A 144179-nucleotide genomic window follows, 5' to 3' on the forward strand; every position below is an offset into this window, starting at 1 on the left:
ATTGATCCTGTCGAAAATAGAACAAAAGACTTTGAACAAGTCCTTGCATAAGTATCTGTGTGGCGCCACGCACCCCCTACACCTTCTTCACTTTTTATTTTCCTGTTCTTATTTACGACAAAGGATGGGGACAGACTGTACAGAAAAAAGCCCCCAAACCCCCACCCCAGACATCACCGACTCTACCTCAACCCAAGCCGCCTTCGCTCTCTGTCTCTGTCTATTTCCCTTTATCCCCCCCCTCTCTGCGAACAATAGAACTGTGGTGGTGACAGAGGAATGTGGGACGGAGGAATGTGAGTGTTTTGGGGCAGTTTCAGCAACTGAACCAGTCTGGAATGTTTGGAAAAAATGAATCACCTCTTTACCTCCAAGCCACGGTCAAGGCCGTTATCTCAATAATAATAAAAATACGCTATATGAGCACGTTTGGGGGCAGTTTGACCAACACGCATGCACACACACATACACAAACGTCTCTAAACTGAACCCCAGAAGACAGGATGCTGTACCTTGCAAACAGGAAGTAGTACCTTGTGATGGGTTGAAAACACAGGAAGTTCGTATCATCATGCCTGAAATTCTTGCATTGTTTTCTGCGCAGACCAAGACACGCACAAGTACACACACAACACAATTGACGAACGACACCCACACTAAGGGCCACTGAGATATTAACCATGAATACATGGTACAGTAATTTTCATATACTGACAACAGCTCCAAAAGTGGTTAGTTGGATGAGCGGATACACACGGTCATAAATTTGATAAGTAACTCAGAATTGCAGACACAGGAATATTTCCCACGAGTCAGGCTTTAGCTGCCAACAGACAGCCAGCCAAATTACAATGTTCAAATAACTGGAGACCTAGCACCTATAAGCAGAAACAGACAGGGACTGGAGAGCAACCAAGTTTTGCATTAAAAAAAAATCGAAATATGAACATGTTTTTCATAATTTTTCGCAAAACCGAGTAAGTGACACTGCCCAATTTCAATTCAACTACATCCGTAAAAGTAATTCTCTATAACCAGGTTTACATACAACCATTTAAAGCGGATGGATTTCCTGACTGATAGCAAAACCTGATAGCAACCAATGTCCAGTGAAGTCCACAAAGCATATTGCATGTACAGTAACAGACAGTTACATGACCTACAGCATGGTCAACCAAGTTCATGTTTTCGACATTTTCGGACCACTTAACAACTATTGCTTTTTAGAACCACAGAGAGTTACCGCAAGTCGCAAAGAAAACAGGAGCTGCCTCCACCATTCCAGCACCATTTTAACTTCAACATCATCAAATCACTTCTGCTTAGTCTAATACAGTGACAATTAAAACATACAAACAACTATTTAGTCCAATCAACGCAAACTAAATGTGATGTGGCTGTCCATGGTTCCGATTTATGTGTGCAAGTAGAAAAACATGCTGACTCACCCTACTTGTAGAGAAACGCCAATGCCATCCTCTCATTCATGTTGACGAAACGGTCTATCACTCTGTCATACAGTACATACTTTTATTTGTTGTTGTCCTTGGCTACCTGGCTAAAATGTTATCTCGCTAGCCTAACTTCCATTAATAGGCAACGTTAGCTAGATAACATTAGCCTTCTACATCCTCTCAGGCCAGGGGCACAACAATGTATGAATTAATGGTTTGATCAGAATCGCCATTATAATCATTGGCCAGTACTGAGAATTAAGTAAAACAACCAGTTCAAATCCCTATCTCCATTTATGTTAAATTTAGGAAAGGGACACTTTTAGCTAGCTAGCCAGCCACCGGAGAACAATAAAACAACGAGATGCAACAATTCAAGTTTTTCTGTCAACGCTGATTGCCAATTTTTTTAATTCTTTTTTTTTTTGTCAAGGGCTCGCATGCGTTCTCCTGTAAAATACATTCATCCTTTTGCGAATTGAAGGAAATTATGAAACACAGATTTCCCTTGACAGACATGATTACACGTCACTGCCTGACGCATGAAAAAAGTGACGACGGGCTGTTACTTTTGTAATGACCACCCAGAAACAGGATGGATTTTTTGGGGGGGGCATTGTATTCATGTAAGAAAACTGTGGCAAGACATCAGTAGATTTATAATTGAACACATTTACGAAGGTCTTACACTATTGTGGAGAGATGTACTGCTTGGATTCTTTACCTACGATAGCAATAAGCTGAAACATTTTCATGTAATTAATTTCATTATTCTTTTGGCCAAATTTGATATTCACAAATGTAAATTTACAAACCAAAAAACACATTTTCTTACCTTACAAAAATAAATTAAACTGTATTTTAAGACAATTAAATACTCTACTAACAAAAATCTGTTAGAATTATAAGTGTATGTATGTCCCTTAAGGCCCTTGTGTAATGTGATATTGTACCCCTAGCCCAATTGTCCATTGTATATTATCCATGTATACTTGTGTTCCGTCATGTACTTCCTGTATTGATTTGTTGTTAATAAAATAAAAATAAATTACATTAAAAACGACGGGCTGTTATAAATGCCGACAAACAATTTGTTCGTTGGACATTGAGATCTATTTGTGTCGGTATTGCATTATGTATTATGCGTGAAGTTGCGGTGGAAACGCTTTTATGCGCAAATATTGATATAATAACTATATCGAAGTAGGCTAATCTTGGGAGTCATGGGATGATATTTTGTGTGGTCCTCCCTCCACGACTCGGGAAACCATGCAGTTTATTAGGCTACAGATGAAATAAATTGGTGAAAGTGCACGTGATGAGCTTGAGGCTCCTTTCCAATAAATATCGAGGGTCTTATTCTGGTGACATGATGATCTATGTGGCTGCCATTTGACAAATAAAAATAACATCGCTCAACAGTTTTTGTGACGAAACCATCAGTAGAGTTGAAAATGTGATGAGAACCATTTAACTTGTATTTTTCATTCGGTACATGGGAATTAAAACGTAAACGTTATTTTTATGTGCACTACTTTTATCTGCAATAAGTCAGTTTGATGGAAACATCTCTGTTTGGAAAATGAGCATATTATTTTATCCAGATTTTAGAATATTTGCATGAAAATCTGTCGCAAATTGGACGGAAAACTATCTTGATAATGCGGCCGAAATGGAACCCTATTCCCTGTAGTGCTCAATTTTTGATGTTCTGTAAACTACTTGATGTATCCCTCATCTCTACTCCACTTTTTCAGGTTTTCTGGAATGATGCCAAGAAAAGCAAAAAACGGGTCCGATCGAGTAGCATTACTGAGGCTCTTTGCTCCAAAGGAAGAAGTAAAGTGCTAACTTTATTGGTTAGGCTAGAATCCAGCCATGATATAAGGTTTAATGGGTAGGATCAAGTTCCCAAAAGAGCAAGGTTCTGGAGAGACTGCATAAATCAGAGAAAGCAAGGTGACAAGAGAGTGAGCGAAAGTGAGATACTCTTACTCTAGTGTGAAGGCGGGTCAAGCACATCATAAAACATAAGTAATGGTTGAAAAAGAAAGGAAAAAAAGGGAAGAGAGGAAAGAAGTATTGCTGAGTGCCCTGACTAGAGGGATTATAAATCTCAGATGGGGTGTATGAACAGCTGTTTCTCTCCCACTCCAGATGTATGTCAGAGAGAGGGGCCACGGAGACAAGGGTGCACAAGAAAGAGGGTTGAATTATCCAAGCATATACTGTACGTTATGAGGACAGTCATAATAATGGCTGGAATGGATGATAACCATGTGTTTGATACCATTCCATTCACTGCATTTCGGCCATTATTATGATCCATCCTCCCCTCAGTAGCATCCATTGGTCTGTAGCGTATCTGTAGGCTTATTCAGTGCATTCAGAAAGTATTCAGACCCCTTGACTTTTTCCACATTTTGTTACGTTACAGCCTTACTCTAAAATGGATTAAATAGTTATTTTCCCCCTCAATCTATACATAGTACCCTGTAATGACAAAGCAAAAACAGATTTTTAATACATTTTTGAAAATGTATAAACAATTAAAAATGGAAATATCACATTTACATAAGTATTCAGACCCTTTACTCAGTACTTTGTTGAAGCATCTTTGGCAGCGATCCTGACTAGTCTCCCAGTCCCTGCCACTGAAAAACATCCCCACAGCATGATGCTGCCTCCACCATGCTTCACCTTAGGGATGGTGCCAGGATTCCTCCAGACGTGACTTTTGGCATTCAGGCCAAAGAGTTCAATCTTGGTTTCATCAGATCAAAGAGTCTTGTTTCTAATGGCCTTGTTAGTCCTTTAGGTGCCTTTTGGCAAACTCCAAGCGGACTGTCGTGCCTTTTACTGAGGAGTGGCTTCTGTCTGGCCACGCTACCATAAAGGCCTGATTGGTGGAGTGCTGGTGGAGTGCTGCAGAGATGGTTGTCCTTCTGGAAGGTTCTCCCATCTCCGCAGAGGAACTCTGAAGCTCTGTCAGAGTGACTTTCAGGTTCTTGGTCACCTCTCTCACCAAGGCACTTCTCCCCCGATTGTTCAGTTTGGCCGGGCAGCCAGCTCAAGGGAGAGTCTTGGTGGTTCTGAACTTCTTCCATTTAAGAATGATGGAGGCCACTGTGTTCTTGGGAACCTTCAATGCTGCAGACATTTTTTGGTACCCTTCCCCAGATCTGTGCCTCGACACAATCCGGTCTCGGAGCTCTATGGACAATTCCTTCGACCTCATGGCTTGGTTTTTGTTCTAACCTGCACTGTCAACTGTGAGAACTTTAATAGACAGGTTTGTGCTTTTCCAAATCATGTCCAATCAATTGAATTTACCACGGGTGGACTCCAATCAAGTTGTAGAAACAGCTCAAGGATGATCAATGGAAACAGGATGCACCCGAGTTCAATTTCAAGTTTCATAGCAAAGGGTCTGAATACTTATGTTTTAAATCTTTTATAAATTAGCAAAATAAAAAATAAAAAAATGTTTTTAATTTGTCATTATGGAGTATTGTGTGTAGATTGATGAGGATTTTTATTTATTTAATCCATTTTAGAATAAGGCTGTAACGTAACAAAATGTGGAAAAAGTCAAGGGGTCTGAATACTTTCTCAAGGCCCTGTATGTGACATATAGGTCATATCCAAAGCCATAGTCATTTTATTCTTAAATAATAATAAATGTATACATTAACCTCTGACTATAGCAACATAATCTATTGTATGATCGCCTAGAAATAGGCCTACAGCACAAAAACACATGAAATACAGGACAAAGTTGGCACAATTTTTCATATATCAAACTGCTTATCATATCTCATTTAAAGCATAATATAAAATGTATATTATATTGAATATTTCAGAAATAAATAGGACCGACAGATAGTTAACACAAGGTTAAGGACACCAGATGATCCAACAGGGCATATATAGTGTGCCAAAGACTAACATTTGCTCTGTGCTGGTGAAGCATTCATGACTTTGGGGAGACTGGGGATGGTTCTAAACACTTTTAGCATTTTTGTCAATTCCTCAGAGATTGTTTGAGCTGCTACATTCAAAATGTGATAGGAACGGCTTCCATCTGTCTGCTACCAATAGGTACAGGTGTTATCTCTCTAAATCAAACAGACAAGGAGTAAAATATTAAAATGTATGTCACCTCCCAGGTCAGTTGTAACAGGACCTGGGGTGAAATGTAACAGTTAAAAAAATGCTGAAATCTTGATATGCAACGAAATATTGAAAGCCTTATTGAGACCATGAGAACAACATTGCCATTTCCTCTTAAGGATTGGACCCTTTTTTTCCATTTTCGCCTAAAATGACATACCCAAATCTAACTGCCTGTAGCTCAGGACCTGAAGCAAGGTATGCATATTCTTGATACCAATTGAAACGAAACACTTTGAAGTTTGTGGAAATGTGAAATTAATGTAGGAGAAATGTGAAATTAATGTAGGAGAATACAAAAACACATTAGATCTGGTAAAAGATAATACAACAACAAAAAACCTTTCACTGTAATAGCTACTGTAAATTGGACAGTTCAGTTAGATTAACAAGAATTTAAACTTTCTGCCCATATCAGATATGTCTATGTCCTGGGAAATGTTCTTGCTACTTAAAATGTCATGCTAATCACATTAGCGCACGTTAGCGCAACCGTCCTGTGGGGGGGGGGGGGGACACCGATCCCATAGAGATTGCTAGTGTTTAGATCTATGGGAATGAGGCTCTGTGGCTTGTTTACGTGCTGCTGTGCGTTTTGTTGCCGATCTTACTTTGCTACCTGACTACCTCACGGTTTTTACTTTTTCATTACCCTATATTTGTAGTTTTTCCCCTCACTCAACTTTTTTCATTCAACTTTTTCACCCCGGAGGTTCTATCTGGACATGGTTCGTCAGGACTTCAAACAGCCGAAGCTAAGTAACATTAACATGATGCCTTCTAATTGCAGTCGTTGTACTTATAATATACAGGAGAACGATCGCCTTACGGCAAGGATAGCTGTGCTGCAAGCCCAGCTTCAGACGCAATCGTTAGGCAAGGGTAATTTCAGTGTAGGAAAGGATGAAACAGCGTCTGTGCCACCAGTAAGTACAGATAGTAACGTTAGTATAAACCCCCTCACACGGTCCCCGCAGCCAGACAACTTTCTCATGGCTTCTGGAGGGAAATGCTGTAGGAATGCTCAACCGGTGTCGCTTATTCAGCCGACAGAAACTTTCAACCGGTTCTCCCCATTAAGCGAGTCGGAGTCGGAGGCCGAAACTTCTCTGGTCCCTACTCCTCACGTTGTGGGGTCTGAGACGCCGAAGGCTCCCACCATTAGCTCTGACAAATTGAAAACCCTAGTCATTGGCGACTCCATTACCCGCAGTATTAGACTTAAAACGAATCATCCAGCGATCATACACTGTTTACCAGGGGGCAGGGCTACCGACGTTAAGGCTAATCTAAAGACGGTGCTGGCTAAAGCTAAAACTGGCGAGTGTAGAGAGTATAGAGATATTGTTATCCACGTCGGCACCAACGATGTTAGGATGAAACAGTCAGAGGTCACCAAGCGCAACATAGCTTCAGCGTGTAAATCAGCTAGAAAGATGTGTCGGCATCGATTAATTGTCTCTGGCCCCCTCCCAGTTAGGGGGAGTGATGAGCTCTACAGCAGAGTCTCACAACTCAATCGCTGGTTGAAAACTGTGTTCTGCCCCTCCCAAAATATAGAATTTGTAGATAATTGGCCCTCTTTCTGGGACTCACCCACAAACAGGACCAAGCCTGGCCTGTTGAGGAGTGACGGACTCCATCCTAGCTGAAGGGGTGCTCTCATCTTATCTACGAACATAGACAGGGCTCTAACTCCTCTAGCTCCACAATGAAATAGGGTGCAGGCCAGGCAGCAGGCTGTTAGCCAGCCTGCTAGTTTAGTGGAGTCTGCCACTAGCACAGTCAGTGTAGTCAGCTCAGCTTTCCCCATTGAGACCGTGTCTGTGCCTCGATCTAGGTTGGGCAAAATTAAAGATGGCGGTGTTCGCTTTAGCAATCTCACTAGTATAAAGACCTCCTCCATTCCTGCCATTATTGAAAGAGATTGTGATACCTCACATCTCAAAATTGGGTTACTTAATGTTAGATCCCTCACTTCCAAGGCAGTTATAGTCAATTAACTAATCACTGATCATAATCTTGATGTGATTGGCCTGACTAAAACATGGCTTAAGCCTGATGAATTTACTGTGTTAAATGAGGCCTCACCCCCTGGTTACACTAGTGACCATACCTCCCGTGCATCCGGCAAAGGCGGAGGTGTTGCTAACATTTATGATAGCAAATTTCAATTTACAAAAAAAAAAAACTATGACGTTTTCATCTTTTGAGCTTCTAGTCATGAAATCTATGCAGCCTACTCAATCACTTTTTATAGCTACTGTTTACAGGCCTCCTGGGCCATACGCAGTGTTCCTCACTGAGTTCCCTGAATTCCTATCGGATCTTGTAGTCATAGCAGATAATATTCAAATTTTTGGTGACTTTAACATTCACATGGAAAAGTCCACAGACCCACTCCAAAAGGCTTTCCGAGCCATCATCGACTCAGTGGGTTTTGTCCAACATGTCTCTGGACCTACTCACTGCCACAGTCATACTCTGGACCTAGTTTTGTCCCATGGAATAAATGTTGTGGATCTTAATGTTTTTCCTCATAATGCTGGATTATCGGACCTCTTCCCATTTTATTGCGTTTGCAATTGCAACAAATAATCTGCTCAGACCCCAACCAAGGAGCATTAAAAGTCATGCTATAAATTCTCAGACAACCCAAAGATTCCTTGATGCACTTCCAGACTCCCTCTGCCTACCCAAGGATGTCAGAGGACAAAAATCAGTTAACCACCTAACCAAGGAACTCAATTTAACCTTGCGCAATACCCTAGATGCAGTTGCACCCCTAAAAACATCTGTCATAAGAAACTAGCTCCCTGGTATACAGAAAATATACGAGCTCTGAAGCAAGCTTCCAGAAAATTGGAACGGAAATGGCGCCACACCAAACTGGAAGTCTTCCGACTAGCTTGGAAAGACAGTACCGAAGAGCCCTCACTGCTGCTCGATCATCCTATTTTTCCAACTTAATTGAGGAAAATAAGAACAATCCGAAATTTCTTTTTGATACTGTCGCAAAGCTAACTAAAAAGCAGCATTCGCAAATGGAGGATGGCTTTCACTTCAGCAGTAATACATTTATGAACTTCTTTGAGGAAAAGATCATGATCATTAGAAAGCAAATTACGGACTCCTCTTTAAATCTGCGTATTCCTCCAAAGCTCCATTGTCCTAATTCTGCACAACTCTGCCAGGACCTAGGATCAAGGGAGATACTAAAGTGTTTTAGTACTATATCTCTTGACACAATGATGAAAATAATCATGGCCTCTAAACCCTCAAGCTGCATACTGGACCCTATTCCAACTAAACTACTGAAAGAGCTGCTTCCTGTGCTTGGCCCTCCTATGTTGAACATAATAAAACGGCTCTCTATACACCGGATGTGTACCAAGCTCACTAAAAGTGGCAGTAATAAAGCCTCTCTTGAAAAAGCGGAATCTTGACCCAGAAATTATAAAAAACTATCGGCCTATATCGAATCTTCCATTCCTCTCAAAAATTTTAGAAAAAGCTGTTGCACAGCAACTCACTGCCTTCCTGAAGACAAACAATGTATACGAAACGCTTCAGTCTGGTTTTAGACCCCATCATAGCACTGAGACTGCACTTGTGAAGGTGGTAAATGACCTTTTAATGACGTCAGACCGAGGCTCTGCATCTGTCCTCGTGCTCCTAGATCTTAGTGCTGCTTTTGATACCATCGATCACCACATTCTTTTGGAGAGATTGGAAACCCAAATTGGTCTACATGGACAAGTTCTGGCCTGGTTTAGATCTTATCTGTCGGAAAGATATCAGTTTGTCTCTGAATGGTTTGTCCTCTGACAAATCAATTGTAAATTTCGGTGTTCCTCAAGGTTCCGTTTTAGGACCACTATTGTTTTCACTATATATTTTACCTCTTGGGGATGTCATTCGAAAACATCATGTTAAATTTCACTGCTATGCGGACGACACACAGCTGTACATTTCAATGAAACATGGTGAAGCCCCAAAATTGCCCTCGCTAGAAGCCTGTGTTTCAGACATAAAGAAGTGGATGGCTGCAAACTTTCTACTTTTAAACTCGGACAAAACAGAGATGCTTGTTCTAGGTCCCAAGAAACAAAGAGATCTTCTGTTGAATCTGACAATTAATCTGGATGGTTGTTCAGTCGTCTCAAATAAAACTGTGAAGGACCTCGGCATTACTCTGGACCCTGATCTCGCTTTTGAAGAACATATCAAGACTGTTTCAAGGACAGCTTTTTTCCATCTACGTAACATTGCAAAAATCTGAAACTTTCTGTCCAAAAATGATGCAGAAAAATTAATCCATGCTTTTGTTACTTCTAGGCTGGACTACTGCAATGCTCTACTTTCCGGCTACCCGGATAAAGCACTAAACAAACTTCAGTTAGTGCTAAATACGGCTGCTAGAATCCTGACTAGAACCAAAAAATTTGATCATATTACTCCAGTGCTTGCCTCCCTACACTGGCTTCCTGTTAAGGCAAGGGCTGATTTCAAGGTTTTACTGCTAACCTACAAAGCATTACATGGGCTTGCTCCTACCTATCTTTCCGATTTGGTCCTGCCGTACATACCTACACGTACGCTACGGTCACAAGACGCAGGCCTCCTAATTGTCCCTAGAATTTCTAAGCAAACGGCTGGAGGTAGGGCTTTCTCCTATAGAGCTCCATTTTCATGGAATGGTCTGCCTACCCATGTGAGAGACGCAGACGCAGACTCAGTCTCAACCTTTAAGTCTTTACTGAAGCTTTATCTCTTCAGTAGGTCCTATGATTAAGTATAGTCTGGCCCAGGAGTGTGAAGGTGAACGGAAAGGCTGGAGCAACGAACCGCCCTTGCTGTCTCTGCCTTGCCGGTTTCCCTCTCTCCACTGGGATTCTCTGCCTCTAACCCTATTACAGGGGCTGAGTCACTGGCTTACTGGTGTTCTTCCATGCCGTCCATGGGAGGGGTGCGTCACTTGAGTGGGTTGAGTCACTGACGTGGTCTTCCTGTCTGGGTTGGCGCCCCCCCTTGGGTTGTGCCATGGCGGAGATCGTTGTGGGCTATACTCGGCCTTGTCTTAGGACGGTAAGTTGGTGGTTGGAGACATCCCTCTAGTGGTGTGGGGGCTGTGCTTTGGCAAAGTGGGTGGGGTTATATCCTGCCTGTTTGGCCCTGTCCGGGGGTATCATTGGATGGGGCCACAGTGTCTTCTGATCCCTCCTGTCTCAGCCTCCAGTATTTATGCTGCAGTAGTTTATGTGTCGAGGGGCTAGGGTCAGTCTGTTACATCTGGAGTATTTATCTTGTCTTATCCGGTGTCCTGTGTGAATTTAAATATGCTCTCTTTAATTCTCTCTTTCTTTCTTTCTCTCGGAGGACCTGAGCCCTAGGACCATGCCTCAGGACTACCTGGCATGATGACTCCTTGCTGTCCCCAGTCCACCTGGCCGTGCTGCTGCTCCAGTTTCAACTGTTCTGCCTGCGGCTATGGAACACTGACCTGTTCACCGGATGTGCTTGTTGCACTCTCGACAACTACTATGATTATTATTATTTGACCATGCTGGTCATTTATGAATATTTTAACATCTTGACCATGTTCTGTTATAATATCCACCCGGCACAGCCAGAAGAGGACTGGCCACCCCTCATAGCCTGGTTCCTCTCTAGTTTTCTTCCTAGGTTTTGGCCTTTCTAGGGAGTTTTTCCTAGGGAGTTTTTCCTAGCCACCGTGCTTCTTTCACATGCATTGCTTGCTGTTTGGGGTTTTAGGCTGGGTTTCACTAGGCTGGGTACAGCACTTTGAGATATCAGCTGATGTATGAAGGGCTATTTAAATACATTTGATTTGATTTGATTTTGATTAACATTTTGTGCAGCAGAAATAATAAAATAAAAATAATAATAAAAATCATAAAATGTTTCTTATTTTTACGTTCCATTAACTGGCCCTTCTCAACCACTACAACAACATCTGACAACTAAACAACAACATCTGGACTAAACAACTGAATGTGGTGTCCCTTATGTAAAAAACTCATGAATTCCACAACTGAACACGTGTGATCTTGTGTCATTTTATGTGAAGTTAATGTGATAAAATGTGACAACGTGAGCACATGTGAGAACATAACCTCAAGTTAAATAAATGTGACATGAGGATACAAAATTTCAACATGTGATACCATGAAACTACACACGTGACATTTCACATGTTAAATCATGTGCACGTGTTTTTTTGAAGACTTCACATGAGACATTGAAGGGATTTGATTATCTGACACAAGTTGCCCCGGCAGGAGGAATTTTCCCTGGGTAAAAAGTGATTGCGTTCGGTTTGGAACCGGGCTACCTCCCGGGCGTGAACCAGGTGCCCTGTTCAACGCCCACGGCGAAGTTGGCTCAAAACAAAAGTGACATACTGTAGATTAAGCAAGTGGATGTTCTCAAGACACTTGTTTTACCAGTCGTCAGGACATCATGATGGTCCCAAACCATTCCAAACCATTATAATAAAGTAATGGTATGGTGGTTTTAAAGTAAGTGGTAAGCTGTTCATCTAAAGTATAACTCCACCTGGGATTTGACCTCACAACCACTGGATTTGAGGTGTGCTGATCTTTTTGCTGGACCAAAATGTCTGGCAGCATTCCTCCTGTTGCAATTTGCATTCCCAGCACCCAGACCTCCTTAGGCTTGTTCCAACTAACCCTGACCCTTGCAGCCATGAGCTATCTTCAATTTTAGCCACATGTTCAAACTTTAGCATTGATAGCGTACATATAATATATCTACACACTGGTTATAAACCTGATAAGTTTGGTGAATCTAACGACAAAGCAGGTGATGCTATCTGCAAAATACATTTGGTCAATTTGTTTTATTTCTTACCTCAAAATCATATTTATTTCAATACAATCAGCAATCTATCACAGGGTCTTGCTTCTTCACAATAAATTGTGCACAGTGAGTCACATGATTCTAGCTTGTTCCTGATTAGAGATATTGAGAGTGTTACAACTATCCTGTGTTACAACCATCCCCGGTCTCTCCTAAGTATCACCGCTATGATAACCTTTCAGAGGAGGATACACCCTATTCCCTACATAGTGAATAAGGAGGCATTTGGGACTCAACCTTCACTACTGTGTGCCCTCTTCTGATGTGTAACATGGGAGATTTACATATATCTATCTATTCCTGTAGTCGATAGTACGGCACATTTTTATATGCGAAGGGAGGTCCTCGGGACTAATCACACAGGTTCTCTAACCTCAGGGAGTGGAGCATGGGAATAATAGGCAGAGGTATAAGGAACAACAATAATTTATTTTACACCCCATTTTAATCTTCAGCTACAGGCATACATGTTCCTTGGAAGCTCTAGATAATACTGATTCCCTATCACAGGACATAAAAACTTTAGGTGACATACAAATCCTAAATTATTCGATATATGCCTGAGCTATGGCATAACACAGATCAGATGAATTACTCGTGTTCACAGAACATGTTGCACAATACTCTCAGGAGGGAATGCCAAGGGAAAAGCAGAGTGGGTCAAATTAGCATACGGGTACTCTTGCCACTTACAAAATCCCCGGATATACTTCAGAATTTGGACTAGCCCAATGTTGCCACTCCCATCCTCCCTGCGCATGCCAACCTTCTCATGGTAATGCGACTATGTAGAACAACAAGAACTGCCAAGTTAAACACTGAAGGCCACACCCTTAATTACAATCAACAATCTCACACACCTGGCACTGACAGAGGCACAAGGCTGCATTCACCAACTCAACAGTTCCACCCTGTTACATCTTCCCCCTCTATTTTTTAAATGTGTCCTCGCTTTTAACCAAGGAAGTAAAAAGTTTGCCACGCTGACCCTCGACATGTGAGCCCCTCAGGGGTGCATGCTTAGTCCCCCCTCCTGTACTCCCTGTTCACCCACGACTGCTTGGCTGCGCACAACTCCAATCCATCATTAAGGCTGCTTAGACCACCTATAGAGAGGAGGTCAGTGATCTGGCAGTGTGGTGCCAGGACAACAACCTCTCCCTTAACATCAGCAAGACAAAGGAGCTGATCGTGGGCTACAGGATACGGAGGGCCAAGCACACCCCTATCCATATCGATGGGGCTGTAGTGGAGCGCGATGAGAGCTTCAAGCTCCTTAGTTCCACATCACTAAGGAATAAACATGGTCCACCCACACATTTGTGAAGAAGGTACGACAATGTCTCTTCCCCCTCAGGAGGCTGAAAATATTTGGCATGGACCCTCAGATCCTCAAAGTTCTACAGCTGCACCATTAAAAGGCATCTTGACTGGTTGCATCACTGCTTGGTATGGCAACTGCTTGGCATCCGACTGCAAGGCGCTACAGAGGGTAGTGTGAACGGTCATGCCATCCAGGACCTCTACACCAGGTGGTGTCAGAGGAAAACATTTGTCAAAGACTCCATCCACCCCAAGTCACAGACTGTTCTCTCTGCTACCGCATGGCAAGCGGTACCAATGCACCAGGTCGGGAACCAACAGGACCCTGAGCAGCTTCTACCCCCAAGCCATAAGACTACTAAATAGTTAACCAAATAGCTAACCAGACTATCTGCATTGACCCTCTTTGCACTAACACTGCTGCTACTGTTTATTATCTATCCTGTCGCCTTGTCACTTTACCCCTACATATATGTACATATCTACCTCAATTATCTCATACCCTTGCACATCAACTCAGTGCTGGTACCCCGTGAATATAGCCAAGTTATTGTTACTCATTGTGTATTTATTCCTCGTGTAATATTTTTTTCTATATTTTTCTCTCTGCATTGTTGGGAAGGGCCTGTAATTAAGCATTTCACTATAAGTCGACACCTGTTGTTTAAGAAGCTTGTGACAAATTACATTTGATTTGATTCTGTAACACAACACTTTGAGCCCGGGGGCCGACCCCTGCTGTAGAACGACAGGAACAGCCACTGGCACTGACAGAGGAATAAGGCTGCGCTCACCAACTCAACAGTGCCACCCTGTTACACATGTACCATCCATGCCATGTGATGTGGTGGAAACCTGGGATTCTGGCCCTTAGTCACCTTACCACCCAGAGAGGAATGGCTTACTGCAGTATGCTTCTGTGTTTGTAGTTAGTCCTTACAGTAGAATCCATAGGCCACCTCTGAGTTCAATAGATACACAGTAAGTACAGTGCTGCCATCTGCTGGCCATTGTGAGTAATCAAGGGAGGCTACTGTATGAGGCGCCACAGTTTTCCCTCCTAGGAATAGAGGTGTTTCTCAATCTCAACCCAGTCTTCAGTGACCACAAATCAGTAGTTTTACACGTGGTCCATTCCAACACTAACACACCTGATTGAACTAGTCCAACTAATAATCAAGCTCTTATGATTAGTTGAATCAGGTGTGTTAGTGTTAGAATGGATCAAATATTGAGAACAGTGGCCTATAGAGGCCCTCATGTCCTGAGCATGTATTCCAGCATTAGATGGGGTTAGCTAAGTGGCTAGCTGGGACAGTCTGACATAGGGATCCTCCTTGCACTGCTCCTCCTGCCTCCTCTCTCTCCTCCTTGCCTGCTGCTCTTGACTGATCCCTTTCGGTGGCCCAGAAGACTGCACATGGCCCCAGCCCCCAAGTGCCTGTACAGCCGGGAGGAAGCAGTACCCAGAGGTATGTAGGGTAGGGTCCACTGGGGGCAAGGTCAAGGGGGTGGTGGTGGTGGGGGGCATGTACGCTGGAGGAGGGTCTTCATTCTCACTGGGTGGTGAGCAGGTGGACATAGAGCTAGGTCGGGGTGGGAGGAGCTCTGACTTGGGCCATGCCATGATGATGACATTGTTGCCGTTGTTGTTACCAGTGTTCTTACTATCTTCCGTTACTACAGCGCTCATAAGACCATCAGACACTCCCTCTGTTGATCTGGACAGGCCAGCACTGACCTGAGGCATCGCCACATAGCCCTCACTCGACTCCAAGAGGGATGGGGCAGACCTCTCCAAGGAGGAGGGAGAAGAGGGGTCAGAGTTAGAGAGAGTGTTGTCGGACTCCTCACAGGGAGGCTCCAGACTCAGAAACTCACTTGGCGCCGGTGAACTGTCACCACACAAGATGTAAGGGCCACTGAAGCTGAAGCCGGATGAGTCTAGAGCAGGAGGGCAAGATCTGTCCACAGACAACAGAAGTAGGGAGGAAAAGTTTGGGTCATACTTCTTCCACCCCTCCTTGGTAATGGAATGGAACAGTCCATTGGCCTTTACATCTGGGGTCAACCACAATGGATTATCTGAAGAGCTGCAACACAAGAGTGAGTTACGGCTTAGGGTTGAGCCAGGTCACCGTGTGTACGAGTATTCTTTTATAAGTGTTGGATAGTGTAGGTTAGAAGTATAAAGATATGAGCTAATTTTACCAGCTAAAGCAGAGACTGATATCCTCCTTGCTCTCCAGTGTCTGTACGCTGCAGATGTAGGTCTTTTCACTTCTCTCACTCTCGGGAAATAACAACCTATCAGGAGACTTCTGGGAAAGAGGACATACCATTATCTGTGAGTGATGAACTATGAAAGATGGATACATGCAGGCACGTGCACAGATAGAGGTCTACCTGTGCCCGAGCACCTGCCCCTTTGGCCTTCCACTCCCGTTTTCTCTCACACTCGCCATTTTGGTTGGCGGTATATTTTTTGTATACAGTTTTTGTCGTTGTTGTTCTGAACCCATTGCCCCCAAGTCGTCGTGACATCGTCAAGTTCACTAACTAGCAGATTTACATCAATCAACATTAATGATCAGCTGATAGCCTACCCTCTTTTCCCAATATCAATCATGTCTTTCGGAGGCACTGTAACTAGCTTGCTTACAATTTTGTAAATGAGTGTAAATAGGCCAATGCTAAAACGTAGGTTATGAATTTCGAGATATGAATTGCCCCTTTTATCATTTTGAGCACCTGCCCCATGAAAGGTCTGTGCACAGCCCTGGATACATACATTGTAATTTATAGTGGTTATGAAAAATAATGTTTGTACAGTCTAGACAATTTTTATTATTATTGAGTGCAGTTGTCATATAGCTGAATAGTCCACAGTGAGATGCTTTGTGAATAATGCTGGATGAATACTCAGCCATTCAGATGTATTCAGACTTACCTTAATGACCTCTCCCAGTGCCTTGCTCTTGAGGGGCGACGGGACAGACACCTCCCACAGGACTACCCGCCTACAGACAGAAAACAAAATAATCAATCAATGGATGGATAAATGAATGAATAGAATGACAGGTAACTGCCAAAATAAAGGATAGGGTGTTGGACCACCATGAACCAGAACAGCTTCAATGCACCTTGGCATAGATTCTACAAGTTTCTGGAATTATATTGGAGGGATGCAATGCCATTCTTCCACGAGAAATTACATCATTTGGAGTTTTGTCAATGGTGGTGGAAAATGCTGTCTCAGGCGTCGCTCCAGAATCTCCCATAAGTGTTCAATTGGGTTGAGATCTGGTGACTGAGAAGGCAATGGCATATGGTTTACATTGTTTTCATGGTTTACATTGTTTTCATGCTCATCGTGACCACTTGTGGCCTGTGGATGGGTTATTGTCATCCTATGGGGGCATAATCATGTAGCCAAAATAATGGTCTGCCCAGCATTTTTATACATGACCTGATGGGATGATGGGATGTTAATTGCTTAATTAACTCAGAAAACACACCTGTGTGGAAGCACCGGCTTTCAATATACAGTACTTTGTATCCCTCATTTACTCAAGTGTTTCCATTATTTTGGCAGTTACCTGTAGTTTAACACTAGTAATAACACAAGGGTGAATTCAAATGGTAGAAAAACAATAAAAACATTTCGAGAAGTCTGATTAATCACCTGTGACAGGCTGGTATGGTAACATAGAGAGCGATGAAGACAATGGCCACCAGTACACTGATGAAGATGTAGAGGAAGGTGGTGATGGACCAGGAAGCTACCAGGAGACATGGGACAAAACATGCATATGTAAGAGTGGAAAATGTAGTTGATGATCATTGATGAGTAATTGATTAGTAGTGTCTGGAAATTCCTGTCTGTCACGTGAACTGATTGAGATGGCGGTTGCTTCAAGAGAACAGTCATATTTTATCAGCTCCTGTATGCTGCCTTCATCAAGTCTAGTCTTAATTTCTTCTTGTTTCACTCTCTGAACCCTCCAAATGGCGTGTTACACACATTTCAATATTATGGTAGTTCAATGATAAAACATCGAACTCATCCAAGCTCATTTTTCACATGAAAGCAAATATCATGGCTTCACATTAGACTAACACATGGAAGCAAAAAAACGCTCTCCAAACATAATGAAAGTCTTTGTTTGTTTTTGAAAACATTCTTCAAGGGATTTGAACTTTGGTGCCTTTTCATTCAGCATCACATTATAGTTTTTTGAGCTCCGCTGCTTTGATATGGATCACATCCCCTCATTTGTACTTGTTTTAGTTCAGACTGGTTATCGCTGATGATAAAATATGTTTTCAGAGTTATTTGCAAAAAATAATAGAATTAGCTTGGTCCAAGTTTGTGCTCTTGCCAACTCTATTGCTGTCATTATCAAGCCATATATAGCAAATTACATGACAATGAGTGACAAGGAGTTGGCATGATGGCAAAAACAGACCCTCAGGCTAGGATAGAATAGAACAATAGAATAGAATACTATTAAAAACATGCTTCAACCAGGAGATACAATCTAGGTCCATTACCTGGTCGTGAGGTCCACTCCACTGTGTCGGTCCATTCTGAGGGGGGTCCTTCGAAAGTATCACCCCTTCCCGGGACCACCATGGCTCTCACCTTAACCAGGTAGCACTCAGAGGGGCGCAGGGACCTCCCCAGGATGGAGAGTGAGAGGGACCCCTGGGAGACATTGAGGAACCTAGTATCCTCCTGAAAAAGAAAAGGTTGGACAGAACCAAGTGAGACATCAGTCATCATCAAATGATCTATTCATGAGATGCTTAAAAAAGCAACAGTCTATCTCGCTTGATGAGCATTCTTTAGATGATGACCTAGATATGATCAAATGTAATACTGAAAATGAAAAGACATTGCTTTTGGATCATCCCACTTCCTGTGAAATTATAGCACAAAAATAGATCAAATACTTCTACCTGAGTGTCATTACTCCAGTAGTGCACCTGATAGGCGAGTTCAAAATTTGATTTTGGCGGATTCCATTTTAGAATCCAGTTCCCATCTCTCGCTTCTATCTGCACGTGGAGTGGACGGTTTGGACGAACTGTGTAGAGAGATACATCAAGAATCGGACATCAAGAATCTTTAAAGAGATTGAACTTGATCTTAAACAGGCTGGTGTGATTACAGACATATTCAATCTCTCTTTATCCCAGTCTGCTGTTCCCACATGTTTCAAGATAGCCACCATTGTTCCTGTACCCAAGAATGTAAAGGTAACGGAACTAAATGACTATCGCCCAGTAGTGCTCACTTCTGTCATCATTAAGTGCTTTGAGAGACTAGTCAAGGATCAGATCACCTCCACCTTACTTTTCACCCTAGATCCACTTCAATTTGCTTACCGCCCCAATAGGTCCACAGACGATGCAATCGCCATCACACTGCACACTGCCCTATCCCATCTGGACAAGAGGAATACCTGCTCAGCACAAATTTTTACAGATGCACAATTGAGAGCATCCTGTCAGGCTGTATCACCGCCTGGTACGGTAACTGCAGCGCCCACAACCGCAGAGCTCTCCATAGGGTGGTGCTGTCTGCACAATGCATCACCGGGGGCAAACTACCTGCCCTCCAGGACACCTACAGCACCCAATGTCACAAAAGATCATCAAGGACAACAACCACCCGAGCCACTGCCTGTTCACCCTGCTATCATCCACAAGGTAAGGTCAGTACAGGTGCATCAAAGCTGGGGCCGAGAGACTGGAAAACAGCTTCTATCTCAAGGCCATCAGACTGTTAAATAGCCATCACTAGTACAGAGAGGCTGCTGCCTACATACACAGACATGAAATCATTGGCCACTTTAATAATGTCACTTCAATAATGTTTACATATTTTGCATTACTCATCTCATATGTATATACTGTATTCTACACTGTCTACTGTATCTTAGTCTATCCCGCTCTGACATTGCTCGTCCACATATTTATATATTCTTAATTCCTTTACTTAGATTTGTGTGTATTAGGTATTTGTTGTGAAATTGTTAGATATTAGATGTTAGATATTGCTGCACTGTCGGAACTAGAAGCACAAGCATTTCACTACACCCGCAATAACATCTGCTAAACACGTGTATGTGACCAATACAATCTGATTTACGAACGTATGTATTTTTTGCAGGACGTAACATATCATACGAAATGGATGACGTTGTACACAGTTGTGCACAATTCCCTGGACCAGTTTTGGCTCATGAGCATGAACTACTGGCTAAAATTATACAAAACCTTCAAGCCTCACTTTTGGTAATACGCTTGGGAATCAGCAGAAAATTGTATTGATACCACAATACAAACTCCAGGTGGCAGCATTGATACACAATCACTGAGGCAGTATATTTTCTGGATTGCATCAAAACAAATATCATCATAAATTGAGTCTCAGCTATGAGATTTTATTCTCCCTCAAATATCACCCCTGTGTCGGAGTGAAAATGACTCACTGTTTTTATGTGTTTTAAACGTTTTGCTGTTGCATGTGGGGATGAACTCCACCTCTAGCTGTTCTGAGTCTGGGACAGGGAAGGAGCAGCTGTATTTGAGCATTGGACCCCTGGATGGAGCGCTGACCATGGTGTTAACACAGCATTTCTGGGCTCTGGAGAGATGGCGAAAGGGAGAGAGAAATGGATTCAATGCTGTGAAGGAGAGTAGACATCCTTGAGACTGAAGTGTAGTCAACTGTTTTGTCTCTCATCCACGGCCACACACACATGAACGCATGCACGCACACACGCACACACACAGTGCTTTGGCAGCAGATCCTAACTCACGGTGCAGTGTGGTTGTGTTTGCTGGACAGATGGAAGGTAAGGAACTGAGCCAGGTCTCTCTTCACCTCCCAGCTGCATGTCACCACTTTCTCGTCATCCACCACACACTGCGCACTGGAGGGGCCTGGCACAGGGTCTGCGTAAGGGAGGGAGGGAGGGAGGGAGGGAGGGAGGGAGGGAGGGAGGGAGGGAGGGAGGGAGGGAGGGAGGGAGGGAGGGAGGGGAGAGAGACAGAGAGAGTCAATTAGGGAGGACGTGAGTGAACAAAAGGGAAGAAGACATTGATGCACGACTGAGCAATGCTATTCCAAACACATAACATGATGAGATCACAATGCCCTGACACCCCCACGTAAATCACACACAATGCTATAAAGTCACTGATAACAATTTAATTACAAACTCATTACAGTCCTATAAAACTAATACATTAGGATGGTTTATGTTTATGCACAGTTCATTCAGAAAGTATTTAGACACCATTACTTTTTTTTTCATTTTGTTACGTTACAGCCTTATTCTAAAATGTATTAAATAGTTTCTTCTCCTCCTCAATCAACACACAATAACCCATAATGACAAAGCAAAAACAGGTTTAGACATTTTTGCAGATAAAAAACAATTAAAAAAACGAAATATCATATCTTCTTGTGTATGACACTACAAGCTTGACACACATGTATTTGGGGAGTTTCTCCCATTTTTCTCTGCAGATCCTCTCAAGCTCTGTCAGGTTGGATGGGTTAAATCACTGCAAAGCTATTTTCAGGCCTCTCCAGAGATGTTCGATTGGGTTCAAGTCCGGGCTCAAGGACGTAAAGAGACTTGTAGGGAAGCCACTCCTGCGTTGTATTGGCTGTGTGCTCAGGGTTGTTGCCTTGTTGGAAGGTGAACCTTCATCCCAGTCTGAGGTCCTGAGTGCTCTGGAACAGGGTTTCATCTTTCCCTCGATCCTGACTAGTCTCCCTGTCCCTGCCTCTGAAAAACATCCCACAGCATAATGCTGCCACCACCATGCTTCATCGTAGGGATGGTGCCAGGTTTCCTCCATACGTGACGCTTGGCATTCCGGCCAAAGAGTTCAATCTTGGTTTCATCAGACCAGAGACTCTTGTTTCTCATCGTCTGAGAGTCCTTTAGGTGCCTTTTGGCAAACTCCAAGCGGGCTGTCTTGTGCTTTTTACTGAGGAGTGGCTTCCATCTGGCCACTCTACCATAAAGGCCTGAATGGTGGAGTGCTGCAGAGATGGTTGTCCTTCTGGAAGTCTCACCCATCTCCACATAGGAAATCTAAAGCTCTGTCAGAGTGACCATCAGGTTCTTGACCTCCCTGACCAAGGCCTTTCTCCCCCGATTGCTCAGTTTGGCCTGGGGGCCAACTCTAGGAAGAGTCTTGGTGGTTCCAAACTCCTTCCATTTAAGAATGATGGAGGCCACTGTGTTCTTGAGGACCTTCAATGTGGAAGACATTTTTTGGTACCCTTCCCCAGATCTGTGCCTCGACACAATCCTGTCTCAGAGCTCTGCGGACAATTCCTTCAACCTCATGGCTTGGTTTTTGCTCTGACATGCACTGTCAACTGTGGGACCTTATATAGACAGGTGTGTGCCTTTCCAAATAATGTCCAATCAATTGAATTCACCACAGGTGGACTCCAATGAAGTTAAACATTTCAAGGATGATCAATGGAAACAGGATGCACCTGAGCTCAATTTCAAGTCTCATAGAAAAGGGTCTTAATACTTATGTAATTAAGGTCATTTATTAATATATTTTTTTTACTGTTTTCACTTTGTCATTATGGGGTATTATGTGCAAATTAATGAGGGGAAACAAATATTTAATACGTTATAGCCTTATTCTAAAATGTAACAAAATGTGGAAAATGTTAAGGGGTCTGAATACTTTCCGAAATCACTTTATGTACAGTAGGATTGCCACTCACCATCCTCAGTCATCCAGGTCACTAGAGAGCTCCACTCACTCCACAGTCCCATCTTCCCCTTTGCCCTAACCTTGGCCTCATACTGGCAGCCAGGCACCTGAGCTTCAGCCTCCACACTCAGCTGGGTGTCCTGAACCTTCACTGCCTGCACAGAGAGAAACACACAAAGACTATGGTTGAGTCCCAAAAGGGCCTCACAAGGCTCTGGTCTAAAGGTGTGTACTATAAAGGCAATAGGGTTCCATTTGGCAGGCACATTATGTGTGCATCTAAATTTACTAAAGTAGCTCTCCATTGGTCACATACATCAATTCAACGTCTATTCCACGTTGGTTCAACATAATTCCATTGAAATAACGTGGAAGCAGCATTGATTTAACCAGTGTGTGCCCAGTGGGTTCCTTTCTTCATCTCATTCCCTACATCTGCACTAGTGTGAAGCACCTGGTCTGGACAGGTGAAAGTAGACTTCCTGAAATAATCTTTAAATTGCTTTCACCCATCCTGTGGTTTCAAATCAGTGCAGATGAAAGGGTGGAAACCACTTCAGACTATTGAGACAGAGCCCTGATCTTTATCTGACTCCCGCCGGTGGCATTGTTTTCTGTACTTCCGCCGTGTGACATCCTCTCAGTCTCAGATAGTGGCACGGTAATCTTTGGTGAGGATTGTGATGTGCAAGATGAACGAAGCAGGAACATGGACGTCACCAGGACCTAGCTTTCGGTACTTTAGCCCCGAATGATTTTGGGTCAGCCCCGAATCTTTTGCGCTACTGCAATGGTGAAAAAAAAGTATAGTCAACTGAATATAAAAAATATAAACGCAACATGCAACAATTTTAACAATTTTAACAATTTTACTGAGTTAGTTCATATAAGGAAATCAGTCAATTATAATAAATTCATTAGGCCCTAATCTATAGATTTCACATGACTGGGCAGAGGCGCAGCCATGGGTGGGCCTGGGAGGGCATAGGCCCACCCACTGGGGAGCCAGGCCCAGCCAATCAAAAATACTTTTTCCCCACAAAAGGGCTTTTTTACAGACAGAAATACTCCTCAGTTTCATCAGCTGTCTGGGTGGCTGGTCTCAGACAATCCCGCGGGTGAAGAAGCCGGTTGTGGAGGTCCTGGGCTGGCACGTGGTCTGCGGTTGTGAGGCCGGTTGGACGTACTATCAAATTCTCAAAAATTATGTTGGAGGCGGCTTATGGTAGAAAAATTAACATTACATTTTTCTGGCTGTGTTTAACTCAATCTTCTCTAAAATTGGATTAGTTCGGCTAGTTAGCCACACTTACTTACAACATTCAAGAAGATCAAAATCCGTATTCCCATGAAACTGATTGGGATCAAATGGTTGGCATGCATGCAATGTAAGATTTTTGTTTTCACTGAATCTCCGTTTGGATATTAGGTTACAATTATGCTGGGTAATGTTAGCTAAGTTGAGGTGAGTGCTCATGGTCATTAGTCTAGCATTTAAAAGCAATGCAGATGTTCTCTACACACATACATTAGGCCTATAGCCTACCTGTTGCGCTACGCTGATTTTTTCCTGAACTTTCCAATACTTTTCTGATGCATTTCAGTCAATTAGCCTACTGATGTGAATACACACTGTACACTTTTCCCATAGGCTATTCAAGTCATTTGACATATTTTTTGTTATTGTTTAAAAAGGTCATACAGTAAGGCCTACATTGTTTTAATAACAATATAGCTGAAACCACTATTGGCTTCATTGACTTACTGAATTTATGCTATTGTAATTTTAGGCTAGGCTACTAGCTGATAGATTATTTTAAATATTATTCTAACAGTAGGCCTTCCTATACAATAACAATTGCGGGAAAATTCTGTTTAAATACGTGAGTGCCACTGGAAAGTTGATGGACTATAATTTCCTACTCATATTGTAGGCCTAAGATCTGTGTATCCACTCTTTTCATTGGCCTATGTTATTTGTTGCATTTAAGACATGGGTTGTTTGACATTTACATATTGAGATCACTAAAACAGAGTAGCTTGACATTTTGATCATTTGTGTGGTATAAAAAAATATTATTGTAATGTCTCCAGTGATAGAATTATCATTAGAATTACAGGAAATTATTTCAGAAAATTCCTTATTTTTCTCACCAACAAACCCCTCAGCCCCTGGTCTTCAGGACTGAGCCCCCAAATGTTATGAAACTGGTGACATCTGCAGGAAGCAGAGAGGTAGTAATGAAGGATTCTAAAGAAGTGATTAATGATTTTGTCACTGAGCAAAACTACCCTATGCTTGTGCTTTTTTTGCGTGGGATATCTCATGCCATGATGAATAACCATGAGAGTTAGCATGTCTTTTTACAAGAGGGTCGGAAGACATAAGCAATATGTTAACTAAACAGTCCTCCTACACTCATAGAAAAAGAAGTGATATCCAGAACCTAAAAGGGTTCTTCAGCTGTCCCCATAGGAGAACCATTTTTGGTTCTAGGTAGAACCCTATTGGGTTCCATGTAGAACCCTTTCCCTGGAGGGTTCTACATGAAACCCCAAATAAATCTAACTGGAACCCAAAAGAGTTCTAACTGGAACCAAAAAGGGTTCTACCTGGAACCAAAAAGGGTTCTCCTATGGGGACAGCCAAAGAACCCTTTTGGAACCCATTTATCTAAGAGTTTGTACTGTATTTATGAAATTCAGAAGCACATGTCTTAGATGAACAGGAGTCTTTGAGAGCACATTGTGTGTTAACCTGGTCCCAGATTTGTTTGTGCTCTTGCCTGCTATCCCTGACAATGAGTGATAGGGAGTTTAAAATATATAGCACAGACAAGATATGGCACTCAAGCTAATTGTTTGTTACTCCAGTACATACTGTCCAGTCATCCTGGTTAGACCTCCTGTAGTTGACCTGATAGTTGAGAGTGGGGGTCAGGAGGGACGTTGGGGGGTAGGGGCTTTCCCAGCTGAGCAAACGGCCCCCTCTCTCTACAGGCTGCTGTGATAAGTGGACTGGTGGACGCACCCTCACTGTAATACACAGAATAGTCAAATACAGATACAGGACCCTATATATTTGGTAATCTGCTAGCTAACTTGTAACTAAAATTAAAAATGTAGATGAAAAATTATTGAGAACCAATGATTTATGACAGGGGTCCTGTAATGTTTAAACTCACGATTCTTAAACAGAAGCAGGGCAGGGGGACAGGAGGTCTTGAAGAAGAAGACATGGTTGGTATTGATGCCAAAGTCACGAGTGTTGTACTGACACTGGGCTGTGAGCTTGCTGTTGTTGGCATTCAATGCTGGCTGACCATAGGGTTTACACAGGGACTCACTGGAGGGACAGAGAAAGAGAGGGGAGAGAACGCGAGAGAAAGAGATAGAGACATGAGTTAATTGAGTACATTGTTTCTCGGTGTCCACATTTTCCTTCTCCCTCCCTCGTTCTGTCCTCTCATCACCCCATCAGCTCTATCCTTACCGGTTCTCAGTGTCGTCCCAGTAGTATAGGGCTAACGGGGCTTGTGAAGACGCGTGCGGACTCTCTTCCCAGCTACAGCGGACGTAGGAGCTGTAGTCATTGTAGCACCGCAGGGACTCAAGCACAGGGGACACTATGGAGAGAGGGAGTGGGAAGAAGGCTATAGACAATAGAATTAGACCACATTGTGCTGTATGATGTAGTGTACAGTTCTCTCTATAGGGCATAAAAATACATTTCCAAGTGGGTGGCAGTGTTGTAATATTCTTTATATCTTAATAAGATTTTCTATAATGTCCACAATTAAACATTTAACCATATGTCCAAATTATACATTTTGTTGTCATCGATATCTGCTAAAAAGATTCTTAGACTTAGACCCACTCTACCATGATATTGTTTGTTCTCCTGGATTGTGCAGCGTTCTTTTCCATTATAGCAGAGGACCAGGGGAGGGAGAAGCGATCCACAAGACATCCAGAAGATAAGCATGTTTCCTGGGGAGCGCAGGAGGACAGGTCCCCCGGAGCAGAAGAACATGGGTAAGGGTCAGCAGGTGGGTCTCAGTAATTAACCTTCCAGATCTAGACCATCCTGGGCCACATTATGTGGACTGACTGCTATATCTGTCAGGGTTCAGAGAAAAATGGCTCAGATACAAAAGGTCTCTCTCATGCGCACACAAATATCATAATTCTCAGAAAAAATGACATCACTACCACTCACTTCCCTTACAGTATATTCTTCACTAAGTGACTCTGATGTTCCTCACACCATCCACTGTGACCACACATCCGTTCTTCTTACCCTTGTTATCTTTCTCTGTCTGTATGTGTTCCAAATGCCCCTCTATTCCCTATATATAGTGCACACTACCCTATGGGACCTGGTCAAAAGTAATGCACTTTATAGGGATTATGGTGGTATTTTGGACGTCGCCTCTGTCTCATATGTCAGTGGTACTGTCTTCATTGTAATGTCATTTTATCAGGCACAGACACTTTGGAAGAGAAGAATGAAAATGAAGTGGGAGACAGTTGTGACTGTAGTGGCATTGAGAAATCCCCCTCAGATACAGTGTGTGTGTGTTTGTGTCTCTGTGCGTGCATTTAACAATAAGCATTCTAAGAATACATTGTGGGATAGAGGTTAAAATACAAAGAGATGGTAAGAATCCCAAAAACTTATCACATTTGTAAGCTTATATATACAGACAACGCAAGTTATTCTCACCTAGTCTCCTCTTAAGTGTTCAGTGAATTCTGTAGTCCTATTTCCAAGAACTTATGGTGTGCGAGAAAATGTCAAGACTCAAGACAGATCTGTTCTGTCTGTAGCCTCAACTTTTATCTGCTTCCTCTTTTCATGCGGCTGTTTACCATGTAGTCATAAATTACACTTAATCAGCATTCAGCTCCATCACAGTGTGATCAGTATGCTCCCAATGAGCACAACACATTGAAAAAAAAAAACTTTTCAACCAGATATACATCTTTTCAACATATTTTCAACCAAAAAGGTGTCTTTTCAAAAGGTTCAACATCTTTTCACATCTTGTGCACATCTTTTCACATCTTGTATGGAAATGAAATGCTGCCCTGAGGGTAGTATAAGTAGCATAGTACGTATAGTATGCATGAATTATGAATCACTTTCACACAATTTATTTAAAACTTATTTAAAACTTCTGTCATCTTGTAATCGTCTTGCTGTTACACAAAGGTGACATTCTAGCCCAAGTATTTTATGAGTGATGGGGATTTCCAATGAGGTGCTAATAAACAGTGTGAAAATTGATCAATGAAGTCTTTAGTTGGTTGAGGCAGTGTCATGTTACTACAGTAATTGTGTGCATCACAAATGGCACTCTATTCCCTATATAGTACATTACTTTTGACCAGAACCCTATGATCCCTGGTCAAAAGTAGTGCACTAAATAGGGAATATGGTGCCATTTGGGATGCAAACAATTGATGTTTTATTTTATTTTTATTTCACCTTTATTTAACCAGGTAGGCAAGTTGAGAACAAGTTCTCATTTACAATTGTGACCTGGCCAAGATAAAGCAAAGCAGTTCGACACATACAACAACACAGAGTTACACATGGAGTAAAACAAACATACAGTCAATAATACAGTAGAAAAATAAGTCTATATACAAAGTGAGCAAGAGGTGAGATAAGGGAGGTAAAGGCAAAAAAGGCCATGGTGGCAAAGTAAATACAATATAGCAAGTAAAACACTGGAATGGTAGATTTGCAGTGGAAGAAAGTGCAAAGTAGAAATAGAAATAATGGGGTGCAAAGGAGCAAAATAAATAAAGAAATACAGTAGGGGAAGAGGGAGTTGTTTGGGCTAAATTATAGATGGGCTATGTACAGGTGCAGTGATCTGTGAGCTGCTCTGACAGCTGGTGCTTAAAGTTCGTTCCTGTCACATCCTGACCCTAGTAAGAGGTTATTTTCTATGGTAGAGTAGGTCAGGGCGTGACGGGGGTGTTTTGTGTTTTTCTATGTTTTGTATTTCTAGGTTTTAGTTCTAGGTTTCTATTTCTATGTTGTTTTTTGGGGGGTTGATCTCCAATTGGAGGCAGCTGGTCCTAGTTGTCTCTAATTGGATATCATATTTAAGTGGGGGTTTTCTTCCTGGGGTTTGTGGGTTATTATATACTGCTCAAAAAAATAAAGGGAACACTTAAACAACACATCCTAGATCTGAATGAAATAAATAATCTTGGCACTGTGATGGCACTGTGATAGACTGCATCCAGTTTATTGAGTAGGGTATTGGAGGCTATTTTGTAAATGACATCGCCGAAGTCGAGGATCGGTAGGATGGTCAGTTTTACGAGGGTATGTTTGGCAGCATCAGTGAAGGATGCTTTGTTGCGAAATAGAAAGCCAATTCTAGATTTAACTTTGGATTGGAGATGTTTGATGTGAGTCTGGAAGGAGAGCTTACAGTCTAACCAGACACCTAGGTATTTGTAGTTGTCCACATATTCTAAGTCAGAACCGTCCAGAGTAGTGATGCTGGACGGGCGGGCAGGTGCAGATAACTTGAAAATAAGGGAGAGCTTTCTACTCCGCTAGCCAGCACCTCGCCTTAATAGGTGTGCATTTATTTTTGTTCTAGAGCGATCGGTTGAAAAGCATGCATTTAGTTTTACTTGTATTTAAGAGTAGTTGGAGGCCACGGAAGGAGAGTTGTATGGCATTGAAGCTTGTCTAGAGGGTTGTTAACACAGTGTCCAAAGAAGGGCCAGAAGTATACAGAATGGTGTCGTCTGCGTAGAGGTGGATCAGAGACTCACCAGCAGCAAGAGCGACATCATTGATGTAAACAGAGAAATGAGTTGGCCCAAGAATTGAACCCTGTGGCACCCCCATAGAGACTGCCAGAGGCCCGGACAACAGGCCATTCGATTTGATACATTGAAATCAGAGAAGTAGTTGGTGAACCAGGCGAGGCAATCATTTGAGAAACCAAGGCAATTGAGTCTGCCGATGAGGTTGCGGTGATTGACAGAGTCGAAAGCCTTGGCCAAGTCAATGAATACGGCAGCACAGTATTGTTTCTTATCGATGGCGGTTACGATATCGTTTAGGACCTTGAGCGTGGCTGAGGTGCACCCATGACCAGCTCTGAAACCAGATTGCATAGTGGAGAAGGTGCGGTGGGATTCGAAATGGTCAGTAATCTGTTTGTTGACTTGGCTTTCGAAGACTTTAGAAAGGCAGGGTAGGATAGATATATGTCTGTAGCAGTTTGGGTCAAGAGTGTCCCCTCCTTTGAAGAGGGGGATGACAGCAGCTGCTTTCCAATCTTTTGGAATCTCAGACGACATGAAAGAGAGGTTGAACAGGCTAGTAATAGGGGTTGCAACAATTTCTGCAGATAATTTTAGAAAGAAAGGGTTCAGATTGTCTAGCCCGGCTGATTTGTAGGGGTCCAGATTTTGCAGCTCTTACAGAACATCAGCTGTCTGGATTTGGAAGAAGGAGAAATGGGGAAGGCTTGGGCGAGTAGCTGTGGGGGGTGCAGTGCTGTTGACCGCGGTAGGGGTAGCCAGGTGGAAAGCATGGCCAGCCGTAGAAAAATGCTTATTGAAATTCTCAATTATAGTGGATTTATCAGAGGTGACAAAGTTTCCTATCCTCAGTGCAGTGGGCAGCTGGGAGGAGGTGTTCTTATTCTCCATGGACTTTAACAGTGTCCCAGAACTTTGAGTTTGTGTTGCAGGAAGCAAATTTCTGCTTGAAAAAGCTAGCCTTGGCTTTTCTAACTGCCTGTGTATATTGGTTTCTAACTTCCCTGAAAAATTGCATATCCCGGGGGCTGTTCGATGCTAATGCAGAACGCCACAGGATGTTTTTGTGTTGGTTAAGGGCAGTCAGGTCTGGAGAGAACCAAGGGCTATATCTGTTCCTGGTTCTAAATTTCTTGAATGGGGCATGCTTATTTAAGATGGTGAGGAAGGCATTTAAAAAAAATAACCAGGCATCCTCTACTGACGGGATGAGGTCAATATCCTTCCAGGATACCCGGACCAGGTCGATTAGAAAGGCTTGCTCACTGAAATGTTTCAGGGAGCGTTTGACAGTGATGAGTGGAAGTCATTTGACCGCTGACCCATTACGGATGCAGGCAATGAGGCAGTGATCGTTGAGATCTTGGTTGAAAACAGCAGAGGTGTATTTAGAGGGCAAGTTGGTTAGGATGATATCTATGAGGGTGCCCGTGTTTACGGCTTTGGGGTGGTACCTGGTAAATTGATTGATAATTTGTGTGAGATTGAGGGCATCAAGCTTAGATTGTAGGATGGCTGGGGTGTTAACCATGTCCCAGTTTAGGTCACCTAGCAGCATGAGCTCTGAAGATAGATGGGGGGGCAATCAGTTCACATATGGTGTCATTTAGGTCATTTCGGTCCCTTTGGCATGCCAGGACTGCACTTCAGTAGCAGAGCAAATCCACCAGTCCTTAGCTAACCCACAGACAGACAGGGAAATGCCTGAGTCTGGGTGTTGTGTTCCAAATGGCACCCTATTCCCTACATATTGCACTACTTATGAACAGAGGCCTATGGGGTGCCATTTGGGACGGAGACTGGAAGCTGTGCTGGGCTGCTAGAGTAGCTTATCCTGCTCACTGTAGAGTAAAGGGAGAGGCACAATACCTGTGGAAGAACTCCAGTCTAGTCCCTAGCAGGGTGATGATTTGACTCTTAAATGTATGATACTCACATAGACCACTGATGAGGTTTTTAAGCGGACCCAAAACGGCAAAACCTACAATCGAACAACATTACTGTGACACAAAGAAAAAATATGATTTTGAGGTAAGAAAGACATTTTTTGGACCAAATTTACATTGGCGATGGCATCACCTGCCTTGTCGTTAGATTCACAAAATGTATATCAGGTTTATAACCAGGGTGTGTAGATATATTTGATGTAAGTTAGCAATGCTAAAGTTTGAACGTAGCTAAAATTTAAGATAGCTAATGGCTGCAAGGGTCAGGGTTAGTTGGAACAAACCTAAGGAGGTCTGGGTGCTGGGAATGCAAATGATGGGCCCACCAAGCCTGTATCCCAGGACTACCATACCACTGTCACAACTGTGACTCTGAGTGAATATGTCCAACATTCATTCATTCTCTCACACACACACACACACACACACACACACACACACACACACACACACACACACACACACACACACACACACACACACACACACACACACACACACACACACACACACACACACACACACACGTGGTTTTGGAAAATTTCATGTGACATTTCACATGTGAATTTACGTGGGTTTTTTAGAACACTTCACATGTGAAAACGTGTTTTTGGACAACAAAAACGGTGTCTATGATACACACACAGTGCTTTTAACATAGTATTTTCATCTTACATATTTGACACACATGACTGCATTGTGTATGTTATGTCATCATCTGGGATTTGAACTCACAACTGCTTGGTTCACGACTTTATGATATTTCTGCTATGCCACCACACCTGTATTGCTACACTTTGGACTTATATACTCAAGAAAAACTATGCTACTGTATTTATCATAGTGATTCAGGGGTAACATTAAAACAGAATAATATGACCCACCAACATTAGACAACTATACAGAAAACCCTGAGATTACTGAGATAAGTAAATTAAATCAATGATGAGAGAATAGTCAGATTAACTGACAACTATTTTTCTAAGTGCATACTGTAGATCAGTGTGGTCACCAACATTTTCTGAGTCAAGATTACTTTCGCATTCAAAAAGCAAGCTGAGATCTACTGCTCAGATTTATTTTTACATTAACCTCACACAAACAGTTTTGTAAGAATGAGGTTTGGGCAGTAGGCCTAATACATTATCACAGCATATTGGCTATATGATTGGCCTGCCAATATTGTTAATCAGACCATATTATTATTTAAAAACTCGAGCTTTGATAACAAAATAGATCAGTTGGTTTAGCACTTGTGAGGCACTGTGGAGCATGAATTGAAATAATTTGCTTTTTTATTTTACTGGACTGATGGTACCTGCATCTGATGGTCAACGAGATCAAATTACGACATCAGTGATCTTCAGGTCGAAAAGTCGGAGCTCTATAGAAAGATGCCCGCGTTTCCGACTTGGAATTCCGAGTTGGATGACTTTAAAATATTTTTCCCAACCGCCTCTCACGGTCCCCGCTCTCTCCTTCCTTTCCTCCGGTGACTGACCAGAGAGAGGGGACACCGTCTTCCACCTGATGGCGAAACTCGAGTCGCATCGCATCTGCCTCATGCACAAATTCATATTGTTCCTATGACCAGAGAAAGTTAAATATTCCTTAATATTAAAATCGACACGACGAGCTGCTAATAATAATAAAACGCAGGGCTATCGATACTTAGCTACTCATTCATTGCAGCTGCATCCCGAGCGGAAGTACGGAGACGAGCGTTTTGTAATATTGTTGAATAAAAACAGTGACAGTGCTGAATATAAACTTAAACATGAACTTACTCATAAAAACAGCAGTTAATTCGTTGACAGTCTCTCTGTGGCCATGAATTGGAAAGTTATTAAATCGTACGTAGGCTAATAGCCTATTAACCTTGGCTATGGCCAAGGCCATGGAAGCTCTGTAGGCACGGTGATTTGAGCTATCTGATTGGGCAACACAGTAGGTGCATTCGATTTAGTCACAGATTTGCCGGTCCGCCGGGTAGGCGGAGTTTGTCTAATAGAAACACTTTTCTACCCGGTGCGCAGGACTTTTGAATCAAGTGCCTCTACTGGCAACAGCGCAACACGATTTTAAAAAAGAAGCGCAAAGCCTTTATCGTTCGTTGGCTTTTCCACAAAAATATTTGGTGATCGTCTAGGAAAGCCTTTAAGATCGACCGTACTAGATGGTAATAGGCGCTCGCGTTGCCACTAGTGAACGGTAGGACATTTACATTGAAATAAAACGAAACCCGTGCCATAATTTCGCAATTTCAATTATGGCACTGGGTCTCATATTCTAGAGTCTGGCCTGTGATCAATTCAGGGTCTGCGTCACAAATGGGACCTTATTCCCTACATTATGCACTACTTTCACCCAGAAAATTAGTGCACTCAAAGTAGTAGGTTTCCATTTGTGATGTAACAAGGCCTTATTATGTTGTTTTTACTTCACTTCCATAACTACCACAAATAAACCAGCCCTTTGCCATCTGTTCCTGGCTGTAAGCTCTCTGAACATCTACTGTTCTATTCAAATAAAGTTATTCTATTTGATTCTATTAATTTCTATTCAATTAAATTATATTGGATTCCATTATATTTCCTTAAGGCCCCTCACCCCTATCCCTCATGAGCAGCAGTCATACAGTGCCCTTCTAATGACAAACCTGGCATGTCTGTATCAAAGTCACACATACAATTAACCCCTGAGCTCAGATCAGATTCTCTCAGTTCACAGCAACACTGTTCACTTCACTCCCACCAGAATCCACCTGGTCACGTACTCAGAAACACTCCTCTAGTCAGTCAGGTGTGTTTGTTGTTTTGCATTTGAGAAAACACCATTTGAGAGAACACCTGACTTTTCACAAAAGCATCACTTTCTGTGGCTTATCAAGTATACTATGTTGGACTATGACCTTGTTGTTTAGGTTAAAACAATCTGACATACTCTTAATCTCTACTCAGTCCAGTCAGAAGAGGATGGGCTACACATCTGACCCGGGTCTCCTTTCTATGTTTCTTCCCTCGACTGAGTTTTTTTCTGGCCACTGTGCTCTCACTTCTGCTTTTCTTGGTCTTTGGGGTCTAGGCCGGGTTACTGTAAAGCACTGTGATAACTGCTGATGTCAAAAGGGCTTTGTCAAATAAAATGTTATTGATTGGTTGATTAAGGTCAAAGAGTGTGAATGGGATGCAACAGTATACTGCAGTTTGTTTGTGTTCAACTCCCTTTTCCATTCACCATCTGTCTGCAAATTAAATGCTTTAACATTGTGTAACTTATATGCCGGGAGGACCAAACATGAGACACATATTGAAGATGAGAGAAAACAATAACACCTAAGGACTGATAACGAATGAGGGCTAAATAAAGTGATGAAGTCCAGGTGTGCCTAATGATGGGGCGCAGGTGTGCATAATGCCGGTTGCCAGGTGTGCGTAATGATGGGTTGCCAGGACTGGTGGTTAGTAAACTGGCAACATCGAGTACAGTAGCAGGAGTAGACATGACACATTGTAACTATTTGTCATTTGGAGACCGGCAGAACTAAGGAGGATCAAGGTGTTAGCCAGATAACTTGCCTAAATATTCATATTTTTTATTTCTTTTTTAAAAATAAGCTTGGCATGGTCTTATTGGCTCAACAACCAAAAACACATATCTAAGTTCATCTCTTAATTAACCAGAAAATCAATAGTTATTTCTGGTTATTTATAAAAGTTAGCTGGCTAGATTCTGCTCTGTAGTATACCCCTCTGAAATGTTTTAATGTGTTGTTGTGTCTCACTTTCTTTAACTTCCTGTAAGCAAGTGTCAAACCAAGCAGTTCCTCTTTCTTTCTCTGAAAAATGTGCTCTTAGAATTGTTTTGTGGTATTTGATGGAGATATTCTAGCATCAAATATTAGTTGTTGGTTGCACTTTCACATGTTATAGTGTTGAGAGAAATGTATACATACAGTAACTAATGAGGAAGTCCTTACTGTTCTCAACACAAGTTCACAAACACCCTTCCCATCCTAGATTATAATAGTAATATTGTTAGGTTTTTGAAAGGTGTTGTGTAGGATTGTAATTCGCACTCTCCATAAGGGTGATATCGAAGGCCTACATTAATTAGTTGTATATTGATTAGGCCTACATTAATACGTTCTATATTGATTAGACCTACATTAATACGTTCTATATTGTTTAGGCCTACATTAATACGTTCTATATTGATTAGGCCTACATTAATAAGTTATATATTGATTAGGCCTACATTAATAAGTTATATATTGATTAGGCCTACATTAATTAGTTCTATATTGATTAGGCTTACATTAATACGTTCTATATTGATTAGGCCTACATTAATTAGTTCTATATTGATTAGTCCTACATTAATTGATGCTCTTACTGACAAATTTACCTTTTTTTGTAGCCTGAAAAGTCGGGACACCTGAAATGGGGCTGAAACTGTCCCGGGAAATACAGGATGGTCGACTTACTATACTAGACTACAATGTGTATTACCATGAACTTCTAAAAGGCCTACCGGTAACCAGTGATGTATTGTTTAAAAAAATATGTGCGTAAACTCTGATTGCCGGTTGCGGTGAAAAAAGTAGTACTGCTTATACCTTCAACGCATAAAAAAAGGTGGTTAACAGTGTTTGCTTGTGTTTACCTTGCACTAGGCCTACACTACTGCCACATGAACACATCCAGAATAGGTATCCTACATTCAATATATAGTAATACGAGTTGAATCAAAACATGTTTTACACCCTAGTTCATGAGTTGTCCATAGTTCATGTGATAATGCTAAGAGTCTTCACAAATCATGTAACATACCTTTCTTTCCTTACATTAATGACATTTATGACAGTGCTATTTGTCATTATTAAGCATTTAACAATTGAATTAGAACACTGAACTTAAACCCTGTACGAATCAAAGATCTTGGAGATCAGCGAAAATGCACTGTAAGGTCTAAGTGTAACTATGCCTACGTAACGTTTCATTACGTTTCACTGTGAAAACAGTTTTCATGGGAACACAAATCTAAAATAATGTAGACCTATACCGTTGCAAAATGTAATGCTTCTAACCGAAAAAGTCAACTATAGGACTACTGTCATTAACGTATGTTGGATGAATTGGATGCGCATTGGTGTCTAGCTGTAGGCTAGTTGTCTAGTGATATTGTCGACCATCATCAGCTGATCCAGGAAAGAAATCAAATATAGTTTTTTTTTTATTTAACTATGCAAGTCAGTTAAGAACGCATTCTTATTTACAATGACGGTTTACACCGGCCAAACCCGGACGACGTTGGGCCAATTGTGCGCCGCCCTATGGGACTCCCAATCATACAGCCTGGATGATTGATGGAATAAAGAAAACCAGTACCCACGAGCACCTGAAAAACATAGCAATGAGCGCTCTAAACAGTTGACTGACAAAAGCAAACAACGATAAATCAATGGATACATCTAATGCATTGGAATAAACGCTATTTTTTAAATCAGGGAACCATGTCAAACAAATGGTGAAAATGAAGACGCACAAAGGAAAATCTATGCGCAAAGGAGCTCAGCAGAGGCCGAAATGCATCACTACTGGATGAACAACTCTGCCACATAGAAATAAATGGTTTAAACCATTACAGAGGTGCGAGTTAAACATTTTATTTGTTATATTTACCACTGTAAAACATATTTACCACTGCATTTTAAACAGATAGGAGAACGGTTAAATTAGCATTATTTAGAGACTTTTATTTATTATTTAGACTTTTGTTGCATTTTGGGGAGCTAACGTCTCATTCAGGGAAGCTGAGCCCCCCCGGCACCCTCGTAATGCCCTTATGCTAATAAACCTCTCAAAATGCCCGTAGGCAAATGCAATTCATATTAACCTCACCACTCCCATCTAGTGACCACAAAATGTTACTCTCATTCACTTGATCAGAAAAGGAAATGTAATTTTCAGTTCATTTTCAATGTGATGTTTATTTTTAGAAAACCATTCCATAGTGAGTTCACAATCATATGGACTGTTTTCCTAATAGGCACTCTTCTCAGAAATAGATTTTCAGAAGAAGCCTTTATTTTCAGGAGATACTTACACACATCTCATAAAATGGTTTTTCTCCAGGGCTTCTTCTTTTTGTTACTGATAGACTACTAGGTCACATTAATGACTTACACTAACGTGCAACCTTAGTGTGTCATCATTATGAAATATTAGAGCCCATAGCAGATCCTAGATCAGCACTCCTGCTCAGAGACACTTTGTGAATTCCAGAACTAACACTGAGCCAAGGTCTAGAACAGCCAGCCAAGTCTAATAGACTAGACATAACATACTAAATGTAAATCTGGGACACTCAAACGAGTATGATATGTTACATTTGGTATGGTTGCAAAAAACAGACGGTCAAGCTGGATGGGTAGGCATATAATGCGAACGTCTAGGAACCCGAAGGTTACGTGTTTGAATCTCATCGCAGACAACTTTAGCATTTTAGCTAATTAGTAACTACTTATGACTTTTTAGCTACTTTCAACTACTTAGCATGTTAGCTAACCTTTCCCCTAACCCTAACCTCTTTAACCTAACTCCTAACCTTAACCCCTAAACCCTAGCCTAGCTAATGTTAGCCACCTAGCTAATGTTAGCATTAGCCACCTCGCCACCTAGCTAACATTAGCCACAATAAATTGGAATTCATAACATATGATACGTTTTGCAAATTCGGAAACAAATTCTACGTATTGCAATTCGTAACATATTGTATGAGTTGCAATTTGTAACATATAATAAGAATTGTAATACATAACATATCATACGAAATGGGGTGTCCTGGATTTACATTTACTATGTTACTACATTTACTATGTTATGTCTACCCCTGAGTCCAGGTTGATATGGGGATATTTCTCATTCAGTAATGCATATGGTAAGGATAGAAGTTATCCTCAGCCACTGATCTAGAACCAGCCTACCCCCACAAAGCCTAACTTAAACCATGAGGGTGAAAACACACACCTGACCCAAGATCAGTTTCTACTGTCTAGAGGCATCTTGTATAAAATAGCCTCAAAATAGCCTTCTAAATAACCATACGACAGATGACATAGAAAGAAGTGGAATTTCAATTTAATCTTTCTCTCTATTTATTCATGTTCTTTTTTTCCTCTGTCCCCCTTCGCGTAACCTTTCACTCCTAAGTGCACTCACCCCCAGCCCCAGGCCAAACTGACATGTTCTCTTGTCTCTCATCTCCATCTCTCATCAGCACTTCATCTATAGGAGGTTCATCACTTTGTACTCCTCCTCCACTCTTCCCTTTTCCATCACCTTTTCATTCCTTTTCTGCCTCAAGTTCTTATCCTCTACTACCCTCCCTCTCTCAACTCTTCTCCATCTCCCTAGCCACCCTTCCTCTCCCCATCCCTTCTTCCACAATCTCCCTCCACTCTGCTGCAATCCCTTTCTCCTCTTAAACATCACAAAATCCCCTCCTATCCCAATCCAGCCCTCTCTCCCTCCCTCTCCATTTATCTTTCCCTCCCTCTCTCTCTCCCCTTCATCTCACCTCCAGCCACTCAGCGCTCCCTCTCCCTCTCCAGCAGCACCGCCCGCTCTCTTTCTCTTTCTCCCTTTCTTTATTTCTCTCTCTCACTCTTTTTTTTCTCTCCTCCTTCCTTTGGCTCACAGAAGGTTCCCAGGCTCCTGGTCCGTCTGTTTGTCCCTCTGCCCATCCGCCTGACCGTCCGACGATCCCACTGAAGCTCCAGCACCAACCGGGACACAGACTCTCACAAAGGTAAGAAATAGGGGAAGATGAGAGGAGAGCGGGGCTCTGCTTCCCTCAACTATCACGGATGCTGGAGGCAGACAGGACGAGGGAAAGAAAGAGAGAGGGAGTGTGGAGAATCAGAAATGAGAAGAGATGAAGTGGAAAAAGAAGAGGGAGAGGAGAGGAGAGGCGGTAATGCAGTGCACTGTTACTTGTGAGAAGAGAGGAATATAGAAAGAGATTTAGATTGAAATGGTGTGTCTTGAAGAAACTGTCTGAGAATAGAGAGAGAACAGTTTGATGCATGCAGCGGGCAGAATTGCAGAAAGGGAGAGAGGGATGGAGATGGATATAGAGAATATCATGAAAATGTTGGTGTATCAGCTGTGCGGATACAGAAAGCATAAAGCAGCGGCAGCTCTGCCTCTCTGTAAAATCCCATTCACAAATAAGACCTGAACTCTGGCAACTCCGATTGGTCCCTGAATGGTGTATGTTTGATTCAGTGTGTGTATGTACTGTATTAGAGAAAGAGATTGAGAGAGGGTGAGAGGGAAGGAGGGAAATGGGAAGGGGGAGGGAGGAGGGGTATAGAACGTCTATTAGATAGCTCTTCTGTGGGTCTGGTGTTAATGCTGTGCTTGAGTGGCTTCTCCAGCAGCACACACCATGCAGGCTAACAGAGAGAGAGAGAGAGAGCTGGGCTGAGTTGGAGTGTACGCTTTAATCCGAGATGTAATGTAGGGAGGGGGGTCCAAATGAAAATAATGTGATGTTGGCTGTGCGGGTGGGTATACTTGTCATAATGCAGGCTTTAGATACAGAGACGATCAGTGTGACTTTACGACAGACTTTGGGATACTTTCCCTCCTGCCCTCCACCCTACCCTTCCTTTCCCCTTCTCCCTGATTGCCTCATCTCTCACTCCAGATTGCTCCCCTTTGATAACATCTGTAGAAACAGAGCTGCACTCCTGGCATGCAAACAGCAGCCTGTAAGAGTGACGTTATATTTCCGGGAAACTGTCGTTGGTGCGGCAAAGTACGGGCAGCCTGAAAGATGTATGGGAGGGATGGAGAGAGAGGGATAGAGAGAGAGGGATGGAGAGAGAGGGATAGAGAGAGAGGGATGGAGAGAGAGGGATAGAAGGATGGGGAGAACTTCAGCAACCACAAGAGAGTTAATGGGACAGAGAGAGAGACCGGGAGAGGGAGAAAGGGAGAAAGGGAAAAAGAGCACGCGAGAGAGAGGAGAGAAAGCATAAACTGACAAATGGAGGGAATGAGGGGAATAGAGGTTTGGGCAGCCAGAATAAAGGGAGTAGATAGAGGGAAGAAAGGAGGGATAGTGATGAAGTGAGGGACAGAAGTAGAGAGAGGAGGGAGAGAGAAAGAGAGAGAGACGGAACGAGAAAGAGAGGTGGTAATGCAGTGCACTGTTACTTATGAGAAGAGAGGAATATAGAAAGAGATGTGTAGATTGAAATGGTGTGTCTTGAGGAAACTGTCTGAGAACATAGAAAGAGAGAACAGTTTGATGCATGCAGTGGGCAGAATTGCAGAAAGGGAGAGAGAGAGATAGGGATTGAAAGAGAGAGGGATGAGGGGATAGAGAGAACGTCATGAAAATGTTGGTGTATCAGCTGTGCGGCTGCAGAAAGCTGTAAAATCCGATTCACAAAAAAGACCTGGAATAGACGTTGAATTGACATCGGTGCCCATCTCTTTTTCACCACATATAGTATCTCACACCCCATCACTCCTCTTTCATTAGAAGTGAATGTGAGGGGTGTGATGCATGACTCTAGACTATATCACATCAGGATTTTCTAGGAATTCACTGATTTAGAGGCGAGCGGCTCTTTGGAGTGTGAAATACAGCCTTGTGAAATATACCATCGTATTTGTGGCAGCTGGGATCGACTGGAATACCCAGTACAGCACAGGAGTGATGGGGATGTGCACGGGAGCGTGGTGGAAGGGTGGGACTGTGGGGAGATGTAAGGGATGTGTCAGTGCAGGTAACTGAGTTCTTGTGTGGTACACCTTCCACTTGGTGGTAGCTATGTGTTCAAGGGTTCTGCCTCTGGTTTGGTTTGCTGCTGCAGTGTGTGTTAGAGTAACTTTCGTCCTCCTTCTTCTTGAGGTGTCTCTCCACAAACCCTGTCTATAATAGTGGAGTAGTACAAGCATGTTATTGTGTGTGTGTGACTGCAACCAAACCAGATCAGACCAGAGCAGGCCTCTACAGCGCGATGTAGCACCGCAGTTAATGAAGCATGTCATCCCCGATCCCTGACTCTGACTCAGGCACGGGCAGATTAATGACCATGGATGGGATTAGAGTACCAATCCAACATAGATGATCAATCTAGCCAGCTAGTACCAGTGTAACAGTACCAGTGTAGCACCCCTACATACATCAAATTACAGTTACACTTATTATCTATATATTTTCTACAATTCCACATAGATGTGTGTGGGTGCCTTTCTGTGTGTGCAGTATGTTTGAGTGAGTTTGAGTGAGTGGGTAGCTAGCTGTGTGCCAGTGGGTGGAAGAATAGGAAAATGTCATGATTACTTGGAAGAAGAGAATTTGTTTGTGTGGGATTGTGAAGGTGAGAGGTTGTTAGATGTTAGATAGGACCAGCTAATTGTGTGCGGACGGATCCAGAGTGCATGTTTGAATTTTTATGTGGGCAGCCTTTTAAACTGAGCTGTAGGAAACTAAAGCACAGCTGCATTCTACAGCCAGAAAGGCATCACTCGCAATTCAAAAACTACCACACACAGACACACACACACACACACACACACACACACACACACACACACACACACACACAACTACACTCTTAGAAAAAAGGATTCCAAAAGGGTTATTTGGCTGTCCCCATAGGATAACCCTTTTTGGTTCCAGGTAGAACCCTTTTAAGATCCATGTAGAATCATCTGTGGAATGGGTTATACATGGAACCCAAAAGGTTTCTTCAAAGGGTTCTCCTATGGGGACAGGTGAAAAACCCTTTTAAGTTCTAGATAGAAACTTTTTTCTAAGAGTGTAACAGAGATGTGACGAAAATATGTATCTTCCCCCACTTAAAAGGTTACTTGCAATTAGCCATCATTATCCAACAGAAAGTGACACATTCAATACCGCCTTGCACACTCTTGCCTGCATCTAGCTGTTCTAGGGTGTAATCATTAGTCCAACATTTGCAAACGTTTGCTTCCGTTTAAAAAATGTTTTAACAGAATCAGCTGAATGAATACACCCCTGATCAATCGTAAACACAGTTCACTTTCATAGCAGCCATATTGTATTCCTTCTCGCCTCCTCTTCTCACCTTTTCCCTTAGTTTGTGGATTTCTGCTCTATGTGGCCAGACGAAAAAACCTTTCCAAGCCAAACTATATCATAACCGCTACACACAGCCTACATCGTTGTCAACATATTAGCTAAAGTAACGTCATAGTCAACATAGCTAATAGAACTAATGTGTTAGTAAACCTGCTACAATCATGCAGTAATGTTAGTGTACAGTCAGTAAGCAGTTTAGAACAACACATTTGTAAAACCCAAAGCTCACCTTGACTTGGAAGAGTTCCAGTGTTGTGTTGGAAATAGCATCCCTCTGTTTGAGCAGGGTGTTTGAGTAGGCTAAACTAGCTAGCTGAATTTATTAGCTAAGTAAGTGAAACTAAACTTTTTAAATGTTTTACTTAAAAAAAAAAAAAAATCACTGAGGATGGTCCACTGCTGTAAGGAGTGGGAAACTCAGAGGCTGCTGCCTGCCTGCCAGTCAGTCAGTATCGTGGGGATTGATCCCAATGTAGTTTGACACTCATGTCAACTCATTATTGTATTAACCACCACTCGTGCGAGCACACACGGATACACACGCGCACTTACAAACCCCTTCACCTAGATGCACACATAGCGAGATGTTACACACCGCTCCGGAAGAGGACATTTAGTTTTTCCATTGCTCAGCAGAACAGCACAAGACCGTCTCCACCTACATAAAGTCCCACGGTCAGGTCACCAATGCAATGCATTCATCTCTTGAACTTTGGCCAACAAAATGCACTTAGACCTCTCCCATCATCCTCCAACTCACAATGCTTTGGGGTTAAGGGGGATACCTTGTCAGTTGTACAACTGAATGCCTTCAACTGAAATGTGTCTTCCACATTTAAGCCAACCCCTCTGAATCAGAGAGGTGCGGGGGGCTGTCTTAATCAACATCCACAGCGCCCGGGGAACAGTGGATTAACTGCTCAGGGAGTCGATCCAGCAACCTTTCGATTACTGGCCCAACTCTTTAACCACTAGGCTACCTGTTGCCCCTGTCGTTAGGGTTATGTTCATGGTTAGAGGTTAGAGAAAGGATGTTGAATGGGACTGAATTGTGTGTCCCCACAAGGTTAGCTATACAAGACCGTGTGTGTGTGTGTGTGTGCGCGTGTTTACTGATCAGATGACAGCACATGTGGGACCAAGTGGCATTACAGGGCTGGAAGTTAGAAGCCAGAAGCTGGAAGGGAGCCATAACTTTGAGCCACCTGCTAATAGAGAATTATGGCTGTGGTGTAATGTAGCCTGGTCCCAGATCTGTTTGTGCTTTTCCCTACTCCATTGGCATTCCATAAGGAGTTGGCAAGAGAGCAGAAACAGACTGGCACCCATGCTAGTGCTAATGGTGCTGGAACATCAGCTGTTGTTCCATCTACATTTGCCTCTAGATCATATGATTTCAGACATTCTTCTTTTACAAACTACCTGTGTTATCGTGCAGTAAGCATATTAACGTGTGGAGGGGAAAATTGTATTGTTTTGATGGATGATTGATTTTTCTGTTGATTAATTGCCACCACACCTGCAATACACTCACTTTCTTGCATCTCTCTCTCTCGCTCTCTTCCTCACAATTTTACTTCCTCACGTTTTCTTTCTTTCTCTCTATCACCAGCGCTCTCCCCATCCAAATGAAGGTGTGAAAAGGGAACACTTCCCACTTTGTGCCAAAGTTCAGTCGATCTATTTTAGAGATTTGGCCATGTATTTTTTAAGGCCAACGTATTTTTAAACCGCCCGAGCAACAGAGGTCGCTGAGAGCGAATCTAACTTTAGAAGTGACACAGAGGTCACCGCAGCGCTGCAGGAGTCAGGCCTAGCAATTAAAACATCCACAAACTCCTAAATGAGATCATTAGCGTGCTGGGATGGATGGAAGTCATCTGGGGAGACGAAAGAGGATTGAGAGTTTCATTTTTATGGGTCACGGAGGGAGGGAGTTTTTGGTTAAATGAATGGGATGATAATGTAACATTGTGACCTATTTTGATGCGGTGTGACTTAAAGTCCTTACTCTTTTGGGAGAGTCAGTGGATGTGGATGATATATAGACACAGATGTACACACACACACAGCACAACAAACTACGCTTCTTACCCAACATCGTTTGTAAAGGTGTACTCCTACTCTGTGACCTTAAAACAGCATCCCTCTGCACCACAGTTCATCTAAGTGAGACAAGGGGCACTGTTTCACAGACAAGTGGATGAGTAGATGGAGATACTGCTGCATTCCCTATATGGGGGCTCAAACTTCTGCTCCATCTCCTCCTGAGGTTTCTCATGAACCTGCCACTTACCGGCTACATAATTAGCCCCTTACAGAAGACTGCTGCCTGGTCCCTGGCTGAACAGTTCAATCTTAGAACTACTGTTCTCTACTCCCTGCATAGAGAATATATGCCAGGAAAGGCCAATTTAGTGGGCAAAGTGCAGAAGTTACCAAACTCTATTCTATTCCGTTCCAATGTATTCTATTATGTTGCTAGCAATGACTACGATGACCAGATATCATTGCATTATCAGCGTGATACAAGAGATAAGCATGACTTGGAATAGCGGTCATTGTGACTAATACACATCATATTCCACATCAGCTGTGGAATATTAGCTGTCATATACACTGCTGAAAACGAGCGGAGAGGATGATAAAAGTTTCCTCCCCTCCTCTCCCATTGCTTTGCCGGCCTGCTATTATATTTTAGATTAAGGTGACCAGATTTCTGAAATTAAAACCGGGGACATTTCCAGTTCGGCGGTCAATATATCATTAAAATATCCAATGTTATTATCTATGAAATAGAAAAGGGGGACAATTCCAGTTTCATGTATTTAGTCTAACAGGCACACTGTGATAGAGAAAACAACTATATTACAGAAACACTACAGAAAAGACAGAACTGTCCAATCTGAACTGTCATTCAGTGGTCCTGGTAATCTAGGTAGAATAAGGGCAGAAGAGAACATGAGCAAAATTGAAAAAACAGACAATAGTATATGTGAAATACTTAACATAATAAAGAAATAAGATGATGATGAGGTTGGTAACTACATAATATACTTATACCAACCTAATCTGTATATTTCTCAGAAGAATGTATATTCTTCAGGATTGCTCTGTCTTTGGCCAGCTTCTCCATGAACTCCTGGCAGGGGAGGTTGAAGTTTGTCTTCACAATAAGCATGGCCTTGATGGTAGGAACAGTGAACCTATTTCTTGCTGCTGTCCATATATCATTCATTTGGGAGAACACTCTCTTGACTGGTGCATTACCTCCAGGTAAGCACATGACAACAGATGCTAATCTAGCCAGGTTAGTGTGTGGGATGTCATTCTCTTTGAAGTGGGTAACCACCGTGCTCCATCTCTGACTAAGCGGTGTCTCAGATGTTTTCCATTCTTCAAGCGATCCCCCTTTAGGAACTCTTGCAGTCCAGTAACCTCGCCACACAATGCATCCTCATTGATGGTCACATTTGGGCATTTGTCCTGCAGTGTGCCTGCTGCCTTCTGGGTCTCTTCACGCTGAGGTTGCCTTTTTAAAAGGAGACAATGTAAATCTTTTAGATTATCTGTGTGCTTTCCCATGCTTGCAAGTAGTTCACAGCCGTAGTGAAGAATGATTGTGATGTTTTGAGAAAGCCCTCTTTAGATATTGCTCCATTTCCTCTAGCTCTCTCAGAAGTCCTCTGACCAAAATTGGAATGAAGTTGTCATCACGTCTTGCAGTCAATTTTGCCTCAATGTTTCTCAGAATTGCAGCGGACTCCACAGCACAGCGGTCCTGGCCTTCAAGCATCTTGATCGTGTCACTGAATATGGTCAGGTTTCCATGGACAAAGGCCAGCCAAAGTTCAGTGGATCTTCGAACATTAACACACGACAACAGAGCATTTGTCTTCAGAAAGAAAAAAGGATTTCAATGGCACATACCTTTTCAGCACTCTTTCTAGAGCAGGGAGCATGGACAGCCAGCGAACATTGCTGTGTCCTAAAATGTTATGGTACTCCTGGCAAACAAAATCACAAAAGATCTTCAGTCGTTCTACTCTGACGGTGAAAATATCCAAATATCTTTGTGAGCAGGTACTCAACATCAAGGGGAATCATATCCAAAGCTGTTCTGGCCGTGTTATGAATGATGTGGGCAGGACAACCTAACCCAATCACCTCCCGCTGCAGAGCATTTTTAACTTTGGTGTGGACATTGACCCTCCCCAGCCAATTCAGTCCACCAAAGTTGGTATTTATGATGACGGCAGCGAATGCCACAAATTTCTTTTCCAGGTTACATTTTTGGATGACCACCAGGACCTCAGCTGCAATTTCCTCTGCTGTTTCTCCTTTCAATTCAACATAATCAAGCAGTTTTGTTTCTACAGATGTGCTGCCATCATATATCTTACAATATCTGACTACTATTGGCAGCAGCTTTACATGTCCATGATTGTACGCATCAATGGACAGGGACACAAATTCAACCTGGTCTAGGTCCTGTGTTACCAAAGTAGTTACTCATGGTGCTAACACGTTACTCACTATGGCTTCACATTTTGTCCTAGCACATGTAAACTTCGGTTCATAAAGCTTCCGTGTCAGTTGTGCTGCGCAGTCCATAGATCTGTAACTATGATTGTGTCTCATAGTGTGGTATGCAAAGACACCCTCCTGCACAGCTAAATCACATTCTTCTTGGGAAGGCTCTACCTTCTTGAAGAATGTGGTGACAGAGGGCATACCAACACTGGGCAATCAGAGAGGCTTTTTGTCTGTTGATGTTTTACCACTGCTGTTCTTCCCCCACTGCCAAATGAAAAAGAGGAATTACAAAGGGTGCAGTTAACCCTTCTATCGTCTTGACCTGAGTGTATAAATGGAAATTCTCTCATGTTGTTATTAAAATGGCATTTCCGTTTCTTGGAAAGAGCCATTGTACCGCCTCTGTCTGCTCTTCTTCACTCTCCTTGTGCCACTCTTCTTACTCTCTTAATAACCTGTTAGGGACAGACGTTCCGCTAGCGGAACGCCTCACCAATATCCAATGGTATAGCGTGGCGCGAATTACAAATACCTCAAAACTGCAAAAACTTCAATTTTTCAAACATATGACTATTTTACACCATTTTAACCTGTTATGGCTAGGGGGCAGTATTTTCACAGCCGGATAAAAAACGTACCCGATTTAATCTGATTATTACTCCTGCCCAGAAACTAGAATATGCATATAATTATTAGCTTTGGATAGAAAACACTCCAAAGTTTCTAAAACTGATTGAATGGTGTCTGTGAGTATAACAGAACTCATTTGGCACGCCAAAACCTGAGAAGATTCCATGCAGGAAGTGCCCTGTCTGACAATTTCTTGCCCTTTTTGATTATCTCTATCCATTACAGAGGATCTCTGCTGTTACGTGACACTTCCTACGGCTCCCATGGGCTCTCAGAAGGCGGCAAAAAGCTGAATTGTGGCTTTGCAGGCTCTGGTTGAAAAAAAGTAGCGGGTTTGGGTAGTGGCTGGTTAGAGTACTGTGAGACTCAGAGTCGTGCCCGCGTCGACAGAATGCTTTGTTTTCTTTTGTCTGTTTACCTAAACGCAGATTCCCGGTCGGAATATTATCGCTTTTTTACTAGAAAAATGGCATAGAAATTGATTTTAAACAGCGGTTGACATGCTTCGAAGTACGGTAATGGAATATTTAGAAATATTTTGTCACGAATTGCGCCATGCTCGTGACCCTTATTTACACTTCGGATAGTGTCTTGAACGCACGAACAAAACGCCGCTGTTTGGATATAACGATGGATTATTTTGGACCAAACCAACATTTGTTATTGAAGTAGCAGTCCTGGGAGTGCATTCTGACGAAGACAACAAAGGTAATCAAACTTTTGTAATAGTAAATCGGAGTTTGGTCAGGGCTAAACTTGGTCGGTGTCTAAATGGCTAGCCGTGATGGCTGGGCTATCTACTGAGAATATTGCAAAATGTGCTTTCACCGAAAAGCTATTTTAAAATCGGACATATCGAGTGCATAGAGGAGTTCTGTATCTATAATTCTTAAAATAATTGTTATGTGTGGTTAGACAGTGTGGTTAGATTAACGAGAGTCTTGTCTTTAAAATGCTGTAAAATAGTCATATGTTTGAAAAATGGAAGTTTTCGGATTTGGATATTGGAGCAGGTGTTCCGCTAGCGGAACGTCTAGATGTAAGAGGTTAAAGACAAGACTCTGCTTTATCTAACCACATTGTCCAATTTCAAAAAGGCTTTACAACGAAAGCAAAACATTAGATTATGTCAGGAGAGTACCCAGCCAGAAATAATCACACACCCATTTTTCAAGCTAGCATATATGTCACAAAAACCAAAACCACATCTAAATGCAGCACTAACCTTTTATGATCTTCATCAGATGACACTCCTAGGACATGATGTTATACAATACATGCATGTTTTGTTCAATCAAGTTCATATTTATATCAAAAACCAGCTTATTACATTAGCATGTTTTGTTCAGAACTAGCATACCCACCGAAAACGTCCGGTGAATTTACTAAATTACTCACGATAAACGTTGACAAAAAACATAACAATTAATTTAAGAATTATAGATACAGAACTCCTTTATGCAGTCGCGGTATCCGATTTTAAAATAGCTTTTCGGTGAAAGCACATTTTGCAATATTCTGAGTAGATAGCCCGGCCATCACAGGCTAGCTATTTTGACACCCACCAAGTTTGGCACTCACCAAAATCAGATTTACTATAAGAAAAATTGGATTACCTTTGCTGTTCTTCGTCAGAATGCACTCCCAGGACTTCTACTTCAACACCCAATGCTGTTTTGGTTCCAAATAATCCATAGTCATATCCAAATACCTCCGTTTTGTTCGTGCGTTCAAATCACTATCCGAAGGGTGACGCGCCGGCGCGTTTCGTGACAAAGAATTTCAAAATATTCCATTACCGTACTTCGAAGCATGTCAAACGCTGTTTAAAATCAATTTTTAATGCAATTTTTCTCGTAAAATAGCGATAACATTCCAACCGGGAGACGTTGTATCCGTTCAAACACTGAAAGTAAAACATGGAGTCGTCACATGCACGCGCGGACCAGTGTCATTGTTCTCAGAAGTACCACTCTCCAAAACCCCTACTGTTTTTCGCCCAGAGACTGCAGAGTTATCATTCAACGTTCTGGCGCCTTCTGAGAGCCAATGAAAGCCTTAGGTAATGTCACGTTACAGCAGAGATCCTGTATTTTCGATAAAGAGGCTACTGAAGGCCAAGAAATGGTCAGACAGGGCACTTCCCAAATAGAATCTTCTCAGGTTTTGGCCTGCCATATGAGTTCTGTTATACACACAGACACCATTCAAACAGTTTTAGAAACTTTTGGGTGTTTTCTATCCAAATCTACTAATTATATGCATATTCTAGTTTCTGGGCAGGAGTAATAACCAGATTAAATCGGGTACGTTTTTTATCCGGCCGTGAAAATACTGCCCCCTATCCGAAACAGGTTAACTTTTTCTTCTCCTCCAATCTTTCTCCTCCACTTTTCTTCACTCGTCTTCCTGCTCTTTCTTCCTTTCCTTTCCTTCTCTTTACCTTTCCACCTCACTCTTCTCCACTCTCCTCGCTTCACACTTTTTACTCCCTTAATTTTTCCTTCTCCTTCCTCTCCAATCTTTAATAATAAATAGTACACTATTAGATAAAATACTTTGGTTAACAGATTCCCATTGCTTGCCTCATTTTTGTATTTTATCTCAAAAACATTGTTTGGAGTAATAAATTGGCAGGCTCTGTAATCATATCTTTACCTTTCCTCCTCTCTCTCTTTCACTCTTCTTCCTATCCAGTCTTCCTCCTCTCCACTCTCTAACAGAAAACATTATGCTAATGTTATCCATGAAAATTTCAAAATATATTTTCACACTACTTATTATAATGCCAAACCATTAAAATTGTAATCTACAAATAAATATTCTCAGAATTAATTGTGCATTAATTTAATATAATCATATTTTCAAAATAGCCTGTCCACTGCATGTTTACTTGTGAACGTTTTTTTAACCTAGCTACCATGAAAAAATCTAACTAACCTAGCAAGAAAACTTAGTCGACATAGCTAATTTTAGCTAGCATAACCTATTTAAAACCTTATAAAGCAGATCATCTATCTATATAATAAATTGCGATATTATAACATCATTAGCTAGTATCTCAAACAATTGTAACTTGCCTGGCTTGAAAATACGTTTTTGGTAATGTTGTGGATTCACTTGACACTTGCTAGCTTCTGGCCGAGTTTTCCACAGCTGTTTTCTCTAAAACTAGCGCGAGCAAGTAGTTAGTAGAAGAAGAGTAAATGAAGCTGATATAGTGAGCAACCCCCTCTGCTGGACAAAACAAGCACAATGTGATTGAGACGTCAACTGGTAGGCTCTGCTGCCCGGTCTTTCTTGCCATGTCAAATATTATTTCACTTTGTAGTCTGTTTTTAACGCACAGTTAAAAACGGGGACATTTCCAGGGACAGCTCCAGCCGGGGACAGGCCACCAAAAACAGCGAGTATCCCCAGAAAATGGGGACGTCTGGTCACCCTATTTTAGATTGGAGCTGAGAGCATTTCGGACTGGCCCCTGATCATAGAGATCATCTGAATGCAGGAAACATGCAACCTCATCTGTGTCCCGAAAATCCTCTATGTCATTCTCTATTTGGGAGTGTTAGGTTGAAGCCTTATCAGGGAATGGGCTTTGGACATAGTACTGTAGATTCTCTCACACATACACACGCACACACACACACACACACACACACACACACACACACACACACACACACACACACACACACACACACACACACACACACACACACACACACACACACGTGTGTGTGTGAGAATCTACAGTACTACAGTATAATGTCCAAAGCCCATTCACTGATAAGGCTTCAACCTAACACTCCCAAATAGAGAATGACATTCAAGTGAATGAAGGTCATCAGTGTAACAAACAGAGACGTTTAGCGCTGGCTATACTGCAAGCCCCTTGCTCACACTGACATAACGATTGCATCCAAAATGGCACCCTATTCTCTAGATAGTGCACTACTTCCCTGGTCAGAAGTAGTGCACTATCTCTATCTGTTCTATCTTTATGAATAACTGCACATATTGTTCCTTTGTAGGACCATGAATGTGTGCATCCCCCTTCTCCCTCTTTCCTCTCCTTCTCTCTCCTCCTCCCCCTTCTTTCCTCTCCATCTCTCTCCTCTTCCTCCTCCCTCCCTCTTTTTTTATGTGGAGCTGTGAGCTGGACACAGTCAGCTCAGCTTGCCCCGGGGCTTGGTCCCAGCTCCCACCAGCAGAGTGTGAAGACTGTGTCAGAGTAAGAGAAGAGGAGAGCAGTAGAGGAGGAGTGGAAAGCCCAGTGCTGGACTGGCTTTTATAATGCAAGGTCAATGGAGGGTTTATGTAGCCGAGAGCACACACATACACTTCTGCAAGACAAGAGGAGTTGTCAGGCGGCAGAGTTTCTGCTGCCAATACTGCTGACAAGGCAAGCCACTGCCAATGGGACAGGGGCTTTAGCCTCTCTCTCTGAATACACACGCTCTCCGACAATCTACATTGAAATACACACACGGACACACGCACACACACCCTGACTCACTCATAAACTCAGTAAAAACATGAGCAGAGGAATGTGCAGTTATGCGTGGATGGTGGTCACCCACCCAGTCACCCACACTGCACCAGAAAACACAACAAGAACTAATGCAAATACATGAACACACACTCAATATCTGGTTTATATTTAGTCTGATGAAAACAACCGCTCACAACAAAGCATAGTTAAGTAACGTGATGTCATGTCAAAGTTCTGATGGATAGGCCACTTATGTAATATATTACTTCTTTGCCGATTATCCTGTCCTTACGATATTTGAAAGTCGTACAAGCGAAAGAATGAATTACGAGTTATTACAATAACAGCATAATTATAATTATGTGTTTGCAGCCTGCAGGACCATGGGTTAAATCCCAGACAAACAAAGAATGTGCTGACAATGTAAAGCCCAAACTCTATGTTCAAGGATTTTAAGCCGCCTATGACTGTGATTTTAAACCTTGTCTCCCACCTCTTTCATCACTCTTCTACACACCCCCCACCCCATCAAAGACTAGCGCAGAATATAAATTGTGTTGCGCTTTAGTTTTTTGGTACTGTAAGCCAAGGGCATGAGGAGAATGGGGAATAGAAGTGAATCTGTCCCAGGAAGAGAAAGAAAGGATCCAGCACAATAGAGCGGGATAGACCGGACTGATGCAGACAACAAGCTGAGAGGAGGAGTAGAAAGGCGAGAGAAACAGAGAATAAAAGAGCAAGAGAAAATGGGAAGAAGGAGGAGGACCGTCAAAAGGGAGGTGCTGGAGGACACGCAAGGAAGAAAGAAAGTAAGAAAGAGAGGAAGAAAGAAACAGATAAGAAAAGGAAAATGCAAACCAGACACAGAGGAGAGGAGCCAGAGTAGCGAGGGATAAAAGACAGGAAAATAAAGAAAGATAAAGGCGTGTGTGATGGATGGACAGGCAGTGTTCTGCGGATGTATGAAGCCTCAGCCAAGCTGTCAGTCAGTCATCCAGGAGGAGAAGGGGAAGGAAAAAAATGCCTAAGCAGCAAAGAGCGATGGAAGGATGGAGGGAGGGAGGGAGGGATGGAAGGAAGGAGATGGAGGGAGGAAGTAAGAGAGATGGGTGGATGGAGGGATGCAATGAAGGAAGAAAGATGGAGGGAGGATGTACGAGGGAGGGATGAGAGAGGAAGAAAGACAGTGGGATGAAGGGAGGATGGAGGGATGGAGAGAGGAAGAGCACTACTGACTGTCATAAATCCTTCACTGCCAGTGGATCACCATAGACTGGAAAGACCTTATCGTTTAAACTTTTTACCCATAATCCCAGATTATGTATGTTTATAGGGGAGATCACATGTCATGATGTCATTACCAATAAAGGCAAATCAAACGTCCCATCTCAAGACCCACCAAATCAAATCAAGTAGCAGTGGAATAACATAACAGGAGCACCTAAAATATAAACAATACCGGCACCCAAAATTAATACCGGAACCTATTTAAATCCAAGTCAAGCCCTGCATGACAGTGATGGAATGGTCTGAGTGTTATCGGAAATACTGTCTCTTAAAACAAAAATTGAGTAATTAACATAATACAAAACATCCCCACCAACACCCGTCTGTTTAAGCTAGAGATATCTGTTTTTTTGTGTGGGCTGCGTCTCAATCCACCACATCCACCAATGTCAGCCTTCCACACCTACGGTGGAAAGTGGCAGAGCTATGGCTTTGTTTGTCAGACCAGGAGACGTCCTGAAAATCGATCCTCTCACGAAAATGTCTGTAGCGTCAGAACTGTTTGGCCTACAAACTAATACACGATGGTGTTCTACGTTTTGTTCTATGATACCCACAAGTCCCATGGGACTCGTCTGAAGTCGCTACAATGTGCCAACTTCTGTAGCGCCCGAACAGTATGGGCTAATAACCAACTATGATCCACACAATTGTCACGAGACTCTTCTGGGCGTAGCCCGGTACTGGTAAAAAAAATGAATGGAAGTATGGAAGTCGTTTTGTGCAAATATGTTTAATATATGTGTCAAAAAATAATAATGAATAATTCCTGAGCTTTCTTATCACCTAGATATAGGACAGACACTTAAAATCTTTATGATTTATTTTTCGACTGTCTGTTTTGCCATTTATAAATGGGTTATTCAATGCATTTCTATGGGCTATAGCAGTAAAGGCCAATTTATATACAGTACCAGTCAAAGGTTTGGACACACTTACTCAGTCCAGAGTTTTTATTTATTTTTACTATTTTCTGCATTGTAGAATAATAGTGTAGACATCAAAACTATGAAATAAAACATATGGAATCATGTAGTAACCAAAACAGTGTTAAACAAATCAAAATGTATGTTATATTTGAGATACTTCAATGTAGCCAACCTTTGCCTTGATGGCATTCTCTCAACCAGCTTCATGAGGTAATCACCTGGAATGCATTTCAATTAACAGGTGTGCCTTGTTAACCTGTTAGGGCTAGGGGGCAGTATTGACACGGCTGGATAAAAAACGTACCCGATTTAATCTGGTTACTACTCCTGCCCAGTAACTAGAATATGCATATAATTATTGGCTTTGGATAGAAAACACTCCAAAGTTTCTAAAACTGTTTGAATGGTGTCTGTGAGTATAACAGAACTCAAATGGCAGGTCAAAACCTGAGAAGATTCTGTACAGGAAGTACCCTGTCTGACCATTTCTTGGCCTTCTTTGTCATCTCTATCCAAAACAAAGGATCTCTGCTGTTACGTGACACTTCCTACGGCTCCAATGGGCTCTCAGAAGGCGGCAAAAAGCTGAATCGTGGCTTTGCAGGCTCTGGCTGAAAAAAAGTAGCGCGTTTGGGTAGTGGCTGGTTACAGTACTGTGAGACTCAGAGTCGTGCCCGCGTCAACAGAATGCTTTGTTTTCTTTCCTCTGTTTACCTAAACGCAGATTCCCGGTCGGAATATTATTGCTTTTTTACGAGAAAAATTGCATAAAAATGGATTTTAAACAGCGGTTGACATGCTTCGAAGTACGGTAATGGAATATTTTGAATTTTTTTGTCACAAATTGCGCCATGCTCGTGACCCTTATTTACACTTCGGATAGTGTCTTGGAACGCACAAACAAAACGCCGCTATTTGGATATAATGATGGATTATTTTGGACCAAACCAACATTTGTTATTGAAGTAGCAGTCCTGGGAGTGCATTCTGACGAAGACAACAAAGGTAATCAAACTTTTGTAATAGTAAATCGGAGTTTGGTCAGGGCTAAACTTGGTCGGTGTCTAAATGGCTAGCCGTGATGGCTGGGCTATCTACTGAGAATATTGCAAAATGTGCTTTCACCGAAAAGCTATTTTAAAATCGGACACCTCGATTGCACAAAGGAGTTCTGTATCTATAATTCTTAAAATATTTGTTATGTTTTTTGTGAACGTTTATCGTGAGTAATTTAGTAAATTCACCGGAGGTTTGCGGGGGGTATGCTAGTTCTGAACGTCACATGCTAATGTAAAAAGCTGGTTTTTGATATAAATATGAACTTGATTGAACAAAACATGCATGTATTGTATAACATAATGTCCTAGGTGTGTCATCTGATGAAGATCATCAAAGGTTAGTGCTGCATTTAGCTGTCTTCTGGGTTTTTGTGACATTATATGCTAGCTTGAAAAATGGGTGTCTGATTATTTCTGGCTGGGTACTCTGCTGACATAATCTAATGTTTTGCTTAGTTACTGGGCAGGAGTAGTAACCAGATTAAATCGGGTACGTTTTTTATCCAGCCGTGAAAATACTGCCCCCTAGCCATAACAGGTTAAAAGTTCATTTGTGGAATTTATTTCCTTCTTAACCTGTTGGGTCTAGGGGGCAGCATTTGCACGTCTGGATAAAAAAAATGTACCCGATTTAATCTGGTTACTAATCCTACCCAGTAACTAGAATATGCATATACTTATTATATATGGATAGAAAACACTCTAAAGTTTCCAAAACTGTTTGAATGGTGTCTGTGAGTATAACAGAACTCATTTGGCAGGCAAAACCCTGAGACATTTTCTGACAGGAAGTGGATACCTGATGTGTTGTATTGACTTTAAACCTATCCCATTGAAAAACACAGGGGTTTAGGAATATTTTGGCACTTCCTATTGCTTCCACTAGATGTCACCAGCCTTTACAAAGTGTTTTGAGTCTTCTGGAGGGAGATCTGACCGAACAAGAGCCATGGAACGGTGATGTCCCATTAGACACCTGGCGCGCTACTTCATGTTGGGTACCCTCGTTCCAATACGTTATAAAAGACTATGCATTCGTCCACCTTGAATATTATTCATGTTCTGGTTAAAAAAGGCCCTAATGATTTATGCTATACAACGTTTGACATGTTTGAACGAACGGAAATATATTTTTCCCCTCGTTCATGACGAGAAGTCCGGCTGGCTTACATCATGTGCTAACGAGACGGAGATTTTTGGACATAAATGATGAGCTTTTTTGAACAAAACTACATTCGTTATGGACCTGTGATACCTGGAAGTGACATCTGATGAAGAGAATCAAAGGTAATGGATTATTTACATAGTATTTTCGATTTTAGATCTCCCCAACATGACGTCTAGTCTGTATCGCAACGCGTATTTTTCTGGGCACAGTGCTCAGATTATTGCAAAGTGTGATTTCCCAGTAAGGTTATTTTTAAATCTGGCAAGTTGATTGCGTTCAAAAGATGTAAATCTATAATTCTTTAAATGACAATATAATATTTTACCAATGTTTTCTAATTTTAATTATTTAATTTGTGACGCTGACTTGACTGCCGGTTATTGGAGGGAAACGATTTCCTCAACATCAATGCCATAGTAAAACGCTGTTTTTGTATATAAATATCAACTTGATAGAACTAAAAATGCATGCATTGTCTAACATAATGTCCTAGGAGTGTCATCTGATGGAGATTGTAAAAGGTTAGTGCATCATTTTAGCTGGTTTTATGGTTTTGGTGACCCTGTCTTTGACTTGACAAAACATTACACACAACTCTTGTAAATGTACTGTCCTAACATACTCTAAATTTATGCTTTCGCCGTAAAACCTTTTTGAAATCGTAAAACGTGGTTAGATTAAGGAGATGTTTATCTTTCAAATGGTGTAACATAGTTGTATTTTTGAAAAATTTGAATTTTGACATTTATTTGGATTCAAATTTGCCGCTCTTGAAATGCACCTGCTGTTGATGGAGTGCACCACGGGTGGCACGCTAGCGTCCCACCTAGCCCCAAGAGGTTAATGCATTTGAGTCAATTAGTTGTGTTTTTACAAGGTAGGGGTGGTGTACAGAAGATAGCCCTATTTGGTAAAAGACCAAGTCCATATTATGGCAAGAACAGATCAAATAAGCAAAGAGAAATGACAGTCCATCATTACTTTAAGACATGAAGGTCAGTTAATGCGGAACATTTCAAGAACTTTCAAAGTTTCTTGAAGTGCAGTCGCAAAAACCATCAAGCGCTATGATGAAACTCTCTCTCGTGGATCGCCACAGGAAAGGAAGACCCAGAGTTACCTGCAGAGGATAAGTTCATTAGAGTTACCAGCCTCAGAAATTGCAGCCCAAATAAATGCTTCACAAAGTTCAAGTAACAGACACGTCTCAACATCAACTGTTCAGAGGAAACTCCGTGAATCAGGCCTTCATGGTCGAATTGCTGCAAAGAAACCACTACTAAAGGACACCAATAAGAAGAGACTTGCTTGGGCCAAGGAACACGAGCAATGGACATTAGACCGGTGGAAATCTGTCCTTTGGTCTGATGAGTCCAAATTTGAGATTTTTGGTTCCAACCAACGTGCCTTTGAGAGAATGTCACTAGCAAAGCACCCCCACACCATCACACCTCCTCACTGCTTCACGGATGAATGGATGATCTCCGCATGTGTGGTTCCCACTGTGAAGCATTGAGGAGGAGGTGTGATGGTGTGGGGGTTCTTTGCTAGTGACACTGTCTGTGATTTATTTAGAATTCAAGGAAGAGTTAACCAGCATGGCTACCACAGCATTCTGCAGCAATACGCCATCCCATTTGGTTTGCGCTTAGTGGGACTATCATTTGTTTTTCAACAGGACAATGACCCAACACACCTCCAGGCTGTCTATGTGCTATTTGACCAAGAAGGAGGGTGATGGACTGCTGCATCAGATAACCTGGCCTCCACAATCACCTCACCTCAACCCAATTGAGATGGTTTGGGATGAGTTGGACTGCAGAGTGAAGGAAAGGTAGCCAACAAGTGCTCAGCATATGTGGGAACTCCTTCAAGACTGTTGGAAAAGCATTCCAGGTGAAGCTGGTTAAGAGAATGCCAACAGTGTGCAAAGCTGTCATCAAGGCAAAGGGTGGCTACTTTGAAGAATCTAAAATATAACATATATTTTTTTGTTACTACATAATTCCGTATGTGCTTTTTCATAGTTTTGATGTCTTCACAATTATTGTACAATGTAGAAAATAATAAAAAATAAAGTAAAAACCCTTGAATGAGTAAGTGTGTCCAAACTTTTGACTGGTACTGTATATACTGATAGGGGTCTTACAATTCCAAATCAAATAGCTAAATGAGCCATGGTATGACCATCTTAAACAGGGGTTATTAATAGAAAATATGAATTTATCTATTTGAAAGGAAAGAGAGGAGAGACCGGAGAGAGGGAACATTCGGAAATAGTGTATCTGGTAATGACTTGTCAGGGAACCTGGAACTGTTCAGGAGGAATTCACATTTGTCACCTGACTGACTGGCTACCACCAAGAGAGGACACCAAGGGGGGGAGGGGGATGACTAGGCCAGTAAAGAAAAAGAAAGCTAAAGCAGAAACGACGTAACATAAAAACCAGGGTCATATTCACTAGATACCAAAATGAAGAAAACAGTTGGAAATGGGGAGGGACGTCCTGAACTTATAAGGAATGCTTGTTTTTCCGTTGCAAAACGAAGTGCAATAATGAATACGACCCTGATGTTATTTAATGTAAAGCCAGCGACTCCCTGCCAAGGTACATCTGGTCCTATATCTAACCCACCTGGAACAGAGGGGGCAGGAGCCAAATGATACAGTCATGATAATGGATTGAGAGAGAGATACAGAGATGATAATAGATTGAGAGAGAGAGAGAGAGAGAGAGAGAGAGAGAGAGAGAGAGAGAAGTGACTGCCAACATGGCTGGCAGACAGTCACATCATTTCTTAATCTCTGCTGTTTCAAGAGGCTCAAGAGAAACTCCTGAGAAGACATTTGACAAATAGATAAAGAGCAATAAATAAACAAGGCTAAAAAGAGAGAGGAAATATGTCACAGAAATCAGAGAGAGGGAGCCAAGGACATGAGAGTTGCATACAACAAACCAATAACTATTTGGAGAAGGAGCAGAGGGGAAAAGGAGGTGCCTCCTGTCTGGAATGTAGTATTGTAGAATACTACACAGCTCCCCAGATTTCCACTCCAGTTGTACAATTGACAGAAATACAGGGGGCAGAGGAGGAGAGGAGAAGAGAGGAAAGAAGAGGAGGTGGCACTCTTGCATTTTATTTGGTGCTGGTTGTATGTGGAGGAGCAGAGCAATGAGGAGAAAACTCAGCCATGCCAGCAGCATGGCACCTCAATCACACTGTATCTATCTGCTCAGAGCAGCATTAACTGGGCCGTCACTGAAGCAGTTTAGCTTATCAGCTCCTCTCCTCCGAGGCCTCCCTCACTTCCATTCCTCTCTCTGGGGCGCTGCCACCTTACAAGCCTCACACGCCTCTCCTAATTATGCCCACTGTCTGTCTCCAAGCCTCCACCCCCCTTCCTCCCCTCTCTCTACCCCCTCTCATCCTGTCACCTACAATTTTAGTTCAGGTGGTTTATTGGCAGGGCCACTTCAGGTTCAAAACCAATGCTGGCATTCTGAGCATATTCCATTATGGTCACGGCAACAGTAAATAGAGGTTGGTAGCAGAATGGTAACAACAGTGGCCAACTTCAAAATATTGTCATTGTTCTGATCCCTGGTCAGTTCCTTGGGATTACCTTGTTTAATTAGCGGCGTTTTGAAATGCAAATAGCCAAGGTTGTGCACGAGCACTGAGGCTGAGAACAATTGCCATTTATCAATGGTGATCGCCTACTGGTGTGTGTATGACACTCATTGGATTGTTTTATAATCACACTTTTCTATGCGTATGAACATTCTAAATTCCATTCGTAAATAGTATTTGAGATAAATGAGGCCCCGGGTGTTCCTTGTCTATGTTCTGTCCACTTACCCACTGCCTATGCTCTATAAGAGGAACGAGACAAAGAGAAAGTACTGGTTAAAAGGTTTGGCTGCATCAAATGTCCTTACAACCCAACACAATTATGATACTTTTTTTGCCCTCAGTCTGATAGTCTTTATCATGTGTCTCTTTCACTAGTAGAAGAGCTTCTAGCGAAGCCTGGCTACAGATGAACTAGTCCCCTCTTTTTGTTCACATTCAAAACCCCTCTGCCCATATGTGTGAGACTAAGATATATAGAGAGAAATAGGGGAAGACATGAAAAAAGAGAGGGAGAGCGAGCTAGTGGAAGGATATGAGAGAGAGACAGCTCGTGTGAAAGTGTGGGCATCTAAGTGCCTCGGGAGAAACAGGCAACATTACTATGTGAGTAACTGAACTGAGCTCTCGTGTCTCTCTGCTCTAGCGTGATGTCTTTAAAAAGTAGGCTCCTTCAAATGCATTGTTGTCCCTCCACTGGCGTGCCTTTTGGCCAGTTAGTATAACCTCCTAGACAACTCTTCTCTTTTCACCAACCCGTAATTGTGTGGAAAGAGTCACGAGTTGGGGTCAATTCCATTTAATTTCCAGTCAATTCAGGAAGTACAATCAAATTTAAATTATCTTCAATGCTTTTCAATTAGGAAACATTTGAATTTGAATTGGAGTTTGGTTCACTTTTTGGAATTGACTGTAATTGATATGGAATTGACTGCAACCCTGGAATTAACCCTCCGACCCTACACTTTTGCTCTCCTCTCATCTCATCTCATCTCCTCTTCACCCTCATCTCCTCTCCTCTCATCCCTAGGCGACGTGGACCCATCCTACATCTTAACACAACAGTAATCCTCATCCTACATCGACTCAGTGACTACTGACGCGAGGGGAACCAACAGGGTCATGAACCCTCCTCATTATATAGGCAGACCTATAATGTGAATAGAAATGTGTCTTCTCTATGCCTCCATCTCTCTGTGTAGGCAGAGAGAGAGCAGAAGAAAACACAATGGACAGGCACAGAGAGAGAGATACACAGCAGGCATAATAAATAGCCTACAGTGGCGCGATAATCTAAGAGTGAGCACTATCGGGTCCTTACTCGCTAGCTGCTGACAGTATGGGCGTAATATCAAACCCTAGTCCTTCCTCTGACCGTCAGGCTGTGAAAAGCATGAGAGGGTGTGAGCGGGTTTAAAGCTTGATCAATAGCTCGACCTTTGGGCCGATATGGCTGAATAGTATCCGTTACTCTCCTGGGACAATGTCAATGTTCTTGACTTCCAAAAAGAGTGTGCACATGTGCGCGTGTGTGTTGTTCGAGTTTAATCTGTTATTTCCGAGAACAAAGTAAGAGCAATAGTACGCGTAGTTTAAGGACATAAGAAGATGGCAGAGAGAAAGAAAAAAAAAGAGAGAGATGGAGATTGAGAGAAAGGGAGAGTGTGTGAGAGAGAAAGAGAAAGTTGGAGAGATACCAAATATTTTAACCATATACAGCACGTTCGGAAATTATTCAGACCCCTTGACTTTTTCCCCCCAAAAATGTACTGCCTTGTTCTAAAATTGATTAAATAAAAACTGTCCTCATCAATCTACACACAATACCCCATAATGACAAAGTGAAAACAGGTTTTTTGAAATTCTTGCAAATTAATACAAAATAAAAAACAGAAATACCTTAATTATTCAGACCCTTTGCTATGAGACTCGACATTGAGCTCAGGTGCATCCTGTTTCCATTGATCATCCTTGAGATGTTTCTACAACTTGATTGGAGTCCACCTGTGGTAAATTCAATTGATTGGACTTGATTTGGAAAGATACACACCTATGCACTGTCAACTAAGTTCCAGCAGTTGACAGTGCATGTCAGAGCAAAAACCAAGCCATGTGGTCGAAGGAATTGTCCGTAGAGCTCAGATCTGTGTTCTTGGGCACAGATCTGGGGAAGGGTACCAAAAAATGTCTGCAGCATTGAAGGTCCCCAAGAACACAGTGGCCTCCATCATTCTTAAATGGAAGAAGTTTGAAACCACCAAGACTCCTCCTAGAGCTGACCACCCGGCCAAACTGAGCAATCGGGGGGAAGGGCCTTGGTCAGGGAGGTGACCAAGAACCCGATGGTCACTCTGACAGAGCTCCAGAGTTCCTCTATAGAGATGGGAGAACCTTCCAGAAGGACAACCATCTCTGCAGCACTCCACCAATCAGGCTTTTATGGTAGAGTGGCCAGGCGGAAGCCACTCCTAAGTAAAAGGCACATGACAGCCCGCTTGGAGTTTGCCAAAAGGCACCTAAAGACTCTCAGATCATGAGAAACAAGATTATCTGGTCTGATGAAACCAAGATTGAACTCTTTGGCCTGAATGCCAAGCGTCACGTCTGGAGGCAACCTGGCACCATCCCTACGGTGAAGCATGGTGGTGGCAGCATCATGCTGTGGGGATGTTTTTCAGTGGCAGGGACTGGGAGACTAGTCAGAATCGAGGGAAAGATGAACGAAGCAAAGTACAGAGAGATCCTTGATGAAAACCTGCTCCAGAGCACTCAGGGCCTCAGATTGGGGCGAAGGTTCACCTTCCAACAGGACAGTGACCCTAAGCACACAGCCAAGACAACACAGGAGTGGCTTCGGGACAAGTCCTTGAATGTCCTTGAGTGGCCCAGCCAGAACCCGGACTTGAACCCAATCGAACATCTCCAGAGAAACCTGAAAATAGCGACGATCAACAACCAGCCTGACAGAGCTTGAGTGGATCTGCAGAGAAGAATGGGAGAAACTCCTCAAATTAAGGTGTGTCAAGCTTGTATCTTCATACCCACGAAGACTAGAGGCTGTAATTGCTGCCAAAGGTGCTTCAACAAAGTACTGAGTAAAGGGTCCGAACTTACTTTAAAAAAGGCAAACACATGCCATTTCGGTGCACATCCAAGTGCTTTCAAGCGGCGGGTTATGGCAATGGGCACTTTTCAGCTGGAGTTCGCTGATCGGCATCTCACAGCCTTTGATGAGACAATGGTTTTGGATGCAATAATCAGCAAAACAAACAGTTACGTACACTTTCCATACACCAGCGCACAACAGGTTGATGTCAGAGGGGTTTCTTTGCCTTCAATGGGTTCCCAAATTCGAATGGAGCAATAGACGTCACCCACATCGCCATAAAAGCACTATCCCAAAATGAGTTCAACTATGGTTACAGTATGTGATGTGATGCGCAAAAGACGCTGTTGAATGTGGTGGCAAGGTGGCCAGGTGGAGCACACGACTCGTTCATTCTGCAGAACAGCAATAGCACGACTCGTTCATTCTGCAGAACAGCAATGTTGACCTATACGCCTACAGGAGGGAACTGTTGAGGATGGATAGCCTATTGATGAGTGTTGCCTACTCATTTTAAGTATATTTGCCATAGCTAAAGTAACTTGAATTGTCCTAATGGTCCTCTCTAAGTAATTACATTTTTTACTGGTCAAGCCACAACTGACCATATATATTTTGACCATATACAGTGCATTCGTGTAAGGGCTGTCTTCAGGAATGGACCAAAATGCAGCGGAGTTGGTATTCATCTTTCAATTTAATTAGAAAGAACACTATAACAAACAAACAAAACAAGGAAACTGACAGCCAACAGTCCTGTCAGGTGCAAACACACTAAACAAGAAACAATTACCCACAAACCCCAGTGACAAACAACTCCTACATATGTGACTCCCAATCAGGAACAACGATTCCCAGCTGTTCCTGATCAGGAGTCACAAGACACACACCAGACTGCCACGTCCTGACCCCCAAACTACTACACCAGCTCCATCTGCTGGTCAGGACGTGACAGTACCCCCCCCTCAAGGTGCAGACCCCAGAATGCACCTAACCACAACAACAAAAAACCACCAACAAACAAAATCCCCAACAAAACCCTAAAACAGTAACCCTAAACAATAAGGGAGGGAAGGGAGGGTGGCTGCCGTCAACGACGGCACTGTGCTACACCCTCCCTCCCCAACCCACCTATCCTGGAGGCGGCTCAGGCTCTGGCCGTTCCAGGCAGTCTGGGCGGTCTGGCCGCTCGGGGCAGTCTGGGCGGTCTGGCCGCTCGGGGCAGTCTGGGCGGTCTGGCCGCTCGGGGCAGTCTGGGCGGTCTGGCCGCTCGGGGCAGTCTGGGCGGTCTGGCCGCTCGGGGCAGTCTGGGCGGTCTGGCCGCTCGGGGCAGTCTGGGCGGTCTGGCCGCTCGGGGCAGTCTGGCCGCTCGGGGCAGTCTGGCCGCTCGGGGCAGTCTGGGCAGTCTGGCCGCTCGGGGCAGTTCAGGGCAGTCTGGCCGCTCCGGGCAGTTCAGGGCAGTCTGGCCGCTCCGGGCAGTTCAGGGCAGTCTGGCCGCTCCGGGCAGTTCAGGGCAGTCTGGCCGCTCCGGGCAGTTCAGGGCTGTCTGGCCGCTCCGGGCAGTTCAGGGCTGTCTGGCCGCTCCGGCAGTTCAGGGCTGTCTGGCCGCTCCGGCAGTTCAGGGCAGTCTGGCCGCTCCGGCAGTTCAGGGCAGTCTGGCCGCTCCGGCAGTTCAGGGCAGTCTGGCCGCTCCGGCAGTTCAGGGCAGTCTGGCCGCTCCGGCAGTTCAGGGCAGTCTGGCCGCTCCGGCAGTTCAGGGCAGTCTGGCCGCTCCGGCAGTTCAGGGCAGTCTGGCCGCTCCGGCAGTTCAGGGGCAGTCTGGCCGCTCCGGCAGTTCAGGGCAGTCTGGCCGCTCCGGCAGTTCAGGGCAGTCTGGCCGCTCCGGCAGTTCAGGGCAGTCTGGCCGCTCCGGCAGTTCAGGGCAGTCTGGCCGCTCCGGCAGTTCAGGGCAGTCTGGCCGCTCCGGCAGTTCAGGGCAGTCTGGCCGCTCCGGCAGTTCAGGGCAGTCTGGCCGCTCCGGCAGTTCAGCGCAGTCTGGCCGCTCCGGCAGTTCAGCGCAGTCTGGCCGCTCCGGCAGTTCAGCGCAGTCTGGCCGCTCCGGCAGTTCAGCGCAGTCTGGCCGCTCCGGCAGTTCAGCGCAGTCTGACCTCTCTGACGACTGTTGACTGGCGGGCAGCTCTGACGACGACTGTTGACTGGCGGGCAGCTCTGACGACGACTGTTGACTGGCGGGCAGCTCTGACGACGACTGTTGACTGGCGGGCAGCTCTGACGACGACTGTTGACTGGCGGGCAGCTCTGACGACGACTGTTGACTGGCGGGCAGCTCTGACGACGACTGTTGACTGGCGGGAAGCTCTGACGACGACTGTTGACTGGCGGGAAGCTCTGACGACGACTGTTGACTGGCGGGAAGCTCTGACGACGACTGTTGACTGGCGGGCAGCTCTGACGACGACTGTTGACTGGCGGGCAGCTCTGACGACGACTGTTGACTGGCGGGCAGCTCTGACGACGAATGTTGACTGGCGGGCAGCTCTGACGACGAATGTTGACTGGCGGGCAGCTCTGACGACGACTGTTGACTGGCGGGCAGCTCTGACGACGACTGTTGACTGGCGGGCAGCTCTGACGACGACTGTTGACTGGCGGGCAGCTCTGACGACGACTGTTGACTGGCGGGCAGCTCTGACGACGACTGTTGACTGGCGGGCAGCTCTGACGACGACTGTTGACTGGCGGGCAGCTCTGACGACGACTGTTGACTGGCGGGCAGCTCTGACGACGACTGTTGACTGGCGGGCAGCTCTGACGACGACTGTTGACTGGCGGGCAGCTCTGATGACGACTGTTGACTGGCGAGGCTGGGTTGACACACTAGACTCCTGGTGCGTGGTGCTGGTACTGGGCGTACCAGATTGCGGAACACGCACCTCCATGCTAGTGCGGGGAGCTGGCCTGGGGCTCCATTCTTGCCCCGCAAAACTCCCCTTGTGCCCCCCCCTAAAAATTTCTTGGGGGTGCCTCCCGGTCTCCCTTACCTCGCCAGCCTTCTTCCGCTGCTTGGTCCTTTGTTGGTGGGTAATTCTGTAAGGGCTGTCTTCAGGAATGGACCAAAATGCAGCGGAGTTAGTATTCATCTTTCAATTTAATTAGAAAGAACACTATAACAAACAAACAAAACAAGGAAACTGACAGCCAACAGTCCTGTCAGGTGCAAACACACTAAACAAGAAACAATTACCCACAAACCCCAGTGACAAACAACTCCTACATATGTGACTCCCAATCAGGAACAACGATTCCCAGCTGTTCCTGATCAGGAGTCACAAGACACACACCAGACTGCCACGTCCTGACCCCCAAACTACTACACCAGCTCCATCTGCTGGTCAGGACGTGACAATTCGGAAAGTATTCTGACCCTTTAACTTTTTCCACATTTTGTTAAGTTACAGCCTTATTATAAAATGTATTAAATTGTTTTTTTTAACCTCATCACAGTACCCCATAATTACAAAGAAGGAAATGGTTTTTAGAACATTTTAGAAATGTATACTTTTTTTGTTGTTGAAATATCACATTTACATAAGTAGGTCTAAAACCTTGCTAAAATCCTATAAGATTGGTTTTGTGAAACAACATTTGATGACCAAATCTGTACTTTCTGCAAAAAAGTCCCACCTGTCTCTAAAAAGAGACCATTACCTCAGTCTTTCATAGTGTTTCAACAATGGTTTCACTTTCACGCGTGCCTCTAATTTAACAAACTACTGTACATTATATGGATTATTATCTTAACAAATGCACTGATGTGGTCAAATTATATGATATAGCCTGTAAAGAAATGTTGCATGAATTCACAATGGAAATACAATGAAATAGAAAAATGATTTAATTATTACTCTCACAATTTCACAAACGTTCAACATACAGTGCACATAGAAAGTCTACACGCCCTTGAATGTTTTTCTCATTTTGCTGCCTCAATATTAAATCTAAAAAGGAGTTCAATGTGATTTTGTCCTATAAATCTATGCAACCTACTCCACATTTTCATAATTGGATAAGTCTCCACCCCCCTGAGTTAAAACTTGCGGAAAGCATCTCTGGCAGCCATTACAGCTGTGAATAATTTTCATTAAGATTCTACCAACTTTGCACAACTTTTAGGGCAACATACAGTGCCTTCAGAAAGTATTAACACCCCTTGACTTTTTCCACATTTTGTTGTGTTACAGCCTGATTTTAAAATTGATTAAATATAGTTTTTTTTTACACACAATACCCCATAAAGTGGAATTATGTTTTTAAAAATTTTAAGTAATTAATTAAAAACGAAAAGCTGAAATGTCTTGAGTATTCAAACCCTTTGTTATGGCAAGCCTAAATAAGTTCAGGAGTAAACATTTGATTATCAAGTCACATAATAAGTTGCATGGACTCACTCTGTGAGCAATAATAGTAATAATAGTCATATTTTTTGACTACCTCATCTCTGTACCCCACACATACAATTATCTGTAAGATCCCTCAGCCAAGCAGTGAATTTCAAACACAGATTCAACCACAAAGACCGTTTTCCAATTTGTAGATGGGTAAACATTTTTAAAAAAAAGCAGATGTTGAATATCCCTTTAAGCATGGTGAAGTTATTAATTTCACTTTCAATGGTGTATCAATACACCCAGTCACTACAAAGATCCTAACTCAGTTGCCGGAGAGGGAGGAAACTCCTCTAGGATTTCACCATGAGGCCAATCGCGACTTTAAAACAGTTACAGAGTTTAATGGCTGTGATAGAAGAAAACTGAGGATGGATCAACAACATTGTAGTTGCTCCACAATAATAACCTTATTGACAGAGTGAAAAGAAGGAAGTCTGTACAGAATACAAATATTACAAGACATGCATCCTGTTTGCAACAAGGCACTAAAGTAATACTGCAAAAAATGTGTCAAAGCAATTCACTTTTTTGAAGGTTGTACTGTACCATAAGCTAATGCTAAGCTATTTGCCAGCTATGTGTGGCGCCATGTTTGTTGACATTATATAATGCATTCTATCAGACCAACGATGTTAAAATGGGGTGAAGGAATGGTTCACTCATCTTTCGAATAAACTTCCGGAAGTGAATGAAGGGAAGTGAATGATCGTAGACGACACACCCCCTTCAACATGCATACTGCAAACAGATCAAACTCATCTTCTCTCCTCTTATTATCTTTGGTTGACATGAAAAAACAAACATGGCGGAGCGCACACACTACCCATCCTCGGAATACTTTCGATTTCTAGAAAGTGTTTTACTCAGTCATTACGATCAATGTTGTGTTCACCTGTGATGTGATGAATTATAATAGTAATTGCTATTAGCTAATTCATGTTGTGGTTTCTGTCAGCCGAGAATTCTCTAAATATGGCCGCTTGTGTTACTTTAGTCTTTCCTCAGTTAGCGCTAGAACTAATGTAGTCTACATTTTCCGGTTTGGATGATTGTGTACGTGGTAGCTACTTCTGTGAATGTCTGAACATTGCATCCAAAAATGAACTTGTCACATTCAGGACATAACTTTGTAAGGACGGTGTTTGAGCAAAATGTTTCTGTGAAAAACCAGTGTGGCTAGCTCAAATGCTGACTTGCGTCAATCGAAACCGGACGTTCTAATTAAGCGTTCTAATCACACAGGTTTGAGCGTATGCTGCAGGGACCACTGTAGAATGATCACACTTGTTTTTTTTTGTAATTTTTATTTATTACATTTTTTAAAATGTTTTTTTGGTACGTATGAAAACGTTAAGGGGGGTATCCCAAACGTTTCGGACGATACAGACAGAAGCTGGCAGATCGGCTGTACCAACTTCAGAGTCTCCTGATACTTGTGAAGGTCATAGAGCAAAGCGGAGAACATCATCGTGCTCATATGAGTGTCATCTTTCCATGTAGGCCAAACCGTTCGGAAGCTACAGAGGATTTTGTTAGAAGACCGGTTTCCGGCATGTTTCATGGTCTGACAAAACACAGCTCTAGCTCTGTCACCTTTCACTTCAGATGCGGAAGTGCGACATAGGTGGATGCAGGGGATTGAGACGCACCCAATGCAAAAAATATATTTCTCTAGTTTAAATGTACAGATTTTTAGGGGATTTTTTTATTATGCTAATTAATTTCCTCGGGGGCGCGGAATGTAAATTTATGCACACTCTCAAGCAAACGTTTATATTGATAAATCTCACACTTTGCGTGGAAATGATCTCACGCATGTTTTACGCACAGATTTGTGCCTATGCATGACTGATAAATTAGGTCACTGGAGCAATGACAGCTACTATTCTATTTTAAAAGATTAAATTGAAGCTGGGAGTATTAACTTTTATGTGAGTTTCAAAATTATTTTAACCAGCGATCCCTCTATGGCTTTTCTCAGATGTAACAGCAGGGGTTGGTTATTCTATCTTTTTGGTAAAAGATTAATTGTTTCTGTTTGTTCACACAAATCATGAATGATTCTGAAGAGAGTTGTTCAAAGACTATGAGACAAATCCCCTGACTCCCCAATTAGAAGACAACGGCGTGTGTGTGTGTGTGTGTGTGTGTGTGTGTGTGTGTGTGTGTGTGTGTGTGTGTGTGTGTGTGTGTGTGTGTGTGTGTGTGTGTGTGTGTGTGTGTGTGTGTCGCCCATTAAGTTGGAAATGTGTCGACTGGAATCCCCCAAATAAGTGTGAATGAAATGAACCAACATTTTGTTTAGTTTCTCCGAAACTGAAATGGGATATTTTGTGAAGGTTGCTATCTCTTCTGAGAGAGATAGCAACAATTATTTACTTTTTCAGATGCGCTCAATAGAGCGCATCTGAAAAAGACACTCATGACCCCCCCACTTCAAAATCTGCTACACACTTTTAAACCTAACACCACCTATACACTACTAAATAAATATCCCAAACGATTAATGCTTCTTTAGGTAATTACACTGTGGTGCGGTTGGCTATTGGATCGCCTGTAATAAATCTAATGGGTGCATCCCAAATGGCACCCAATTCCCCATATAGTGCCATTTTGGACACACTAATGACTGGGACTGCTGAGGGATATTAGAGTATAGTGGATCGATGTGCACGGGCGGCGGTGCATTAGCTTGTCTTAATTGCTCTATGGTGGCTACCCCCTGACTCCCACACGCTGCCTATACACACACACACACACACACACACACACACACACACACACACACACACACACACACACACACACACACACACACACACACACACACAGAGAGAGAGAGACGTGCACACACAAAGACACACACACACCACCCTCGTAGCCCATGTAACAGCTAATTGATTGTGTGATGTAATAATACAGGCCTTCCCAACCAAGCAACTTAAGGCATCCTTCACCTATGAACAGACTTCCATTTTAACTGCAATGCGGCTGGGTCCCGGGGCAGAACAGGGAGCGTAGAGTTAACAGTAGTGGTTTGTTAATGGGCCCTTCAAGAACCTATTGTATTTGTTAATATGTGAATACACTCCACTCCCTCTTAAATGGACGCACCCCTGACTGAATGGATGTCCAGGCCAGCCGGCCGGTGTTGACGTTTCAATTTCAGGGGTGTGTGTTCCGTCTTTGTGAGCGCTGCCGTCTCTTTAATGTTTTTATAATGTAGTACATTTGGCAACACAGACAGAGATAGCATATCCCACTAAATCAGGGGTGTGCAATTCCAGTCCTTGGGGGCCTGATTGTTGTCCCAGTTTTGCCCCAGCCCCAGCTAACACATTTGACTCCAATAATCACCTAATTGTGATTTTCAGTTTAGAATGCAATTTGATTAATCAGCTGTGTTTGCTAGGAATGGAGAAAGAGTGTGGCACCAATCAGGCCCCCGAGGACTGGAGTTGCCCACCCCTACCCTAAATGGACACGAGCCAGAACCAGCGGCAGTCTTTTAAATCTGTTCAACAACAACTAGTACTGAACAAAAATATAAACACAACATGTAAAGACATTTCCGTACGCACATAAAACATATTTCTCACAAATGTTGTGCACAAATTTGTTTACATCCCTGTTGGTGAGCATTTCTCCTTTGCCAAGATAATCCATCCACCTGACGGGTGTGGCATATCAAGAAGCTGATTAAACAGCATGATCATTACACAGGTGCACCTTGTGCTGGGGACAATAAAAGTCCATTCTAAAATGTGCAGTTTTGTCACACCACACAATACCACAGATGTCTCAAGTTTTGAAAAAGCGTGGAATTGGCATGCTGACTGCAGGAATGTCCACCAGAGCTGTTGCCAGAGAATTTAATGTTATTTTCTCTACCATAAGCCACCTCCAACGTCGTTTTAGAGAATTTGGCAGTACGTCCAACCGGCCTCACAAGCGCAGACCCTGTGTAACCACGGCAGATCTCCACATCCGGCTTCTTCACCTGCGGGTTCATCTGAGACCAGCCACCCGGACAGCTGATGAAACTGAGGAGTATTTCCGCCTGTAATAAAGACCTTTTGTGAGGAAGAACTTATTCTGATTGAAGCCTGGCTCCCAAGTGGGTGGGGCTATGCCCTCCCATGCCCACCAATGGCTGCGCCCCTGGCCAGTCAAGTGAAATCCATAGATTAGGGCCTAATAAACTGATTTCCTTATATGAACATTAACAGTAAATTTGTTGAAATTGTTGCATGTTGCGTTTATATTTTTGTTCAGTATACATTTAGGGGAATAATTATCATTGTCGTAGTTATTATAATGCTGTGATGTGGCCATTTGGAGCTGCAGTTTAAGCCTGACTGCTTCTTAAGTCGAATGAACATTAGTGCTCCCTCTGCCTCAGGCCTTGAGCTGGTGTAGTGCTCGCTATATATCTAAGAGTTACTATTTAGAGTATTATCACAGTTAATTCACACTATATACTACACCCACACATCTGACACACGTAGCCTATGACTTCAAGGTCAAACCGATCTTGGTGTGTGTGTGTGTGTGTGTGTGTGTGTGTGTGTGTGTGTGTGTGTGTGTGTGTGTGTGTGTGTGTGTGTGTGTGTGTGCGTGTGCGTGTGCGTCTGCGCCTGCGTCTGCGCCTGCGTCTGTGTCTGTGCGTATGTGTTGACATGCATGCTTGCATTTTTGTGCTTGCTTGGTGGTGTGATTCTCAAGTGACACAGTTATAAATGTCATTTTGTTGGTTGGCCTACAGAGGAAGAGAAGGTATCACTGACCCGCTGACATGCTTCCTAAAACAAACAGGAACACACTGACATTAGAACCCAAGGAGAGCTAGAAAATGTATGACAAAAATGCCTTTGATAGTCAACACACTAATAATAACTCAAAAAGAGAAAGGTTGAATCTTTTAGAAAAATTGTTTTGTTTCCATCCATTACCCATACTATTATTACATATTCACGCACATCGTTCCGCAAATGCAAACTTGCCAGCTTCCAACATTAGTTATGACGACATTGCCAGGGATACAGCGTCTGTCTCCCATATTACATTTGTAGCATCGCCGGGTGCAACTCAACACCTATCTCTTGAGTTGTAAGTCGATAGATGCTCCTGAAGAATCTCCTCACCCCTCTACTCCCTCTCCCCCCACCTCCCTCTCGCTCACTCGCTCTCCTTCCTCAAACTCATATTTCTTCACCTTCCTTTCGCTTATACCTCCCTCCTCAAATCCCCACACCCTTCTACTCTCCCTCTCTTCCCTCTCCTCGTATCGCTTTCCCCGTGTTCTCCCTCTTTCCTCATATCTCCCCTTCACAACCTCCTATTCTCCCAAAGCCTGTCTCTCTGGTCCCAAGGCACCTGTTGAAGGGATTACACACCTTCCTGTGCCAAGTCCAGTACAGACCAGCTCTGATACTCTGCCTGCGTCCCAAGTGGCACCTTATTCCCTATATAGTTCACTACTTTTGACCAGAGCCCATAGGACCCTGGTCAAAAGGAGTACATTGCATATAGGACTAGGGTACACTGTGTGAATAACCCACCCCATCGTCTCTGTTGAGGTTCAGCTTTTCTATTGCGGCCACCGTCATCTCAAGGGGCTTTCAAGATTTATTGAAATGATTTAGTTCAGATTTGTTGGCACAATTCACATTGGTTGTCCATACTGGTGTGACCAACTGGGTCTGTTAGCATGCTAAGCTAAAGCCTAGGCATTAACTTGAGGAGCTAACACAAGTCTTCAGGTCTAAGAAAAGGTTAGGCTACTAATCACGCGAGCGCAGTTCACCAAATCACTTCCATTACACTGTCCATCGTTGATGATTGGGCTAGTTAACTTTCAGCCTGACTGTATGGTCGTCCTTTGAGGTTGACGACAAGACACTGCTGTCCATCTTATGTTTTTCCCTATAGATTGAGCAACCTTCCTACACCACATCCGACCAAAACTCTATTTGACCTCTTTCTCTCCCTGCCGCTCCTTTCTCTTTCTTACTGTCTCTTTCCTCTGTTTCTTATGCACACTGCTTCTATCCTAGCCTCCTGCCTGGTCCATCATTCTTACTGTCTCTTTCCTCTGTATCTTCTGCACACTATTTCTCTCCTAGCCTCCTGACTGGCCCATCATTCTTACTATCTCTGTGCATCTCTTGGTATTCTCTTTTGGGTGTGTCTTCCTCAGCCCTGTCTTTTCTTGCATCAGAAGATGCTCGCGGCACAAAACAGCGTTACATCATTGCAACGGAATGGCTGATCATATGGAGAGAGAGAAGAGGCCCATCCATCTTAATGTTTCAAATGCAGACTCCCATTTGTTAAGGCTAAGGGAGGATCCTTGCAGATGGACGACCCAGTAGCTCCTTTATTAAACAACTCATTAATTTCTGTCCCATGGCCGTCCAGCTCTCATTCTCCTATCATTCCCTCTGTCAGGACCCATGGATGTCCTTGTCCATCTTGTCCTTTCTTTCTCTCTCTCTCTATCTATCTCTCATTGTCTCTCTCTCTTTCTGCCTCTCTCTCCCTCTCTCTGTCTCTCTCTACCTCCCCTTGGACAGTATCTCATTCTATTGCCTCTCCATTTCCTACCCTTGGTCTTTCTCTCTTTCTTTATGGCTTTCATGTTCCCTTCATCCCTTGTTCTCTTCATCACTTTCAGTGTCATTTTTCGCTCTGTGTTTCCTTTGGAGAAAATGCTGAAACAGAGAAATGTAATAGTTGAAGGGAGGACGATGATTCTCAGTAATGGGTCTATCATGTGATGTCCCACAGCAGGCCAGACAGACGGCAACAGTAATGCCCCTACATACCCACACCTACTGCCAGGTGGCAAGGCTCAGCGCAGCACAGCTAAACAAACAAGCAAACAATGCACTGCTTTCAGTGGTTTGCTGAAACAGACTTCACCACTGTTTCACTGGATACTAATGATACAGTAAATAAACCAGGCGACAAGAAAAGGCTGGCACTCCAAAATGTACATAAAAGAAGAAGAAAACAAGATGTCACCTCGTTTGAAAGAAAAATGCTGACGCGTTTATTTAAACTGCGGTTGTTTCAAGCCTTCATATCATCCAACTTTTCATCCAGACCCACACTGTTCTGCAAAGATGACATTTGGAGATCCCACTACCTCTCATCTCACCCTGGACCAGCCGCACAGCCCTGACTTCTGCCTCTTCAAAAGCTGTCAGTTTCAAAGGGACTGAGATTTTGTCTGTTTTAGCTGAGCTTTTTTAGGACTTTTTCAAAGCTTCCCTCCATCCCTCACCCCCTGTCCCCCCTCGCTCTCTTTCGTTCCCTAAAATCCGGGTTCCTCTAAAACGTATTCAGTTTTATCCTCTCACTTTGTCTTCCTCAGAATAACTCTGTCTTTGTTATTCCAGGCAGGGAAACATGGAAATATGTAAACATATTTGTGCTTTCTTCAGCCACAAGAAGTGGCTCTCGCTAGGAAGTGTGTTATAAAGAGGAGGCCTTCGAACGACAGTCGCCCACCTGAAATGTAAAAATGAAATATGTGGTTTGGCAAGTTTTATTGCCATATTTGACATTTTGTTTCATATTAGAACTTTGTTTCAGAGTAGGCCTAGTGTGAAAATGTCAGTGTGTTCAACTAACAGACTGAGACGAACTGAAATCAAACACTCAAAAAACACTCTAAATTACTTACAACTGAACTCATTACAGTTTCAAATCAAATCAAATGTTATTTGTCACATGCTTCGTAAACAACAGGTGTAGACTAACAGTGAAATGCTTCCTTACGGGCCCTTGCCAACAATACAGAGATAAAAAAAGAGAAATAGTAGCAATTAAAAAAAATAACAACTCAAGGAATAAGTAAATATAAAATAATAACACAAGGAATAAGTACACAATGAGTAACGATAACTTGGCTATATGCACAGGGTACCAGTACCGAGTCGATGAGTAGGGAACAAGGTAAATGAGGTAGATATGTACATATACAGTGCATTTGGAAAGTATTCAGCCCTTTCCTTTTTCCACATTCTGTTCTAAAATTTATAAAAATTTAAAAAATCCTCGTCAATCTACACACAATACCTCATAATGAGAAAGCTAAAAACAGTTTTAAAAAAAATGTTTTTGCAGATTTACTACAAATAAAAAACAGAAATACCAGCTTCTGACCTGTTCCACAACAGCCCCGTCGATGTGCTTTGTGTGCTTTGTTGGGGATAAACAACACAAACACGCACCCTGTCAACAAACCGACAAGGAACTTTTGATTTTCCTATTGATACATCCATTTTCAAATAGTCAACCTCAACAAAAACCTTTCAAATTAACCAACAGAAATCTAAACAAAAAGTCATTTTGAAATCAAAGGAGCAGAGAATTCCATGAACTTCCATCAATTCCTAGACAAAACTACTCAAAAGATTTTTGATGGTGTCAGGTGCCATGCATGTTAATGACAGCTAGGGCATTGGGGTAGAGGTTGAGATTTGGAAGAGAACCGATGTAATTTCACCCTCCACCCTCCAGGGCCTGACACCTTGGGGTGAAAAAACCCCCATCAACACTGATTTTGATACAACCTGTTTATGCATCTCACCACCCTTCAGCTCGCCTTTTCGCTTCCCCCTTGCACCACCCCTCCACCCAGGGAAAGTCAGTGACCAGAAACCGGCCCGGCATTTCCTTGAAACCCCACACCAGTCCATTTTTTCTTTGCAGACCCTCAATATTAGCCCCTAAAAAATGTATCACCGACCCACTGAGCTAAAGATGGACCAGCCCATCTGGTATTTTCCAGAATTGCCCTATGGCCAGTCCGTTTCTGCCACCACTCAGGCTCCACCACTGAGCACCACTGTCATCCCTCCTTGGGAGAGCCCCAGACAACAACCAAGCACTCTATGGGGTTAAGTCAAGCCTCTTGGTGGCTTTTGGCTGCATGGCCCTGAAAGGCAGAGAGAGGAGGATGATACATTTAGTCTAAGTAAGGCTGGAGAACACAAAAGTTTAGTGGAAGAAAGGAAGAAAGGGGCCCCTTAAAAGGAGGGTGCTTTATATACCTCTTCATGCAGTGAACAGAAGGCGGAAGGGATGATATGTTGAAAGGAAAGAGAGGAGAGAGAGTTAAAAAGATAAAGTGCTTCAGCGTATTAGAATTGGACGGGGGAATAACATTCCCATGAGTGGTACCAGAGGGAATAAGGGATAGGAGAAAAAGAGGGATAAATTATAGAGTGGCAAATTGCAGAGAAGTACAGATGGGGAGGTGTTCCATATCAAAGTCATTGATTGGAAATATGTCACGATGACTCAACGACGAATCAAACTGCATGATTAACCTAATTTGAGAAATGCATGTCATTCCAGAAACAAAACTTTATCAGGTTTTTTTAAAAGTACAGCATCTGCTCTATAAACAGTCCCAAATGAGATATGGTAATAAGGTTTAATAGCTGCAGTCACTGAGGTCCCCTACAGAGCAGCAAATCCCTCCTCATCACACCATGTCCCAGTACATTTATACATGGGAACTCAGTGACCCACACCACCACCACCACCATTGCCTCCCCATCCTATCCTACAGTAAACCTGTTTATTGTTCTCTTTAAGTACAATACAGTAGCACCGCAGCCCACATCGCAGGCCCCATCTCTGCCTTCAAACCCACCTTTACAAAGGTCAACGAGTACACACACACACACGCATGCATGCACACACTGTACACACACACTGTACACACACACAATAACCCCCAAACACACACCCTTCAATAATACCTCAGACATGGAAACAGCTGATGTGTGCAGTCCACTGGTACAGCCATATTCAGTAAGACATATCTATATATGACAAGCTTTGGCGATTCCTGGGGGGGGTGTTGCCTGCGCCAGAGTGACCTAACCCACCAGCCTCTATGTTTTATGATTAATTGATGCCGAGACCCTGTTCGGATTCTTTCCCCACAAAGTAATGTAGTCTGTGTCCCAAATGACACCCTGTCCCCTATATAGTGCACTACTTTTGACCACACATACACTGTACATCTATGGGATCTTTATTTGATCACCCTTTTGTTGCTGAGAATTCACATTAAAACACGGTTATATTAACAGTATTGTACTTTTCATATAGCCTAATTTTGACCAGCTAATAGTCTAACCACCGATCAAGCAACGTTCAAACGTGCTGCATAATTATTTTGCTATGACAATAGTGGTCAAATGACGATGCTACATCTGTATATAGGAAATAGGGTGTCATTTGGGACAAACTCAAATGAACATAGAGCATAAGGTAGCCCACGGATCTCAGATTTCACAGTTATGATCAGGATCTACCTTCAGCTTTGCTTTGACTTGTGTCTGCTATATATAGATTCATTAGGGACAGACAAAGAAAGGAATAGGATAATGAAGGTGGATATAAAGCGATGGATTAAGGAAGTTGGCTGATTGTTTTAATCCCCCATGAGAAGGAAAGGTAAATGAGAGAGACTTTGAGATAGGGATGGGCATAAATAAGAAATTACAATTAGAAAATACAACTTTAAAATACCCTAAAGACAATGTATCAAAATAAAATATAAGATACTTTTGTAAAGTATTGTAGTTAATTTAAATACATGTCTTTTTTGTTATAAAGTACAAAAATACATTGCTACTAAACAGTCGAATAGAAACAACATTCTCAGTAACGGTTACAGAAACGTCTTACTTGCTATGACTGTGATATGTTGTTGTTAATCTACCTTAGTTGAATGCATTGACACTCTGGATAAGAGCGTCTGTTAAATGACAAAAATGTACTGTAAATGTATATGTGAAAATTAACAACTGCAAAGCACACTGGGTATTGTCATTGGCCTTGTTTCAGGGCGGCGCTCATTAGAATAATACTCAGCATGCCTTGCAATTGTTCATTTTTACATATACTGTACATTTACAGTATACTTTAATTTAGCAGATAGTCTTATCACACCATAGTGCCATCATACTTTTTATAACAATGTAGGGTGAAAGGGGGCCACAAAATGTTTCACTTCTATAAGGAAATGGTATAGAAAAGTATTTTGTATTTTGAAAATTACAGCTTTTGAAAATATCTTGTTACAAAATACATTGGACTGTAGTTCAGCCCAGTGTAATACGACATACAAAATACTCAGAAGTAATTCCAATACTGTACGTATTTCAAATACATGTAACAGAACTACTACCCATCTCTGCTTTGAGAATGGTTAAGTGTGAGAGACAGGGGAAGTTGGAGAGAAATGAGAGCTTAGGAGATGAAGAGAGTGACAGAAAGAGGTGGAAAGAGAGAGATATATAAACACAGAAAGAGAGAGTTTGTGAGAAAGATAAATATCAAAAGAGGATCTAAGGACAGAGCCGCCTGAGCGGGAGGCGTGAGAAAAGAAGGTAAGAAAACCAGATGCGTGGAGGGAAGGCGAGAAAGAGAGAGAGTAAAGAAAAAGGTGTCAGGTGGAATGGGTGCTGGAGACTGAGCAGGTGATTATTAATAGCAGGGGTTTGATTAGTTAAGTGTGGTTAAGGGAAGCGATAGGGTTTCCATCTTTCCCTCCTAAAATAGGCGGAGGGGAGGGGTATAAAAAAGAAAGGAGTGGACCCTTGTCTCTTTATCAGACCTCCCTATCTCTCTGGCCCCTTTCTCCATCTCCTCCATACTACTCCTCACCTTAACTCAGGTAAGGCTGCGTGCTTTGGTCAACAACCAGGGTTGGGGTCAATTCCATTTTAATTCAGCCAATTCAGGAAGTAAACATTGGGATTTCAGTTTACTTCCTGAATTGATTGAATTGACATGGAATTGACCTAGTAATAACATGGAAAAGGCTTCATAAATTGGTCACCACAGTAGAGAATATCTATAATTCAATTTTAGGCCATTTTGCAGTACACTTACTAACAGCTACTTTGGGGGAAAAAATGACAAAAATGATATGCAAAGTTGTGAGGGTAAGATCTTGTTTAAGTATGTAGGTAGTTATGTGTTGGAAAATAGCATGAGCAGGTGCAATTTGTGGTGTTAGTTAATTGTATAATGGGAATGGCTGCTGTATAGAGAATATGAACCAAACGACCAAACCTTTCAACAATGATATAGAGGACATTAACTAAGTATGGTGCAAATTGCTGACACTGTGAAAAAGTATTTAGTTATTACATTTTTTAACAAAGATGCCTCTCGGGACCATAACCTTCCCATAACCACATAACATTCTGTATGTGATTACGTTGAGTATGATTAGTGCATTTGATACTCATATCTCCATGTTAATGCATATTCATGGAGTCAGTGAACTGTTTTAGTGGCTATAGCCTCTGTGACAAATAATGTATGCATCCCAAATGGTACCCTATTCCCTATAGTACACTACTTTTGTCCTAGGCCCAAAAGGGCTCTGGTAAAAAGTAGCGCACTATATAAGGGATATGGTGCCATTTGCTATTAATACAATGTGTTGTTTGTGTGTCATGATGAAATATGACCTCAAGACTTCAGATGTTGCTTTAAATGCTAACGGATAGCTTAAGCGATTGACGTATTTTTATTTATTTAATAATATTATATTACTCTGTTTGTGTTTTATTTAAATGTCTCGTGACGTGGTTTCGTTATTGACATGTTTGGCATTTGCATGTAGATGATTGATTGTCCCATTGTTCCAGATGTAATTATGAGACGATGTGATTAGTTGATTAGATAAGATTACATTATTATTCTGCGAGTCATGAGAATTTGTGAGAATTTCAATAAGCATTTTTCTACGGCTGGCCATGCTTTCCACCTGGCTACCCCTACCGCGGTCAACAGCACTGCACCCCCCACAGTTACTCGCCAAAGCCTTCCCCATTTCTCCTTCTCCCAAATCCAGTCAGCTGATGTTCTGAAAGAGCTGCAAAATCTGGACCCCTACAAATCAGCCGGGTTAGACAATCTGGACCCTTTCTTTCTAAAATTATCTGCAGAAATTGTTGCAACCCCTATTACTAGCCTGTTCAACCTCTCTTTCGTGTCGTCTGAGATTCCCAAAGATTGGAAAGCAGCTGCTGTCATCCCCCTCTTCAAAGGAGGGGACACTCTTGACCCAAACTGCTACAGACCTATATCTATCCTACCCTACCTTTCTAAGGTCTTCGAAAAAAGCCAAGTCAACAAACAGATTACTGACCATTTCGAATCCCACCGCACCTTCTCCACTATGCAATCTGGTTTCAGAGCTGGTCATGGGTGCACCTCAGCCACGCTCAAGGTCGTAAACGATATCATAACCGCCATCGATAAGAAACAATACTGTGCTGCCGTATTCATTGACCTGGCCAAGGCTTTCGACTCTGTCAATCACCACAACCTCATCGGCAGACTCAATAGCCTTGGTTTCTCAAATGATTGCCTCGCCTGGTTCACCAACTACTTCTCTGATAGAGTTCAATGTGTCAAATCGGATGACCTGTTGTCCGGGCCTCTGGTAGTCTCTATGGGGGTGCCACAGGGTTCAATTCTTGGGCCAAATCTTTTCTCTGTATACATCAATGATTTCGCTCTTGCTGCTGGTGAGTCTCTGATCCACCTCTAAGCAGACAACACCATTCTGTATACTTCTGGCCCTTCTTTGGACACTGTGTTAACAACCCTCCAGACGAGCTTCAATGCCATACAACTCTCCTTCCGTGGCCTCCAACTACTCTTAAATACAAGTAAAACTAAATGCATGCTCTTCAACCGATCACTGCCTGCACCTGCCCGCCCGTCCAGCATCACTACTCTGGACGGTTCTGACTTAGAATATGTGGACAACTACAAATACCTAGGTGTCTGGTTAGACTGAAAGCTCTCCTTCCAGACTCACATCAAACATCTCCAATCCAAAGTTAAATCTAGAATTGGCTTCCTATTTCGCAACAAAGAATCCTTCACTCATGCTGCCAAACATACTCTCGTAAAACTGACCATCCTACCGATCCTCGACTTCGGCGATGTCATTTACAAAATAGCCTCCAATACCCTACTCAATAAACTGGATGCAGTCTATCACAGTGCCATCCGTTTTGTCACCAAAGCCCCATATACTACCCATGACTGCGACCTGTACGCTCTCGTTGGCTGGCCCTCGCTTCATACTCGTCGCCAAACCCACTGGCTCCAGGCCATCTACAAGACCCTGCTAGGTAAAGTACCCCCTTATCTCCGCACACTGGTCACCATAGCAGCACCCACCGGTAGCACGCGCTCCAGCAGGTATATCTCTCTGGTCACCCCCCAAAGCCAATTCCTCCTTTGGCCGTCTCTCTTTCCAGTTCTCTGCTGCCAATGACTGGAACGAACTACAAAAATCTCTGAAACTGGAAACACTTATCTCCCTCACTAGCTTTAAGCACCAGCTGTCAGAGCAGCTCACAGATCACTGCATCTCTACATAGCCCTTCTATAATTTAGCCCAAACAACTACCGCTTCCCCTACTGTATTTATTTATTTATTTTGCTCCTTTGCACCACATTATTTCTATTTCTACTTTGCACTTTCTTCCACTACAAATCTACCATTCCAGTGCTTTACTTGCTATATTGTATTTACTTTGCCACCATGGCCTTTTTTGCCTTTACCTCCCTTATCTCACCTCATTTGCTCACATTGTATATTTACTTATTTTTCTACTGTATTATTGACTGTGTTTGTTTTACTCCATGTGTAACTCTGTGTTGTTGTATGTGTCGAACTGCTTTGCTTTATCTTGGCCAGTTCGCAATTGTAAATGAGAACTTGTTCTCAACTTGCCTACCTGGTTAAATAAAGGTGAAATAAAAAAATAATTCTGCGAGTCATAGCGGTACCTTTGTGTGCCATCCAGGAGAGTCCCTACTACTACGCAATGTAAGCTAGACCTGGGTTCAGATACTATATGAAATATTTTTTGCATTATCCTACCTGGATAGCCAGGTGGGCAAGGTTGCACTGGGACCGCTCTATTGGTTCCATTGCTACAGTCACATTTAGTCAAGTACAGATAAAGTATTTTTTAAGTATTTGAACTCAGGTCTGATTGTTTAGTTGTAGTGTCGCAGTACAGTAGGTAGGCAGCTCAGCAGTTATTTTCAGCACATGCTGTCACATAACATAATGGACTTTGGTGTTATGTCCAAAGATGATCTCCCACAATTCATCTGGGTGTTGTTTTTATGGCCATGCCGCTGTTACCATGACAAGAGAGGCTAGCATTTGTTCTGATGAATTGCAAACATTAGATTGGATACATAGCACAAGATAGCAGCCATAAATAAAGACATCATTACCGTTGGAGCTACAACACTGTGTTGTAGCCACCCAGTTGAGCTGTTCTGTACACAATTTCAACTATTCAGTTACAAATTGACTATGATTCTGAATCAAAATCCTCCAATAAAATGTTTCTGCTGTACAGAAGGCTTAAACAAGCACAGTCCCCAATTTGTGTTTAAATCACTCTGATTCACTTGCGTAGTGGGCATTTAAATGTAAAATTAATTGTAAGTAAGAGCCCTACAAGGTATATGAATCCAGACACACAATGTTGCAAAACATTATCTCACCAACAGCACACAGACATACATACATGTATATGCATGTACATAAACACACACACAAACTCATCCCCGCCCCATGAGAGCGAGCATGCACGCACACAGACACACACACACACACACACACACACACACACACACACACACACACACACACACACACACACACACACACACACACACACACACACACACCCCTGACTATGTGCACACCTAACCTATACCAAGCACACAGATCAAATCTAAGTTCACACACGTCACAGACATATCAGCAAAGCCACACATTCATACATACAAACACACACCCTCACTCACACACTGACACTACAAACGACCGCATACGAACATACACATGCTATAGTAAACTGAGATCGAGGGGGCTTAACTTAAGGGGCTCGAGTTTCTTGAGACGCTAGTACATTCTCCCTTGATCGTTGATCCGTCGCCACATCCGGCCTGCCTAGACCCAGAACCCCTCTTCCAAACACACACGCACACTCACACACACGCACACGCACACACACACACCATGCAGCTGTTGTAATGAAGGAAAGGAGTCGGTCCGTTCTCATGAGGCACGGTTGGGTTTCCCTCACCTCTGGGTGAGAAGAAGGGCACAGCCGGCTCTCATGCAGGAAAAAAGTATAAAGGTTTCATATTTATACTTTTCATTGGAGCCAAAGGGTAAGTCAAACTTAGGAGTGTTAGAAAGAGGTTGGGTGAAAGGAAGTGCTAGATCTCACTAAGATGAGGCTGACTGTTGAGGCATTCGCATAGGACAAACTGTGGAAAGAGGCTAACTACTAAATAGGATCTTGTAGGCTCCTATAGAGAGCAATAGTAATGGCATGTTTTTGTAGGCACTAACTCCACCATGGCTCATTGGCCAAAGCCTATGGAGAAATTAATGTTTTTTTTGACGGGTTTTGGATAAACTGCAAAAATAAGGTCTGTGGTAAACACAGGCTTAGGAGACTTTATACGTTTTGTTCTATGAGCTAATCTTCATCAGCTAATTATGTAATCAGCATTTATGTAATCAAAACAAGCACATTAACCACATAACACTTACAGAAAAACCACATGCATTTCACGTGATCACATGTGAAAACGTGTTATCGTGTGATCACATAGTCACATGTGATAACATGGGACCATGTAAACACATGCAAAATCATGATCTCGTGAAATAAATGACAACATGGGAATGCCAAATTTCAACATGTGATACGATAAAACTACACGTGACAACGTGTGAAAACCCAGGTGTCAAATGTCATTGAGAATATTTTACTTTAAACGGCATAATTGACATGCATTCCATTTTTTATAAAAACATGTTTTACTAGACAAGTCAGTTAGGAACAAATTCTTATTTTCAATGACGGCCTAGGAACAGTGGGTTAACTGCCTTGTTCAGGGGCAGAATGACAGATTTTTACGTTGTCAGCTCAGGGATTCGATCTTGCAACCTTTTGGTTACTAGTCCAATGCTCTAACCACTAGGCTACCTGCCGCTAATTTAAACAGTCATGGTCCCCTGCAGGTTTTGTCTAGTTCCCAGGACATTCCCAATAACCTTTGTAGAACATTGTGTCTTGGTCCCCTGCATTACTTGGAACTAAACCTAATTTGGGATTTGAACTCAGAACTGCTTGGTTGGTAGGTACCTGAAGTGCCTCCTGCACTAAAAACACTTGACATCGAGTATACATTAATGTTTTGGGGATTTAAACTTGCAACCGCTTGGTTGAGGGCATCAATGTTTCTGCAGTGCCACCAGGTTCATACTTATGGCTTGGAACGTGTTAAGACACACCAAAAAATTAAGGTAGTGTTGTTCCCTGTGGTACAAAAAAAGTCGAAAAAGCTTCATTAAGCTACAAAAGAGTGTCAGTGCGCAACCTTAACATGTGTTGACAATACAACAGAACAGATGAACCGGAACGACATTTACTTTCACAGGTGGCCAAAAAGAACTGAACACCACGCCTCCAGGATTCTGATCTGACCTGATGGATCATAGCTCAATAACCCAACTAAGTGACCCAACTGGCTGGGTCAAAAATAACACAGCATGTGTCTGTCCACTATGGGTTGCTTTTAACCCAGCATTTTTTTTAAAGTGCAGTCGTAATTATACCTAGAAAAAATTAACATTATACTAGATTATCTGCAGATGTACCCTAAAAGATATTGACCAGTACCCAGGGCCAGATTAAGAAATCTGGCAAAGTTATGCTCTCTGATGTATTTTGAACATTGAGGATGGGCTCCTGTGGTTGGATAAAAAAATAGATATATTGTGGCAAACCTCTTCAAAGTTAGGAGCGTTTGTCACAAATTACGTGGGAAACTGTCACCAAAGTCAGCCCAGAATGAAAGTTCTTTCGAACATGACAGTATCTGTGTGTTTGTTTCGCTGTCCTGGTCCACCCAGGCCGCAGGTAAGGTCAAGGATAGCAGGGTTCGGTACACAAATCTGGTTCTCGGTAGGTCCAGGTCTAAACGCCAACAGGTAAGTCCAAAACAGTCCAGCTCGTACACGGTAAATCCAGCCAATGTAGATTGTCTCTTTCTCTATGGTTCATAGATCCTTCCCGCCCTCTCTCTCTCTTCCTGGTTTTTCTTGACCTTTTATCTGTGGGTCGGCTCCACCTTCTGAGGGTTCCCCTTGCTTCTGGGAATTGTAGTTTTGGCAGTCGGCCATTTTGTGATCTGTAGTTCTGATCGGGGTGGCCATTTTAGTGATCGGGCAGAGCCCGTTTATTAGTTCTGCCCTCACATATCTGCCATTTATCACTCGACCCCCTTCTTTGCCACAATATATATAATAATTGTTTTTGCCTCTTGGGTCTGTTATGGGCTTGGGCCATGCCCCTGACTCACACAATTGACCAGTCACATGTATCTCCTCCCCCGATCTAACGATTAGCAGAGTGGCACCAGGCAGCAGAAGGCTATCTACACTCATTGACAGTTGGCTCCAGAATCCTCCTGTGGTTGGCGGTTGCAGAATATTATATATATGTATAATATATACTGTGTTTTTTGGGTAAACAAATCAAATCAAATGTATTTATATAGCCCTTCTTACATCAGCTGATATCTCAAAGTGCTGTACAGCAACCCAGCCTAAAACCCCAAACAGCAAGTAATGCAGGTGTAGAAGCACGGTGGCTAGGAAAAACTCCCTAGAAAGGCCAAAACCTAGGAAGAAACCTAGAAAGGAACCAGGCTATGAGGGGTGGCCAGTCCTCTTCTGGCTGTGCCGGGTGGAGATTATAACAGAACATGGCCAAGATGTTCAAATGTTCATAAATGACCAGCCGGCTCTGCCAGTACCATGTGAATTCCTATGTGTACCTCTGAAGGTACCTTATGTGTACCTTTGACCTTGTATTCTTGCCTATTAATCTGTGGCCACAGATATGGTTGTGTAGCAGGAAATTCAGATTGCTGGCATCCCCATTACGGAAAAAACGTTTTCACATGATCTCACATGTGAAATGGTGTGTTTTTCTGTAAGGGAAAGGCTTCATAATTCATAAAGGTAATCTTAACTAGCTGATATCTTATAGAACAAAAAGTACAAGATCTCCTAAGCCTGTAATAAACTCAGATGTTATTTTAGGCGTTTACCCCAAAACCCCATTCTTTCCCTATTAATTTCCCCCATAGGAACGGCCGAACGAACCAGAGGCAATGCATTTCCATTTTTTAGGACTACAAGCTGGCGAACTCTGTTGTTCTATATATGTCTAGCTGGCCTTTTCACTCATTTATCCCATGAGCCTTTGCTGCAGCAGTGTCTTAGGGAAATATCTTAGAGCACCCTACTTGGCCCTGCGGTCCTAACGCCCTGGAGCAGGGCCACCCCTCGGGGGCCATTACAGACGTAAACTTATCCAAAAATAGACTTAAATATTGCCCTCGCACGATATCATAGGAAGGCCGCCACATGGCAACCACACCTCAACCTACTAATCCGTTCCTCAATAACCCCTTAGTCAACACCACTCACTCCCCAACTCTCCTCCTCCTTTCCTCTCCTCCTCCTCTCCTCTTCTGGGAGACAGATGGGAGCTGGGGGGGGGGATTAGGAAGGGTAAAGTGATACATTTGTAAGTGAGAAGCAATTGACTTCAATGGCACACAGGGTTGGACACACAGGACCAAGAGGTTTGGACACACAGCTCGCCTTTCAAAGTGTGAGACATAAGGAGCCCCCTGTCCGCACTATTACTCTACACAGCTCTAACTCTGTGGTGTGTCCAACGGCCTCCTAGCTCCACAGCTCTCGTTCTTGTTCTATGGTATGTCAGACACAGCACAAGGCACAGATCCTATGGTGCTAACCCTACTGAGTAGACACCTGGAGACCAGCCACGTTTCTCTTTTCATACCCCCAACCTCAACCCGCTCCCAAAAAACACACACAAACTAAATGGAGAGCTGAGCACCCCCACCCCTCCTCCATTTTCTCCTCCTCCCTCCTCTCCCTCCTCTCCTTCCTTTCTAATTCGTTCTCTCAATATCTCGCACTCGCCCTGATTTCTTGCTCCAGTTCACAAGTCTCAGCAGTGTAATATGTTCCCTTTGCGCTCATGTACCCTCGTGTTTAACTTTGTTCCCTCCTTTTCTTGTAATCCTCCCCCCCCCCCCCCTCTTTCCTGACATTCCAGCTGCTGAGATGGCAATGAACAGCATTCTCAACGCTGCCGACATCAAGAAAGCCCTAGAGGCATTCGCAGGTGACCAAACACCTTTTACTCCATTTCATTTTCTTACATCACATTTAGGAACAGTTTCCCAGACATACATTAAACCTAGTCCAGGACTAAGAAGCACTCTCAATGAAGATTCTCCATTGAAAGTTTTCCTGTTTTGCAGGACTAGGCTTAATCTGTGTATGGGAAACCGTCCCATAATGTGTAAACAAGAAAACACTGAATAGAGGCAAAATAAATGGCTAATAATACTTAGTAAAGGTATATTTCACTTTTTGTATTGCACGTTAGTGGCGAATATGTGTTCTCTCTACTAGAGTGTTAACAGGAGGAGCCCCTTGGTCCAACATACACATCGGATGCGTCCCAAATGGCACCCTATTCCCTATAGTGCCCTCCTTTTGACCAGAACCTCATGTGTCCTGGTCAAAAGTAGTACACTATGTAGCAAATAGGTTGCCATTTGGGATCAACACATTTTTACATAATTATGATACTGTAATAGCACATCATATCTGACATAATTCTGATAGTGTAATAACTGATATTGTGCAACACATATGCCAGAGGATGCCAGCTAGTCCTGGGGTTGGCACAGTCCTCTAACCTATAGAATTGATATGACCACTGGCACAACACATGCTCTGAATCCACACACGCACATACACTCAGACAAACGCTGTATCATAGTGTAAAAATAGTAATTTCTTAATGATTGTTTGGCATTAACGTTTAGCCTCTGGAGTGTTGCTGTTTTTTGTACTTTGTACTTTGTGTGTGTGTGCAAGCATCCTTGCATGCGTGCCTGTCTGTCTGCGTGTGTTTGTATGTACGTACGTGTGTGTGTCTGCCTCCATTTGTGTTTGTACTCTAGTGTGTGTGTGTGTGTGTGTGTGTGTGTGTGTGTGTGTGTGTGTGTGTGTGTGTGTGTGTGTGTGTGTTCACTAAACTGTGTGTGTATTATGCCGTGCAGCGGCTGACTCTTTTGACCATAAGAAATTCTTTGAGATGGTGGGTCTGAAGGCCAAGTCAGCTGAGGATGTGAAGAAAGCCTTCCTGGTGCTGGACGCTGACGCCAGCGGATTCATAGAGGAGGAGGAGCTCAAGTAAGAGACACACACACACACACACACACACACACACACACACACACACACACACACACACACACACACACACACACACACACACACACACACACACACACACACAGGGAGACACACAGAGAGACACACACAGAGACAGAGAAAGACAGACAGAGAGAGAAACACACCAACACTTTGACTGACTACACACTCCGTGATTTATTAAACAATATACAGTGCGTGGTGACTGACCAGTGATCACGTGGACATGCATTTCCATCCTATATACACACACAAACACTCATGGTTAACTGTTTAGGCACCAGAGAATTCCTAGTAGTTGTACTGTCTGTACTCAAGTCTCTCTGCCCTCTTCCTGTTGTCCATAGGTTTGTACTGAAGGGATTTGCCTCAGACGGCAGGGACCTGACCGACAAAGAAACCAAAGCATTCTTAAACGAAGCTGACAAGGATGGAGACGGCATGATCGGCATCGAGGGTAAATAAACTATTTCTCTGACCGACGGACACATCTACACACCTGTATCATCATAGTGTAATCAGATTTTCCACAGCGTCTACAGAGTGCTCTAACCTCTTGTCTTTTCTTGTTCTCTTTCAGAGTTCGTTGCCCTGGTGCACGAGTAATAGACACCTTCCTAAACCGACTAGTGCTCCACCACCCAGCCCCGATACTCCCCCTCTTCCAGTCTGCAGCCGACCCCCACACGCGACCCTTCCTCCCCCACCTCATCCCTCCACCTGCCCTCACTGACACCCAGCTCTCTTCCACTCAAGCGCACGACTACTACTGCCCTGGAGGAAGGGTGTCGTGGCTCCCGCCCCCACCCCGCTAACTTACCCCTCTCCCCCACTCCCACTCCCACCCACAACCCCAACCTATTTATTTTTTCCTTTTTATACAAACGTATGTATTTCTGTTTATGTATAGTTATCAGAACGCCTGAAAGGCCAATAACCTCATGTTAAAATAATAATGTAGATATTTCAAAATGAGAGAAAGTCATATCTCCTTTGGGTTGATTTTACTTCACCCCCCTTTTTCTCTCTCCCTCTTCCCCCACTCTTTCTCTTTCTCTGTCACTTGTTTCTGTCTCTTTCTATCTCTATTTCAACTTTCTGGCACTGCTCTCCTCCTTTCCTTTCCTCCCCATCCCTCCATCCCTCTCTCCTTTGGTAATGAGCTGTTGTAAAAACACACCAAAAGATGAAACTGTGAAAGAACAAAATAAAATAAAATATAAAAATGCCTCAAGAACAACTGACTCACTCATTCCTTTAAGGTCTCCTCTGTTTGTCTCCTTTCTTCTCCAATTGGTAGTGCTGAGCGATTAGTACTTTTTGAGGTCGGTTCGGTTTCAGTTTGATTACAAAAAAGTAATCACGGTTTTCGATTTTGGTTTCGATAATATATTTTGCCTTTTACTGCAGTGGGCTAAATCAGAGTCACACAGAGTGTTGGTAGTCTTAAACAAATCTACTTTGAAACAAAAGTGTACCCCTCATTCACATGTTTATGAAATGTATTACATTTTGAGTTTTCATCCCAATATTACATCACAGAAGACGGAAATATATCAAAATCGTTTCACAGATTTTCGGCGGCTTTTTAAAAAGTATGTTTATTAATTGTGAAATTATGTAAACTATTAATAACATTCCATCAATGAGGCCACTAGAGAGCAATGTGGTCATTTGAATGCAGGAAAGGGGTACACGTTAAATGCATTACAAAATAAAACAATTTAAATGATTTTAAAGCTACAAACCAAAAATAGTGAACATTCAATTGCCAAAACATTACAAATATTCCATTGTCTCTGTCAGGTCCACATTGCGTAGACATCAATAGAAAAAATAGAAAATTACTATGATAATAATAACATATTTCAGTTGTGTACATTACTTCGTTTTTACCTGATGACTTTATCATTTTTCATTTCTTAAAGTCATCATCTTATCTCTGCTCAAGTAGTAGCAGCCAGCCAGCCCAACCATCTAACGTTACAGTATCTCTGTGCTCCCTATACTGTACTGTCTTTTGTCATCCTGTTTAGCTAGGCTAGCCTGTCTAATAATGTTGCAGAGCAGTCTGCCGAAATAATTTTACTAGTTCTTCAAAGGAGAAAAGGAACACTTTCACAGATTGTCTCTATCCCTCTCGTCGTTGTGTTGTGTACATTCCTCTCATGTGGTCTATTTGGTCTGTGTGTATCTAACATTGTAGTTAATTACCACATTTCTGTGCTGATTTAGGTTTAATTATTGGCTTAATAATACAGCCAAGCGTCCCACATAGTTCTTGACTTACTTTCTCTTGTGAATTATTTGATTTCTCTCTACAGAAACGGCACGTTGGTCTCACAAAAAAATAACTATATGGAATTCAAATAAATGAACCAACGTTGGTCAATTGGTTGTTCAATAACCCCCCCCCCCCCCACCCCACCCCCCCCAAAAAATACATTTTGGTTAATCGCTCAGCACTACCGAGTGGCCCTCAATAACTACTAAAATATCGACAGCAACTAAAAAACTTCAGAATCAGAGGATGTATTTCTGTCTGATTAAAGGAATTTGGAACAATGTGAAAAGCAGCTGCCATTTTTATTCTAGCAGTAAAGTAAAAATGATTTGTTCAGTTACAGCTATAACATTAGCTCAACACTCTCACGTCACCCATTTACATAGCTGGGTACATACTAAGGGTAATTTAGGTTAAGTATCCCCATTGGTGGATTACAATTGACAACCCTGGGTTCTTCACTACAGTAGTAGTCCACCCTACTGCCAGCATGAACAAAGAAACACATACAAATCTTATAGTACATTTACTAAAGGCACTGGATAAAACAGCACTGTTAAGTTAGTAGCTCAAACTCACTTGTCATAACAATCTATCTACATGGCATTCCTAAGAGAAAGATTAGCTCACTGTGGTTCACTGTAGTTTAGCATCAAAGTTACGTATTGGTTTAAACTGCCATATTGGTACTGTACAAGCAAAGCTAAATAAAAGAGCTACTTGAAGACAACAATGCAAAAGGCTTTGATAAAACAACTTCTTCTACCATGATATTTCCTGTACCTGACATGTATATCCCTGATTCTGAAGAAAAGTGCATAAATGAGCACTCTCAAAGATTTGTCTCACTAATTAAATAAAAATTATCATTGCACTTTTCAGGTCAATCAGTGCACCAAGCATCTATTAGGGTTTCTGGCATCTTACACTGCCCCCTGAAGTTCTTTTATCACTGTAGTCATCTAATAAACTACATAATATGGATATAAATAACCTACTGTACAAGATTGGTATTAGGGGCTGCTTAGGGAAAGTTTGGGGCAGTTTTAAGACAGTTTCCAACAATTTGGGAAGATTTGGGGCAATTTTAGGTCATCAACCCTAAAACCCCTGCTGCATGGTAGTGGACGCGTTTTAGGCTGACTACATTTCAGACCCGCCTGGATAAATATTTATTTAACAGATCAGTGAATCATATGATATAGCAGTCGACTGCACAGTCAATAAAGTGGCATGAAACCATTTTTTTACGCAATCCAACGACTGAAATGTAGTCAACCTGGAACGCGCCCAGTACCTTTCAAGGGCGTGACCTCTTCACCGACGAAGCCGTGGAGCAGATCGGTCATCTGTGGATGTGGGCTTCAGCTTGACAGTGGCGAAAGGGTTAGTGCCCCTATACAACAAAGACAGATTGAGAGAACAGAGATATTTCAGTTCACACATGATATTGTAACAATATTATTTTTATTTCTTTATTAAACCTTTATTTAACTAGGCAAGTCAGTTAAGAACAAATTCTTATCTACAATGACAGCCTACACCAGCCAAACCCAGACAACACTGGGCCAATTGAGCGCCGGCCTATGGTACTCCCAATCACAGCCGGTTGTGATGAAGCCTGGAATCGAACCAGTGTGTCTGTAGTGACACCTCAAGCACTGAGACGCAGTGCCTTAGACCGCTGCGCCACTCAGGAGCCCCCATCTAATTTCGAGAGTCGCTCCAAATATTTTTGACAACCTGGGTTGACTCCTGCTCCTCTGTATCGTTCCGTTCCTCCAAACGTCACATTTTGAAGTTAAGGGTTAGGTTTAGGCACTCATACCAATAGTTAAGGTAAGGGTTAAGGTTTGGGATAGGGTTAAAACATGAAGTTCAGGCACTTATTCCAATGGTTAAAGGGGCAATCAATACATTTTTGGACTTATAAATTCATGATATGTACCCATTGATTCTTGAAGAATATAATTTAGAAATGCCTCATGAGCTTAGTTCAACTGTCATACCCCAATAGAACTTAAAGTGTAAGCTTATTTTGCCTCAACATTTGTAAACAAAGAAAACGGTTAAAACTATCATTTTGATATCATGGATGGCCAGTCTTCGTATTCATAGCTCTGTCTATGAATTTGAGAGTGATTTCATTTCTCCAGCCCCATCACTTTCCTTTTTATCGAACCAGGGGTGGGTAGTCTGCTTTGTTATTGTTTTTACTGCTGATTGCCACTTTAAAGTAAGGGTTAAGGTTTGGGATATGTTATATATACGTATATACTACCATTCAAAAGTTTGGGAACACTTAGAAATGTCCTTGTTTTTGAAAGAAAAGTACATTTTTGGTCCATTAAAATAACATCAAATTGATCAGAAATATAGTGTAGACATTGTTAATGTTGTAAATGACTATTGTAGCTGGAAACGGCTGATTTTTTATGGAAAATCTACAGAGGCCTATTATCAGCAACCATCACTCCTGTGTTCCAATGGCACGTTGTGTTAGCTAATCCAAGTTTATCATTTTAAAAGGCTAATTTATCATTAGAAAACCCTTTTGCAATTATGTTAGCACAGCTGAAAACTGTTGTTCTGATTAAAGAAGCAATAAAACTGTCCTTCTTTAGACTAGTTGAGTATCAGCATTTGTGGGTTTGATTACAGGCTCGAAATGGCTAGAAACAAATAACTTTCTGCTGAAACTCGTCTGTCTATTCTTGTTCTGAGAAATTATGGCTATTCCATGAGAGAAATTGCCAAGAAACTGAAGATCTCGTATAATGCTGTGTACTACTCCCTTCACAGAACAGCGCAAACTGGCCCTAACCAGAATAGAAAGAGAAGTGGAAGGCCCCGGTGCACAACTGAGCAAGAGGATAAGTACATTAGAGTGACTAGTTTGAGAAACAGACACCTCACAAGTCCTCAACTGGCAGCTTCATTAAATGGTACACGCAAAACAACAGTCTCAACGTCAATTGTGAAGAGGCGACTCCGGGATGCTGACCTTCTAGGCAGAGTTGCAAAGAAAAAGCCATATCTCAGCCTGGCCAATAAAAATAAAAGATTAAGATGGGCAAAAGAACACAGACACTGGACAGAGGAACTCTGAACTATTTGTTTCTGTCCATAACTGGGATCCAACACACAACCTTCTGATCCAGAATCATGGGATTACACCCAGCCACCGTACCTGTCCATAATGCCCTAGAAAAACCCAAGCCTACTTGATGGTAATAGCGTTCACTGTTGCCCTTATTGGCTTGTTTTGATGGCATTTCCCTACGTCCTCGGAACATGGATAAACATCCAATTTCGACGTCAATCTTGAACAATCTCTCTAGATATCACTTCTTAGTAATGAATAAAGGACTGATGAGAACTGCAATGGTTGTTCCTTACTTTGGGAAGAGGTTTGGCACAGGTCCACCATGGCGCTCTCCTCTCTGCATGGAGAGGAAAGAACACAACTTTAAAGGTATCTATTCCAACCTATGCAAACATTTTTACATATAGAGCTGAAACCCAGAGAGGGGGGCAGAGCATCTATGGGTGTGTAATCCACACCATGCAAAGATCCAACACCATGCAAACACACACACACACACACACACACACACACACACACACACACACACACACACACACACACACACACACACACACACACACACACACACACACACACACACACACTCCTCACCCCCCTACACTGTCAGCAGCTGGAGCCTCCCCCCTGCATCCACCAGAGAACAGCATATTGCCACAGTGCCCCTGCTGGCCAGAGGACAAACATGCAGCAGATTTTAAATACTAACTTCTCTATTTGAAGCTTTCATTAAACCTTTTCAGCTTTAACTCCATTCTAACTAGCTTTTACTATAACTAGCTTTTCATTACTTGTTATGCCTCACCAAAAACCTGAATAGCAATCACTTTCACTCAGAGACTTTCCTCAGACTATCATGTTAACAATAACAAACCAACATTGATTTATCAGAAACACCACGTTAGTGTAGTACAGCAGGCTCACCATAGAGTAAACACTGTAAACACTAGACTTTAACAAGACTTTCATAGCCAACATCGATCCTCAGTGATCATTCACCCAGGCAGCACTACCTTGTTGTCAGAGTGAGACTCCACCCTTCTCTCCATGATGGGTGTGATTGGACGCATCTCTGTCTGTCTATTGGGTGGAGGCGGGGGCGGGGGTCTGCCGTGGCTGCTGCCTCCTGATTGGTCTAGCAGGTTGTCCATACTGTGGGTGCTCCTAAGGGTGGAGCTACTGAAGGGTCAAAGATCACCAAAAGTCAAAACAGCATTAGCATTAGCAAGTATTTTTAGAATATAAAACACGATCAACATAACTCACTAGCAATGTTTCATAATTCACATATAATTTCCCTTGAGGGGACATTTGGGTAAACTGTCCCTTTAAGAGACAGTGGAGCTAGAGGATCACCTGGAGCCAGTTGATATTGGGGCCTCCTCCAGTGGCCCCACATAGGCAGCTGGGAACCAGCCCTGACTGTGGGGGGAAACAGAGAAGAGATACATTTCTATGAGTTTCTATGAAGGACAGAGAGCTATGGCATGCTAACATTCAGCACGTCATAAGCAAGTAAGCTAAAAATATATATATTAAAACAGGTTAAAATTTTCTGATACATATCCCAAATACTACAGTATCTAGTGGAGTATCTCTCAAACGGATTGAAGTTTTCCTTATACAATGTTGTTCTGTGAGATCAGCTCTGCCACAAAGGCAGGAGCATCTCTCTCTCTCTCTCCCTCCCTCTCCCTCACCATGAGCTGTTCTCTGCCCGGCCATAGAGCCAGCCGTTACGGGGCTTCTGCACCAGCACGCTCACCACCTCCCCCCGGGATAAGGGCAGCAGGGTGGGGCTGTTGGAGTTAGCGGGGTGGGACACCAGAGCTCTCATAGGTCTCCCTCCTCCACCTTCACCCATACCTAGGGACTCCCCAATTGAGCTGGAGCGGGAACGGGTGTTTTGGGGTGATGGGCCTGGAGTGGGGGCGGGGGGAGGGGGGGGTGAAGGTTGAGAGGGGAGGGAGGAAAGAGGAGAGGATGTGTGAACATCAGAGGGCCAGGAGGGCAGGTCATAGGAGAGGAAAGACACCTGAACACTTTGGGTATGGTATGTACATAGTATTTATTTATGGTATGGTTACAGAGCCAGACAGAGGACTCCTGATGGACATACTGTAACCTGTTTTATCATGAACATTGCCATTGACGGCTTCGACCAAAGTAGTCAACTGGGCATGAAGATGAGTACTCTATCTAACTCTATCGGTTTGGTATACTGTAGTGCATATATATAGTATATCATGCCCCCACCTCTGGAGGGCACTCTTCCCAGAGGCTGCTCCTCTTTGCCTGACCATTGGCTCCCCCTGTCCTCCTCCCTCATTCTGGACGTGTTGTCCTGGTCCAGGCGAGAGGGGTTCTGGGATCCAGGTCGTCTGGTGGCGTTGACCTGGTCTCTCCATCCATCAGCTATCTGCTGTAGGCCTCCCCCTGCCCCTGTCTGGCCCATCGAAAACACACACACATTACATTACTTTCATTGAACTTGTTTATTGATTGGCTTTAATCTAGTCAGGAAACGCACTCTCTTCTCTCTTACTTTGGTGACTCTCTCTCTCTCTCTCTCTCTCTCTCTCTCTCAAAAAAAACAAAAACAGAAAGGATCAAACTAGGTATGGTGGAGCCTACTTATTCATTCCCTTTAAATCCACAAATTGGAGAAAACAAGGAAAAGGCCAGGAGCAGGTTGTCATATTGGAAACCAGCCAAGGTTCTTTCTATGATGAATGTGGTTTATGACACTATTGGAGAGGGTGGTCTGTAGCTCAGTTGGTAGAGCATGGCACTTGAAATGCCAGGATAGTGGGTTTGCTTCGAGGGACCATCCATACGTAAAATGCATGCATGCCTGACTGTAAGTCGGTTTGGATAAAAGCGTGTGCTAAATGGCATATATTATTGTGTGTGTATGATTAAATGAGAGCGCAGTAAGCTACACTACCTTGTTCATGAGATAGATGATGGACTGAGTGAGACCACAGTGTTTCTCAGCCAGGAAACGGTATCTCCTTTCCTCCTCCATCAGAGCCTCGCGCTGACTATCCCTCAGGAAGTGAATGTACTCATCCTGTGGGCGCACACACACAGTACGTAAATATAAAACTTTCTCTGACACACACACACTGTGGAAATACTTTACAGAAATGTAAAACAATGGAGTACTCCACGGTGCACTCTTAATCTTTATTTTTTATTTATTTTACTCATACTCTTTATCTGACACACACAGGCTGTTAGGGGAGGACAGCTCATAATAATGGCCGGAACGGCGCAAATGGAACGGCATCAAACACATGGAAACCATGGAAACCATGTGTTTGACACCATTACACCTGTTCCGCTCCAGCCATCACCATGAGCCGTCCTCCCCAATTAAGGTGCCACCAACCTCCTCTGACACACACACACACACACACACACACACACACACACACACACACACACACACACACACACACACACACACACACACACACACACACACACACAGTGAGTGGACTGACCTGGTAAGCCCCTCCCCTCAACTGCCTCTTCAAAGATGTGGCCTGGGTCCGTACCTACATCTCATATCGCCTCCTGCTGCCCTGGAGGACATATTACACCAATGCCAGACACGGTTACATTGAGTGTACAAAACATTAGGAACACCTGCTCTTTCCATGACAGACTGACCAGGTGAATCCAGGTGAAAGCTATGATCCCTTGTGGATCTCACCTGTTGAATCCACTTCAATCAGTATAGATGAAGGGGAGGAGACAGGTTAAAGAAGGATTTTTAAGCCTTAAGGCAGTTGAGAGATGGATTGTGTATGTGTGCCATTCAGAGGGTGAATGGGCAAGACAAAATATTTACGTGCCCTTGCTAGATGCACCAGTTTGAGGGTGTCAAGAACAGCAACGCTGCTTGGTTTTTCACGCTCAACAGTTTCCCGTATCAGGAATGTTCCACCATTCTTGAGCACTGCCCACTACTTCTCTACTCCCTTCTGATTCTGTCTGTGTGCCAGTCCATGCACTTTACTACACTACTTCTGTACTGTCAACACAAGGGGGTACAGTATGTGAAAAAGGGGTATGTACAGGAGAGTGGCTACTCACTGCTATGTAGTCCTTATCCAGTTTGACATTGTTGTCCATCTCCTGCAGCACCTCAGAGTGGAACCAGCGGAACTAGAGAAACACAGAATGGTGAGTTGTTTTTACAGGTGAATAACTACAACCAAGGTGCAATTGCCATACACTCTTAATTCTTCATTTTGTATTCTAATACAGGAAAATGACTAGTGCAGTGCTGTTGTTGTGAACCTGCTAGATACCTGTGTGAACCTGCTAGATACCTGTGTGAACCTGCTAGATACCTGTCTACCTTCGCCGGAGTTTACCTGCATAGTACCATGGCGAAGTTCAGCAAGGAGACCAAACAACGCCTGCAGACGGTATTCCAGGCCGGACAGTTCGTCATCCGCTGGGGTTTCATCCCCACGGTGCTCTATCTGGGTTTTGCTCGTGGTGGGGATCCTGGAATGCCTGAGCCAAACATCCTAAGTCTGCTGTGGGGCTGAGAACAACCCTGACCTGGCCAATCACCTCATCCAACCGTGGTCATGTGACTCCCAGCTGTCACCACAGAAACGGACACCATCTTACCCTCACCAATTTCTATATGGCTAATATATTATAGGTTGGATGGAACTTTCATTGTCACGTCACTCAGGTTGCGTCGGAGACATGAAGCTCTGAAGGTTCCCCTCATTCTGAAACGCCCAATGGCGTGATGGACATCTTATTCTGAAAACAGGTCCTTTACTGCGACCAACGTTTCTCTATTGTTTTGTTTCCTCTCTGTTTGGGAACATGTACAACTTTTATCTTGTCATTTGGTCATGGACCTGTGTTTGTCTGTTTACTTGAAATGATCCTATATAAAATGTCTGCCTGTTGGCTCCTCTCTCTCACAACACTGTAAGACGTTTCTGTAATTTCAACAGTAAAACACTGTAGAATTCACAGTAAAATATCATAAATGTGTTTTAATGCATATCTGTAATTTTAAATTTGTCATTTTAGTCATTTAGCAGATGCTCTTATCCAGAGCGACTTACAGGTAGTGTATTCATCCTAAAACAGCTAAGTGGGGCAACCAGCTAGGTGGGGCAACCCTACCTGTTTGAAGAGGTAGTGTTTCAGGTGCTTTCGAAAGATGAGCAAGGACTCTATTGTACTAGATTCAGGGGGAAGCTGGTTCCCCAATTGGTGTGCCAGGACAGAGAAGATCTTGGACTGGGCTGAGTGTGGGTGGGAAGGCCAGAAGACCAGAGGTGGCAGAACAAAGTGCTCGGGTTGGGCTGTGGGGTTTAAGCATAGCCTGAAGATAGGGAGGAGCAGTTCCTCTTGCTTCTCCGTAGGCAAGCACCATGGTCTTGTAATGGATGCGCGCTTCGACTGGAAGCCAGAGGAGTGTGCGGAGGAGCAGGATGACATAGGAGAACTTTGAATACCAGGTGGGCTACAGCGTTCTGGACAAGTTGCAGGGGTTTGATGGCACAAGGCAGTAAAACACTGTAGAATGCACAGAAAAATACCTTAAATGTGTTTTACAGAATAAATTATGGTGCATTGTGAGAAAATGCTGTGGGCGGGGAGTGAGTCTCTGGCCCACTAACATATTTTAAGGCATGCCTTGTAAAAAGCTATAGTTTTTGCATCCGTGAGTGAGAATGCTCTACCCCAAGAATACAGTAATATACTGTACAATGTTTCAGGAATTTTACAAACCTTGTTCAAAAAATCTACAGTCAATTTCTGCCAGTAATTCACTAACTCAAAACACTGTATCATACTGCATTTTTGGAACAATAAATCAAATCAAAATGTTTATGTGACATTCGCCGAATACAACAGGTCACCTTAAGGTGAAATGCTTACTTACAAGCCCTTAACCTGTTGGGGGTAGGGGGCAGTATTTACACGGCCGGATAAAAAACGTACCCGATTTAATCTGGTTATTACTACTGCCCAGAAACTAGAATATGCATATAATTATTGGCATTGGATAGAAAACACCCTAAAGTTTCTAAAACTGTTTGAATGGTGTCTGTGAGTATAACAGAACTCATATGGCAGGCAAAAACCTGAGCAGATTCCTTACAGGAAGTGGCCTGTCTGACCATTCCTTGAGCTTCTTGACTCTGTTTATTGAAGACTGAGGATCTTTGCTGTAACGTGATACTTCCTACGGCTCCCATAGGCTCTCAGAAGGCAGGAAAAAGCTGAATGATGTAATTCCAGACACTGGCTGAAAAACAATAGCGCTTTTGGCAAGTGCTCTATCAGAGGACAATGGGCTGAGGCGCGTGCACGAGTCGACCCCATGTTTTTATTTTCTTTCGTCTTTGAACCTAAACACGCTTTCCCGGTCGGAATATTATCGCTTTTTCATGAGAAAAATGGCATAAAACTTGATTTTAAACAGCGGTTGACATGCTTCGAAGTACGGTAATGGAATATTTAGAAATGTTTTGTCACGAAATGCGTCGTGCGCGTCACCCTTCTTTACCAATCGGATAGTGTCTTGAACGCACAAACAAAACAGAGGATATTTGAACATAACTATGGATTATTTTGAACCAAACCAACATTTGTTATTGAAGTAGAAGTCCTGGGAGTGCATTCTGACGAAGACAGCAAAGGTAATAACATTTTTGTTATAGTAAATCTGATTTTGGTGAGTGCTAAACTTGGTGGGTGTCTAAATAGCTAGCCCTGTGATGCCGGGCTATCTACTTAGAATATTGCAAAATGTGCTTTCACCGAAAAGCTATTTTAAAATCGGACATAGCGAGTGCATAGAGGAGTTCTGTATCTATAATTCTTAAAATAATTGTTATGTTTTTTGTGAACGTTTATCGTGAGTAATTTAGTAAATTCACCGGAAGTTTGCGGGGGGTATGCTAGTTCTGAATGTCACATGCTAATGTAAAAAGCTGGTTTTTGATATAAATATGAACTTGATTGAACAAAACATGCATGTATTGTATAACATAATGTCCTAGGGTTGTCATCTGATGAAGATCATCAAAGGTTAGTGCTGCATTTAGCTGTGGTTTGGGTTTATGTGACATTATATGCTAGCTTGAAAAATGGGTGTCTGATTATTTCTGGCTGGGTACTCTGCTGACATAATGTAATGTTTTTCTTTCGTTGTAAAGCCTTTTTGAAATCGGACAGTGTGGTTAGATTAACGAGAGTCTTGTCTTTAAAATGGTGTAAAATAGTCATATGTTTGAGAAATTGAAGTAATAGCATTTCTAAGGTATGTGAATAACGCGCCACGGGATTCAACTGGCTGTTGAGTAGGTGGGACGATTTCATCCCGCCGACCCTAGAGAGGTTAACCAACAATGCAGTTTTAAGACAAAATACCCCCCAAAAAATAAGAAATAAACTAACAAATAATTAAAGAGCAGCAGTAAAATAACAATCGTGAGGCATTACTCTATGCATAAAAGCGAGCATAGAAGTAATTTACCTCAATGTGCGGGGGTACCGGTTAGTCAAGGTAATTGAGGTAATATATACATGTGGGTAGAGTTATTAAAGTGACTTATGCATAGATAATAATAGAGTAGCAGCAGCGTAAAAGATGAGGGGGGGGCAATGCAAGTGGTCTATGTAGCCATTTGATTAGATGTTCAGGAGTCTTATGGCTTGGGGTAGAAGCTATTTAAAAGCTTCTTGGACCTAGACTTGGCGCTCCGGTACTGCTTGCCGTGCAGTAGTAGAGAGAACAGTCAATGACTAGGGTGGCTGGAGTCTTTGACCATTTTTAGGGCCTTCCTCTGACACCGCCTGGTATAGAGGTCCTGGATGGCAGGAAGCTTGGCCCCAGTGATGTACTGGGCCGTTTGCACTACCCTCTGTAGTGCATTGTGGTTGGAGGCCGAGCAGTTGCCATACCAGGCAGTGACGCAACCAATCAGGATGCTCTCGATGGTGCAGCTATAGAACCTTTTGAGGATCTGAGGACCCATGTCAAATCTTTTGCGTCTCTTGAGGGGGAATAGGTTTTTGTCGTGTCCTCTTCCCGACTGTCTTGGTATGCTTGGACCATGTTAGTTTGTTGATGAAGTGGACACCAAGGAACTTGAAGATCTCAATCTCCTCCACTACAGACCTGTCAATGAGAATGGGGTGCATGCTCGGTCCTCCTTTTCCTGTAGTCCACAATCATCTCCTTAGTCTTGATCACGTTGAGGGAGAGGTTGTTGTCCTGGCACCACACGTCCAGGTCTCTGACCTCCTCCCTATAGGCTGTCTCATCGTTGTCTGTGATCAGGCCTATCACTGTTGTGTCGTCTGCAAGCTTAATGATGGTGTTGGAGTTGTGTTTGGCCACGCAGTCATGGGTGAACCTGGAGTACAGGAGGGGACTAAGTACACACCCCTGAGGGGCCCCAGTGTTGAGGATCAGTGTGGCAGACGTGTTGCTGCCTACTCTTACCACATGGGGGCGGCCCGTCAGGAAGTCCAGGATCCAGTTGCAGAGGAAGGTGTTTAGTCCCAGAGTCCTTAGCTTAGTGATGAGCTTCGTGGGCACTATGGTGTTGAACGATGAGCTGTAGTCAATGCACAGCATTCCCACATAGGTGTTCCTTTTGTCCAGGTGGGAAAGGGCAGTGTGGAGCACCCCAGTCTGAGGTCCTAAGCCCTCTGGAGCAGGTTTTCATAAAGGATCTCTCTGTACTTTGCTCCATTCATCTTTTCTTCGATCTTGACTAGTCTCCCAGTCCCTGCCGCTGAAAAACATCCCCAAAGCATGATGCTGCCACCACCATGCTTTTTCCTGTATGGAAGGGCGTCCAGCTGTGGTCACTGTGGTCTTGGGGACCTTCAGAGCCAAGACAACGCAGGAGTGGCTTCGGAAAAAGTCTCTGATTGTCCTTGAGTGGCCCAGCCAGAGCCCGGACTTGAACCCGATTAAACATGTCTTGTGAGACGTCAAAATAGCTGTGCAGCAACGCACCTGACAGAGTTTGAGAGGATCTGCAGAGAAGAATGGTAGAATCTCCCCAAATACAGGTGTGCCAAGCTTGAAGCATCATACCCAAGAAGACTCGAGGCTGTAATCACTGCCAAAGGTGCTTCAACAAAGTACTGAGTAAAGGGTCTGAATACATATGTAAATGTGAAATATTTGTATTTTTATTTTGTAAGAAATTTGCAAGAAATTCTAAAAATCTGTTTTTGCTTTGTCATTATGGGGTATTGTGTGTAGATTGATGAAGGGGGAAAAAACAATTGAATACATTTTATAATAATTCCTTAACGTAACAAAATGTGGAAAAAGTCAAGGGGTCTGAACATTGACGTCACCAGACGAGTTTTTGGGGCTTTAGCCCCAAATGATTTTGTCTCAGCCCCGAGTCTTTTGCCCTGCTGGGATGATGTAAAACAAACTAGGCTACACTGCATTACACGGAATACTCCAATCAAGAGCCCTGTCCTCCCCTGCCTTTTTAGTGCTGCCTAAAATCAGCACGGCACTTTAGGAGGCGGAGTCAAAGTGGTTTTCCAAAGTCATTTTTGATTCGTCCAAAGAAATTATATTTCGATGAGCGCATGCGGGCGACAAGATGAGAAGGACGGAGGTTAATTTTGTTAGCTTGCTACTACTACTGTAAGTATCAAATTCCTCAAATTAAGCAAACCAGGCGGCACCATTCCCTTCGATTTTTTTATTAACCGATTGCCAGGGGCACGCTCCAACACTCAGACATCCTTTACAATTGAAGCATGTGTTTAGTGAGTCCGTCAGATCAGATGCAGTAGGGATGACCAGAGATGTTCTCTTGATAGGTGTGTGAATTAAACCATTTTCTGTCCTGGTAACCATTCAAAATGTAACGAGTACTTTTGAGTGTCAGGGAAAATGTATGGAGTAAAAAGTACATAATATGCTTTAGGAATGTCATGAAGTAAAAGTAGTCAGATGTAGGATCTTAATTTGAGCCAGTTTGCTACAGCAGGAAAATAATCCTGGAGCAACAGGAAATGTGAATTATTATGTATAATTAATGTACTTTTTTGTAGGGGTTGATACATTTTCCGTAAGGTAAATCATGTCTGAAATTTCAAAGTGTAAATTGCAAACTTCAGAAGCCTTTTTATTAAACCTCAAATACAGTACATGTTTGACATTTCCTGAATTACAGGAAAGTACTCTTGCAACAGGGTGATCAAATTAAAATCCTACAATGCCTTTTAGCCTCAGTGTCTGTAAGGGGCTAGATTCAGGCTGGGTTAAATGAACTTAACAGGACCCACAGCCTGTTACACTCTATTATTCATATGGCTCTGAAGACTACCTGTCTGTCCCTGGATTCCACTGCTATTGTACAGACAACCCCCCCCACCCCCCACCCCCCACACCCCTCCCCCCCACCCCCCACCCCCCCAACAAGGGCTCCGGTTGCATTATACCTCTTATTAGCATTATGAGTGAAATGGGAAGACTGACTCTGGACCAGTTGTTATGGTTAGACTCACGCATAGGTTGTCTTGTTATCTCAAAATGCATCAACATTGCAGTCACATTGATGTGGGCAAAGTTCATTTTAATTCATATTCCACTATGGGGTAAAAAATAACATAGATAGACGCACCTCTGTAACTCTGCTCTATACAAACAGGAACAGACATACTGTGTATAGCAACAAAAAAAGAAAATAACTCATACGCATACACCACATCTGCTATTCAACCCCACCCAACCCAGTGTCCACCCTCTGTCCCATACACACACATGCACACACGCAAATGTCTAAGAAAGCTCCAGAGGTATTGTGACGGTAAAAGGAAGTGTACCAATGTGCGGTGAAGGACACTGCAGTGATTGGGGTAATAACCACAACCATAAACAGCACAAAGGACCGATACAGTACATGGGTCCTTTGTGTTTCTCTAGCTTTGTTCCTACATCTCTACCTTTCTCATACTCTTTAACTGACCTGATACACACCATACGGCAGACACATGCACATATGTAATGTGCACGCGCACACACACACACACACACACACACACACACACACACACACACACACACACACACACACACACACACACACACACACACACACACACACACACACACACACACACACACACACACACACACAGGGAATGAAGAGGTTCTTACCAATAGAGCGAGACGACATGGTGTGGAAGGCCTGCTCCCCTATCTTAGCAAGGGTGCTGAAGTAAGCCTCACTGGTTACAGCAAGAGCTAAACACACACACACACACACACACACACACACACACACACACACACACACACACACAGAAACAAACATGCAATTGAATTGCATATCCAGTTGATATGATTCACTTTGCTGACAATCCCAGAGTTAGACTCATGCCATTAAAAGCACAACGAACACATTCATCTGAAAGCAGAAAATTGCAGAAAGGTTGTTTAATATGCATCAACAGATTAATCTATAATTCATTCAATTAGCTGGGCCCATCACATATACATGTTCCATAACTCATTGCCTTGGAGTGGAAAAGGACTGCTGCAGACAGAACAATAAATGGACAGACATATTTACATTCAGCAGCTCAACCAATAGAAACATGTGTAGGTTATATTATGGCCTATAGGTTATATATATAACCTATATGTGTAGGTTATATTATGGCCTATAGGTCCATAGTAATAAATATTCCCAGGTGATATGGCAGTACTTTACAAGTGAAACCTTATGAACTCTGACAAAATGAAAATACATTTGCATTCATTTCCAGGAGGGGCACTGCCAAGGATCTCTCATTGATGGGATTGAATAGTAACGATGTGGAAGCATTGTATAGTTCTGAGAAGGACCTCTAGTAGAAATCAGAGTCATATACTGTATGTATGACTGCTGAGAATGACTTTTTTGTCACATTTACTCTATTTTATTGGAACACTTCATCGTATTCAAATGCATGCCACAAAGGTCATCCGTTTCATTTCCTTTCTTTCTCATGCTCACCTTGGAAAGCCTGCATGTAGCTGTTTCCCAAAGACACTAGCTTCTGTAGACTTGGGTTGAACTGATCCATCAGGCTCTGTTAACACACACACACACACACACACACACACACACACACACACACACACACACACACACACACACACACACACACACACACACACACACACACACACACACACACACACACAGAGAGAGAGAGAGACACACACACACACAGTGAGACATTGAAAGGCGTGGTGCTTATCTTGGACAGTTAGCTGTATAGATACATCCTGTTCATAAGTCATATTGTATTTATCCATAGAATACAGTACTGCTCACAAGTATAGTGCGCCAAATTGAACAGTATATACATACAAACAACAAATGTGCATTGCAAATTAGGCCTTCAGTTGAAGTTTATATCTAGGGCCATGCTAAAAAATTGTCAAGAGTTCAAACCAATCTCACTCACCGCATATATGCCCAAAGTAGAGCGATGCAACTGGTCGATGTTTTGTCTAGACATTTGGACGCTCAAAGTGTTCCCACTGGCTGCCTATGAAATGTTTAATCTATTTATTTATACGTTGTGAAACATAAGGCGACAGTCCCGAAAGTCCCCTATCTGTATCAACGTGGATGTTCTAATTCACAGGAAACTGGGCGAGGAGCACAACAGAACGTGTGAGGAATTGACACGAGCTCAGAGAGGACTATTGTAAATTATTAATCAAGTCAAAGCTATAAACGACTCAACAACACAGAACACGCAGCGACTAGTGACCTGGCGGGAAAAATACATCTCATTAAGCTTTACAAAGATAGGTTAGTAGTGTAAGTAGGGGCCTTAAAGGGCCATTTTCATTGTCTCCAGCACAATACCAGTGTCTACAAGAAAATGGTGCATTTCTACGTTTTGTAGAAAAATACATAAAGTTCTACCCGATGACATCATCAAAAGTTAAAACAGTTTAAAGATAGTGATTGTCAAACACTATGGGTTTCGGGTGATGTGGGGAGCAAGAAAATACCCATCCCTCTGGCTAGAAACTAGTTGCAGGTTTAGAAAATCACAGTTTTTCCTACTTTTAATCCTACCCTGTGATGTCACAGAGAAGCATTTTTTTTACCTTTTTAAACACAGATTATAGAAACACGCCATTTTCAAATATGTAGACACTGGTATGATGCTGGAGATAATGAATAGTAGGTTAAAAAGTAGCGGAATTGCCCTTTAATGCTACATTTCAACCATCATCAACACTTTAATCAGATGCTAAAGTTAACCGGAATGATTAAATTAGTGATTTTTATAACATTCACAATCTGATGAGCATGAGCTCATGTTCACACCCAGGATAGTGTGTGTGCGTATCGGTGTGTGTGTGTGTGTGTGTGTGTGTGTGTGTGTGTGTGTGTGTGTGTGTGTGTGTGTGTGTGTGTGTGTGTGTGTGTGTGTGTGTGTGTGTGTGTGTGTGTGTGTGTGTGTGTGTGTGTGTGTGTGTGTGTGAGCTATCCCAGCATGAGGGTTCAGATGTATCACTGGGGGAACTATAGGGGCCTTGACCCAATCAAAGAGATAAGACCAATAGAGAACAATTTAGCAGATTTTCCTATGACCTCAAACACATACAACTCTCAGGTATGTGAGCAGAGGCAGTGAACTAGTCAATAATAAATAACCTTCCCATCTCCCCACAGACTACTATTAATAACCTTTCTGTTCACGTACAATAGATTCATACCGATGCGGGGGATAGTAGCTAGAACTATAGTTCCCAATTTCCAACTATGAATAAGATTCATGATTACAATATTTAATATTACAATAGGTTTGAAGAATCATTGTATTTCCTATTTATATACAGGTAACTGCCAAAATGTATTATAAACGTGATGATAGTCTCGTCTATATAGGTATTGGTTGAAGCTCACTGTTAAATTCAAATCTCCCAATAATTTTATCTAAGCCAATATGAGACTATAGCATCCATAAAGTGACCATTGAATTTAAACAATGTCGGATAGACTAAGTTTGTAGGTGCAACAGTTTTTATGAAATTGATAATTTTTCGCTCTCATGTGCACATTTCTGTCCATTAAAAAGCAATGATGTGCTACCTTTTGTAGCATTTCTGACAATGCTAACATTTTTTCATCTGAATCTCAGAGTTCTATCAAGCCGGGCAATCAGCTCCGTCGCTCAGCAACTCGCCAACACAAACAGGTCGTCGCCTCTATCAGCCAGGCAGCCAGCCATGATAAGAAGTGGTTGAGGACAAACCTAGGCTTACTATAGACAGCTATATGTTGGTATTCAAGATGAGGTTAATCAATAAATGCATACAGATAATTGTCCAACATGAAAAATGGGTTGGTTGTTATTAGTGAGCTGAATGTGGTTTTGTTTTGATTAGCTAACGTTAGGTAGCTAGCTAGCCAGCAGCTGTAACTTTAGCTAACTAGCTAATGTAACGTTATACCACAGAATAAGTTACCAGTCAGATGAGAACTAATGTTGGCTAGCTAGCTAACCAACAAGCGTGGAAAGCTACCTAGATATATTTTGCCAGGGAAGGTTTTTTACATACAGTTGAAGTCGGAAGTTTACATAAACCTTAGCCAAATACATTTAAACTCAGTTTTTAACAATATCCGAAATTTACTCACAGTAAAAAATTCCATGTCAAAGGTCAGTTAGGATCACCACTTTATTTTAATAATGTGAAATGTCAGAATAATAGTAGAGAGAATGATTTATTTCAGCTTTTATTTCTTTCATCAAATTCCCAGTGGGTCAGAAGTTTACATACACTCAATTAGTGTTTCGTAGCATTGCCTTTAAATTGTTTAACTTGGGTCAAACTTTTTGGGTAGCCTTCCACAAGCCACTCCAATTCCTTTACTTTTTTGTCCTTAAGCCATTTTGACACAACTTTGGAAGTATGCATTGGGTCATTGTCCATTTGGAAGACGCATTTGCGACCAAGCTTTAAATTTCTGACTGATGTCTTGAGATGTTGCTTCAATATATCCACATCATTTTCCTGCCTCATGATGCCATCTATTTTGTGAAGTGCACCAGTCCCTCCTGCAGCAAAGCACCCCCACAACATGATGCTGCCACCCCTGTGCTTCACGGTTGGGATGGTGTTTTTCGGCTTGCAAGCCTCCCCCTTTTTCCTCCTAACATGGTCTCTCCTATCATTGCTACGCAGATGACACACAATTAATCTTCTCCTTTCCCCCTTCTGATAACCAGGTGGCGAATCGCACCTCTGCATGTCTGGCAGACATATCAGTGTGGATGACGGATCACCACCTCAAGCTGAACCTCGGCAAGACGGAGCTGCTCTTCCTCCCGGGGAAGACCTGCCCATTCCATGATCTCGCCATCACGGTTGACAACTCCATTGTGTCCTTCTCCCAGAGTGCTAAGAGCCTTGGCGTGACCCTGGACAACACCCTGTCGTTCTCCACTAACATTTACATTTACATTTACGTCATTTAGCAGACGCTCTTATCCACAAATTGGTGCATTCACCTTATGATATCCAGTGGAACAACCACTTTACAATAGTACATCTATATCCTTTTTTTTGAGGGGGGGGGGGTTAGAAGGATTACTATATCCTATCCCAGGTATTCCTTAAAGAGGTGGGGTTTCAGGTGTCTACGGAAGGTGGTGATTGACTCCGCTGTCCTGGCGTCGTGAGGGAGCTTGTTCCATCATTGGGGTGCCAGAGCAGCGAACAGTTTTGACTGGGCTGAGCGGGAACTGTGCTTCCGCAGAGGTAGGGGGGCCAGCAGGCCAGAGGTGGATGAACGCAGTGCCCTTGTTTGGGTGTAGGACCTGATCAGAGCCTGAAGTTACGGAGGTGCAGTTCCCCTCACAGTTCCGTAGGCAAGCACCATGGTCTTGTAGCAGATGCAGCTTCAACTGGAAGCCAGTGGAGTGTGCGGAGGAGCGGGGTGACATGAGAGAACTTGGGAAGGTTGAACACCAGATGGGCTGCGGCGTTCTGGATGAGTTAGGGGTACAGCTGCTAGAATCCTGACTAGAACCAAAAAAAAGATCATATTACTCCAGTGCTAGCCTCCCTACACTGGGTTCCTGTTAAGGCAAGGGCTGATTTCAAGGTTCAACTGCTAACCTACAAAGCATTACATGGGCTTGCTCCTACCCATCTTTCCGATTTGGTCCTGCCGTACATACCTACACGTACGCTACGGTCACAAGACGCAGGCCTCCTAATTGTTCCTAGAATTTCTAAGCAAACAGCTGGAGGCTGGGCTTTCTCATATAGAGCTCCATTTTTATGGAATGGTCTGCCTACCCATGTGAAAGATGCAGACTTGGCCTCAACCTTTAAGTCTCTACTGAAGACTCATCTCTTCAGTAGGTCCTATGATTGAGTGTAGTCTGGCCCAGGAGTGGGAAGGTGAACGGAAAGGCACTGGAGCAACGAACAGCCCTTGCTGTCTCTGCCTGGCCGGTTCCCCTCTCTCCACTGGGATTCTCTGCCTCTAACCCAATTACAGGGGCTGAGTCATTGGCTTACTGATGCTCTTCCACGCCGTCCCTAGGAGGGGTGCGTCACTTGAGTGGGTTGAGTCACTGACGTGGTCTTCCTGTCTGGGTTGGCTCCTCCCCTTTGGTTGTGCCGTGGTGGAGATCTTTGTGGGCAATACTCGGACTTGTCTCAGAATGGTAAGTTGGTGGTTGAAGTTATCCCTCTAGTGGTGTGCGGGCTGTGCTTTGGCAAAGTGGGTGGGGTTATATCCTGCCTGTTTGGCCCTGTCTTGGGGTATCATTGGATGGTGCCACAATGTCTCCTGACCCCTCCTGTCTCAGCCTCCAGTATTTATGCTGCAGTAGTTTATGTGTCGGGGGGCTAGGGTCAGTCTGTTATATCTGGAGTATTTCTCCTGTCTTATCCGGTGTCCTGTGTGAATTTAAGTATGCTCTCTTGTTAAAGGAATTCCTGCTTGAGAGTAATGATTAAATAATTCTACCCTGAATTTAGGGATATGGTCTATATAGCCTGTAGAATGAGTAACTAAAGGGTTAAGCATAAGTCTCATGAGATTGACTAGGATAGGAGAGGAATGGGGGTCTGTGTGTTTGAGTAAACACCAAGAACTGTTAAACTGTGGATGACCTGACCTAGCTAGGACTCTGAGGGTTTAAGATATGAGAGGGAGTCCCCCTCAAGGTTTCCCTAATCTCAGAGGAATGAAACTGTTGGCTGGGTAATGATCTACAGGGTTAAGGGATCTGGGCCTTAATGTTAGTGTGTATGTGTGTGTGTGAATACGGAGCCTGGTATATAATGATGTCTCTGTACAATGGACTTCAGAGCGCTCTCCTGAATAAACAATTCTGATTCTTGTAAGCTGGTCCTCTGTCTGTGTTATTCAACCAGAATCTTACACATTCTGGGTGGCAGACTGAGTATTTTAATTGAAGTTAACCTTGACAACATAATTCTCATATCAATTGGTCCTTCGAGCCGGATCCAAAAATCTGTCCCTGTCTTCCTAAGGTAACACGCCGAAAACCGTGCACGGGCGGGTCATTGACTCGTTAATTAAAGACCTGTCCCCTAAAATTGGGGTTCCATAACAGGCCGGTAAATATCTACGGTCGACAGAGACGGTGACTGGATCTAACCTACATTGCTTTTCCCAGCCTACAAGACGAAGGTCAGTAAATCTTTATTCACGGATTTGGGGAATTAACATCTAGGCTATATTCAGATAAATATTTTAATGATTCTTGTGTGGTTTGGACATTGATCTCTAGATCTGATTGCGCATTCTAACCTGGTGACCTATCTTTAGAATGTTGTGTAGAGAACCCTGATATAGGTAGTATTCTATGCAATTGGAAGACAGGAATTGGGAGTAGAAGCCACCTAGGAATTGTTAAGTCCTCAGTGACTTTGTCCGAAATGACATAGGGTATCTGCACTACCAGTGTAAACTAGCTAATATTGAGATCTTAGAGAACGATTTGTTAAACCTGATCAAGGATATATTATACAAGAAAATAAAGAGATAGTAATTGAAATAACGACGATAGAAGGGGATGCTCAGTTCTTCCAGAGGCGCACATCTAGGTCTGATTATCCATTGAAGAAGGGAAACCTAATATAGTGGAGTGAGATACGTGATATTAACGAGTCAATAATTGCAAGGAACGACAGAAAAATAGGCTGTTAACTAGGGCTTTACAACCCCTGGAAAATAGCTTATAGTCATGTACGTATGAGACCTAATGTCCGATCAAAAGTCACCTCTATAGATAAAGTTTCAAGAAAGAGATAGTAATTGCAACACATAGACACATTGGGAAATTTCCACAGGGGTAAAAAGATAATTGCGTGTGAGATAGACATATTGATCAGTCAAAAGCCATAAGAAACAATGGAAAAATGGGCTGTTAACCAGGGGCCTTACAACCTCTGGGAAATAGCTTATTGTTGTATACATGTGAGACGAGACCTAATAATCTATCAAAAGTCATAAAAATAATTATTCTAAGATCCTAGAGGAAATCAACAGTAGGTAAGGAATACACATAGAAGTAATGGAATCAGAGTTTTGAAAGCACACACATAGAATAAGAAGATAATTATTTGCATGTGAGATAGATATATTGATCAGTCGAAAGTCGCAAGAAATGACATAAATAAGTATAACTTATAGTCGTATACGTGTGAGATTTAAATAATATATCAGGATTCATACAAATAATTATTCTAAAATTCTAGGAAAGATTAATGGTATGTAATTATCAACAGAGGTTAAGGATAAATAATGGTGTAAGCACACACATAGAGGGTAATAGAACACCCACATAAATTGGGAGGAGAAGTATAATAACAACAGGTAGTAATTGAACGAACATGAGTAGGAAATCCTCTCAGACGGAGAGGACTCCCAAGAGCCCCACAGAGACACAGATAGGAGAACAGGATTTAGGAAACTTATTGACAAAGTGGATAGAGGTGGAGAAAGGGAGAAAGTCAAGAAAAGTGGATAGAGACAAAAGAAAGGGGGAGATAGATGCTTTAACTGTAACAAACCGGGTCATTTCGCTAGCCTCTTGAGGACCCCTTCGAGATACAATCCCGCTAAAGGGATTGGTTGGACAACAACCAGTGAGATAGCACAGCGCGAAATTAAAAAAATAATAATCTCAAAATTAAAATTCAAGTATTATACGGCATTTTAAAGATACTCTACTCGTTAATCCAATCACATTGTCCGATTTCAAAAAGGCTTTACGGTGAAAGCAAAACATTAGATTATTTTAGCATAGCACCTTAGCAAAAAAAAAAGCAATTTTCCAAGCACGGATAGCCATCACAAAGCAGATATACAGCTAAAATTAAGCACTAACCTTTGACAATCTTCATCAGATGACACTCCTAGGACATCATGTTAGACAATATATGCATTTTTTGTTCGATCAAGTTTATATTTATATCCAAAAACCCAATTTTTACATTGGCGCGTGACGTTCAGAAAATGCTTTCTCCCCATAACTTCCGGTGAATAGGCACATTTAATTTACAGAAGAACTCATAAACGTTGACAAAATTTATAACAATTATTTAAAGAATTCGAGATAATCTACTCCTTTATGCAACCACTTTGTCAGATTTCAAAATAACTTTACGGAAAAAGCACATTGTTCAATATTCTGAGTACAGAACTTAGCCTTCAATGCTAAGCTATACAGTTAGCCTACAACCACGGCATCGACAAATCTCTAAAAATATGTTCGAAATATTTACTTACCTTTGCTGATCTTCGGCAGAATGCATTCGGATGGGCACCCACTTCCACAAGAAATGTTCATTTGTTCTGCAAAGTCCATCATTTCTGTCCAAATATGTCCGTTTTGTTGACCCATCCAGAACACTTTACAATGCCATGTGGCGTGGATGCAAATACATAGAAACACGTCAAATGATGTTTACAATCAATCCTTTAGGGTATTTTTTTATGTAAAATTGCAATAACTTTACAACCGGGCAATAGGTATTCATCCCAGAAGAAAAATAAAAAACAACGAAGTCACGTGCACCGCGTCATAAGACACCTGTCCTCAGACTGGCCAGTGATTGACTGAGCCACAATTTTCTGCCCGGTAACAGGTGACGGATGAAACCAGTTCCTAAAGATTGTTAACAGCCAATGGAAGAGTTAGGAGGTGCAACGTAAATCCTGTGTCACTGTAGTTTTTCAAGGGATTCAAAAGAAAAACTACATTTCTAATTTCTCCCACTTCCTGATTAAATTTTTCTCAGGTTTTTTGCCTGCCATATGAGTTCTGTTATACTCACAGACACCATTCAAACAGTTTTAGAAACTTCAGAGTGTTTTCTATCCAAATATCCTAATAATATGCATATTCTATTTTCTGGCCCAGAGTAGTAACCTGTTTAACCTCTATGGGCTAGGTGGGACGCTAGCGTGCCACCCGTGGTGTACTCCATCAACAGCAGGTGCATTTCAAGAGCGGCAAATTTGAATCCGAATAAATGTCAAAATTCAAATTTTTCAAACATACAACTATTTTACACCCTTTGAAAGATAAACATCTCCTTAATCTAACCACGTTTTACGATTTCAAAAAGGTTTTACGGCGAAAGCATAAATTTAGAGTATGTTAGGACAGTACATTTACAAGAGTTGTGTGTAATGTTTTGTCAATTCAAAGACAGGGTCACCAAAACCATAAAACCAGCTAAAATGATGCACTAACCTTTTACAATCTCCATCAGATGACACTCCTAGGACATTATGTTAGACAATGCATGCATTTTTAGTTCTATCAAGTTCATATTTATATCCAAAAACAGCGTTTTACTATGGCATTGATGTTGAGGAAATCGTTTCCCTCCAATAACCGGCAGTCAAGTCAGCGTCACAAATTAAATAATTAAAATTAGAAAACATTGGTAAAATATTATATTGTCATTTAAAGAATTATAGATTTACATCTCTTGAACGCAATCAACTTGCCAGATTTAAAAATAACCTTACTGGGAAATCACACTTTGCAATAATCTGAGCACTGCGCCCAGAAAAATACGCATTGCGATACAGACTAGACGTCATGTTGGGGAGATCTAAAATCGAAAATACTATGTAAATAATCCATTACCTTTGATTCTCTTCATCAGATGTCACTTCCAGGTATCACAGGTCCATAACGAATGTAGTTTTGTTCAAAAAAGCTCATCATTTATGTCCAAAAATCTCCGTCTTGTTAGCACATGATCTAAGCCAGCCGGACTTCTCGTCATGAACGAGGGGAAAAAATATATTTCCGTTCGTTAAAACATGTCAAACGTTGTATAGCATAAATCATTAGGGCCTTTTTTTAACCAGAACATGAATAATATTCAAGGTGGACGAATGCATACTCTTTTATAACGTATTGGAACGAGGGTACCCAACATGAACTCGCGCGCCAGGTGTCTAATGGGCCATCATCGTTCCATGGCTCTTGTTCGGTCAGATCTCCCTCCAGAAGACTCAAAACACTTTGTAAAGGCTGGTGACATCTAGTGGAAGCAATAGGAAGTGCCAAAATATTCCTCAGCCCCTGTGTTTTTCAATGGGATAGGTTTAAAGGTAATACAACACATCAGGTATCCACTTCCTGTCAGAAAATGTCTCAGGGTTTTGCCTGCCAAATGAGTTCTGTTATACTCACAGACACCATTCAAACAGTTGTAGAAAATTTAGGGTGTTTTCTATCCATATGTAATAAGTATATGCATATTCTAGTTACTGGGTAGGAGTGGTAACCAGATTAAATCGGGTATGTTTTTTTATCCAGCCGTGTCAATACTGCCCCCTAGCCCTAACAGGTTAACCTGTTGGGGCTAGTGGGCAGTATTTGCACGGCCGGATAAAAAACGTACCCGATTTAATCTGGTTACTACTCCTGCCCAGTAACTAGAATATGCATATAATTAGTAGATTACTACTACATTTGTTGTGGACCTGTGATTCCTGGAAGTGCCTTCTGATGAAGATAATCAAAGGTAAGGGAATATTTACAATAGTATATTTGATTTTAGATGGTTCCAAGATGGCGCTAACCTGTATCGCCTAGCCTATTTTTCGGAGCATAGGACCTCGTTTATCGCAAAGTGTGATTTCCCAGTAAAGTTATTTTTAAATCTGGCAATGCGGTTGCATTCACGAGATGTTAATTTATAATTCTTTGAATGACAATATTACATTTTAACAATGTTTTCGAATAGTAATTTTGTAAATTGTAGCGCTGATTCACCAGAAGCATTTGAGGGAAAATATTTTCTGAATGTCACGTGCCGATGTAAAATGCTGTTTTTATATATAAATATGAACTTTATCGAACAAAAAATGCATGTATTGTGTAACATGATGTCCTAGGAGTGTCATCTGATGAAGATTGTCAAAGGTTAGTGCTGCATTTAGCTGTGTTTTGGGTATTTGTGATGCATGCTAGTTGCTTTGAAAATGGCAGTGTGATTATTTTTGGCTGGGTACTCTCCTAACATAATCTAATGTTTTGCTTTTGCTGTAAAGCCTTTTTGAAATCGGACAACGTGGTTCGATTCAGGAGAGGTGTATCTATAAAATGGTGTAAAATAGTCATATTTGAGAAATTGAAGTTATAGCATTTATGAGGTATTTGTATTTCGCGCGACGCGATTCCACTGGCTGTTGACTAGGGTGGGACGCAAGCTTCCCAGGTTCCCAGACAGGTTAAATTGGGTACGTATTTCATCCGGCCGTGAAAATACTGCCCCCTAGCCCCAACAGGTGAGGCACCGTGTAAACACTGCAATAAAGTAGGTCATAATAACCTAGACTGTAAAAAGAGCGAACTGGTTGAGGTAGAGCATCTAACAGTAACTGTCGGGGTAACTGTGTTCAAGAAAAAAAGAAAAGAAAAAATGGATAGGAATAAGGCAAATACATGTTTCAACTGTCAGAAGGCGGGGCATTATGCAAGGGATTGTGAAGCACCGTGTAAACATTGTAACAAAACGGGACATAATAACCGAGATTGTCAAAAGGTGGGAAAGTGGGAAACAGGGAGAGTAGAAAAAGGATAGAACCAGACGATAGAAGGCCTTTTAATTGCGATAAGACAGGACATTTCGCCTGGGAGTGTAGTAAGGCTCCCTGTAAACATTGTGACCGAGTAGGACACAACCACCGAAATTGCATCCCTAAGTAATAACATTGGTGGTTCAGTGGTAGAATTCTCACCTGCCATGCGGAAGCCCTGGGTTCGTATCCCAGTCCATGCACCAGGGAACTAAAATTTAAGTTAACTATTGGTATGTTTTGCCTGGAACGATACGGTTGTTAGTGTTTGTTTAATTAAGATAGAAACCGAACGTTTTGATAGCTTGTTTAGTTTAAATTGAGAGACTAATTCATTCAAAATAATAGCGAGGCGAATTCGATAAAGTACGTTGTTTGTGGTCTAAATGGCCTGCTGAAAGGATATATAGAGAATGGAAGTTGTATTTGAATGACGGAATCAAGGAAAAGGCAGTTACCTAAATCTAATGAATTATAAGGAGCGGATAGGTAATTGCGATAGAATTGTACACACCGAAATGTGTTTATTTTTATGCTAAAAGAGTTGAAAGTAGTATTTTATATATTTGGCGATTTACATGGTATTTTTAAAGTCTGGGACATTTCATGACAATGAAGCTGAAAGAGAGGAGAAAGTTGTAACATTGGTTTTAATCTTACGATAGAGGTAAGGCAGAACGTTGTTTGAAAAGAGGTCATGTTTTTCCCTACGGGTATAAAGAGGAGAGTTGGTTGTGAGCGCTGGACTATATGTGGTTGGAAGCGATTCTGGTCTGAATAATGGAATCGTAAAAGTTCTGTGATAGATTCTGGTTATTGATTCGTGGTTTGATTGTTTAGTAACACCAGTGAATTGAACAGGAAGTGAATGTAAGCTAACATTATAATCTGTTTCCATTGCATGGAACAATGTCAAGTCAGTAAAGTGAATTGCAGGTCGAGTTAATTTTATTTTTACAGGGACAGTGCACATTAAACACAGTTGTGTGTATAATGGCAGGGTATTCCTAGCAAACAGAATGGGCCTGTTTGCAGACAAACTGAAGGGGTTTTAAGGTTGTAAAGCAAGCTTGGGTCCAATTAATCAAATAGTATGTTAAATAGGGGAGTTTCATAGATTTGAAGTACAGGATTGTATCCAAGGGTAGTATATGTTCAATTAAGTACACATAAGCATCAAGGAAGTTTAAAACGAATGATTAATGATTTGAGGAAGTTCAGTGGAGTTATTATTAGGTTTTCTTTGTAGTCAACGTTTGGGTTTCTGAATCGGTGTAGTATAAGGAATGCTGACCAAATGTTTGTGGTTATTTTATGGAAAAAGGAGCGCTTAGTTGTCTCTCTTTGGAAAAATTCCTAGGGACAGGATATCTTAAAGGGGTATACACACATGGCATTTTGGAAGTTTTATTTTCTGAGTTTTAATTAACCTGTTAGGGCTAGGGGGCAGTATTGACACGGCTGGATAAAAAACGTACCCGATTTAATCTGGTTACTACTCCTGCCCAGTAACTAGAATATGCATATAATTATTGTCTTTGGATAGAAAACACCCTAAGGTTTCTAAAACTGTTTGAATGGTGTCTGTGAGTATAACAGAACTCATATGGCAGGCAAAAACCTGAGAAGATTTCATGCAGGAAGTGGCCTGTCTGACAAGGTGTCGTTCTTCTTGCCTCTGTTTATTGAAGACTGAGGATCTCTGCTATAACGTGACACTTCTTACGGCTCCCATAGGCTCTCAGAAGCAAAAAGCTGAATCGTGGCTTTGCAGGCTCTGGCTGAAAAAAAGTAGCGCGTTTGGGTAGTGGCTGGTTACAGTACTGTGAGACTCAGGCGCGTGCCCGCGTCGACCGAATGCTTTGTTTTCTTTCCTCTCTTTACCTAAACGCAGATTCCCGGTCGGAATATTATCGCTTTTTTACGAGAAAAATGGCATAAAAATGGATTTTAAACAGCGGTTGACATGCTTCGAAGTACGGTAATGGAATATTTAGAATTTTTTTGTCACGAATTGCGCCATGCTCATGACCCTTATTTACACTTCGGATAGTGTCTAGAACGCACGAACAAAACGCCGCTATTTGGATATAACGATGGATTATTTTGGACCAAACCAACATTTGTTATTGAAGTAGCAGTCCTGGGAGTGCATTCTGATGAAGAACATCAAAGGTAATCAAACTTTTGTAATAGTAAATCTGACTTTGGTCAGGGCTAAACTTGGTGGGTTTCTAAATAGCTAGCCGTGATGGCTGGGCTATCTACTGAGAATATTGCAAAATGTGCTTTCACCGAAAAGCTATTTTAAAATTGGACACCTCGATTGCACAAAGGAGTTCTGTATCTATAATTCTTAAAATAATTGTTATGTTTTTTGTGAACGTTTATCGTGAGTAATTTAGTAAATTCACCGGAGGTTTGCGGGGGGTATGCTAGTTCTGAACGTCACATGCTAATGTAAAAAGCTGGTTTTTGATATAAATATGAACTTGATTGAACAAAACATGCATGTATTGTATAACATAATGTCCTAGGGTTGTCATTTGATGAAGATCATCAAAGGTTAGTGCTGCATTTAGCTGTCTCTGGGTTTATGTGACATTATATGCTAGCTTTAAAAATGGGTGTCTGATTATTTCTGGCTGGGTACTCTGCTGACATAATCTAATGTTTTGCTTTCGTTGTAAAGCCTTTTTGAAATCGGACAGTGTGGTTAGATTAACGAGAGTCTTGTCTTTAAAATGCTGTAAAATAGTCATATGTTTGAGAAATTGAAGTAATAGCATTTCGAAGGTATTTGAATAACGCGCCACAGGATTCAATTGGCTGTTGAGTAGGTGGGACGAATTCGTCCCGCCTAGCCCAGAGAGGTTAAACATGTGAATTATTTTTATAAGGGAAGTTCTGGGAACCTGAGATACAATGTGTAGATAAAGTTGGATGATTTTTCATTAATTTGTCTAATCTAGGAAGAAACCCTTATGTGAAGGAGTGGTATGACTTTTGACCTCTATTATGGCTCTCCTGTGGGGTCTGATCAGCCGCATAGGAGGGCCATTTGGATAATGAAGAAAAAGGGTCACTTGTGATAGTAACTTTAAGGAAATTTGTAGAACTGATAATTAGGATGGAGTTTAAAGTTCTTAGACATATCTGTAATTTAAGCACATGAGACGGCAGTGCAAGATATTGAAGACAACAAGGCTGTGAAATTGATATAATAAGTATTATTATATTTTGTTATTGAACTAGGTTATAAAGTTAGCAATAATAAGTTTAAATAATGGTAGACTTATTTTAAGTATTTAGGATATTATTTAAGTCTGAAGGAGTAAGAACAAATGAGGAAAAGATTTTGGTTGTTCAACTTCTGGACATCAGACAGTGGAAAGACTGTCTGCTCCATTGGTTATGAAACAGGGGATGTCAGGAGAGTAGGCATGCATTCCAATCCTGAACTCAAGGTTATGTATAGATAACCTGTTGAATGATTCTGTTGAATGGGGTTGTCACCCCCACAGGAAGACTGAGGCCATAAAAAAGATTACTCCCACCTTTGAGGACTTGGTAGAGGGGGGTGTAATTAGAGAAAGTGATGCATAGAGCAATTCTCCAAGGTTTTGGCCAAGAGAGCAGCCCCAGTTGGGAATTCTGCCATAAGAGGAATGGTAACCACTTCTGGTAAACCTATTACACATGCTCAGTTGATTTTGAACTTATTAGATGATGTACTTTTACCAGAGAAGTTAGCTATTTGTAAGTGTGAGGTTCCTATTAAAGAGACAGATAAAATTAGCAATAGCAACAGAAAGGCAGATGAAGAAGAGAAAAAGGCAAGCTTTAAACCACAGATACCCACACAGCAATATTTGAAAGAGGAAGTAAACATAGACAAAACCCTACTAAAAGTTAGTCAGTCTAGAGCACCAGTTAAGGAGATTTAAAAATGGCAAAAGTTAGGAGCGGTCTATTAAGATGGGACTTGGTACAGGGATAAGTTTCCCGTACTATCTAAGTCATTGTTCAGATATGCAAGAATATTGATGCATGGGCAAAGCCATGTATCAAAAGGGGGGATGGTAGAAATAATAAGAAAACACTTCGCAACATACGGAAGTACAAATTACCAAAAAAAAATGTTTTCTTCCAAATGTGTAATTTGTGCACAGAATAATCAAGGTAGAGTAAGAGCACCACTGGGAGAATACCCCCCAGGTAGAATATCCATTCCAACTATTGGAAATGGACCTCATTGATATATTTTATAAACAATCCCGAAGTGAGAGAAAGAAGTAGTGTTTAGCAGTAATAGATAAGAATAGTAAATGGGTAGAAGCGTTCCCAACTTACGTGGCGGAAATGATTATGGTAGCTAAAATAATAGGTTAAGATATTATCCCTAGAGTTGGTTTACTAGGATCTATTTCTTTAAGTAATGGATTAGAATTAGCTAATCAGGAAGAGAGAGCCTATAGAATGCCAGAGTTAGGGAGATTAGAACAGGTAGACATAGAAGTTGAAGATATACTAGCAGAACACATGAGAAGACTATTTGTTAACCATACCCATATGTCCAAGATTTTGTGTCCAACAGGTGAATTACAGGAGAAGGGGATTCACACAATACAGCCTGGAGACTGGGTGTGGATCCAATCGTTGAAACGAAGAGACTGGAAACAGCCCCGTTGGGAAGGACCCTACCAGGTTCTGTTAACTACCGCCTTTGCCATTAGAATAGCTGAGAGAGCCACTTGGGTCCACGTTACCCACTGCAAGAAGGTAGGAACACATACGAGCATTATTGATCACACACAGAGTTAGGAGAAGAACCGAGTACCAATAGGGTTCGGGGGTTACCTCCTTAACGAAGACTCCCTAACCCGACCTGTCATCACTGTGTGTGCTCCTAGAGTGTGAGTATAGGGTGGTTCCGGGCAGATAGGCTACAGGCAGGAGAGGGTTGGCGATTTTTGGGAATATGGGGGACCCTAAGCTGCATCATAATACTAATAATATTTTTGATACATACAGATCCACCATCAGTTGGCATAAATCGTACCGAATCTCTACCAGGGTTGAGAAGCAAAAGACAAACTACTCAGAATAAGGACAGGCAAGGAGGAATAACATATAAAATAGGGGTTAGAGAAGGACAAAACGCGAGATTTAGGATGAGGGTACTAAATATGACTAACGGAAGGGGACACTGTTATAATGAGATAACAGACTACAACACCCCCTTATATCTGTGTCAACCAACTAGGTCTATGTGTTCCTGGTCCCAGGTGTTTAAACACACATGGGGTAGGGAATATGAGACTAATATTTGGAAATGGAGTGCACAGTGGGGTGTTGAACGGAATAAGGATATTCCCTCATGTATGTTGGGGATAGTAGTAACTATGCAAAATGTAACTAGTAATGACATGCAAATTAAGTAATGACATGCAAATGAAGTGCATGGCATGCGCTGATGAGTATGGCAAGGATACCTGCATATCATTTCAGTTGACAGACACTACAGTGATAGACCCCATAGTAAATCTGTTAGTAGGAATTGATAATTCAGGTAGAAAAACTTTTGGTTCCACTAGTCTACCTGATGTGAAAGATTTCCTTCTCCAAGAAAGGAACCAAGGAGAGATAGAAGGAATACCAGATGAAAATCTCTGGTTAAGATGGATGAATTACACGGCCAGGGCACTGGGCCAAACTAATTGTTATGCATGTTCTACTGGGCGACCAACTATGTTGACTGCTCCAATGCCACAGACTATGCTCTCTTGTGTGTTAGACTTAGGATCTAATCAGAAAGAGGTCAATTGTACAAGGATGGGGTTGGCCAGATTAAAGAGCGCCGCGTATCCACCTCAGTTCACTCTAATTCCTGGAGAGTATCAGTGTTATAGGCACAGGAATGGTAGTAGGGATTTGGGAGATTTTAATGGATGTAAGAAAGTAGTGAATGTGACAGACTTAGATTGGGAAGGGCAGGAGAAGATTCTTAACCTCACAGCACCTGTAATTGATGTATGGTGGGCATATTCTAACCAAGGACGCATAAGGCAGATGTTACCAAAAGGGTGGGTAGGTACCTGCGCCCCGGTGTTATTGGTTCAACCAGTAAGGATTAGTCATCAAAGGCCAGTGGTGAGTAAAATAGTAAGAAATAAGAGAGGTCTGGTCCTAGATGAGGGTAGCCCCATATGGATGGATTCCATAGGGATCCCTAGAGGAGTACCCGATGAATACAAGGCGTTGAATCAAATAGGTGAAGGGTTTACAACTACTTTATTTTGGTGGGTTACGCCAAATAAGAGTGTGGATTGGATAAACTATATCTATTATAATCAGCAAAGATTTGTAAATCAAACTAGAGATGCAGTGAAGGGAATCTCTGACCAATTATCCGCCACCTCCCTCATGACTTGGCAAAATAGGTTGGCTCTCGATATGTTATTGTCAGAGAAGGGCAGGGTTTGTAGAATGGTGGGGGGTCATTGCTGTACTTTCATTCCAAATAATACATCACCAGACAGGACTGTAACTAGAGCCTTGGCTGGGTTGACCGCACTAAGTGATGAATGGGCTGAAAACTCAGGGGTGAATACATCTGTGACCGGATGGTTTGATGAAATGTTTGGCAAATGGAAAACTATAGTAGCTACTATTGTGGGGGCTGCTATTGTTTGTATGGGTATGCTGGTATTATGTGGTTGTTGTTTTATTCCCTGTGTCCGAGGTTTGGTGGGTAAGGCATTGGAGAATGCAGTGACTCAGCAGATGGTGAGATACGGGCCTATCACAGAGTCTGATCAATGGAGTGAACAATATACAGCTCCAGACCTGATGGACACCGTTGATACATTCAATCCGGAGGAGCCGGAACTTCATGAGACTATATTCAATGTTTAGAGACTGTTTATTCAATGAAGATCATGATAAAAAAATCCTGAACAGAAGAGTTATGATTGGAGGTAGTGGTAAACAGCCATCGAGGAGTAGATGATGTATATACATTTAACCTCTTACATCTAGACGTTCCGCTAGCGGAACACCTGCTCCAATATCCAATGATAGGCGTGGCGCGAATTACAAATTCCTCAAAAATACAAAAACTTCAATTTTTCAAACATATGACTATTTCACAGCATTTTAAAGACAAGACTCTCCTTTATCTAACCACACTGTCCGATTTCAAAAAGGCTTTACAGCAAAAGCAAAACATTAGATTATGTCAGGAGAGTACCCAGCCAGAAATAATCAGACACCCATTTTTCAAGCTAGCATATAATGTCACAAAAACCCAGAAGACAGCTAAATGCAGCACTAACCTTTGATGATCTTCATCAGATGACAACCCTAGGACATTATGTTATACAATACATGCATGTTTTGTTCAATCAAGTTCATATTTATATCAAAAAACAGCTTTTTACATTAGCATGTGACGTTCAGAACTAGCATACGGGGGGCAAACTTCCGGGGAATTTACTAACAATTTTCTAAATTACTCACGATAAACGTTCACAAAAAGCATAACAATTAATTTAACAATTATAGATACAGAACTCCTCTATGCACTCGATATGTCCGATTTTAAAATAGCTTTTTGGTGAAAGCACATTTTGCAATATTCTAAGTACATAGCCCAGCCATCACGGGCTAGCTATTTAGACACCCGGCAAGTTTAGCCTTCACCAAAATCAGATTTACTATTATAAAAGTTTGATTACCTTTTGTTGTCTTCGTCAGAATGCACTCCCAGGACTGCTACTTCAATAACAAATGTTGGTTTGGTCCAAAATAATCCATCGTTATATCCGAATAGCGGCGTTTTGTTCGTGCGTCCCAGACACTATCCGAAATGGTAAATCAGGGTCGTGCGCATGGCGCAATTCGTGACAAAAAAATTCTAAATATTCCAATACCGTACCTCGAAGCATGTCAACCGCTGTTTAAAATCAATTTTTATGCAATTTATCTCGTAAAAAAGCGATAATATTCCGACCGGGAATCTCCTTTTCGGCAAACAGAGGAAAAAACACAAAGACGGGGGCGACCAGTGCACGCGCCTAAGCCCACAGTCCCTTGATCGGCCACTTGAGAAAGGCGATAATGTGTTTCAGCCTGGGGCTGAAATGACGACATTCAGGTTTTTCCCGGGCTCTGAGAGCCTATTGGAGCTGTGGGAATTGTCACGTTACCGCAGAGATCCTTTGTAATTGAATGAGATGTCAAAGAAAGACAATAAATGGTCAGACAGGCCACTTCCTGTAAAGGAATCTCTCAGGTTTTGACCTGCCATTTGAGTTCTGTTGTACTCACAGACACCATTCAAACAGTTTTAGAAACTTTGGAGTGTTTTCTATCCAAAGCCAATAATTATATGCATATTCTAATTACTGGGCAGGAGTAGTAACCAGATTAAATCGGGTACGTTTTTTATCCAGCCGTGTCAATACTGCCCCCTAGCGATTGCATAAAGGAGTTCTGTATCTATAATTCTTAAAATAATTGTTATGTTTTTTGTGAACGTTTATCGTGAGTAATTTAGTAAATTCACCGGAAGTTTGCGGTGGGTATGCTAGTTCTGAACGTCACATGCTAATGTAAAAAGCTGGTTTTTGATATAAATATGAACTTGATTGAACAAAACATGCATGTATTGTATAACATAATGTCCTAGGATTGTCATCTGATGAAGATCATCAAAGGTTAGTGCTGCATTTAGCTGTGGTTTGGGTTTATGTGACATTATATGCTAGCTTGAAAAATGGGTGTCTGATTATTTCTGGCTGGGTACTCTGCTGACATAATGTAATGTTTTGCTTTCGTTGTAAAGCCTTTTTGAAATCGGACAGTGTGGTTAGATTAACGAGAGTCTTGTCTTTAAATAGCTGTAAAATAGTCATATGTTTGAGAAATTGAAGTAATAGCATTTCTAAGGTATTTGAATAACGCGCCACGGGATTCAACTGGCTGTTGAGTAGGTGGGACGATTTCGTCCCACCTACCCTAGAGAGGTTAAATAATTGTTATCTATTTTGTCAACGTTTATGATGAGTATTTTTGTAAATTGATGTGCACATTCACCGGAAGTTCTGGTGGGAATACATTTTCTGAACATCATGCGCCAATGTAAAATGCTGTTTTTGGATATAAATATGAACTTTATCGAACAAAACGTACATGTATTGTGTAACATAATGTCCTAGGAGTGTCATCTGATGAAGATCGTCAAAGGTTAGTGCTTCATTTAGCTGTGTTTTGGGTTTTATTGACACATGTCCTTGGTTGGAAAATGGCTGTGTGAATATTTTTGTCTATGTACTCTCCTAACATAATCTAATGTTTTGCTTTCGCTGTAAAGCCTTTTTGAAATCGGACAATGTGGTTACATCAAGGAGAAGTGTACCTTTAAAATGGTGTAAAATAGCTGTATGTTTGAGAAAGTTGAATTATGACATTTTGTTGTTTTGAATTTGCCCCCCTGATATTTCACTGGCTGTGTCCCGCAGGTGGGACGCTAGTGTCCCACGTAGCCCTGCGAAGTTAATTGAAGTTAACCTTGAGAACATAATTCTCATATCATCTCTCTAATTCTCTCTTTCTCTCTTTCATTCTTTCTCTCTCTCGGAGGACCTGAGCCCAAGGACCATGCCTCAGGACTACCTGGCATGATGACTCCCTGCTGTCCCCAGTCCACCTGGCCGTGCTGCTGCTCCAGTTTCAACTGTTCTGCCTGCGGCTATGGAACCCTGACCTGTTCACCGGATGTGCTACCTGTCCCAGACCTGCTGTTTTCAACTCTCTAGAGACAGCAGGAGCGGTAGAGATACTCTCAATGATCGGCTATGAAAAGCCAACTGACATTTACTCCTGAGGTGCTGACCTGTTGCACCCTCGACAACTACTGTGATTATTATTATTTGACCATGCTGGTCATTTATGAACATTTGAACATCTTGGCCATGTTCTGTTATAATCTCCACCCGGCACAGCCAGAAGAGGACTGGCCACCCCTCATAGCCTGGTTCCTCTCTAGGTTTCTTCCTAGGTTTTGGCCTTTCTAGGGAGATTTTCTTAGCCACCGTGCTTTTACACCTGCATTGCTTGCTGTTTGGGGTTTTAGGCTGGGTTTCTGTACAGCACTTTGAGATATCAGCTGATGTAAGAAGGGCTATATAAATACATTTGATTGATTGATGAGAGAAAGAGAGATGGAGAGAGTGAAAGAAACAACGGAAGGGAAAGAGAACAAGAAAGAGAGGGAGAGAGAGCTGAGAAAGAGATCTGAGACAGAGAGAGAACAGAAAACGGGGTAGAAAGAGAAAGTGAGAGACCGAGGAGAGACAGAGAAGGCCCTTGAGCTCTCATGAAACTAGTGGCGCAGTAATCATGGTCTGTCTGTCTAATGGCTATTTGTACACTAGGTGGCACCATAAAACCACCGGAGACATGACTGGAATTTTAAACAGCTGCACTCTCCATAGAGATACATCATTGCCTCTCACATTCAGCAGCAGCGATGTAGCATACCCTACACTAAAACCCTTTACAGTTTGAATGGAACCCTAAAGGCTGCCTACAGATATAGGCCTATGCAGCAGCAATACATACCACTATTATGCATGTAATCCCTTATGGAAAAAACACATGTGAACATGTGATCTCGTGTGAAGCAACATGTGATAACATGAAACTACACAAGACAACATGTGAGCACATGTGAGAACATGATCTCATGTTAAAGAAATGTGACAAGTTGGGGATGCAACACTTCAAAATGTGATACCATTAAACTGAAATCATATGTTTTTGGAAAACTTCACGTGATATTTCAATGTGACACATGAAGTGTTCCAAAAACAAATTTTCACATGACTTTACATGTGAAATCAGGTGTTTTTTCAGTAAGGGATTGCATGCAGATTTATCCAAATCTAAATGGTGATGTGGTTTAATAAGTACTGCGATGTGATGCCACAGTTGTAGTCCTATATTGTCATTACATGTATAACCTGTGGTGATCCAGTGAACCCTATGAACTCTCCTGGACTGGATTCAGGCAAGTTTTGTAGTTGTTTTATGGATAAAACTGTAACCTAAAATACTTAATATTTGAGATCAATTAATGGAAATTATTAATTGGAAAACAGATACATGCCCTGTTACTGTTGGGTTGTCATCCATTGAATTTATCTCCCTTTCTGTCTCTTTTTATTATGAATTCCCCTTCAACCTCGGTCTCTGAGAGAGTGCCAACACCAGCCTATTTTACTATGCTTCTATAAAGCTAACCCAGAGCCTAGTGTTGGCACACTTTGAGTCTAGGCATTTTTCTGCTCTCTGAAACACATGTTAGAGCATAGAACCTATTCCCTTGCCTCGCAGAGGAAAAGCTTTCCATAAACATACCTAGGCTGTCTACTCTTCTTTCACCACAATCTCCTTTTGCAGTCATTTATGTGTGAGCAGCCAGCGAGAGAGAGTGCGCCCACACACACACACACCACTCTGCACGTATGTGCTGTGTTTAGATGACATTACCTTTGCTAACATGACCCGGTCGTGCTAGGAATGATCTCATGGTTATCCGGGTACGCTAATCGTATCTTGCCGGGGTGGCATGGGGCGCCGCACAAGAAATAAATAAAATAATAAATTAATTAATTCTAAAAAAATAAAAACAAATATTCAGAATGGTGACATTTGCGCGATCTGTTTTCCATCGCTCATTTACACGTCAGGTCAATGATATCATGTCACCGTATGGGACTGTGTGTCAATTAACCTCGGAGTGGGCGCCCTGATTCTAGTTTGTGAGCTAGGCAGGCTACTGCCTGGGAATGTCTCCCACTCAGAAGTACGAGATGGGGAGGGGGCGGGGGTAGGTTTACCTCAGGTCTCCCCAGTGGAAGCCCAAGGTAGGGAGAGCGGGAGAATCTATCAAATAGCGCATCTCTAACTATGTACAGTACTAATGCAATTAGTAATGCAATTAGTTGTGCAATTTATTTTGTGTGTTTCTTGTTTTGAAATGCAATAGTGTAATAATCAGGTTCTCTTCTTTATAAGTGTGTTATTCTATTTCTGTATTTGTGTGATATTTGTGCAATGTAGTTGTATTTGTATTTTTTGGTCAGCAATAGGGTGATAGTGTAATAATTTGATTCTCTTTTTTATTTGTATTTATATACTACAATTTGTTTCTATTTGTCTTTGTTACTTCTTTTTGACATTTATGAGTCGTATTTTTGTATAAATATTTATATAGTTTTAAATGTTATGATTATTTATTTGTGTTGTTCCAAATGTCTGAATAAAAATGACAGTTAGTGCAGAATGGTTCTTTTTGGGGGGGGGCTGAATGGGGGGGGGGTTCGCCCAGGGAGCCATACAAGCTAGAACCGCCACTGCCTACAACACTTCCACCATCAGTCTTCCTGTCTCGCGGGAACCTTGGATTTGACTAATGAGGACGCGCGCTAGAATGTGTGCTATGTGCCCGCGAATCGTTCCTGATGAGAACCCGCTGTGCGAGCTTTATGATACCCTAGGCTACTACAGTTCCACGAGATAGCCTGTTTTGTTATTTAGGTTATGCATTCATCGACATCAATACATAACATCAAGCGACCACAGCATATGAAAAGCACCTCGATCTAAATTGGGTGTGATGCGAGACACCGTCTCATATCATTCGCACCATCTCCCGTTCCCGCCTCTTGATATTGACTTGCATACTGTTTCGCTCTCTCGCTCGCTCTCTCTCTCTCTCTCTCTCTCTCTCTCTCTCTCTCTCTCTCTCTCTCTCTCTCTCTCTCTCTGGTTGTCCTGGTGATAACGAGATAGAGGAGCCTTACAACACTGAAGCCAAGAGACAGAGGGATGAGATAGAAACGGTTGCAGCACGTATCTGCATTCATTATAGCCTAATTATTAAATGAAGTGGGACATATCCTATGTATTGACTAAAAGCCTAGCAAAGCCATAAAATGCGTATTTTCATATGTTCATGGATCTTTTGATCTGCCAAAAAAATTTTACTCAGGCGGCGCTATTTCAGTGTTGTTGAACTAGATAGATAAGTTATTTTCTCATAATTATTGATTTCTTACGCGCCAACCTGAAGTTCATCGTTATCATCTTGGCCGCCGGGATGGTGGCCTTCGTTGGAGCAGTCATCTGCATCATAGCCGCGGTCCATACCGGCTCCGCTGCCGAATCTACCCAGCAGCCTGTGGCAGACAACCAGTCGCAGTCTCCATACGCTGGAGTGCAGCAGACTTTCCCCGGCGGCTCCGTGGCGCGAGCGGGTCCCCTGGGCGCTATCCATGGTTCTGAAAGGCAGCACGGAGAAGCGCCCACCTTCTTCCACGTCGCCAGCGGCTCAGATGCCATTGGTGGAACTAGGCAGGTTAGCCGACTTATCTGCACCCCAGTCCCCGCCGGAGAATGCAACCCCAAAAACTTTCAGCAACAAGCCGACGACCCGTCGCTGTACGCCGGCGAGGACTGGGGATACCTCCGCACCACGGCAGAGGAACTCAAACAGACAGTGCTCCAGCAGAAGGACCAGATTATCACCGACCAGCGAACCATTAGGGATCTGTCAGGCAAGCTTTCGGAGTGTGAGAGCGGAATAGAGGGGCGTAGAGGCGCGGGGCTCTGGGGAGGTAAGAGGGTAGATGAGGGCCGGCTCGTGGTTCGGGACAGTGCTCCGTCGTCGACTGTGGCACAGCTGCTAACCGCTCAGGCTGTGGACGAGCTGGAACAGGCTATCGTTCAGATGAAAGACCGCATAGAGAAACTGGAGGTAAGGGGAATGGGAGAAACGTGTGTGTCATGTCTGTTGGTGTTGAATTCCACTATCACATATCTTTATTTTAAACGAACTGTTATTGTATCGTTAAATAAAGCAGAGAATAGGCTAATTCTGCCGCTCTTGTGTGTCAGTTGACCTGCTTGGCAGACCTCGATTTTACTCACTCAATCTGAATTTCTGCTCACGTCTCTGACGGAAGTATGTCGGTGTGGGTGTGGCTGCGTGGTTTTACTGTTTAATTGAGACCATTTCCAGTTTATAGAAATCAGGGACAGTATTAGATTAGGTGAGATGACGGCCTACAGGTAACTGCCAAAATAAAGGAAACACCCACATCAAGCCACTACAAATCGCCAGAACAGCGAGTCTTGGCATAGATTCTACAAGTGCCTGGAACTCTATTGGACGGATGTGACACCATTCTGTTATGTTGATGGAAAACACGGTCACAGACGTTGATCAAAAATCTCCCATAAGTGTTCCAATGGGTTGAGATCTGGTGACACACACACACACACACACACACACACACACACACACACACACACACACACACACACACACACACACACACACACACACACACACACTTTAAACTTCCTATGCTCCTTTGAGACCCCATCTTTCAAAGTCACTGAGATCTATTTTTGTATCCATGGTTAAAATAAAGGTTATTGCTATCTGGGATAATAATGGGCAACTGGGAATTTAAGCATGGGATGTTAATTGCTTAATTAACTCAGGAACCACACCTGTGGAAGCATCTGCATTCAATGTACTTTATATCCCTCGTTTACTCAAGTCTTTCCTTTATTTTGACAGTTACCTGTATATCAACATCTTTGACTTATTGTCGCTGAAAATTGATTAGCTGCATTATATTAAAATTGATTAGATGCATTATATTCGACTTGGCTATAGCTTATTAGAGTTCAACTCAATATTGAGGAACCAATCAGTTACTTCACCAAAATCTATTTACATATTTTGGTATCACTTGTTGCTATTGCATCATTAAAATGTCTTCTCAACACTGCTTCACAAACTCAAGTTAAATTTAGCCAATTTGATGAATGGAAACCCCAAAACTAGAATGTTGTAGGATAATTGATTAGGCCTAGTCTACAGATACATGAGCATTTGTTATTCCAGGCACCTCTGCTTCCCAACATAACTAACCCAGGGGAGGAGAAGAGGGGGGATGGAGGAGGGAGGGGAGAGTAGAGTAACACAAAGTGGCTTTATAGCTGCCTGCCAAGCAACATGTGATGTATAACCCCCATTTCTTCTGGAGAAAATATAATAAATTATTCATCCGACCAGTTACCTATATTTGTTGAGTAAAGAGACCATCATATTCTTTTTTCAGCCTCTGCCTAGCACACTAGTATTATACTATATCAGTGCTGTACCTCTGTATCTGTGGTCCTACCGTCTTTGGTCACTGAACCCCCAGTCACGGTGCAACTGATCATTAGGCCTATAGTCTTAACAAATGTACCCCATGTGGAAAGGTGAGGTACCCCCAAGGGTACTAGTACCTCATGTTGAGAACCACTCCTCTATATGTAACTTACAGCATGTGCCTCACTGTAAATAATATGTTGCGTTGTCTGTGTGTCTATTTGACTGCACTTCGCTTTGCTGAAGTTGTAGTATTTTTCCTTGGCTGACTAATGACTGAGAGGACCTTCAATTACTTTTGTTTTCCTGGCACTATTTCTGCATTTCTCTGCACATAATTGATTGTCCATAATAAAAATAATAACAAATCCAGAGATTAGAGTGCTTATCTAACACAAAGGCCCACATTAATCACAACCCATTAAAAAGTGTGTGCAGCTCTAAAAATCGAACTGGCTTCCAGTGTTGTGTTCGAGACCACCTAAAGCGAGATCAATTCAAGACCAAGACCGGAGCAAATCGAGTCAGGGTCAAAACCAAGATCGGAGGGGGGTGAGACCGAGTCAAGACTGAGACCGGGAGGGGGACAAGGGGTCCGAGACCTAGTCAAGACAGAGACCAGAAAAATTTGAGTCCAATTCAAGACCATGATTGTAATTTAGTCAAATCGCCACCCTAATAAGAGTTAAAAATGTTCAGTATCTGTGTTCATATTTCAGAAGAACATACAGTATGGATTTCTTAGACGTTTAGAATGGTGAAAAAAATGCATGCGGAAGGCAAATAGAGCCACTCTACAAATTATTACTAACCCAAACACAGTGGGGAACAATGAGGGCCTTCTACGCCTTCAGAGAAGGGCAAAGAATTTATAAAAGAATAATAACAATAATAATTGTAATTATATTATTCTTTTCAATTATGTTCTGATTTAATCTCTTCAGTTTTTGTTGGAAAGAAAAGGGTTAACACGTATCCAATCAGGATTTTTCTTTGGTCATCTCTGGGGCTAGCTAAGTCAGCCATTGGCTAGGCCATCAGAAGCTAGATAGAAGGCATCTGCCATTCAACTGTATTAGGGAAACATTTTGGAGTGACAGTGGAATCAATCAATCACATTTTGACTTGTAATCGGTGGGATGATTTTAACAGAAAGCATTCTCTTCTCAAAGGCCAACGGGTCACTGCGCACTAGCAAGCAGTAGATTTCACATGGTCTAGCTAGCTATCCTTTGTTGTAGACTAATTTGCAGCAGCTGCAGCAGGTGTTATCGAAGAGGATGATGAAAATTTGTTAGCTTCTCCCTTTTCAAGAATAACATTCAACAAGAAGTTAACGTTTTACTGCAGTGGGCTAAATCAGGGTCACACAGAGTGATTCTTGGTACTTAAACAAATCTACTTTGAAACAAAAAAAACACACACATGGTTATGGGATTAAAAAAAGACACCTGTACCATGTCAGATATAGAGTTGAAATGAATAAAACTGTATATGCAATACCCACTGAAAAAAAGTGGGTTTACAGTGTTTACCTGCATATAGTGTCACACCCTGATCTGTTTCACCTGTCCTTGTGATTGTCTCCACCCCCTCCATGTGTTGCTTATTTCCCCCAGTGTATTTACATTTTAGTCATTTAGCAGACACACTTATTCAGAGCGACTTACAGTAGTGAAGGCATACATTTCATACATTTTGCCCCCCGTACTGGTCCCCCGTGGGAATCGAACCCACAACCCTGGCATTGCAAACACCATGCTCTACCAACTGAGCCACACGGGACCTATTTATCCCTGTGTCCCTGTGTTTCCTGTCTCTCTGTGCCAGTTCGTCTTGTAGGTTTCCAAGTCAACCAGCATTTTTCCTGTTCCCCTGCCTTTTGCATTCTCCTTTTTCTAGTCCTCCTGTTTTTGACCCTTGCCTGTTTCTGGACTTTGTACCTGCCTGCCTGACCATTCTGCCTGCCTTGACCACAAGCCTGTCTGCCACTCTGTACCTCCTGGACTCTGACTTGCTTTTGACCTGTTTGCCTGTCTACGACCATTCTCTTGCCTACCCCTTTGGAATAATAAACATTGTAAGACTCCAACCATCTGCCGCCTGTGTCTGCATTTGGGTCTTGCCTTGTGCCTTGATATATAGTCTCCACCTCACCACTGGCCCTTTGTGTTTTACAAAAAGTGCGCTCTCGTACATGAGTGCACTGGTATTTCCGTTGCTGTCCTTTCAGAATCATAAACCTGTCACACACTGAAGGCCTAGGTCCAATAGGTTCGCCACTGCCCAAACATGTCTATAATAGATATAAAGACTGTTCAGGTATTAATGTTTCAAGACAGGAGTGTATATGGCTAAGCGGTTTTATGTGCTTATTGAATGGAAGCTTATAATTCAGAGTTTTTTACTCCGCTGGTCTCGGGAAGAAATTACGAGTCCTCACTGTCCTCACCGAGACAAGACAGAGACACTCAAAATGTGGTCTTGAGACCGGACTGTACTACAACACTGCTGGCTTCATTTGTCTTTTTATTTCATTGTCTGCTCTTCCCTCCCTCCCACACTCCCACCCATGAAGTCAGATATCGGACCGCTGGCGTTCCCTCACAACCACACAGATGCAGCAACTGCGATGACTTCAAGAAGTGGTGTTGGTGGGCTCTCTGAGGCCCCTGATGGTTGGGGTGAGGCAGGGCCAGGGGGACAGGTAGGGGATGGACCAAAGCAGTGGTCATGGATGGAGGATCTGGAAGGAGAGCTTGAGAGGAAGCTGGAACTCCTGGAGAAGGAAAGGAAGGCATTGCGAAAGGAATCCCAAAGACACAGGCAGGAGATCGACCAGGGGATGAACTCCCTACACCACCGCATCGCTGGCCTGGAGGAGGGTGAGATTAGGGGCAGAGGGTTAGGTGTAAAAGAAGATCAATGGTCATGAGTGATAGTCATATCTGAATTATATTAATTTATATGGTGGGGGAGGTTAAGAGTCGGGGACATGAAACCGTAACTGATGTACCAGAAAGGTAACTTATTATAAATCTATGAAAATGGCATCATCACATTATGATACAGAATAAGAAAAAAGTACATAACAAGAAAGAAAATCCAAGTGGATATATCATAGAAGAGAGATGAGATATCCTGGGTGCAGGAAAGAAGTCAAATGTGTGATGTAGTCATTGTATAAATCTACAAATACACTACAAAGTCCTAATAAGGCAAGTCTATTCAACATCCCCCCCCTACCAAATTACCTCATTACTCAAACACTCTTTCCCTCCCTCCCTATTTCTCCACCCATACCTCCTTACCCCAGGACTCTCAGAGTACACCTATCCCGAGGGCTACAAGCTGTCCTTCCCAGCGCGTACCAACTATATGTACGCAGTGGTGCAGCACCCCATCCCTGAGCTGCGTGCCTTCACCGTGTGCCTCTGGCTGAGACCCACCGAGGGGGGCATCGGCACCCCTTTCTCCTACGCTGTAGCGGAGCAGCCAAACGAGCTAGTTCTGCTGCAGGGCATGCATACCCCTGTGGAGCTGCTCATTAACGACAAGGTAATGGAGGAAACAGAGCAGAAGTATTTTAGGGCACACTGAGTTAGACACAGCACAATTTAAGATGGAGCTATAACAGTACCTGAGAGTTTACTGTAGAATGATGTCTGCGACCAAAATGGCACCCTATTCCCTATGTACTGCACTACTTTTGACCAGAGCCCTGGTCAAAAGTAGTGTGCTACATTGGGAATAGGATGCCATTTGGGACAAAGACAAAGCACCGTTTAGGCTAGAGCTGGGAGTGTAGTGTAGATCAGCATGATGCCATTATGGTAATACATTGCCTGGAAGGCATAGAGAGCTACCTAGCTGGCTGTGCCCTTGAGGAAGTGCAGTCCGTGCCTTTGAAAAAGTAATGCTGCAGTCCCCAAATGTTACTGTAATAAAAGAGCTGGATTAATATATTCCAGGGGGAAATTTGTTTAATGTCTCCATACAGTGTGTTAAGCAGCAAGATATCAACACTTAAAAAGCACAATATTTTATTTAATATAATATTGAGTTTTAGTCTAGGATATTCTGTACAACACATGGTTTAGGGTCAGTACTGAGAACCACTTTGTCATATGATTGATGGTCCATTGATTTGTTGCTGTTGCCATCTTAAATACTCAATTTGCAGTCTAATATAGTCTGCAGTATCACTGCATTACCTGCACTATAGCAATAACACTCACACTAACCCGAACTGTTGTCCTCCCACCCCTAGGTGGCGCAGTTACCTCTGAACCTGTCTCGGGGCAGCTGGCACCACATCTGTGTAAGCTGGAGCCAGAGAGGTGGGGCGTGGCAGGCCTACCAGGGGGGCAAGCTGAGAGGAGAGGGGCAGGGCCTGGCAGCCTGGCACCACATCAGGCCTGGGGGAGTCCTCATCCTGGGGCAGGAACAGGTAAGACCTGGAGGGATTTGTATTTTGGTGAGGTCAGGAGTGTCTGGTTGAAGAGACCGCAACGGCATAGACCTATAGGGGTTGTTGTTTTTAAAGGAGAGCATATTTTATTGTTCATTGAGATATAGACACAGGGATGAAATGAGAGGGGGCAGGTGAGAGGAACATGCAAAGTTGAAGTGGGGGACTTGAGCATTAAACACCAGTCTCTCAGGGCAATGCCAAGTCCGGAGTTACCACTAGACCAAACTCTGACACATCCCTTCCTCTTTTCACCCCTTTCACTCCTCCACCTCCTTCTGCCTGTAGGACACTCTGGGCGGGCGTTTTGACTCGTCCCAGGCCATGGTGGGGGAGCTATCCCAGTGGAACGTATGGGAGCAGGTCCTGACCCCCAGCGAGGTGTCCAGCCTGGCCCACTGCAGCCAGCACAGCCCCCAGCCAAAGGGTAACGTGGCCCCCTGGACCAACCGGGAAGTAGAGGTGTTCGGAGGAGCCACCAAGGTGCCCATGGAGCCCTGCTCTGCCAAACTCACCAACACCCCACTGTGAGGGGAAGGGTGATATAGGATCCAGGGACCTTATTTACAAAGCGTCTCAGAGTAGGACAAGTGATTGGGGAAAAATCAATACAGTTACATATCGCAATATTCTTTTGGACAATATTATAGTGATACTTTTTGTTGTTGTTGCTAGGTAGTGTTAGCTAGCACTAGTCAGCTATGCCTGCGCCAAAACGCTGGTATTTTGTTGTTCTCCATCTTCTTTTTAAATAGTGAGCCAACATGTTTTCAATGCTTTTAATTCCATGACTGATCAAAACTCATTTTCTCATGCTCTCTTGTCTCTCTTCAGCAGACATATAGAGAGCAATATCTTTGGAACATCAAATTGCAATAAAATTGCAGTATCGAATCGCAATACATATAGAATTGTGAGAATCAGTATTGTCACCTAAGTATCATGATAATATTCGTGAGATCCCTGGCAATTCCCAGCCATACATGTCCTATTATACATTATTTATTATGATCTAATAGGCAAAGCTGATTTTTCATCAGCATTTCTACTTTGAGACTGAGAGTCCTGAGCTGTGTTCAGTAGGGCAAAACATTGTGGAGGTAACATATTTCTATCTGAACAACTAGTTATGTAGAACAGCAGGAATGCCTCACTGACATGTAGATTAAGGAATCATGTCAGCTATATTCATCACATTTCTATCTGCAATGTTCGGTATATTGTACATTGTGAATTTGTGAAGTGAATTTATGGGTGGCGCTTGGGTGAAAGGGAGTAAGGGAATAGGGGAATGAGGCACGTGGTTAGAAGTGGGAGTAACACTGGTTTTGTAACTGCTCATAAAGACTTTATTTATCCCTCAAGGGGTAATTTTGTTTTGTTTTGCATGTTTTATTTATCTATGTTTTACATCTATTGTTGATTAAGTTTATTCAGAGCTACAGGACACAGAGTGGGTAGGCTAGGCATACATACTTTTGAACTGCTGCTTTGGACTTGGTCTATGGCCAGGCACTAGGTCCGATGAGCCTATTTTGTTTTCTCAATAGGAGCAAACAATTGGGTATCTATAGCTTTCTCTATCATCTGACTTGTGTTTAACTGAAGGGGATAACTTAAGTGTACATTATGATTTTATATAACATTTTATATACAGACATTAAGAACACACAATCGTGTCTGTATAGCATTGATTTTTTAAATAATTTTTTGTATCAACTTGTTTCAAAACAGCATTCTTACTGTATCTCTTTTCATATTCCTTCTCGTTAACATTTGTATAAATAGTCTATCTTAGTAATACAGCATGTCTAATCATTCCCTATGACTAATAAGAACTACAGAAATAGAGATATGAACAAATCTCTTTGGCACTAATTCAAATTCAATAACTGTATCCAGTAATGTCAATGTGTGGCTTGAATTGATCCAGAAAATATGTCTTAGACTTGGGCAGTGCTATTAACCCAAGCTCATTGAATAACTTTGTTGCACAATATGGTATAGCACAAAGTTTGATACTTTCTAGAACACCAGAATAGGTATTGGTACCAAGTTGTACTGTCATGTATAAACTGTGTTATATAATACTTTTATATTCAATGTAAACAGTGATATGAATAACAATGGGTTTAAATGCATGTCATTATACTGCATACATGTATTCATTTTACATATCAATGCACATTCATATATAATTCAATGTATTAAAGCCCTCTTAATCTTCTACACCTTGCCATCCAGTGACGTGAGGTCTGAGGCCGGGTAAGAACATTCTATTGAGGCTCATAAAGCGGATTTTTTCTACGGTGTTTATCGGTATGACACGATCACAAAGATAACCATCAAACAGCAGCAGGTAGGCGGCGCAACCATTAGACTCGCATTCACAGGCCGTAATTGCTTGTGCCCCACTCAACTGCTCTGCACGAGTTTTTGCTTGTAAGCAGGAATCAGGAGGATAGAATTATAGTCAGATTTGCCAAATGGAGGGCGAGGGAGAGCTTTGTACACGTCTCTGTGAGTGGAGTAAAGGTGGTCTAGAGTTTTTTTCCCCTCTGGTTGCACATTTAACATGCTGGTAAAAATGAGGCAAAACGGATTTAAGTTTCCCTGCATTAAAGTCTCCGGCCACTAGGAGCGCCACCTCTGGATGAGCGTCTTCCTGTTTGCTTTTGGCCATATACAGCTCATTGAGTGCGGTCTTAGTGCCGGCATTGGTTTGTGGTGGTAAATAGACAGCTACCAAGAATATAGATGAAAATTGGTAAATAGTGTGGTCTACAGCTTATGAGATACTCTACCTCAGGTGAGCAAAACCTTGAGAGTTCCTTAGATTTGGTGCACCAGCTGTTGTTTACAAATATACATAGACCCGCACCCCTTGTCTTACCAGAGACGGCTGTCACGACTTCCGCCGAAGTTGGTCCCTTTCCTTGTTCGGGCGGCCTTCTAGCCATCGCCGATCCACTTTTCATTTTCCATTGGTTTTGTCTTGTCTTCCATCACACCTGGTTCCAATTCCATCAATTACATGTTGTGTATTTAACTCTCTGTTCCCCCCCATGTCCTTGTCCGTAATTGTTTCTTGTAGTGCTTGTGCACGGTATGCTGGTTATTACCGGGTTTTGTTTGACCCATTTCATGTATTGATCTGTTGACGGTGGTTTATGTTTATTAAAAGACACCGTTGTAAATCAGTTTTCGCTCTCCTGCGCCTGAATTCTCTGCCGCCAGTACGCACCTCATTACAACGGCTGTTCTATCCTGCTGAAAAAGTGCAAAACCCACCACCTGTATGTTATTTATGTTGTCGTTCAGCCACGACTCGGTGAAACATAAGATATTACAGTTTTTAATGTCCCGTTGGTAGGATATACGTGCTCGTAATTCATCTATTTTTGTTATCCGGTGATTGTACGTTGGCTAATAGAACCGATGGTAAAGGCAGATTACCTACTCGCTGTCGGATCCTTATAAAGCAGACAGACCTACGTCCCCAATATCTCCATCTCTTTCTCCTGCAAATGACAGGGATGAGGGCCTTGTCGGGTGTCTGGAGTAAATCCTTCGCCTCCGACTCGTTAAAGAAAAAATTGTCCAGTACGTGGTGAATAATCGCTGTCCTGATATCTAGAAGCTATTTTCGTCCATAAGAGACGATTGCAGAAACATTATGTAGAAAATAAGTTACAAATAACATGAAAAAACACACACACTATAGCACAACTGCCGTAAAACAGCAGCCATCTCCTCCCACGCCGTCTGTGCCTAGTAGTCAGCACTACTAATTGATATATATACTTACACAATAGACATCTAATGTCATAATAGTAGACGGCGCTACTGTAAATAAACTGTTGCATTTACGTTTACTTGTTAACAAAGTCCGTTTGTCTATCCTTCTGGGTAAAGACATCAGTGACTGAACTGTAAAACTCCTCCCTGTTTGCCCTCAGTTTTAAAAGTCTCTTGGTCTGAATGTGATGGAGATGATGGCAACGGATGAGAGTCATCCTTGATCGGTCCGGTTTTCGACTGTATGTCTTTATCTGTTTCAGCGCAGAAAATTACTTCTCAATAGATACTATTGTGGCTGGTATAGTGAGGACCAGCTGCAGTAACTTTGTTGCCTCGGGACAGTCTGTCAAGTCATGCTGGAACAAAAAGCTGAGGAGCTGTCCAGGTGATTTGTCTTGAACCATTTGTGAACTGTACAATCCAACAAGATCAGTCTTAAATCTAACAAAATCGAAGTACTTGGCATATTTTGACAGGCTCTTGTTTGCTGGTGTCGAACTTTTGTGACATTGTTTCACCTTTTTTGCAGTCCACTAAGCCAAGGAAATTAAGTTCACAAAAGTGGTCAAACTTGGCTCTTATCTGAACATTGATATTGTCCAGTGTGTTGTTATAGATTTGCCCCCTCCTTACTATGATCGGCTGTTTACTACGAGGTTTGCTTCCTGCCAGGCCCAGATCATTGCATTTCTGCTCAAATCACTCATAGAAGCGATCAAAGTCTCGTTGCTGCCATTCCAGTGCTTTCATTGTGTCATTGATCTGGGGATGGCAGACACTCATATCCATCACTTTGTTCTGCAGAACATGGAAGAGCGCATCAGTTTCCTTGAAAATTCCATCATAGGCCATGAGCAAAAAGGAAACACGGTGGCAGTCTCTAGATGGATTGCTAACTGTTCATTTTTTTCAGCAAAGGCATGTAATAGTTCCATGTAGTTGCCCCTAGGCCTGTTTGATGTGCTGGCACTCTCATCGTTGCCGCAAAATGCCAACTTCTATTTACCTAGGTAGCATGCCGTAGCATTAATTAGCTAGTGCTTTCAAAATCTCACGGTTCTCTTTTACCTTTGCATTGTGCATGCTGATATTCAATCTCCATTGTTCATTGAATGCCAGATCTATCCGTGCGCTGCCAAATGTCTTAAGAGCTATCTGGCTTTTCATGTGAGACACAGGTTTCTCATGCTTGTTGAACGCTATAGACAAATTGTTCAAGTTGCAGTAACCGACTCTTGTCCACACACTGTCGCTGGTGGAAAACAGCAGGCAGGAGAAGCAGTAGAGTCGGCTGCTAGCTGTGAAGCCACAGAGCCAGTCTTTCCGTTGATACTTCTCAGTTTGAAATTATCATGTGTCCCTTCTTTAGATGTAGGTCGCTAAACTCAAGTGTTGGTCTTCTGTCACGTCCTGACCAGCAGATGGAGCTGGTGTAGTAGTTTGGGGGTCAGGACGTGGCAGTCTGGTGTGTGTCTTGTGACTCCTGATCAGGAACAGCTGGGAATCGTTGTTCCTGATTGGGAGTCACATATGTAGGAGTTGTTTGTCACTGGGGTTTGTGGGTAATTGTTTCTTGTTTAGTGTGTTTGCACCTGACAGGACTGTTGGCTGTCAGTTTCCTTGTTTTGTTTGTTATAGTGTTCTTTCTAATTAAATTGAAAGATGAATACTAACTCCGCTGCATTTTGGTCCATTCCTGAAGACAGCCCTTACATAATTACCCACCAAACAAGGACCAAGCAGCGGAAGAGGAAGGAGCAGCGACAGGAGAGAAAAAGGGAGGAATGGACATGGGAGGACGTCCTGGACGGCAAGGGAGTCTACACCTGGGAAGAGATCCTGGCCGGAAGGGATCGCCTCCCATGGGAACAGGTGGAGGCACTCAGGAGAGTGGAGGCAGCTGGACAGAGGAACCATCGGGAACGTTACGCTGGAACACGGTTGGCTAGGAAACCCGAGAGGCAGCCCCAAGATTTTTTTTGGGGGGGGCACACGGGTAGCTTGGCCAGGCCAGGGAAGAGCCGTAAGCCAGCTACCCGTGACTACAGGGAGGTGCATAGGAGGTGGAGGGCGCCATGTTACGCTGTGGTACGCACCATCTCGCCGATACGGACGCACAGCCCAGTTCGCCCAGTACCAGCGCCCTGCAGGTGCCAGGGCAAGGGGAGCATCGAGCCGGAAGGGGTGATGCCAACCCTACAATCAAGACCGCCAGCGCGCCATTTCGGTCCGGTGTTTCCCGCCAGACGCACTAGCATGGAGGTGCGTGTCTCTGGGCTGGCACGTCCTATTCCAGCCCCGCGCATCAGGAGTCTAGTGTGTCAACCCAGCCTCGCCAGTCAACAGTCGTCATCAGAGCTGCCTGCCAGTCAACAGTCGTCATCAGAGCTGCCCGCCAGTCAACAGTCGTCATCAGAGCTGCCCGCCAGTCAACAGTCGTCATCAGAGCTGCCCGCCAGTCAACAGTCGTCATCAGAGCTGCCCGCCAGTCAACAGTCGTCATCAGAGCTGCCCGCCAGTCAACAGTCGTCATCAGAGCTGCCCGCCAGTCAACAGTCGTCATCAGAGCTGCCCGCCAGTCTACAGTCGTCATCAGAGCTGCCCGCCAGTCAACAGTCGTCATCAGAGCTGCCCGCCAGTCAACAGTCGTCATCAGAGCTGCCCGCCAGTCAACAGTCGTCATCAGAGCTGCCCGCCAGTCAACAGTCGTCATCAGAGCTGCCCGCCAGTCAACAGTCGTCATCAGAGCTGCCCGCCAGTCAACAGTCGTCATCAGAGCTGCCCGCCAGTCAACAGTCGTCATCAGAGCTGCCCGCCAGTCAACAGTCGTCATCAGAGCTGCCCGCCAGTCAACAGTCGTCATCAGAGCTGCCCGCCAGG

General features: G+C 42.6%; 5 protein-coding genes across 17 annotated transcripts; 3 read left to right on the forward strand and 2 right to left on the reverse strand.

Moving 5' to 3' along the window:
• Nucleotides 1–12940: 12940 nt before the first annotated feature.
• On the reverse strand, nt 12941–33481 carry LOC106607440 (interleukin-3 receptor class 2 subunit beta). Of its 7 annotated transcripts, none has more exons than XM_045720651.1 (14): nt 33157–33481; nt 26502–26609; nt 26113–26272; nt 25805–25965; nt 25501–25655; nt 22630–22774; nt 20684–20819; nt 20354–20508; nt 18816–18943; nt 18408–18591; nt 17539–17635; nt 16804–16873; nt 16065–16171; nt 12941–15946 (listed from the first exon to the last, which is right to left on the reverse strand). In XM_045720651.1, exons 1-14 carry the CDS (start codon nt 33266–33268, stop codon nt 15151–15153), a joined length of 2514 nt encoding a protein of 837 aa, XP_045576607.1. In that variant the 5' UTR covers nt 33269–33481; the 3' UTR covers nt 12941–15150. The 7 variants fall into 7 exon arrangements, with proteins under 7 accessions (XP_045576607.1, XP_045576606.1, XP_045576608.1 ...); XM_045720650.1 differs by having other exon boundaries at nt 16065–16174; nt 33157–33479; XM_045720652.1 differs by having other exon boundaries at nt 16065–16174; nt 26502–26738; nt 33157–33477.
• A 5469-nt stretch (nt 33482–38950) lies between these two features.
• LOC106607439 (parvalbumin-7) lies at nt 38951–90477 on the forward strand. Of its 4 annotated transcripts, none has more exons than XM_014204380.2 (5): nt 38951–39181; nt 88072–88140; nt 89090–89222; nt 89591–89700; nt 89824–90477. In XM_014204380.2, the coding sequence occupies exons 2-5, from the start codon at nt 88080–88082 to the stop codon at nt 89847–89849; spliced, it is 330 nt and encodes a 109-aa protein (XP_014059855.1). In that variant the 5' UTR covers nt 38951–39181; nt 88072–88079; the 3' UTR covers nt 89850–90477. The 4 variants fall into 4 exon arrangements, with proteins under 4 accessions (XP_014059855.1, XP_014059853.1, XP_014059854.1 ...); XM_014204378.2 differs by lacking the exon at nt 38951–39181 and adding an exon at nt 78259–78286; XM_014204379.2 differs by lacking the exon at nt 38951–39181 and adding an exon at nt 79362–79511.
• Nucleotides 90478–91810: 1333 nt separating this feature from the next.
• Nucleotides 91811–107369, reverse strand: LOC106607403 (brain-specific angiogenesis inhibitor 1-associated protein 2-like protein 2). Of its 4 annotated transcripts, XM_045720656.1 has the most exons (12): nt 107135–107369; nt 106678–106753; nt 105837–105923; nt 98738–98809; nt 98143–98223; nt 97581–97706; nt 96890–97079; nt 96334–96553; nt 95990–96055; nt 95647–95812; nt 94927–94970; nt 91811–92923 (listed from the first exon to the last, which is right to left on the reverse strand). In XM_045720656.1, the coding sequence occupies exons 6-12, from the start codon at nt 97659–97661 to the stop codon at nt 92845–92847; spliced, it is 846 nt and encodes a 281-aa protein (XP_045576612.1). In that variant the 5' UTR covers nt 97662–97706; nt 98143–98223; nt 98738–98809; nt 105837–105923; nt 106678–106753; nt 107135–107369; the 3' UTR covers nt 91811–92844. The 4 variants fall into 4 exon arrangements, with proteins under 4 accessions (XP_045576612.1, XP_045576613.1, XP_045576614.1 ...); XM_045720657.1 differs by lacking the exon at nt 106678–106753 and having other exon boundaries at nt 107135–107362; XM_045720658.1 differs by lacking the exons at nt 105837–105923; nt 106678–106753; nt 107135–107369 and having other exon boundaries at nt 95647–95809; nt 98738–99025.
• Nucleotides 99034–99580, forward strand: LOC106607438 (mitochondrial import receptor subunit TOM7 homolog). The gene has a single exon (XM_045720660.1). It carries the CDS (start codon nt 99034–99036, stop codon nt 99199–99201), a length of 168 nt encoding a protein of 55 aa, XP_045576616.1. The 3' UTR covers nt 99202–99580.
• A 23267-nt stretch (nt 107370–130636) lies between the features above and the next one.
• On the forward strand, nt 130637–139724 carry LOC106607437 (neuronal pentraxin-2). The gene is made up of 5 exons (XM_014204376.2): nt 130637–131614; nt 135606–135912; nt 136344–136585; nt 137298–137477; nt 137787–139724. Exons 1-5 carry the CDS (start codon nt 130958–130960, stop codon nt 138027–138029), a joined length of 1629 nt encoding a protein of 542 aa, XP_014059851.2. The 5' UTR covers nt 130637–130957; the 3' UTR covers nt 138030–139724.
• The last annotated feature ends 4455 nt before the right edge of the window (nt 139725–144179 follow it).

Source organism: Salmo salar, chromosome ssa06 (assembly GCF_905237065.1).
Source record: "Salmo salar chromosome ssa06, Ssal_v3.1, whole genome shotgun sequence".
Lineage (NCBI taxonomy): Eukaryota > Metazoa > Chordata > Actinopteri > Salmoniformes > Salmonidae > Salmo > Salmo salar.

Bases quoted from the DNA above. Each gene is read 5' to 3' on its own strand.
- LOC106607403 (XM_045720656.1), bottom strand. From the start codon at position 97,661: ATGGAGGAGGAAAGGAGATACCGTTTCCTGGCTGAGAAACACTGTGGT. The intron at 96,056-96,333 runs GTGAGGGAGAGG...TTCCCCCCACAG, and splicing joins CGGGCAGAGAACAGCTCATG to TCAGGGCTGGTTCCCAGCTG. The intron at 95,813-95,989 runs GTGATCCTCTAG...TTGACCCTTCAG, and splicing joins CCAATATCAACTGGCTCCAG to TAGCTCCACCCTTAGGAGCA.
- LOC106607440 (XM_045720650.1), bottom strand. From the start codon at position 33,268: ATGGCCTTGGCCATAGCCAAGGTTAATAGGCTATTAGCCTACGTACGA. The intron at 25,656-25,804 runs GTGAGTTTAAAC...TGTGTATTACAG, and splicing joins CCTGCTTCTGTTTAAGAATC to TGAGGGTGCGTCCACCAGTC. The intron at 18,592-18,815 runs GTAGAAGTATTT...TTTCTTTTTCAG, and splicing joins ACTGGAGTAATGACACTCAG to GAGGATACTAGGTTCCTCAA.
- LOC106607438 (XM_045720660.1), top strand. From the start codon at position 99,034: ATGGCGAAGTTCAGCAAGGAGACCAAACAACGCCTGCAGACGGTATTC.
- LOC106607439 (XM_014204377.2), top strand. From the start codon at position 84,016: ATGCAGGAAAAAAGTATAAAGGTTTCATATTTATACTTTTCATTGGAG. The intron at 88,141-89,089 runs GTGACCAAACAC...TATGCCGTGCAG, and splicing joins AGCCCTAGAGGCATTCGCAG to CGGCTGACTCTTTTGACCAT. The intron at 89,223-89,590 runs GTAAGAGACACA...TGTTGTCCATAG, and splicing joins ATAGAGGAGGAGGAGCTCAA to GTTTGTACTGAAGGGATTTG.
- LOC106607437 (XM_014204376.2), top strand. From the start codon at position 130,958: ATGGTGGCCTTCGTTGGAGCAGTCATCTGCATCATAGCCGCGGTCCAT. The intron at 135,913-136,343 runs GTGAGATTAGGG...TCCTTACCCCAG, and splicing joins CATCGCTGGCCTGGAGGAGG to GACTCTCAGAGTACACCTAT. The intron at 136,586-137,297 runs GTAATGGAGGAA...TCCCACCCCTAG, and splicing joins AGCTGCTCATTAACGACAAG to GTGGCGCAGTTACCTCTGAA.